General features: G+C 49.7%; 3 protein-coding genes and 1 long non-coding RNA gene across 6 annotated transcripts in view; 1 reads left to right on the plus strand and 3 right to left on the minus strand.

Moving 5' to 3' along the window:
• Positions 1-22,600: 22,600 nt before the first annotated feature.
• On the plus strand, positions 22,601-78,379 carry LAMA5 (laminin subunit alpha 5). The gene is made up of 80 exons (XM_060179225.1): positions 22,601-22,982; positions 27,657-27,809; positions 37,078-37,195; positions 38,164-38,282; positions 38,365-38,535; positions 38,664-38,761; positions 44,653-44,768; positions 45,074-45,192; positions 45,307-45,397; positions 45,623-45,751; positions 45,843-45,905; positions 54,530-54,670; positions 54,765-54,902; positions 54,988-55,122; positions 55,201-55,335; positions 55,414-55,551; positions 55,916-55,968; positions 56,164-56,269; positions 56,393-56,445; positions 56,533-56,638; positions 57,010-57,109; positions 57,270-57,426; positions 57,532-57,670; positions 57,800-57,942; positions 58,027-58,133; positions 58,219-58,372; positions 58,778-58,938; positions 59,021-59,129; positions 60,235-60,332; positions 60,418-60,619; positions 60,775-60,901; positions 61,501-61,640; positions 62,108-62,223; positions 62,321-62,532; positions 62,904-63,108; positions 63,334-63,478; positions 63,613-63,753; positions 63,904-64,065; positions 64,235-64,336; positions 64,435-64,518; positions 65,741-65,971; positions 66,422-66,535; positions 66,701-66,828; positions 66,938-67,018; positions 67,102-67,316; positions 67,716-67,816; positions 67,924-68,104; positions 68,187-68,336; positions 68,601-68,752; positions 68,894-69,004; positions 69,172-69,283; positions 69,678-69,848; positions 70,011-70,207; positions 70,403-70,519; positions 70,648-70,802; positions 71,040-71,181; positions 71,268-71,370; positions 71,719-71,829; positions 72,849-73,028; positions 73,138-73,289; positions 73,365-73,535; positions 73,612-73,748; positions 73,886-74,039; positions 74,219-74,352; positions 74,442-74,604; positions 74,766-74,879; positions 74,971-75,119; positions 75,190-75,322; positions 75,396-75,539; positions 75,626-75,756; positions 75,844-76,020; positions 76,092-76,230; positions 76,318-76,451; positions 76,526-76,718; positions 76,793-76,951; positions 77,034-77,193; positions 77,294-77,427; positions 77,507-77,600; positions 77,733-77,852; positions 77,989-78,379. The coding sequence occupies exons 1-80, from the start codon at positions 22,695-22,697 to the stop codon at positions 78,150-78,152; spliced, it is 11,082 nt and encodes a 3,693-aa protein (XP_060035208.1). The 5' UTR covers positions 22,601-22,694; the 3' UTR covers positions 78,153-78,379.
• LOC132534877 (uncharacterized) lies at positions 27,532-33,815 on the minus strand. The gene is made up of 2 exons (XR_009546627.1): positions 33,431-33,815; positions 27,532-28,076 (listed from the first exon to the last, which is right to left on the minus strand). It is a non-coding gene; the product is annotated as an uncharacterized LOC132534877 (long non-coding RNA).
• A 672-nt stretch (positions 78,380-79,051) lies between the features above and the next one.
• On the minus strand, positions 79,052-85,656 carry ADRM1 (ADRM1 26S proteasome ubiquitin receptor). Of its 2 annotated transcripts, none has more exons than XM_007520308.3 (10): positions 85,512-85,656; positions 84,529-84,742; positions 83,412-83,528; positions 81,480-81,603; positions 81,081-81,167; positions 80,451-80,532; positions 80,032-80,264; positions 79,674-79,831; positions 79,444-79,546; positions 79,052-79,277 (listed from the first exon to the last, which is right to left on the minus strand). In XM_007520308.3, the coding sequence occupies exons 2-10, from the start codon at positions 84,739-84,741 to the stop codon at positions 79,171-79,173; spliced, it is 1,224 nt and encodes a 407-aa protein (XP_007520370.1). In that variant the 5' UTR covers position 84,742; positions 85,512-85,656; the 3' UTR covers positions 79,052-79,170. The 2 variants fall into 2 exon arrangements, with proteins under 2 accessions (XP_007520370.1, XP_060035333.1); XM_060179350.1 differs by lacking the exon at positions 85,512-85,656 and adding an exon at positions 85,307-85,448.
• A 15,479-nt stretch (positions 85,657-101,135) lies between these two features.
• OSBPL2 (oxysterol binding protein like 2) overlaps positions 101,136-141,116 on the minus strand; it is a 68,084-nt gene continuing 28,103 nt past the window's right edge. The window contains exons 2-14 of one of the 2 annotated variants that reach the window (XM_007520307.3): positions 132,305-132,466; positions 127,625-127,733; positions 125,491-125,566; positions 120,371-120,505; positions 119,784-119,881; positions 115,802-115,984; positions 114,090-114,197; positions 113,376-113,465; positions 111,295-111,418; positions 107,484-107,612; positions 105,028-105,151; positions 103,461-103,551; positions 101,136-101,443 (exon numbers count right to left, since the gene is read on the minus strand). In XM_007520307.3, the coding sequence (XP_007520369.1) occupies positions 101,341-101,443; positions 103,461-103,551; positions 105,028-105,151; positions 107,484-107,612; positions 111,295-111,418; positions 113,376-113,465; positions 114,090-114,197; positions 115,802-115,984; positions 119,784-119,881; positions 120,371-120,505; positions 125,491-125,566; positions 127,625-127,733; positions 132,305-132,341 (1,407 nt within the window). In that variant the 5' untranslated portion in view covers positions 132,342-132,466 and the 3' untranslated portion in view covers positions 101,136-101,340. Of the gene's footprint in view, positions 101,444-103,460; positions 103,552-105,027; positions 105,152-107,483; positions 107,613-111,294; positions 111,419-113,375; positions 113,466-114,089; positions 114,198-115,801; positions 115,985-119,783; positions 119,882-120,370; positions 120,506-125,490; positions 125,567-127,624; positions 127,770-132,304; positions 132,467-141,116 lie in introns of both variants that reach the window. The other variant, XM_007520306.3, reaches the window with a different exon arrangement.

Below are 141,116 nucleotides of genomic sequence, written 5' to 3' on the forward strand. Positions count from 1 at the left end.
AGTGGATAAGTTATTGGTGACAACTTGCTGTCAGGTGTCCCCACAACCCGCCTACACTCTCCTCTGCAGCCACTAAGGGGCGCCCAAGGGTTGTGCTTGGCTATGCAGGCAGCCTTACACAAGACCCAGGAGCAGGCTCACCTTTTGGTGTAAGCTGTTCTTAGAGCTTCCTGTAGGAACTTCAGGTTGGGGAAGGGCCAGAGACAGGGTGGGATGAAGGTAACACCCCTCTCTGTCTTCCCCTCCTCTCTCCATTTCTCTCTGTCCTATCCAACAACAACGACATCAATAATAACTACAACAATAAAACAACAAGGGATGAAGGTAACAGGTGCAGGAGGACTCAGCACTTGACTACTGTCAGGTCATGTCCTTTTTACAGAGTCACAGAGAAGGGTGGTTCCTGTCAGAGAGCCTGAGAGCTGTAGGGGACATTCAGTGCATCAGGATTACCGATTAGATTTGCACTCCTCAGTCTCACTGTGTGACTGTGGACACACTATTTGGCTGACTCCTCCCTGGTGTAAAGTGGGGAGAATAGGGAGGAAGCCACCTGCAGGGCTGAGATGTTCAGTTAGGTTGACACACATGCAGGGGTCATAATGGGGATTGCAACATGGGTTAAGCGCACATGCGGGAAGCGGTACATGGCGCCAAGGACCAGCATAAGGATCCCAGTTCCAGCCCCAGGCTTCCCCACCTGCAGGGAAGTCACTTCACAAGCGGTGAAGCAGGTCTGCAGGTGTCTATCTTTCTCTCCCCCTCTCTGTCTTCCCCTCCTCTCTCCATTTCTCTCTGTCCTACCCAACAATGATGACAACAACAGCAATAATAACTACAACAGTAAAAAACAACAAGGGCAACAGAAGGGGAAATAAATAAATAAATAAATATTGGGGATTGTTCCTAGGAGGCCCTCAGTGTGCCAGTACTCAACATCTCCACCACCATCAGTCTCACTATGACTGTTTTTTTTAATATTTATTCATTTATTTATTTTACCTTTTGTTGCCCTTGTTGTTTTTTATTGTTGTTGTAGTTGTTACTCTTGTTGTTATTTATGTTGTCATTGTTAGATAGGACAGAGAGAATTGGAGAGAGGAGGGGAGACAGAAAGGGAGAGAGAAAGATAGATACCTGCAGACCTGCTTCACTGCCTGTGAAGCGACTCCCCTGTAGGTGGGGAGCCGGGGGCTTGAACCAGTATCCTTACATTGGTCCTTGCGCTTTGCGCCACGTGCACTTAAGCCACTGCGCCACCACCCGACTCCCCCTCACCATCACTGTTATTGTGCCATGATCCCAATCACCTGTGGCTAGATTTGGATTTGTTTGCTGAAGCTGTGCTGTAACCACCCAACACTGTACATTATGTGTATCCCATTCAGGCTGCCGAGTGTCCGTGTGCTGCCAGTCTTGCCTGTTCCCCGATACTATCACAGACAGGTAATCCTCAGTTTCACAGGTGTGAATGTGTGTTGGTGCGGTCTTCCATAGCAGCAGCACCACCACCACCCCGCCCTTTTTCCCAGGCAGGACCCAGGCCAACTAGCAATGTATTGTGTGTGGAAGGGAACTAGCCCAGAACAAGGAAGTCCTCCTTCCGGGCCTGGGCAGGCGGGGCTCTGGGGTGAGAGGCAGGTCAGGGCCAAGGGACAGGCCTTCCTGGTCAGGCCTACCTGTGGCAACAGTGTCAGAGGGGCTTCCAGGGCTGGTGATACAGGAAGCAGATACTGGCCTCTCCTCAGTGTGTGTGTGCATTGGGGGGGAGGGCTCATAACATGTGCCCCAGCAAGCAGAGCAGCCCTGGAGCAGCCCTTTTCAGCCCAAGAGAGCTGGGGGGGGGGGGGGGAACACCAGAGAGTGGTGGTTTCCATTCTACTCCCGCTTTCTTTCACTTCGTTATCTTATCTTATTTATTTATTTATTTTATTTTTATCAGAGTACTGCTCAGCTCTGGCGTATGGTGGTGCTATGAATTGCATGTGGGCCTTTGGGGCCTCAGGCATGAAAATCCTTTTTTTTCCTTCTTCTTCTTTTTTAAAAATATTTATTTATTTATTCCCTTGTGTTGCCCTTGTTGTTTTATTGTGAAAATCCTTTTTAAGTAACTATTACGCTATCTCTCCAGCCCTCATTTATCTTGTTTATATTACCTTAGGGGTTTTTTTCCCCATGTCCAAAGAGAACAAACTCTAAGTGACCATCTCCTGGAATTTTTACATCCATGACCCTGGGAAAGCAGAGGTCCCTGGCTATACCCTGAATTAGGTGGGGTCCAATTGGGCCAGTCCCCTCCCTAGCTAGTGGCCAGTGCCCAGAAGACCCTATAGTTTACAGGTGAAAAGCTCTGGAAATGAGAGGGCCCTGGGGTCCTGCCTGTGCACCAGTCCCTTGGGAGTGCTGTCTCCTGCCTCCAACGGGCTACGTAGCAGAAGGACCTATAAGGGTCCCATCTCCTGGCCCCCACCACACATACACCACACCAGATGAGCATATGAGTACACACACACACACACACACACACACACACACACACACACACATATGCCACTGCAGAGGACTAAGCTAAGTGACCGGAAAGGAGGCATTTCTGCCCCAGGCGCTCAGACACACCAAGGGCTCTCCATGCTGGATGGAGGCCAAGGCCTTCCAGCCAGACTAGCTGGGGTTCAGGTTCAGGGAGAAAATGCAGAGCACAGGCAGCAAGGCCACTGCCACCTTCAGTGCCAGGACAGTTTGAGCAAAGGATAGGAAGACCTGATGTTTGACCCCTAACACAGATAGAATTCGGTTCTGGCTGTAGACTGGCCTTTGACTCTGGACTCCAGGCTGACTTCTGACCCAGGCACAGGAGCCCCAACTGTAGATGGCATAATGACTAAGGTAAAATCTTGGGAACAGGGCAGGTCTGTTTTCCAGCACTCCCCCCACCACATATACCACACACACACACACTTATTCTGCTGAGCTTCAGTTTCCCCCATCAGGAAACTTAAGTTCTTCACACAGGAGTGAAGATGAGGGTTCAGCAAGAAAGGGGCAGAAAAGGCCTTGTAATGGGTGTGTGGTCAAAGACTATGTCCTGGACACACCTGAGGACCACCCTCATTCTAGTCTGTCTGTCCATCCATCTACAAGCTCTTCTTGCTGTGGAGGAACAGAGCATGTGTGAATAGCTGGTGGCCCCTGGCACTGGGAGCTCAGGAGTCTGCCCTACATGAGATCCAACAAGACACCGCCAGCATCACACTGGATCCCGCCTGCCATGTCTGCAAGCTCCCAGTAAACTGGGGCTCAAGAGTGACCTTTCCAGGGGCCCATGCAGGGTCCTGAGTCTGGGCCTGGCCCCTGGATGTGGCCCATGGGGGTGCGATAAATCCTGTGAGAAGGGGCAGCTCTGAGCCTTTGCACAAAACAAGAAACCAGGGCTGAGGGTAAGAAGCTTGTCCCCAGAGTCCATAACTAGGGTCCAGAGGTGAATATGAATCCTGCTCATGCTCAGAGTTGGCCAGATGAGATGAGAGGTGCCTAGGAATCAGGACTTGGTGTTAGAGTAGAGGTGTGCCTGTGGGCGCCCAAGGAACATGGTGGGGGGGCCTGGGGGTCCAGGATTCAGACCCAGCATGTACAGAAGGCAAGGCCTGTGGTGCATGGAGGCAAACTCGGAGCAGCAGACCAGCGGGTGTGGCAGCAATTGCCCAGACCTGCCTAGTGGCAAAGGTTTGGCCTTAAAAGAAAGGTGGCAAAAAGCAGGTGGATCCAAATTCCTGGCCCAGGTGGGTGGGTCTGGCCCAGGCTTGTCCTGCTTAGCCCCCCACCGCTAGTCAGGGCAACTTCTCCTGGCCACCCCAGCCTGCTCTGCTCTCAGGGATTCTGAGGCCTAAGGACAAACTCCCTACCTGCTATGACTTCATGCAGATGACATTCTGCTCTGAAACTGGGGTGAGGGGTTCTGTTCAGCTGCTCCCAACCCTGAACATACACTGATGTAACATGACAGGGGAAGGGGGGACAGGGGTGCCACTTGACATTTCACAGTGCACCAGATGCCCCCAGAGTGGTCTCTACCAGATGGGGAGTGAAGACCTCTGTAGAGTGACCAGCCCAAACATGGCACCCCTTCACATGGGTCACTTGGGGTCCCTCAGAATGAGGAGGAGGCCTGAGTGTAGGCCAGACAGGCAAGGATCTGGGCCCAGGTCTGGGGAATTCTGGAGGTGCCCCCCCCCCCCATTCCCACCCCTGCTTCAGGCTCCTGGCTCCCAGATCCCTGTGCCTCCACCACATTCCTCGCCCTGGGTGGGCAGGACTCGGGGCTAAGCACATTCCTGGCAGAGATATGGGAACAGGGGAGGCTGGAAGACAATCTGTGCCAGCCCCCCCCCCCCCCCGACCCTCCTCTGCACTGGCTCTGGAGCCCTCGTCAGCCTCTGGGTGGGGAGGAGCTTTGTTCAGCTCACTTCAGGCCTCATCAGTCAGGGATTCCCATGATCAAAGGTTACAGTGCCCCAGGAAGAGTCAGTCCCATGTGTCCCCTCTTTTTCTGGTCTATGAGCATCCACTTAGTCATGTACACAGGGGCAGGCCCGGCACATAAACAGTAGCCATGGGGCTTCTTGCACAACTTGGTTAGGGGTTACCCAGGGGCCAAAGGGTTTAGAGGTGCAAGAAGTTACATCTCTGACTGAGGTCACTGCAAGACTGGGAAGGGGCAGCAGAAGGCAGGACACTTGAGTCATGGTGCTCTGAGAGAGAGCCTTGACTACCCCCTGTTGAGAAGGAGCAGGCTATTACCACAGTATCACTTGAGGGCAGTGGCTGTTTACATTCCTTTGGGAAATATTTCCCTCAGGGAGTCAAGGGGCAAATGTTTCCTCAGTGGAGAGACCTGCACCCACCACTGCCAGAGTGGCAGAGCAGAGGCTCTTGCTGGGATCCCCCAGAGGCACCCCTTACCTAGTCCATTCTGTCTTCCCAGCCAGTCCAAACTGAGCTAATGGCTTCCAGGCTGGTGGGCATCAGGCACCATACAGGGCCAGGCCAGCTCCAGGTGGCACCTGCATGCCCATCCTTCTGGAAGTTTCCAGCCCTCCCTCCTTTTCTGAAATTGGCATGACAGTGGACATCAGTGGCTGGATATCACTTGTACTGGATGCTCTAGTGCCCAGTAGGAGTTCCCAGTCAGGTCACCTTTTGGAAGGTACTCTGAGGCTGCAGCCTGCCCAGGGTCCATGAGTGCTTGCTGTGGGTGCTGGGAGGGACTATGACTCAGCCTCTGCACTCAGAAGGGCCTCGCACTATCACATGCTCCAAACTGAGTCAGCACCATTTAGGGTCTTGGGTTCACAGTGACCCTAAACACAGGCCCATGCTTTCTGATGCTCACGGAAGCCAGAGTGGTGGGCCAGCTGGTGTTGTCTGGGCTGTGTGGGTGGTCCCCATCTGGAGGACTGATGGGAATCTTGAGCTGTGCCTCCCAGCCCATCCCCCAAGGAAGTCTGGCTAACATCTGGGGGTGGCCAAGGTGCCTCCATGCATGGCAGTGGGCATGGGCCTCTACACTCAGTGCCTGCCCTCCCGCACTGGGCATGTGGGCTGTTCCCACTCATGGACTTTCTAGGTAATGTTCAGGACAAATGCTGTTGACCGTATGTGTGCATGGTTGTGGGTGGGGGCATACCCAGAGTGGGAGTGCCAAGTGACAAGAGAAGGTAGCAGTCAGTCTCCACAGCACACCTCTGTGCACACTGCCTCTATGCTGTCCAGGTGTGTTCTGCTCAGTAGCCCCACACGGTGACCACACTGAGATCCCAGGGGCAGGAGGGGAGCCCTGAGCTGAGTTGGTGAGGGTACAGGGAATGAGGTCATTCCCTGTACCCCAGATCAGGACTGTGAGGATGCAAAGGGGTACAGAAGTTCAGCCACCACTGTCCAACACCCACTTAGCACAGGACTCATGTCAGGTAAGTTATAGAATAATGAAATGAGTGGTCTGGGAGGTGGCACAGTGATAAAGCTTTGGACTCTCAAGCATGAGGTCCTGAGTTCGATCCCCGGCAGCACATGTGCCAGAGTGATGTCTGGTTCTTTCTCTCTCCTCCTGTCTTTCTCATTAATAAATAAATAAATCTTTAAAAAAATAAGAATAATGAAATGAGAGAAACAAAACTGTCAAGTGGATGTCTAACATGAAGGAGTGGCCCCTGGAACTGAGGTCTATGGTGGGAAGAGCACCCTAGAAGGAGATACAGTTCCTGTGAGACCCTGCTTGGTGCTCTCTTGAGGGGCCTTCTGATGGGGCAGCCTAAGGGTCCTGGAGGCTGCTGAGGAGGGTTTGATGGTTCTGGCAGTGGAAAGCAGTTGCTACAGGAGGCCAGAACAACCTGAGGTGACATGCTATGCCACAAGGAGGCCAGCCCAGGAGCCCAGGAGGGCACCTCATCACGACCGCAGACCTGGCAGGTGGGCCTCAGGCCACCCTTCCCCCTATCCTGTTCCCTCTGCTCTTAGTGCTGGGGGTCATGTGTTGGACTCTTGCCAGCTCAGGGTGGACGGGGGTCTGCCAAGTCTCTCTGAAACATGTCCTGAGCAGAAAGACAGTGATGTCATGGTGTGCACCTTCCCACTCTAGGCTGCAGAGCCTCCTGAACTTCAGTTCCACTTTTGGCAAAGTGAAAGGTGAGTCACCTGAGAGTCTATATCCCGGGTGCAGGCTTGTGGTGGAGGCACAGCTAGGCTGTGATAAGGGAGGGAAGTATAAGGCTGGCCTGGGCCCAGCCCATGGTATATGTGGGTCCTCATTCAGTCCACTCCCCTAGTGTGTATGTGGGGGGGTGGCGTGGTGAAGGGACTTTGCCTTTCTTGACCTAGGGATGGGCTGCTCTAGGACCTAGTGGGAACTTTTATCAATCATCTATTTCTTCCCTAAACCTATACCCTGCCCCTAGCCCACTGACCTGCCATGCTAGCAGTGAACTGCAGCTAGGGGCCTGCTTGGCCCTGGACAAGGTGGACACCACCTTCCAGTTGCATCCCAGGGCTGTGTGGCTGCCCTGCACTGGGGTCTCTCTGTGTCACCAGTAACCCTCCTCTCAGCCTAACTGCAAGGGGCATAGGGACTCTACAGCCAGAGTTCTAAGGGGGTGGGGGGCAAACCTGCAGGCAGGAAGTAGCCCCATCATCACTGCCTCTGCCCCTCATAGCAGACCAGACTCACACTCTGAGGCAGACATGAAGGGTGCAGGGTGACCCCATGGCTGCTGGCAGCTGAGCCCAGCACATCCAGGGCAGTGCACAGGTTAGAGAGAAGTAGATAATGAGCAAAAGAGGATGAACAGTGGGAGATGATAGAGGGAAGATGGAGACAGGAGAGGACATTTCAACTGTTAGACACAAAGTGGGGGCTGCTGGACTCAGGCTGGGGGCAGGCTGGGCAGACAGTGCTTGGGGAGGAAGGAGCTCTGAGCTGGAGTCACTACTCTGGCTGTCATGGTGAGCCCAGAAAGGTTCAGGGGAACTGGCCCACTCTGCTGTGAGCAGAGGGCCGGTAGGTAAAGCCCTTCATCACAGTGCCCCACCCATGTGCATAACCCAGATATTCCAAACTGGCATGAGGGTTTCCTTTATATGCTGGGGTATGTAGATCGACCTGCAAACGTCCATGTCCCCCAGAGAAACAATTACAGAAGCCAGAACTCCCATCTTCTGCACCCCATAAATAATTTTGGCCCATACTCCAATGGAGGGGATGGGACATGGAACTCTGGTGGAGGAAATTATGTGGAATTATACCCCTGTTATCTTACAGTCTTGATAGTCATTATTAATCATTAAATAAATAAAAGTAAATGGGTCAATATAATCCTTAAATATTTTATTATATGTCTACATACATATAAATTTTATATTTATTATCACTAAAAATAAACATTATTAATGCCAGATAATCATCAGAAAACCGCTTAACACTTAATTCAGGATTTGGTTAGTATAACTGTAATTTTACATATGATTTTACATGATTTGGTCATTTTTCTCAACTTGAGGTGAAATGAATTATTGGAACAGCTTATGGAATTAAGAACAATATCAGCCTGTAAAATAGCTCACTTGGATAGTGTACTGTTTTGCCAAGTGCATAACCCAGATTTGATCCAGGTCCCCACTGCACTGGAGGAAGCTTTGATACTGTGGAGTCTTTTCCCCTATCTCTCAGATCGTCTCTCTCTGTCATGGGGCAGTGAAGTCTAAACAATAACTAAAAATAATTATAGGTAACATTCATCTTTGTCATATATATATAAGAGAAAGGTTTCTTTTAGGGGACTGTGGGCCCATGAACTGGGATTCAGGGGTGCTGGGGCACTGGCAGCCACGATCTTGCTTGGGGCACAGTCCCAGGTCCCTGCCCTCCCCGGGGATCAGATTCCTCCTGGCTGCAAGGCCTTCTGGCCATATAAGGCTGGCTGTGGGCACCTTCTGGAGAAGCTGCTGCACTTCACCCCCATCTGCCTCACACCCCCCCCATGGGAACCAAGGCTTGGCTAGGCCCCAGAGGACACAGTAGGGAGAGGGCCTGCCTGAGCGTCAATGGAGAAGGAAGGTACAGGGACTGACTACGACCCAGGATTGGGGCTCTGGTTCCCTGGAGCCAGTCTTCTCTCTGCTAAAGTCTCACCCCTAGTCTTTGTCCCCCAGGCTCTCCCTGATCTGGGAAGCAGAGTGGAGAGGAGGTGAGGTTGGGTGGGAGGGCACTGGGGGGCCAAACACCAGGAAAAGGAATGACTCACAGAAGTGTCCCTGCCCTGAGCATCCATGTGGGCTCTGTACTGTGTGCTTGACAGCACACTTCTTTTGGGGTTAGCTGATGTGTTCCACAGATCTAGAACAAGGAGATACTGACCCCCTAATTCATATCTCAGATGCTGGGAGGTGCCCAGATGAGGTTCCTTCTCAAGGAAGGACCTAGGAGATGCTGTTGTGTGCTTAGGAGGAACATCATTACTGGACTGGTACCTCTCTTTCTTCTCTCAGATTAAGTATCTAGAAACAATTGGGGGGTGGGTCCTCAGTCCCTTCCAGGTGGTGGTGGAGGTGTTCCCAGGCTCTTTACCCCACCATCACATCCCCAGGGACTGGAGTCCAATTACTACTGAGGGTTGTCTCTGAGCCTATGACTGAATCAGGGAAGTCACCTCCAGTGAGTTCGGGGAGCAAACTGGGTCACCTCAGACCACCCCTTACCACCCTCTGGGGCTGACTCTCCAAGGTAAGCCTCCTCTCCAGTTTATAGGCTCCCAGGTTAGGAAGGGGAACAGGACCCTTTGAGCACAATTTGGGTGTGGGGGAGGGTTCATCCTCTAAATTTATCCCAAAGCTATGGAACCCCTTGAGGATAGGTCCCTAGAGAGATACAGCTCTCTCTGAGACACCTGCTGGGATTGGAAGGTGGTGGTGGTGGTGGGGGAGATAGTGAAGTTGCCCAAGAATTCAGGCCAGGAACACCTGCCATCATGCCCAGAGTGAGGGCCTGACCTGAGGGAGGGGCAGAGGTGCTCTTGTGTTAGGGGCTCTAGGAGGCCAAAGACACCATTGAGGGGGAGGGGAGGGAGAGGATCTGCACAGGCTGAGCAGTGGGCTGAGAGGAGTCTGGTTTTTGTCCTGAGACAGGCAGAAGCCTGTTTGGCTGGGTGGGGCAGGGCAGGGTGAGACAGGAGAGGCAGTACCATGCCTAGCAGACACCCAGTACCTGTAGCTGCTATCCTTACAGCCCAACCCACAGTGGCAGCCCCTATAAAGACAGCCATTGTGGTGCCTTCTAGCCCAGGATGAACATTACAAAGCTGGGTGTACAGGCAGGGGGCTCTCCTCTACTCAGTCCAAGACAATGAGGCTGAGGGAAGGCATGGTGGAGCCTGGTCAGACTTTAGGCCTCTGGTCCAGGCTTTCTGAATGTGAACATCACACACACTGACCACCATGAGGCTATCACAAAGCCTCATGCACTAAGCATCCATGGTTTTATTGTGTGTGTGTGTTTGTTTGTTTTAGGGTGGTGCCAAGATTGAACCTGACTAAGACCTCAAAGCCTCAGGCATAAAAGCTTTTTTTTTGTACTTCTTTTTTTTTAAATTTATTTCTTTATTGGGGAATTAATGTTTTACATTCAACAGTAAATACAATAGTTTGTTCATGCATAACATTCCCCAGTTTCCCATTTAACAATACAACCCCCACTATGTCATTTATCATCCTTCATGGACCTGTATTCTCCCACCCACCCACCCACCCCAGAGTCTTTTACTTTGGTGCGATATGCCAATTACATTTCAGGTTCTACTTGTGTTTTCTTTCCTGATCTTGTTTTTCAACTTCTGCCTGAGAGTGAGATCATCCCATATTTATCCTTCTGTTTCTGACTTATTTCACTCAACATGATTTTTTCAAGGTCCATCCAAGATCAGCTGAAAACGGTGAAGTCACCATTTTTTACAGCTGAGTAGTATTCCATTGTATATATATACCACAACTTGCTCAGCCACTTATCTGTTGTTGGACACCTGGGTTGCTTCCAGGTTTTGGCTATTACAAATTGTGCCGCCAAGAACATATGTGTACACAGATCTTTTTGGATGGATGTGTTGGGTTCCTTAGGATATATCCCCAGGAGAGGAGTTGCAGGGTCGTAGGGTAGGTCCATTTCTAGCCTTCTGAGAGTTCTCCAGACTGTTCTCCACAGAGGCTGGACCAATTGACATTCCCACCAGCAGTGCAGGAGGGTTCCTTTGACCCCACACCCTCTCCAGCATTTGCTGCTGATACCTTTTCTGATGTATGACATTCTCACAGGAGTGAAGTGATATCTCATTGTTGTCTTGATTTGCATTTCTCTGACAATCAGAGACTTGGAGCATTTTTTCATGTGTTTCTCAGCCTTTTGGATCTCTTCTGTGGTGAATATTCTGTCCATGTCCTCCCCCCATTTTTGGATGGGGTTATTTGTTGTCTTGTTGTTGAGTCTGGCAAGCTCTTTATATATGTTGGTTATTAAACTCTTATCTGATGTATGGCATGTAAAGATCTTCTCCCATTCTGTGAGGGGTCTCTTGGTTTGGGTAGTGGTTTCTTTTGCTGTGAAGAAGCTTTTTAATTTGATGTAGTCCCATAGGTTTATACTTGCCTTAGTCTTCTTTGTAATTGGATTCGTTTCATTGAAAATGTCTTTAAAATTTATGCGGAAAAGAGTTCTGCCAATATTTTCCTCTAAGTATCTGATAGTTTGTGGTCTAACATCCAAGTCCTTGATCCACTTGGAATTTACGTTTGTATTTGGTGAAATACAGTGATTCAGTTTCATTCTTCTGCATGTTTCAACCCATTGTTTCCAACACCATTTGTTGAAGAGACTCTGCTTTCCCCATGTAATAGTCTGGGCCCCTTTGTCAAAGATTAGATGTCCATAGGTGTGGGGCCTCATTTCTGGGCTCTCAGTTCTATTCCACTGGTCAGTGTGTCTGTTCATGTTCCAATACCAAGCAGTTTTGATGACAATGGCCCTATAATACAGTTTGAGATCTGGGAGTGTGATGCCTCCAGTTCTGTTCTTTTTTCTCAAGATTGTTTTGGCAATTCTAGGTCTTTTCTGGTTCCAGATAAACATCTGTAGCATTTTTTCTATTCTCCTAAAAAATGTGCTTGGGATCTTGATGGGGATAGCATTAAATTTGTAGATGGCTCTGGGTAATATATTCATTTTGATGATGTTAATTCTTCCAACCCATGAACATGGAATATCTTTCCACTTCTTTGTGTCTTTTTCAATTTCCTTGAGTAGTGACTCATAATTTTCAGTATACAAGTCTTTCACTTCTTTTGTTAGGTTTACTCCTAAGATATTTTATTGTTTTTGTTGCTATAGTAAAAGGAATTGATTTCTGGATTTCAATTTCCTCTAACTTAGTGTTTGCATAGAGGAATGCCACTGACTTTTGAATGTTAATTTTGTAGCCTGACACATTACTGTATTGCCTGATGATTTCCAAAAGCTTCTTGATGGATTCCTTAGGTTTTTCCATGTATACTATCATGTCATCTGCAAATAAGGAGAGTTTGACTTCTTCTCTTCCAATCTGTATGCCTTTAATTCCTTGCTCCTGCCTGATTGCTATGGCAAGAACTTCCAACACTATGTTGAATAATAATGGTGATAGTGGGCAGCCCTGTCTAGTACCTGATCTGAGGGGAAATGCTTCCAGTTTTTCACCATTGAGTGTGATGTTGGCTGTAGGTTTGCTATATATAGACTCCACTATCTTCAGGAATTTTCCATCTATTCCCATTTTTTGTAGTGTTTTGATCATAAAGGGATGTTGTATTTTGTCAAAGGCTTTCTCTGCATCTATTGATATGACCATGTGGTTTTTGGTCTTGCTTTTGTTGATGTGGTGGATCACATTGATTGATTTACGTATATTAAACCAACCTTGCATGCCTGGGATAAACCCCACTTGGTCATGATGAACAATCTTTTTAATATACTGCTGTATCCGGTTGGCTAGAATTTTGTTCAGTATTTTCGCATCTATGTTCATCAGAGATATTGGTCTGTAGTTTTCTTTTTTGGTTGTGTCCCTGTCTGCTTTTGGTATCAGGGTGATGTTGGCTTCATAGAAGCTGGCAGGGAGTACTCCAGTGTCTTCAATCTTCTGGAAGACTTTTAAAAGTAGAGGTATTAGTTCTTCTTTGAAGGTTTTGTAGAATTCATTTGTAAAACCATCTGGTCCAGGACTTTTATTTTTGGGGAGATTTTTGATAACTGTTTCAATTTCATTAGCTATGATGGGCCTGTTCATGTTATCCACTTCCTCTTTACTTAGTTTTGGAAGTTGGTAGGTATCTAGGAAATTGTCCATTTCTTCCAGGTTCTCTAGCTTGGTGGCATATAATTGTTCATAGAAGCCTCAAATGATATGTTGAATTTCTGCGGTGTCTGTTGTGATATCTCCTCTTTCATTTACTATCCGATTTATTTGGGTCTTCTCCCTTTTTTGTTTTGTGAGTCTGGCTAAAGGTTTGTCAATTTTGTTTATTCTTTCGAAGAACCAACATTAATTTCATTGATCTTTTGTATGGTTTTCCTATTCTCAATGTTATTTATTTCTGCCCTAACTTTAGTGATTTCTGTCCTTCTGGTTGCTTTAGGGTTCCTTTGTTGTTCTTCTTCTAGGTCTTTAAGATGTGCAATCAGGCTGTTTATTTGTGCTTTTTCTTGTTTCCTAATGTGTGTTTGTATAGCTATGAACTTCCCTCTTAGGACTGCTTTACTGTGTCCCAAATATTTTGATAGCTTGTGTCTTCATTTTCATTGAACTCTCGAAACATTTTGATTTCTTCCTTGATTTCCTCTTTGACCCAGAAGTTGTTAAGAAGTATACTGTTGAGCTTCCACATTTTGGCACTGTTACTAATCTTTTGTTGATTGTTAAGTGTTAGTTTAATTCCACTGTGGTCTGAGAAGATGCTTGGGATGATTTCAATGCTCTTGAATTGGCTGATGCTGTCTTTGTGGCCTAAAATATGGTCTATCCTTGAGAATGACCCATGTGGATTTGAGTAAAATGTGTATTCCAGTTTCTTGGGATGAATGACTCTGAAAATGTCCAATAGTTCTAGTTTATCTATCTCTTCATTTAGCTCCCTTATGTCTTTATTGATTTTCTGCCTGGATGATCTGTCAAGTTGAGAGAGTGGGGTGTTGAAGTCCCCTACTATGATTGTGTTACTGTTAATATATTGCTGTAGCTCTTTCAGTAGAAGTTTGATGTATTTAGATGGCTTCTCAATGGGTGCATAGATGTTAATAATTGTTAAGTCCTCTTGATTGACTGATCCTCTGAGCATTAAGTAGTGTCCATTCCTATCTTTTTTAATCTTATCTATTTTAAAGTCTATCATGTCAGATATGAGAATAGCTGTTCCTGCCCTTTTTTGTGGGCCATTGGCTTGTATGATAGTTTTCCATCCTTTCACTTTAAGTCTGTGTTTGTCTTGTTGAGTTAGGTAGGTTTCCTGTAGACAGCATATTGTTGGGTTGTGTTTTCTGATCCATCTTCCTACTCTGTGTCCTTTAATAGGTGAATTCAGGCCATTGACATTTATTGATATCAAAGATTGAAGATATTTTAACGCCATTCTTGTAGAGTTTTAGAGTGTTTTGATATATGTCCTATTTGTAGTGGTCTGGTTGTTTATAGGAGACCTTTCAGAACTTCTTTCAGGGCAGGCTTGTTGATGGTTGATTCCTTCAAATGTTGCTTGTCTGAGAAGGTTTTGATGCCTCCATCTAGTCTGAATGACAGTCTAGCAGGATATAGTATTCTTGGCTGAAAGCCTTTCTCATTGAGCACTCCATAGATATCTTGCCATTCTCTTCTGGCCTGTAGTGTTTGTATGGAGAAATCTGCTGGTAATCTTATGGGTTTTCCTTTGTAGGTGACTCTTTGTTTTTCTCTTGCAGCCTTCAGGATCCTTTCTTTATCCTTATTTCTTTCCATTCTAAGTATGATATGTCTTGGTGTCTTTAGGTCTGGGTTAATTTTGTTTGGGACCCTCTGGGCTTCTTGAATTTTTATGTCTTTGATGTTGTCTAGACTAGAGAAGTTTTCATCTACTATGGCCTGGAAAATGCTTTCTTCCTCTCCTTCTCTTTCTTCCTCTGGTATGCCAATAATGCGTATATTGTTTCTTTTGAAGTCATCCAATAGGACACTGCTGTTGTTTTCAGCATCTCTTAATCTCTTTTTAAGATCTCTTACTTCTTTTTTAGTTGTCTCTAATTCATCCTCAATCTTGCTAATTCTGTCTTCAGCCTCATAGATTCTATTCTCTCTGCCCTCTACTGTTTTCTGGAGTTCATCTGTTTTGTTGCCCTGCTCTGATACTGTTTTAGCTTGTTCAGCTAGTTGCATTCTTAGCTCAGCGATTTCAGCTTTCAGCTCTCTAATAACCATGAGATAATTAGTATTTTCTTCCATATTCTCATTTGTTGTTCCTGCATTTCTGATTATAATTTTTTCAAATTCTTTACTCACTCCTGTTATTATTTCTTTAGCTAATGTTTGGATGTTGAACTCGTTATTTTGTGTTTCACCCTCTGGAGGACTTTTAGCTGGACTCTTGTCCTGGTTCGATTCTCCAATATTTTTTCTTGTTGTTTTAACCATTTTATATATTATGTTATGAGTTCCCTTTATCAGTACTTTTCAAATTATTGATCACTATTGCCTGAATTGACTTGTGTCTAAGTAAGTTAATTAAAGGGTTCACAGTGGTGGAAGTTAACAGTTATTTCAATCCCTGAGTTGGAGCTCAGTGGTTTAAAAGCCTCTGTCTTTTTTTTTCCTTCCCTGTAGGCTATGGGAGCCTGAGGGCTTTTAAACTATCAATAGGCTTCTTAGTTTAATCACTGACTGCTGACCAAGAGATAAAGCAGGGTGTGGCAGAGATAATCCGGTGGTTATGCAAAGAGACTTTCACAGCCCCTCAGCTATGCCACCGAGGTATAGGTCTTCTGAGTTTCCTGGTTAGATCTCTGTCCCCTGGTGTCCCTTCCTGTCGCTGCTCCAGATTCTGAGGGTAGTAGCAATGGAGACCAGAGTTGCACTTGGTGAGTCTCTGGGGAGTCCTCTCCTCCCTTAAACTGTCCCCCTGTTGGTGGAGCAGACTGGAGGTGGTGTCTCAACTGATAAACTGCTGAACTGTTAGCAGTCACTTAATCTCTCCTTAGGCCCATCTCTCCTCTCTGTCACCAGCCACACGTGTTTGTACTCACAGGTGATTTACTGGGTTCCTGTGGTCATTCTAGTCCTGTCTTGTTTCTGTCCTGGGTGGTCTCCTTTGGTATTCCTAGTTGATCTGTGAAAGGAGAGGAGAGGAGAGAAAGCGATTTGCTGCTCTTAGCTCCACCTCTGGAATTTTTTTTGTACTTCTGATTGTTTATTTATTTATTATTAATTATTGGAATGAGACAAGAGATAAATTGAGTGGAGGGGGAGAGAGACAGAGAGACACCCATGACTAAGACTCTACTTCTTTGGAAATGATGTGACATTTGTCCTTGGTATTTTGTTTGGTTAAATGTACATTGTCAGAACAGCAATGACCTGGGTTCGAGCCTCCACTCCCCACCTGCAGGAGGGAAACACTTCACAAATAGTGGAGCAGGTCTTCAGGTGTCTATCTCTCTCTCTCTCTCTCTCTCTCTATCTTCCCCTTCCCTCAGAATTTCTCTCTTCCCTATCAAGTAAAATAGAAAAAATGGAAGGAAGAAAGGAAGGATGGAAAGAAGGAAGGAAGAAAGGTGGAAAGAAAAAAGAAAAATAAATAAACGAAAAGATGGCCTCTGGGAGTGATGGATTCATAGTGTTGACACCCAGCCCCAGCAATAATTCTGGTGGCAAATGAAACAAAACATAAAAACAGCACAAGAGTGTGAACAATATAAGTTGTAAAAACAGGACAGAAAACAGGAAAATATGTAATATCATGAATACAAGGCCTGAGAATGTAAAAACAGAAAGTGCTGGAAAATGTGTGGCCAGCCTTTATAAGTTGCTGAGTAACTTTTTAAAAATTATTAATTAGCCCCACGCCTATGGACATCTAATCTTTGACAAAGGGGCCCAGACTATTACATGGGGAAAGCAGAGTCTCTTCAACAAATGGTGTTGGAAACAATGGGTTGAAACATGCAGAAGAATGAAACTGAATCACTGTATTTCACCAAATACAAACGTAAATTCCAAGTGGATCAAGGACTTGGATGTTAGACCACAAACTATCAGATACTTAGAGGAAAATATTGGCAGAACTCTTTTCCGCATAAATTTTAAAGACATTTTCAATGAAACGAATCCAATTACAAAGAAGACTAAGGCAAGTATAAACCTATGGGACTACATCAAATTAAAAAGCTTCTTCACAGCAAAAGAAACCACTACCCAAACCAAGAGACCCCTCACAGAATGGGAGAAGATCTTTACATGCCATACATCAGATAAGAGTTTAATAACCAACATATATAAAGAGCTTGCCAGACTCAACAACAAGACAACAAATAACCCCATCCAAAAATGGGGGGAGGACATGGACAGAATATTCACCACAGAAGAGATCCAAAAGGCTGAGAAACACATGAAAAAATGCTCCAAGTCTCTGATTGTCAGAGAAATGCAAATCAAGACAACAATGAGATATCACTTCACTCCTGTGAGAATGTCATACATCAGAAAAGGTATCAGCAGCAAATGCTGGAGAGGGTGTGGGGTCAAAGGAACCCTCCTGCACTGCTGGTGGGAATGTCAATTGGTCCAGCCTCTGTGGAGAACAGTCTGGAGAACTCTCAGAAGGCTAGAAATGGACCTACCCTACGACCCTGCAACTCCTCTCCTGGGGATATATCCTAAGGAACCCAACACATCCATCCAAAAAGATCTGTGTACACATATGTTCTTGGCGGCACAATTTGTAATAGCCAAAACCTGGAAGCAACCCAGGTGTCCAACAACAGATAAGTGGCTGAGCAAGTTGTGGTATATATATACAATGGAATACTACTCAGCTGTAAAAAATGGTGACTTCACCGTTTTCAGCTGATCTTGGATGGACCTTGAAAAAATCATGTTGAGTGAAATAAGTCAGAAACAGAAGGATAAATATGGGATGATCTCACTCTCAGGCAGAAGTTGAAAAACAAGATCAGGAAAGAAAACACAAGTAGAACCTGAAATGTAATTGGCATATCGCACCAAAGTAAAAGACTCTGGGGTGGGTGGGTGGGTGGGAGAATACAGGTCCATGAAAGATGATAAATGACATAGTGGGGGTTGTATTGTTAAATGGGAAACTGGGGAATGTTATGCATGAACAAACTATTGTATTTACTGTTGAATGTAAAACATTAATTCCCCAATAAAGAAATTATAGAAAATTATTAATTAAAGTCAACAGTTACTGTGGTTCAGGAGGTGACACAATGGATAAGTCATTGACCTCTCAAGCATGAGGTCCCAAGTTCAGTCCCTGGCAGCACATGTGCCAGAGTCATATCTGGTTCTTTCTTTCTCTCCGCCTATATTTCTCATTAATAGGTAAATAAAATCTTTGAAAAAAAATTTAACAGTTACTTGCTCCTAGTCAGTCCTCTCCCAGATGGGAGTTCTTGATGCCTGCCTGGTCTGACCCTCCCATGGAGTAGCAGGTTACCCCATTGAAGAAAACCCTCATAGTTAGCCAGCCTGCCTGCTCTAGCTTCTCTGGCCATGGTGTCATAGCTGCAATGGGAGATGGTCTTCCCAGCACTGGTCCTTCCTCAGACAGCCTCCTGCTGAGACCACCTTCCTGGCCATGGAGCAGAGAATCTCTCGCCTCCTTGCAGTTCCTCAGGCCCAGAGCCTCCCTCCATAATTCTATAGCTACTTCAGTTTGCACAGCTTCTCCCAAGAGTCAGGGCCACTGGGGGGAGCTAGAACTGACCAGGACAGGAGTCTGGTCCCCATCATGACTTTGATGAATCCTGGTTAAGTGTGGGGCGGGCGAGTGGGTACTCATCCTGCCCATCACAGCTGCCCCATGGGTGGGGCCATGGAGGGAGCTCCTGGGGTCACTGTGGGAGTAGGGGGTTGGTCTTAGGGTGGGGGGCTATCCTGAAGACAGGCACATCTGACCCTGGGCTTTGGGGAATCTGCAAGACCTCCTACCCCTTCTTCTCTTGGGCTGCCAACTGCCTTGATCTCCCAAGGGACCAGTGCTCCTTCAATGCTGGAGCTATATGAGGAGGAGTTCTGAATCTGGAGTCAAAATTGGGGGAAGGATGGGAAAGCTAGGCTGCCTCTGTGTCCCTCCTGGAAGAGCTGACTTCTTCTAACAACCAGCAAGCAGTCCCTCCCCTACTTTCTGACCAGCCCTCAGCGTGAGATTCAGGTGGAACATGAAGCTATCTGGTTTGGAGGGGAGCAAGCATGCTATGGCTATGGTAGGAACAGACAACCAGTTAAGTGTGTGGCAGAGAAATAAATGACTGACCAACTGCCTCCTTTCACTAACTGTGTTCTTGGCAGACCCCCAGATCTCTCAGTCTATAAGCAGGAGAGATGGTTGCATGGCTCAGAAGTTGGAGGGTGAGGTCAGTAGGAGGCACTCTCTGGACTGCTCAGAGGTAACCCAGAAATGTGACAAGGCAGTAGGGGTAGAGGTGGGCAGAGAGAAGTGACACCCAGGACCTGGCTGGAATAACACCTCCATGTTCTGAGGCCCCAGCTCCTGCCTCAGGGAGGCAGCACAAGGTAGGGACTTTGCTCAGCCCTTTCAAAAGCCACTTTCTATCATCAAAACAGCCTGGTACTGGAACAAAAATAGGCACACAGACCAGTGGAACAGAATTGAAAGCCCAGAACTAAACCCCCACACCTATGGGCATCTAATCTTTGATAAGGAGGCCAAAAATATTAAATGGAGGAAGGAGGCTCTCTTCAGTAAATGGTGCTGGAAAAACTGGGTTGAAACATGAAGAAGAATGAAACTGAACCACCTTATCATACCATCAACAAAAATCAACTCCAAATGGATCAAGGACATGGATGTTAGACCAGAAACTATCAAATACTTAGAGGGAAATATTGGTGGAACACTTTCCCACCTAAACCTCAAGGACATCTTGGATGAAACAAACCCAACTGCAAGGAAGACTAAAGCAGAAACAAATCAATGGGACTACATCAAATTGAAAAGCTTCTGCATAGCCAAAGAAACTATCACACAAACAAGGAGAATGAATCTTCTCCCTCACAGAATGGGAGAAGATCTTCACATGCCATACATCAGACAAGAGACTAATAACCAAAATATACAAAGAGCTCAGCAAACTTAGCACCAAAAAAGCAAATGACCCCATCTAAAAGTGGGCAGAGGATATGAACAGAGCATTCACTATAGAAGAGATCCAAAAGGCTAACAAACACATGAAAAATTGCTCCAGGTCGCTGATTGTCAGAGAAATGCAAATAAAGACAACATTAAGATATCACCTCACCCCTGTGAGAATGGCATACATCAAAAAGGACAGCAGCAACAAATGCTGGGGAGGCTGTGGGGACAAAGGAACCCTTCTGCACTGCTGTAAATGTAAACTTGGGTCCATACTCCCAGAGGGATAAAGAATAGGAAAGCTATCAGGGGAGGGGATGGGATATAGAGATATGGTGGTGGGAATTGTGTGGAGTTGTACCCCTCTTGTCTGTTAATGTCTCCTTTTTTAAATAAATAATAAAAAAGCCACTTTCTTCTCTGCCTACTTCAGCCCCCTTTCTCCAGGTCACCAGTTGCTCCTAGGGCAGCTGTCCACTGGCCAGAAAGCAATGAGCCCTGGTTAACCCTCCAAATGCGGGTACACCACTGACTCAGCACATTCTCCTGCAGCTGCCACCACCAGCCTCTGTGTCCTTGGCTAGGCAGTGGATGCCTGGCTGCTAGGGGGCCTAGGGCCCCATCCCCATTCTGCCTGCAGGTCCTCCTGGGTGGTAAGAAGCCAACCTGGGGGTGCCAAGCAGTGATGCACCTGGTTAAGCCCACACATTACAGTGCACAAGGTCCCAGGTTCAAGACCCTGGTCCCCACCTGTAGGGGGAAAAGCTTCACAAGTGGTGAAGAAGAGCTGCAGGTGTCTCTGTCTTCCTCTCCCTCTCTATCTCCCCCACCCCTCTCAATTTCTCTCTGTTTCTATCCAATAATAAATAAACAAAAATATTTAATAATAATAATAAAAAAGAACCTAACCTGGGGAGGAAGGAGGGTCTCCAGGCTGCCATTCCTCCAGTTATCAAGGGAGGCACTGGGACTAGAATGCTCTGCTGCAATGGGGAGGGGGGCTCAGTGCAGCCAATCAAACCTTTCAACTGCCCAGAAGCTACTTTCCCTTTGTTCCTCAAAAGGACTATCAATTTGCTGGTGAGCTAGGGACTCTGGTTGTCTCCCACACTCCCTAAGGGCTGCCTAGTAACACCTCCTCCTCGCCTAGGAAGTAGGGTTAGGGAGAAGGGTTATCCTGCTGCCTATTTCCCAACTTGGGAGAGAAGGGCCACCCAGTGTCTTCGGAGTCAGGGTTTGCAAGAAGCCTGGGGTATTATGAAGATGAGGGTGGTGGTGATGTCAGCTGCCCCCCAGGCCCCAAGCCAGCACCAGCTGGCCACTGTTCCACACACTTACTGCTCCCAGGATTGTTCAGGGGTTCTGCCATGGGCCCCTGACCTGGCTGGTCTGGCTCAAGGACTCCTGGGGAGCTGCCAGCCCAGCAGCTGCAGCTCCACCCCACCCTCTCCGGGCTTCCCTGGAGGCAGGGCCTGGAACTGTAGGGGAGGAGATCCAGTGGCTGCAGACTCCCGTAGCACAGCAATAGCTGGGACTCAACCCGAGCTGGGCCTCTGTATTGCGGCCCACTTCCCCGGCGTCACCCAGTGCCTGCCCTGAGTAGAAGGTCCAACTCCGCAGGCCAAGGTGGTGAAACCCACCATACACTGAGTCATGGGCTCTCTGGCATTAGTCTGTCTCCCACCTGGTTCCCACAAAAAACTCGTGTCCTCTTTTAAAGCCACTTTTCCAGGCTTTGGGAGCCTCTCTCCTGGGGGATAGGGGTGGGATTATGGGGCGAGGGGGGGGCATAGGTGAGCACCTGGTTTATGTCCTTGTGCTCTGCTTCCCTGTTTTATAATACTTTAAAATCAAACTCAAGGCGGGTAGGAACCAAGCAGGACTGAATCTGACTGTCCCAGGGAAGCCTGTAGTTCCCAAGCCGCGGCTCCTGACTCCTCTATGAGTGGAATTGCTTCCTGGCCCCTCTCTCCCATGGTCACTTACAGAGTCAGAGGACCCCTCGGGTACACCTGCAGGTGGGGGCAGATATGTGGGAATAATGACAGTGAGGAGAGATTAAAAATAAATAAATAAAACACTTTCAGAAGAGAGGGTGAAGCTTGTGCCAGGTCCCCAGGGTTCGTGCCCTCAGGCCCGGGTGAACTCGATCCTTTCAACTCCGGGTGCGCGGTCGCTGAGGACTCTTTTATCTGTCCTGGAGTTGCGGGTGAGGGACTGGCCGGGCCTCTGGCAGACAGGAGCCCGGGCGAGCTCGTCGGACTGCGACCTGTGGCGCCAGTGCCGGGGCCACCGGGGGCGCTCCGCCGCAGAGAGGTGCCCGAAGTTAGAGAAACAAAGAGCAGGGGCGCTAGGCTGGGAAGTGCAGGGGGGGCGCCCGGGGGGCGCTGGGCCGGAGAGGAGTTTGTCCGGGACTGAGAGCAGCAGCCACGCCCCAGGGACCACTGCGGCGCCGGGTTCCCACGGCCTGGCCCAGGGCCAGCAGGTGCCCCTTCCGGGAGGCTCTCCGGGCCAGAGCCCGAAGGGTTAAGGCCTCCTCCCGGTCCCGGTCCCCGGCTGCCCCCCCCCGCCCCCTCCTCCTCCTTCTCCTCCTCCTCCTCCCCTGGGCTCGGGGCTCCATCTCCCGGGCGGGCCGGGGCGGGGCCTGACGTCCGCAGGCGGAGCGAGCGGGCCAACAGGGCGAGCGGGGTGGACCGGGGCGCACCAGACCAGCCGGGCTGCCGCCCCGCCCGCCGAGCCCGAGCGCGGAGGTCGCGGTCCGAGCGCTGAAGATGGCGCAGCGGGGAACGCGGCGCAGCGCCGAGGGCGCCCGGGGCCCGGGGCTGCTGCTGCTGGTGGTGCTGGCGCTGCTGGGGGCCGTGCGGACGCGGGCGGCCGCCAACGGGGGCTTCAGCCTGCACCCTCCCTACTTCAACCTGGCCGAGGGCGCTCGCATCTCCGCCTCGGCGACCTGCGGCGAGGAGGCTCCGGCGCGCGGCAACCCGCGCCCCACCGAGGACCTCTACTGCAAGCTGGTGGGGGGCCCCGTAGCTGGCGGGGACCCCAACCAGACCATCCAGGTGAGCGCTCGCCGCAGGGTGGAGGGGACGCGGTAGCCGAAACCCAGGGGGCGGGGTGGGCTAGGACTCGGGAACTCCCGGCCGACTTCGCGGGGATGCGCCCAGGTGGCGCCCCGAGCCGCGCGCGGGCTCCTCACGCCCAGCACCCGCACTTCGGGGGGAGGACGGGACCCCGCCCTCAGGAGTCTCCATACAGAAATCCCTGCGCCGCTCCGGGAAGGAGGGACACAGAGCCCCCGGAGCGTCGCGGGCCGTCGGAAGGGGCGCGGGAGGGGGCTGGGCGCGCTGTCCCCTGCTCCCCGAGTCTTGGGATCCCGGTGAGGGAGGGCGGGACTTGGCCTCGCTTGCAAGCTGCCTGTGGGGAGGGGGCGGGCCCGTGCCTCGTTCCCCCTGGACAGGCTGGAACCTGCTGGCGTTGGATGGAGATGGAGATCGGGGCGGGAAGGCCCTGGGGCTTCTTGTGTTGGGGATTTGACTCTGGTGGCTCACTGCCTGCAGAAGGCTAAAAACCGGCCCCTCAACCGGAGGTCTTGGTGCTTAGAGGGACCCTCAAGGCATGCTGGGTGGGGTTGCAGTCAGAGAGTTGAATCTGGGGATGGAAATGAAGCTACAGTGGGGCAGCGTCTCTACCCTGCGGGTGGGGGAGGGTGTCTGGGCTTCAGTCTCCTTGGGGGGTTTATTGTCACCCAGTGAACCCCCTGGGACGAGCTGAAGTACTTCGAAATCCTTCCCTCTGTAGGGGAGGAGTAGGTCAGCTGCCTCCCCCTCCCCCCAGGACACCCCACATGACACCTCCCGGGACCTAGGCTGGGCGCTAGGATCCTGAGAGGCACCTGGGGTCAGTCTTGGGGGGCACTGGGCAGGATCTTCTCTGAGCAGGGTCTCCCGACACCCCTTGCCAGGCTCATCTCCCACTCCTACTGAACCTTAGGCAAAGTCTGGGGGCCTCAGGCTAGTGTAACCTGAGCTGCCTGCTCCTGGGACTTGCCCTACTACCTTCCTGGGAGGAGAAGCTGGGGGAGGGGGGAGCTGGATGGGTGATGAATGAAGGCACCTCAGCTGCCCCCTCCCTTCTCTCCACCCTGGGCCTCAGAGGAGGTGGAGGAGGGAGGAGTTAAGAGGGGCCTGTAGCCCTGAGTCAGCCTGGGTTATTGCAACCCCTCATTTGGGCTCCCAGATTCCCCTAGGGTCTCTTGCATCCAGCATAGTTAAGATAAGAGGTCTCTAGCTCACACTTCAGGTGGGGAAATGAGGCATGGAAAGGTACAGACACCTGCTGGAGACCCCACAGCCAGACCAGGATCTGGCTGGATGAGAGGTGGAAACTTGGGCCCTGCTGCAGGCCCTAGTTGATGTCACTTTTATTAGCTGGTTGAGAGCCTCCAGAGCCACCCTTCTTCCTGGTCAACTGAAACTGTCTTCATCAGGCCAACTCTGACTTCCTTACTGTTCACTGTGTAGCCCGAAAGAAGGGGTGGCTGTATAAGCTTATCTCTTATGGCCATATATTGTCCCCCAACCCACTATTGCTCTGGGCTTGGGAGTTGGTGACCTGGGGTTCAAGCCCCCACTCCTGCTTTTCTGCTTCTCCTTAGCAACCTTGTTCACCTCTCTGAGCCTTAGACTCCAAGTGTGTAGCAGGGGCACAGTGTGTGAGGACTGCCTCAGGTGAGGGACCTTGGAAGCCCTCTGTCACACAGCAACTGCTTAGGCAAGTAACAGTGACTGTGGGCATACTGTGAAGGAGCCAGTTTGAACAAGCATTATCAGCCTTCTTTCCTAACCCATGGCCTATTGCAAGAGAAACAGTACTTCCTTATGACATCTGCACTTCACCATCAGACACCCCGTTTTGAGACTGGGTTGCATTAGTAAGGCTAGTTACTGTGTTCCAGGAGGTGGTGCAGTAGATAAAGCATTAGACTCTCAAGCATGAGGTCTCAAGTTTAGTCCTTGGCAGCACATGTACCAGGGTGATGCCTGGTTCTTTCTTTCCTCCTATCTTTCTTCAATAAATAAAATCTTAAAACAATAAAAGAGAGAAAGTAAAAAGAAAGGCCAGTTACTCAGATAGATACAAGTTGAGCAGCCATGTGACCTTGGGGGAGTCACTGAGCTGGTGGCACCTCTACCTTCTTCTTGGGGCAAATGGCAGCTCACAGCCCTGGCCTCCACTGGAAGTCTGTGGCAAGATGGCCATGTGTAGAGGCTTCTGTCTATCCCCAGAGCCTAGCCCTGTGCCACTGAGGAACAGATCACAGAGGGGCCCCCACCCGTGCAGTCTCAGGTGGGCAATTCTGTCCTGGCCAGGAGCCTAAGGCGGAAGCTGGGGGCTTGGCTGCCAGCACTGTGACTCACTGGAGGGGAAGTGCTGCTCCCTGTTTCCCGCTCTGTTCCCAGCAGGACCCTCTGTGATGAAGTAGTGGGAGTGGCCAGGCTACCCTAGCCCACTCCATCTGTGAGCCAAAACCAGGAGAGAGCATCAGGGAGGCCCCTAGATGCCCCTCCACACATACACTGTGGCTGCACTGGGAGGGAACCCTGAGTCTGGTAGAACCTGATTAGAAACTTTTCTGGGCTCCCCTAACTGACTTCTCTGGAAGTCAATTTGCTGCCAGGAAGGGGCTAGACCACTCACCATCTTCTTTGGGGGGTGATGGTGGGGCTGCCCACATCCACCCCTTCAAGAAACTTCCTGACTAGTCCCAGCCAGGTCCCTCATGCTGTGCGCCTGTGCAGAGATGTGGGTGACTTCTAGGACTTCTGAATCTCCAGTTTGGGAGGTCACCACTGGAATTCAGTGGTGCCACTTGTATAAATCATATTTTGTGCCCCAGCCCCTCTGTGGAGTGAACCCGGAAGCAGTTTTTTTTCCCTCCAGGGTTATTGCTGGGGCTCAGTGCTTGCACTATAAATCCACTGCTCCTGGAGGCTATTTTTCCCCTTTTGTTGCCCTTGTTGTTTATCATTGTTATTATTGTCATCGTTGTTGGCTAGGACAGAGAGAAATCAAGGGAGGAGGGGAAGACGGGGCGGGGGGGAGAAAGATAGACACCTGAAGACCTGCTTCACCACTTGTGAAATGACCCCTTGCAGGTGGGGAGCCAGGAGCTCTAACCGGGATCCTTACTCGGTCTTTGCGTTTTGTGCCATGTGCACTTAACCCGCTGCAGTCTGAACCAGGCAGGTGTGGGACCCCCTCCCCCCACATAAACGCCACCACCAAGCTCTGACCCCAGGAGACTAATCTCTAATAGTTGCAATGCCCAGGTATCCTGTGGTAAACAAATAAAGTGGGCTGGGGGTGGGGGTTGTCAGGTCAGTGTCTGCCAAAGATGGACCTCTGAACCTACCCAGAGGCCCAGGCAGAAGGGAGGTCTGAGGTGGGGCACCGAGAGCACCCAGCACAGAGGTCCTTCAGTACCAGGGGCCCAGCTCTGCTACCCTTTGGCCTTGCTATCCTTTGCCCACGGTACATAACTTGCCCATGGAGCAGGGGCTTACCATGTATGTATGGGGACTGGAGGGCTCTTGGGGGCTTTCTAGCTGGGGAGTCAGGGGCAGGGTTTCTCCCACGCTCCTACCTCCAACTACTAGAATGAGGCCCAGCCCCTTGGGAGGCTGGGAGGTTCAAAGCAGCTACAGTTCCAGACAGGCTTCTCCTGGCCTCCCTCAATGCCAAGTCTCCTGGGCTGCCTTTGTGCAGAGGACCCAAGGGCCTGCTTTTCTCCAGGGTGGGGGGAGCCGGGCCTCTCCTCTGCCAGCAGCCAGGGTCCCCCTCTCCCTGCCCCCTCCCCAGGCTGCCACCACCTGCTTCCCCCCCACAGGCTGGGAGCGCCTCTGTCCTAACGGTGACAGGCCCCAGGCAGGTGGCTGAACAGTGACAGAAGCAGCTGCCAGCCTTCCCCCTCACCCTATGGGATCTGTTAATCCTGTGGTGGCTAAGGCAGGTGCCAGTGCCCCCCCCCCCATCTTTGGATGGGGACACTGAGGTTCAACAGGCACCGTGACTGGGCCAGGTCCCAGGGCTCAGAAGCAGCAGAGCTGGGGGCTCAGGCCTCACCTACCTCTGTTCACATGCCTCCACTTGGGCCTGTCCACACAGGTGCCCTGAATGGCTTAATTCTGTCTCTCTGGAGACCCTAATCCAGTGATGGCTGGGGGTGGGTATTAAGGAGGCTCCCAACTCCCCTGACCACCTGGCCCTTCATCCTTCTGTCAGAAGCCCACCATTCTCATGTGCTCTAGCTCCTCCTGGCACCCTCAGCCCTACCCAGACCCCCCTGTGACTGGGAGTGGGGACATGTCCACTGCTCCCTGCCCACTGACCCCTTTACTCTTACAGCCTGTTATTCTTTACTCCTTGACCCCAGGACTTTTGCACAGCAGTCCCTCAGCTTGGCCCAAACCCCCTACAGTGTGTCTCTCAAGTTCCACCTCCTCATGGAGGACTGTCTTGATTTTCCTACCCAGAAGCTATTACTTCACCCCACACCCACATTTTCTGTGTCACTGATGCCGCTTTCACATAAGCCATGTACCCTGAGCCGAGGCCAGAGGAGTTTTCTGTGTATTTGTGGAATAATGGAGGGATGCCCTTGGGGGTTTGGGAGGGTGTCTGGAAGGGCCATAGGGCCCCAGCCATCAGCCATCTGACCCTCCCCTCCCTCACAGGGTCAGTACTGTGACATCTGCACGTCAGTAAACAGCAACAAGGCACACCCCGTGAGCAACGCCATCGATGGCACAGAGCGATGGTGGCAGAGTCCACCACTGTCCCGTGGCCTGGAGTACAATGAGGTCAACGTCACCCTGGACCTGAGCCAGGTATGGTCTCTTGTTTGACCCTTCTGGGTCTCTGATCCTTGGGATACAGACCAGAAGGGGAGGCTTGGGCCTGGAGTGAACTTGTAGGACTGGGACCAGGGACTCCACACGGCTGTGAACACTTTCTGCCTGGCCTTCTACATCCCTGTGGGTTGACCAGTGGTCACGTGGGCTGCTGCTTTGGGTACTGCTGGTGTGGAACGGCCAGAAGTGCTGAGTCCAGGCTGGCTGTTTACTCAGAGGAATTCTTCTGCAGGGAGCTCGCTCCTGTGGGAGGGGTTGGGGTAGGAGGGCCTGGAATGTGGAGGCTGCCTCGAAGTGGACATTCCTGAGATACCTGTGCCTGGGCCCTTCCTGCTTAGGTGTGTGAGGGTCTGTGTAGCCCCTGTGAGGTCAGCAGGGTGAAGCAGGTGACCCTTGATGGCTGAATCTGCTGCCCCCCATACATACACACTGTCTCTACTCCTCCATGACCCACCCACTGCAGGTGGATGAAGCTGAGTCTGGGGAGGCCTGTGGGGGGAGGGGTCAGGTGACAGGGTCCACCCTTCCAGCTCCCACCCTGCTCACTGGCTAAGCTGAGGACTCTGAGGGCTGAGGGGTTCAAGGAGAAGGGGTACAGTATCTCCCATGAGCCTGGCTGGGAGAGTGCAACTCCCCACTTCCCAGGAAGGCTTGGGGCTAGTGACCAGGCACCTCCTGTTTCAGTGGCAGTGAGGGGAGTGAGTTCCAGCTCCCCCCCCCCACACACACACACACCCAGGAGGGCTAGAATTTCCATGGGCACAAGGAGAGCTGTGAGACCTAGGGAGAAGCAGCCAGAATGGTGGAGAGGCAGGACTGGGTGGGGAGGGGGCTGCCATCAGGGGGCCCTTACCTACAAGTACTACCTGACACTGGTCTGAGTGGCACTCGGCTTCTTTCTTTCCAGATCACTGAGCTTTTGTCCCCGGAGCCTGAAAATGACCTCAGAAGCTCTCAGGGATGTCAAAGGTCCCCGTGTCTGGCATCCTTATGGGTGCACCATGGGAGGACAGGAGGGGACAGTAGAGTCTGATTCTACTTGAAGGAACCTGTGCTGAGCTAGTGGGTCCTCCCCCTCCTCTTTCTTCCCCCATCTCCTTCTCCTCCCTCTTCTCTAGATGGCCTGGCTAGACTGGGGGAGGGGCAAGGACCCTAGCTGCAGTGGCTCAGTCTCTGTGGTAACCCCAAGGGACAGTGGGTGGGCTGTAGAGGGTGCTCTGGCAACTCCTCCTGCCAGGGCCCCTGAGCCTCAGTCTCCACATCTGTGAGAAGAACCAGAAATATCCTGACAGGCAGCACATACATTTGTAGATGGCTTCTGCACTGGGAAGAGGGTTTATACCATACTGAAGCTGCAAGCCTCAGATTCCCCAACTACAAGTTGACACAAAGGGGAGAATATGATACACCCATCTACCTAGCCGTCTGTCCCTTTTTCCCTCTGTCTTTTGCCATTCATCCACCTCTTTACTCATCCATCTATATCTATCCATCCATCCATCCTCCTCTCCTTTCTCATCCCTTCTACCCAGTTACCTACTTCAGATGAATCCAGCAGAGCTCTGTGGGGATGAAGTACAGGGGAGCATGGGGACTGCCCATCATGTCCTCTGGAGTTGGGGGGAGTTATAAGGCCCAATTTACAGCTCCACGGATGACATGTCAATTTCCTGGGTACATATCCTGAGCTACGCTGGAATTCCGGAGGAAATTCCAACACTCCCACTGCCCTTCCAGGAGCACTAAGCAGTGATGGGGCCTTTGGTGAGGTGGCGACCTCTTGCTAGGGTTGTAGAGACCAGGTCCTGCTATATATGCCTTGTGGGGCAGAAGAGCCCCACATGGGCAAGAAGTGGAGCATCTGGAGGGCAGAGGTGTGTGTGTGTGTGTGTGTGTGTGTGTGTGTGAGCATTTGAGGAGTGGGCCTGGGATATGTCACAGTAATCCTGGGGTCTGTACCCCTTGTGCTCTCAGATCTGGTGAGGGGAGTGTCTGGTGCCCACAGCCAAATTGAGGGTCTCTCAGGGAAGAAAGGCCCAAGCACACTCCTAATAAGGTGGGTGAGACTGACCAAGCCAGCACTGTGCAGAGCCAGGGGCCCCAGCCTCTCATGGGTTCTACTCTGAGCCTGGGCTGCCCTTGAGGCAGGGTCCTGGGGGAGGGTGGGACTGCTGGAAGGAAGCCTGCTGAGAAGCAATGGGGGGTGGTGGGGTACGCCTTTGTTCTGGGCGGATGCCTGAGGAAGGGGGTGGGCGGGGGAGGCTGGCACTGGGCATCAGGAGCCTTCCTGCCTGGAGAAGGAGATGGACCCATCCCACACCAGGGGGTTGGGGGTGGGGGTGGGGGTGGGTGGGTGGTGGGGGGTGGGGGACAGTCTTGCCCAGAGCTCTGGGAGAAGAGTGGCTATGGGGTCTGCTTCTCTTCCCCAGGCTCCTGCTTGAACTGTTCCTGATCTTTCTCATCTATGGGCAGTGTGGACCCTTCTTCCTCTTACAGGAGGAGAAACTGAGACTCTCAGAGCCAGGTTCTAGCTGCCAAGAGCATGCACTTTACTGCCCAGATCCTGTGGTGAGGGGTGGGGCAGCGACTAAGACATCTAGAGCAGAACTGGCAGTCAGCCTTGTGGGGTGCAGGTTGGTGACTGAGGGGCAAGTTTCCTAAGTCCCAGTGGATACCTGTGCCAGGGCAGGGGGCACCATTTCTGACTGGTAGTGCCCTGCTGGTCCTGGGCTTTTACCCCCAACACCCAGTGGTTTTGAGCTGGGCATGGTAAGGGGTGGCTGCAGCTGGACTCTCCTCCCTCCCCAGACTCACCTCATTGCCTGGCACCCCCCTCCACTCAGGCAGCAGGTGAGGAGGAATGCTGATCCTCTTGAACTGTCCTCTTCCTGTGCCTGGGCTAGGCAGCAAGTCCTCAGCCCTCTGTTCCCAGCCATGAGAGGTCGGGTGGCGGGAAATAGGCTGAGTGCAGGGAGACAGGGTTCGGGTAGAGATGGGTAAAGATGTCCAAGGGAGATTGGGACCAGATTGAGGGTTGTTGGTTGGGGGGTAGAAATGTCAAGGTGAGGACCTTGTGCCCTCCTAGGAGTTAGTGGACCATCTATGCATGGGGAGGGACATTTGCCGAGGGAGGAGTCCTGGTAAATCTGACCTCTAGAGGAGGTTGTTCTTCCTGGGCTCTTGGGGAAATTGAGGCTGGTTTAGGGGGATCAACTCAGTGTAGAGTGATCATGATCAAAGTGCTGGTGATTGGGTGTCCAGTCTGTGTCCCTAGACTCAGCTTCCCTCTCTTTAAGGGGCCCATTGAGGGTACCTGCCCAGGGGCTCTGTCTTGGCAAGGACCCCAGAACACACTGGTTATATGGGTGATGAGGTGTCCCTGAACTGCTCTGCCTGGTTTCCAGTACCCTCAGTGCATCCCCAAGCTGGCCGACTGGGAGCTTCTTGGACAGTCTCCTGGTCCTGGCATGCCCACTGACCAGCTCGGTGTGAGGCAGCCGCCGCTGCTGGCCTAGCTGTCCAGTCTGGGCGCACAGCCATGTGGCCAGCACCCGGGAGGGTCAGCGGGTTGGAGGGAAGCAGTAGAAAGCATGGCCAAGACCAGCCAGGCTCTGATTACAGAACCCAGGACAGGTGCAGGGCTGGGCCGGACATGGCCCTTGTGCCCAGCTTTGGGGGGCAGTCTGAGGGTTCCTAGGGACCCTTTCCTCTGCTCCTGAGTACTGTCCACCCTGCCTCTGAAGCCCCAGTGATCCTACACTCTGTTGCTGAACACACACACCTCACTGAGAGCTCCCCCAGCCCCCCTGAGTCCCTCTCAGGCTCCTGTTTTTTCCATCTGCTTTTATACAAACCCTGCAGCGACTAGCCTCCAGCAAAGTATTCACCGGAGACTAAACTGTTTAGGTTCTGGGGTCCCCTTGGGATAAACTCCGCTTCCTGTGGCCATACTGACCATCTGGCTTGACCTGGGCCAGGCAGAGGAGAGGGGGTGGGAGTAGGGAGCCCTGGATTCTGGCATTGCCTGATAAGCGCCCCCCCCATGGGGGTGGGGAACTCTGAGTCCAGAGGTGCTGGGACCATGGGGAGGGGTACTCTCTCTAGCTAGTGAGCTCTTACATACCCATCAGAAACCTTTCCACCCCACCCATTCCCTGTGCCACACACCCCACCCAATAGTTGGGATCCCCACAGCCCTGCCCTGTGAGTTTCCGTATTTTTATTTTTCTTCCCCAGCAGGGGCTTGTTGTGCTGGCAGGCCTGACTTTTTCACTCTCTCCTGAACCTGGGTCCCCGAGGGCCTTTTTTGGGCTCCCTGCTCACCTAGCCGGTCCTACTGTGGGTTTATTTCCATGGTCTCCAGATGGACTCTCTACCAAAGTGGGGGCACTGAGGACGGGACACACCTGGGGGCCAGGGGGCAGGTAGATTCAGTGCCTGGGGCCCAGGAGTGTGTATATATGGGGGGGCTGGGGGTGAGATCAGGAGGTGTGGGTGTCCCAATGCTGGCCTAAGGGGACTGCACAGACTATCCCGGACGCCAGCATTAGGAGGGGCTTCCTGCCTCCACCCACCACAGCCTGGGACCCTGGCCTATCACTGAGAATTGGCACAGGCCCTGCTTCCTGCAGGGCTCAGGCTGAGTCACAGATGCCCGGTGATTCATGCTGCCTGGGGGGTGGGGGGTTGAGGGCTGGGCCCCTCCCCCAGCTCCCCAGGGCACCCGAGGTCCAGCCTGGAGCTCCCAAGGTCCTGTGTGTTGACCTGAGCCATCAGTCCCTCTGGGTGATGTGGGCACCTAAACCCAGGATACTCTTAGCCAGAAAGGTCACCCCCTTCTCCTCCCAGAGGTAACAGACACGCAGGTGGGTCAGCAGCAGCTTTTCTCTCTGCCCCTCCTCACCACTTCTGATTGCACAGCCCCTAGACTTGACTCCTGCTCACACCTTCAGCTTTATCTCTGGACACCAGAACATGTGATGTGGTTCTGGTGCCCTGTGCATGCCTGGTGACAGCTGGGTGCCAGCCTGTGGGAACAGGTGGTAACTCTTGCAAGGGCTCTCGGGCTATTGAACCATCCTGAGCTCTCTCCCCGGCCCTTGTACCCTTGCTTTGCTCATTTTCCCATTGCCCTGTGCCTGGGAGGAAACATGGCCCCCAGAACTCCTCTGTCACTGAATCCTGGAGCCTGCGGCCCACAGTGGTGGTCACTGGGGCAGATTTTCTCCCACAGGAGCCCTGGCCTCCAGGTCAGGTAGGGCATGGGTTGGGGGGGGGCATAGTGGTCAGGAGGCGGGGCTGGCTGCTGCCCTGGAGTAGTGCCTGCCCCAAAATAGCCAATTTTTAAAAATAACTCAGGAGGCTTTTGTTTGGCTTTTGCTTTAAAAGACGTTTTTCTCTTCTGCCCAGAACTATGCAGCTGAGGAAAAGGTCAACCGCATTGGCAGCAGAGCTGGAAGCTGGGTAGGGGGATGGGAAGGGTGTCCAGGGAGGTTACAGGGTCTGCTTTGGCCCCTGGGTCATGCCCATGTTCAGGTATGTGGCCATAGGAGCCAGGACTAGGTGGGGGATGGAAGGGTGGGGAGCCCTGGCCCTACCTTAGGCTTCAAGGACAGACAGATGCTCGGTGGACAGATGACAGACACAGGGTCTTTGTGTGGCATGTCCCTCCTTGCCGGCTGCGGGGGCGTCCCCTTGCCACCACGTCCTGCCTGGTCATCATCTCCATGTCAATATTTGTGAAGTGCTCTCAGCTGGGAAAAATGCACCAGCCCGTGGTCTGGGGGAGGGACAGCCGCCGGGTGCAATCTGGTGGCTCGGCTTAGGGAAAGGCGGGGGTGGTTCCCAGGGGGCTTTGCAGGAACCCTGCTCTCCTGGGCCTTCAGAGGGACCATGTTGCTGCCCCTCCTCCCAAGCAGCCTGTGCCAGTGTCTCATCCTTCCATCCCCACGAGTGTGTTCTCCTGGCACAGGACCACCCAAGGTCCTCAGCCTCCATATAGTGTGCAGGGCTCAGCCAAGGTGCTAGGCTGGGTATGGAGTCTGTCCCTACATTAAATCACACCCTCCACTGTGCTTCCCTCTGGGAGGGGTGAGTGGGAGATGACCTCAGAGCCTGGCAGTGGGTGAATAGGCCCACACCCCCCAGAGGCCACTCCTGACTGGACTTGCGTTTGTCCCTTCAAACACCAGGCCTTCCAGGAAAGGCACTCAAAGCAGACATGTCTGGTGTCCTGGGACCTTATCCCCTCACCCCCATCCCATTCTTCTTCTTTTTTTTTTTTCCTCCTCCAGGGTTATTGCTGGGCTCGGTGCCTGCACCATGGATCCACCGCTCCTGGAGGCCATTTTTCCCCCCCTTTTGTTGCCCTTGTTGTAGCTTCGTTGTGGTTATTATTATTGCTCTTGTTGACGCAATTCGTTGTTGGATAGGACAGAGAGAAATGGAGAGAGGAGGGGAAGACAGAGAAGGGGAGAAAAAGATAGACACCTGCAGACCTGCTTCACCGCCTGTGAAGCGACTCCCCTGCAGGTGGGGAGCCGGGGGCTCGAACCGGGATCCTTACGCCGGTTCCTGCGCTTTGCGCCACATGCGCTTAACCCACTGCGCCACCGCCCAACCCCCCCCATCCCATTCTTAACTGCCTGGACTCCCCAGGGCTGGAGCCACAAGGGTCCACAGTTCTACCACAGCAAAGAGGAGCGATTTAATGTAGGCTCAGTTAGCCCTGGGGGACCCTGCTGTGCTGCAGGAGGGGGCTAGACCCTGGGCCTTGGCCTCCTGATAGGAGTGGAAATCCAAGCAGTGGACATGGGGGACCAGTGCCTCTGGGCTGGACTGGATCAGGACCCCTGCTGAGCCACTGTTTGGGGTGTAGCTTTGCCCTTGGGACCAGTGGATAGTTCACAGATCACCTAAGGGTGCCTTGGTGGGGCCCTAGGGTGAAGATGTGGGCGGAGCTCCTCATTCAACCCCAAGTGAGAAACATTGCCTCATGTATGGTATGTTTACATGATCTGTCTCTGCCTGTGAGCTGGGGTCTTCCCTTGCAGTTTGGAGTGTTCTGACTCTCCCCTTCTTGGAAGGCCTAGGGTTTGCCGAAATGAGTCCAGATTCAGCCCAGTGGAGGTAGGTGTGGGTGGGCCTATTCTCCCGTTGCCAGTGGCCTTGTCAGCCCTGCCCAGGTGTCACCACACTCAGAGGTCAGCGTGGACAATGGCCTGGCCTCCATTATTGTCCTCCTGGCTTCCAGGACCAAATAGGAGGGGGAAGAGTCAAGAGGCCTTGAGATCCGCTATGGGTGAGGCTGCTTCCAGAGGTGTGTTCCAGGCACTGGCAGAGGGGGTGGGCCTGCTTAGGTGCCGCAGCCCTCCCAGGGTTCCTGGTGGCCCTGCCCTGTCATCAAAGCTATGGGCTTTTTTCACCAAAGCTTCTTTCAGTGTGGTGGGGTCCAGGCATACATCTAGGTTTTGAGCATAGCAAAGCAGCACACTGTCCAAGTGAACCATTTCACCAGTCCAAACCGTAGGTCCTTCTCCTCCTCCTCCTGCTCCTTTTCCTCCTTGTCCTTCTTCCTGTAACTCATTCATTTTATTGAGGGAGTTAATGCTGTACAGTGCAATCATTGACGTATGCATACAATTTCATTATATAATAGGCTCCCAGAGTTTTCTCACTATCCACCCTTTCCCCCCTCCCCAGACTCCTTTTCTTTGGTGCAATACACCATGTTCAGTCCTTGCTTCAGTTTGTGCTCTGCCTCCCCAAAATCCTTTGTTCTGGTGCAATACACACCACAGGTTCTTAGTGGACACAAAGCCCTTTCCCGAGTAGACAGTGATTTCTGGTTGCTGATGGGGGCCCCCCTACTTTGTGCTATGTCCTTGGGGAGTTGGAAGAATGGTGCCTTTCTCTCTGTGAAAGCCAATTTCCTCACCTAGAAGGGCCTCCAGCCTCCCAGGCAAGGGAATCTTAGTCACCCCCAGCCCCTATGCTTTTGCACATCTGAGGCCTGGGGGGCCTGCATGGATAGCTGTGGGGGGTGTGGGCACCCTGAGGAAGAGGCAAAAGGGCCAGGTGAATAAAGGCCTAAGGGTAGACTTGCTAAGCTGCAGAGTCATGGACCAGTTGGTAGAGGAGGGCCTCTACCAAGATTTCGAGGGTACAGGGCTCAGGGAAATCCAGAGGTACTGACTTCTGACCAGGAGAGATGAGGGTTAGGTGCCTTTCTGGCTGTGAGGGTTCAAGCCCCCAGGGTGCGGCCAGGCCTGGGCAAGGGCAAGATGGGGACTCAGCGCTACTGGGAGATCAGCCTTCCCCCCAAATGGGTGCTGCTCCCACATGTCTCAACTCCTGGGCTGGCAAGGTTTCTATTTTCCAGGATTAGGGCCTCCACACAAGGGCAGGCCCCTGTTTCTCCACTCTGCCCTATGCACCCCACTCTCCAGGCAGGCCTCAATGGCCAGGAACTGGTTGGCAAGGAAGGAAACAGGTCCCTATCAGTTCTGAGTATTCTAGCGGGGTTGGGGAAGGATGGTCTTCAGGTGAGGCCAGAACAGGGACCTTGTTCCCAGAAGGGGTTAAGCCACCGGATGTCAGGAGGCCAGGCCCTTAGAGGCCAACCACCAGAGCTTTGGAGGACCATAGGATGAGCTCCTTCCTGTCTGCACCTTGTCTGGCTCATGGCCTGTCTATAGCCTCAGATCCTGAAGGACAGGGCCACTGAGGCTCTAAGCTCCCTGACAGGGAAAGGGGAAGCAAACAGGTCAGCTTTTAAAAAAATATTTATTTATTTTCCCTTTTGTTGCATTTGTTGTTTTACTGTTGTAGTTATTGTTGTTACTGATGTCATCATTGTTGGATAGGACAGAGAGAAATGGAGAGGGGGAGAGGAAGCTAGACACCTGAAGACCAGCTTCACTGCTTGTGAAGTGACTCCCCTGCATGTGGGGATCTGGGGCCTCAAACCGGGATCCTTATGCCGGTCCTTGCACTTTGCACCACGTGTGCTTAAATCACAGCTACTGTCCAGCCTCCAGCAGGTCAGCTTTGGCCATGGCACCCCAGGCACAGGAGAGGACCTCTGGGAGCTGCTGAGTCCCTATTTCAGGTCCTGTCCCTGAGCCTTGGCACCATGGCTACCAAAAGACTGCTCCCCAAACATGGGAGAAGGGAGTGCCTTCACAGGAGCATGCTGGGCCCTGAGCTGCATGGAAGGGGCTTCATCTCTGTTCCCACTCTGCAGGTGTTCCATGTGGCCTACGTGCTCATCAAGTTTGCTAACTCTCCTCGGCCAGACCTCTGGGTGCTAGAGCGGTCCACAGACTTCGGCCAGACCTACCAGCCATGGCAGTTCTTCGCCTGTGAGTGACCTGGAGTCCCTGGGTGGGCGGCCATTAGAATATTCACTCTCTTTTATTATCTTTATTTATTTATAGGATAGAGATAGTCAGAAATCAAGAGGGAAGGGAGAGATAGGGAGGAAGACAGACAGAGACACCTGCAGCACTGCTTCACCACTCTCAAAGCTTTCCCCTTGCAGGTGGGGACTGGGAGCTCAAACCCTATTCTTTGTGCATTGTAACATATGTGTTCAACCAAGTTTGCTACCTCCCAGCCTCCCACTAGCATATTCTCTAAGGTCTCTGGATGCCAGGCCTCCCCATGGCTCCGTCTGTGGGGAGCACTGAGGGGAAGTAGGTGGAGGAGGTGGTCTTGTCACCCCCTCATCCCAATACCATAGCTTCACTATGGTAGGGGCTGCTCTTGAGTGACTGGTGGCTGCCTGCTGGGTGAGCCTGCATCATGTGGAAAAGGGACCATTCTCCAAAGTGGTGGGGATGAGGAGGGCCTCTCAGGGGACATTTGTTCAAGGAGAGGGGCAGGCAGGGTCGAAGTCAACTTATGCAGAGGGGACAGGGGCAGCCCTGGGCCCACCATGCGCTTGCCACCCTAGGGACACTTCTGTTGGCAGGAATTTTGCTTTATTTATTTATTTATTTTTAATTTTATTGTTGTAGTTATTATTGTTGTTATTGATGTTGTCATTGTTGGATAGGACAGAGAGAAATGGAGAGAGGCGGGGAAGACAGAGGGGGAGAGAAAGACACCTGCAGACCTGCTTCACCGCCTGTGAAGCTACTCCCCTCTGCCTGACTCCCCTAGGAATTTTGCTTTTTTTTTCCCCCCAGGGTTTTGATGTGACCAGGGAAGTGGGAGTCCCTCCTCAGGCTGAGGCTGCAAGGCTCAGGGAAGTCTAGGCTTCCAGGTCCCTCCATGTGGGCAGGTCTTCGGGTACGGCTACTCAGTCTGGGCACTCCTCTTCCCCCAGCTTCCCGGAGAGACTGCCTGGAGCGGTTCGGGCCACGAACACTGGAGCGCATCTCTCAGGACGATGATGTCATCTGCACCACAGAGTACTCGAGGATTGTGCCCCTGGAGAATGGCGAGGTGGCGCTAAGGGACAGGGTGGGTGGCCCTGGCTCCTCTCCTGAGTGCAGTGTCCACCTGATACCCCTCTTCCCCACCACAGATCGTGGTGTCCCTGGTAAATGGGCGGCCAGGAGCCAAGAATTTCTCTTACTCGCCTCTGCTGCGTGACTTCACTAAGGCCACCAACATCCGTCTGCGTTTCTTGCGCACCAACACACTGCTGGGCCACCTTATGGGCAAGGCATTGCGGGACCCCACTGTCACCCGGCGGGTGAGTGCGGGGCTGGCTGGGGCTGGGCAGGCCCACATGGGGACCAAGGGGGTTGCACGTGTGGGCTTCCCTGGTGGATAGCAGGGTGAGCCCAGTGCCTAGGCGTGGCACTCACATGGTGGGTACAGTATTATTACAGCATCAAGGACATCAGCGTTGGTGGCCGCTGTGTCTGCCATGGCCATGCAGATGTTTGTGATGCCAAAGACCCCACGGATCCCTTCAGGTGAGGCCTGCCACTTCCTCCCCACCCTCTAACGTCCTGTCCAAGGAGTGAACACCTGGTTCTGTTAACCCTAGTGTCCCTGACACATGAAACCTGTGTACAGGCTGCCACTGTGTGCCCTTAGTTTCCCTGTGAATACAGTGCACAGGAAAGGCAGTATTCAGGTGTCACTCTTGTATGGCACTGTTTGCTGTGCTGCCAGCATGGTCAGCTCCCCTCTCCCAGTGGATGCCCAGGGCCTCTAGCAAGGTCAGTGAGGGGGACCATAGTCTCTAAGGGTTCTGACTCACCCTGGCAACTCCAACTCTATAAGGCAGTGCCAGGAATCTGCATCTTTAAGAAGCTTTGGTGGGGCTGGGATGATATCATATAGCCCACACTTTATCATGCTTGAGGACCTAGGTTCGAGCCCCTGGCCACCACCTGGGAGCACACGCATGGGGAAGTTTCACAAGCAGTGCAAGAGTGCTGTTCTGTTTCTCTCCCCCTCCCTCAGAGGAAATAGCATAATGGTTAAGCAGAGACTCTTGTGCCTGAGGCTCCCAAGTCCTAGCTTCTATCTCCTGCAATACTATAAGCCAGATCTGAGCAGTGCTCTGGTAAAAAAAAAAAAAAAAAAAAAAAAAAAAAGGCAAGAAAAGAGAGAAGTCTGTTAGGGGCAGTGGGATCATGCAGTCCTGCAGACATGTTAAACCTGGTGGGGAAAAAATGCTGTGGTGAGGACTTGGAGATATACCGCCTCCTTGCTGTGCATGAGGTCCTGAGTTTGAGCCCCAGTACCATGAACATCACCAGAGGGAGCTTCATAGATGGTGGAGCAAGACTGTGGTCTTTGTCCCTCTCTCTAGTCCCTCCTCAAGAAAGCATGGAATTAAAAAAAAAAAAAAAAAGAACCAGGAAGGCCACTCAGTAGTATTGCACATGTGTGAGGCTCTGGGTTCATTCCTAGCACTTCATATACTTAAAAAAATCTGTTAGACTTATGACCAGTGCCATGATTGATTATGATTATAATGAGTGCCCTGAACTGGGCAGTTGGTTCTCACCTCATTACTGACTGGAGCCTGGCTCTGAGCTAGGGCTTCCCTGCTCTGCTGTCCTGCCTCATGCACCCCCAGCCTATGATCCCCCCCTTAATCCCACAGTTCCTTGCTTGCTGGTTTATTCCTAACTAAGCCCCTGCCCCCAGGTTTTGTGCCCATGAGCAGCTCTGTGTTGAGCCTCCAAGATGCTGAGCTCTGTTCTGTCTCAGGTGACATATGTGGCTCCTTAGCACAGCCCTGGAAGCACTGCTCTGGGGAGATAGAGACCAGACAAATCTATATTCAGTATGGCCCCTGTGGGGTGGAAAGCAGATAGCAAGCACAGGTTCTGAAGGGGGGACGAGGCAGTGACAGGGAGCTGTAGGACATCCATCCCCAGCTCTTCTCTCACCATGCAGTCACACAGCCCCCTGCTTCTGTGCTGGGATTGGGATGCTCCATGCCTTCTGCTGGGCTCCACTGTTCTTTCCACATCCCATTTCTGGCAGCATACTCACCCCTGCTTTCATCCCACCATCACAGGCCCTTTGGCCCCCTGCACCTCCCACAGTGTGGCTTGTAGGCTGTTTCCTACTCACACAGCTTCTGGGCACCAAGCTCACTGTTGCTAATTGCCTGGGAATGAAGTGTCCAGAGGGCACTGTGACAGCTGGGAGGGGCGCCCATAGGACAGCCAAACTGGCCTGGGAGGAGAGGCAGGCCTGTCCTGGCCTGCTACAGAGGGGCAGCACCTCTGCCTCATCTGTGCCTGGGTGGGGTCTGATCTGAGTTCACCTACGGGAGATGGGGAATGGCATGTATGTGATCCCAATGCAAGCCAGGAAAGATGGAGAGCTTGGAACCACCTGGAGGACATGGAACTGGGATAATGTGGGCATTGCGCAGGGTGAAGCTGCACAGGGAGAAATACTTTGGTGGGGCTAGTGTTGTTGGGCAGGGCACAGGGACAGTGGAGGAGCTGGTGAGAGGTGCATGTGCCTGCTAAAAGGGAGGGCTCCTTGCCACGGGCATGGGGGAGGTGGTGGAGCACAGGACACACACGCACAAGGCTCCCAGTTTGACCTTCCCCTGAGCTGCAACCACCCATCACACTTGTGACCCCCCAGACTCCTACCCTGCTTTCACCGCACCCATCTCTATTGCCACCTGTCCTGGCAGGGTGCTGCCCCTTTACCCTAGCCAGCACCCCCACTGCCTTCACTGCCCTGTAAGTATGGCCCCAGTATGATCACATCACCAGCTGCTACCTGCTACCCCCACCACCTCTACAGCTGAATGCTGACTATGGTCTGTCTTGACCCTTCGGTTTTCCCCCTTCCTCCTGACTTGTAAGTTACATGTTTGGATTCTCTTGGTGTCTTAAACTCCTCAGTTTTCTGTAACAAAAAATAGCACCTGCTGGGTGCTTAGAGCAATAAAAACTTCTCATGATTCCAGAGGCTGGTGAGGGCCACGTCCTGTTCATAGATGGTGTCCTTTCCCTATGACTTCACTTGGGGGGAGGGCTGCGGGCACTCTCTGTGGTCCTTTTCAGGGGGCCACTGGCCCTAAAAAAAGAGTTAGGCTTTAGCATGTGGATTTGGGGTCATAAGCATTGAATGGATGACAGTGGACAGTGGACACTGCTTTTGGGTTCCTTTCCTAGTTCTATTTGTAGTAGTGAGAACCTTTTGAAAGTTTTTTTTTTTCTTTTTTAAGGTATCATTAATGGAACAGAGACAGAGCATCACTCTTTTCTTTTAATTTTATTTATTTATTATTGGATAGAGACGGAGAGAGAAATTGAGAGGAGAGGGGGAGATAGAGAAGGAGCGAGACAGACATCTGCAGCCCTGCTTCACCACTTGTGACGCTTTCCCACTGTAGGTGGGAGCCGGAGGCTTGAACCTGGGTTCTTGTGCTCTGTAGTGTGTGCACTCAACCAGGTGCACCACCACCTGGTCCCTATAGAGCATCACTCTTGTATATATGATCCCAAGGGTCAAACTGGGAGCCTTGTTCATGTGTGTCCTGTGCTCCACCACCTCCCCCATCCCCACGGCAAGGAGCCCTCCCTTTAAGCAGGCACATGCACCTCTCACCAGCTCCTCCACTGTCCCTGTGCCCTGCCCAACAACACCTGCCGAGCCCCACCGAAGTATTCCTCCCCATGCAGTGCCACCTTCAGTAATGCCCACGTCATCCCAGTTCTGTGCTTTCCACCTGGCTCACATTGCTTCCCTCCTAGACTCAATTTCTTTCCCCCCAAATGCGCCCATTAGTTCTTTCTCTAGAGAGTTGTTCATCACTGTCCAAAGGTGGATGTTTTGCCCTGAACTGGAGTGATGGTTTTCTCATGTAGGATTGCAAGTGGTGGCTGTGTTCCTTTGTTGTCTGAGGACCCAGGAACCTGCTCCCACCCACACTGCCTCCTGTCTGTGGGACAAGCATCCTCCCAAGTGATTGCATCTTCTTCCCATGATGTTCTGCAGATACATCTGCTGTGCCAAGGGAGGGGGCATGCTTTCTGTTACCCAGTATTTATGCTTTTGGATCCAAGTATACTGCCATGTATCTCTTGAGGATGAGGACACATGGGTGTGACTCTGTCTCCAAGATCATTTTGGCCATCTGCTCTGATTGACTGTCCTTCTCCGCTCTGTCTCAGCACACTTTGCTTGTCCACCTGTCTGAGCTGCCTCTGGACTTTTTCCAGTTCACTGAGTCTCTCTCCAGCCATATCTAATCTGCTGGTCAGCCCACCCTTTGAGTTTGTAATGCTAGTAATTTTCTTCACTTACTGAAATTTGGATTTCCTCTTTGGTTGCATATAACCACTTTTCTTTTTTTAAATTTTATCTATTTATTTTAATAATTGTGATTTAATAGTCATTAACAAGATTTTAAGATAATAGGGGGAAAATTCCACACAGTTCCCACCACTGGAGTTCCATGTCCCATCTTTTTTTTTTTTGCCTCCAGAGTTATTTCTAGGGCTCGGTGTTGACACTACAAATCTACTGCTCTTGGAGGCTGTTTATCTCCATTTTATTGGATAGGACAAAGAGAAATTGAGAGAGCAATAGAGAGGGAGAGAGAAAAATAGACACCGCTTGTGAAGCAACCCCCCTGCAGGTGGGGAGCCAGGGGCTCGAACCAGGATCCTTGTGTGGATCCTTGCACCTTGTGCTATGTGCACTTAACCTGGTGCACCACTGCCTGGCCCCCCACCACCTCCACTGGAAACTTCTCTGTTCTTTATCCCTCTGGTAGTATAGACCAACATTCTTTATGGGGTGCAGAAGTTGGAAAGTGTGACTGTAATAGCTTCTCCACTGGACATGGACATTGGCAGGTTGCATACAACCATTTTCCATAGCATTGTGTTTTTATTATTATTATTTAGATCCTCTGGTTTTAATGCTTATTTTTTAGAGCTGGGGTGCAATCTCATCATGCTGGGCCACTTTTTCATTCAGATAGACACCTCAACAATGGAGCTTCACTTGATACCATAGCACCTTCCATGTGGTGCTGAGACTTAAATTTGGGTCATGTGTGTGGCAAGGGACAGGCTGGAGCTGCATGTGAGAGACTGGCCCTTATCCAACCCACTGAGTCATCTCTCCGACTCACTTCAGCTATAATAATTTTTCTCCTCCTTCCCACCCTCCTCCTCTTTTTCTTTTAAAATTTTATTTATTTATTAACACAAGATGGAGAGAAGAGACAGAGTAAACCAGAGCATCACTCTGGTACATAGTATGCCATGAATTGAACTAGTAACCTCATGCTTCCAAGTTCAGTGCCCTGCTCACTGCATAACTTTCCAGGCCCCTCCCTCGCTGTAATCTTTAAGTACTCTTACTTTGGGTCTCCACTCCAGGTCTCTGCAGACCTGTTCTCGGGCTGGCAGGCTACTTGTTGAGCTGACTGGCCCTTCAGGTGCTCTCCATGATGTGCTACACCTGTGCCTTCATGGAAAGAGGCTCCCTAGAGTGGCTTTGTGGGGTCGTTAAGCAAATACCGTGGCAGGTCACTACTAGCTTGGCACCACTTATATTAGCTTCAGTGCCCTGACAGCATATGAGCATATGTACTTGCAGCTTCTCAGAGCTGGAAATAGGCCATTTCCTACGTTGTCTGAGGGTGCCCTGTGATTTTGTTTCCTGTCTCCTTGAGTTCTCTGAGTGTTGTTGGGCCTGGAGGGACTGCAGTGTTATTCCCAAGACCCTTGTGAGGAACAGGGTGGGAGCTACAAGATAGAAGTGCTGGGTCTTGTCTTCATGAGCTGACTCCTGGCTGTTGCCAGGAAGTGCCTGTGACAGCTGGGCATTGCTCAGGACCAAGGCACTAGCACCGTGGGATGGGCTCACTCCTGCCATCACCTCCCTTCGCCCCAGCTGAGATGTGAGGGGTGGGGCTTTGGCAGGCATCCTGAACAGTAGGTAGCTGCAACCTCAGTTCCCTTCTGCTGCCAGCTGTCCCCCTGCCCACTGATCCAGCAGGAGTGACTCTTCAGGACAGTGGGCAGAACTCCAGTGCTCAGCCTGATGTCCACCCCCGGCTACTCTGGCCACCTGCTTCTGGGAGGTGCCCTGGGAACCTGGGGGCACACGTGGGGCCACCTGGATGAGCCCAGATGGCCTGACAAGGAGGACCTGGGTTGTGGAGCTAACTGCAGGGTGGGGGCTAGTCCTGGTCCTGGTCATCATGGGGAATGTACAGCTCAATCTCAAGGCCCCAGGTCTGTAGGCTGATGTATCCACCCTTTATATGTGCCCCAGACCCTCATGGCTCTGGCTGCCTCTGTTGCCAGTCCCTGAGTCCTCTGGCTCTGAACCCCTCTGTGCTTGTGTGTCCTCCCAGGTTGCAGTGCGCCTGCCAGCACAACACGTGTGGGGGCTCCTGTGACCGCTGCTGCCCCGGCTTTAATCAGCAGCCATGGAAGCCGGCAACCACTGACAATGCCAACGAGTGCCAGTGTGAGTGCCCCTGTGCTCATGGGTACATACGCATGCCTGGATGTCAGTACACATGCACACCTGTGTGCACATGGTTACATACCAGTACAGTGTACACACATTCACATGTGCTCATGTCTGCACACGCCTACACCCTGACACATTCACGTGCACACCTGCAGGTAGAGACATAGCATGTGCTGCCTGCCACCCAGGTCAGGCCCATGGAGGGTCACCTGTAGTTTGTGGGTCCTGTTTGTTTGTGCCCTGGGGTCTCTGCTTGGCAGGGTGGTGGGGGGCCTGCTGACAGCTGATCCCCTTTCCAGCCTGCAACTGCCACGGCCATGCCTACGACTGCTACTATGACCCCGAGGTGGACCTGCGCCACGCCAGCCAGAATCTTGACCACGTCTACCAGGGTGGTGGAGTGTGCATCAACTGCCAGGTGGGCAGGGCTGCAGTCAGACCCCGGGGGCAAGGCTGTGAGGACTGGTGGGTCACTGGTAGCTGGGGTGAAATGTTCTGGACTCAATGATTCTGTACCTACACCCACCCCCAGCATCACACCACCGGCATCAACTGTGAGCGCTGCCTGCCTGGCTTCTACCGAGACCCAGACCACCCTTTGGACTCACCCCAGGCATGCCGTCGTGAGTAGGGTTGGCCTGGGTGGGAACAAAATTCCAAGGGCAGTCTTCCAAGGCTGGGGTCACGGGTGGGTGCAGGGGTGTCCCTAGTCTCCAGCTGCTTGGAACCCTTGATTCCTGGCCCTGTCCTGGCATAGCTCCCACCTCCCTGTCCAGACCAAAGAGCTCCCCACTTTGAACCCCACTCACCTTGGACTTGGGGTCTCATGACTTTTGGTTCCTATCCAGCCTGCAACTGTCAGTCCGACTTTACTGATGGGACGTGTGAGGACCTGACTGGCCGCTGTTACTGCCGTCCCAACTTCACAGGAGAGCACTGTGACGCGTGTGCCAACGGCTTCATGGGCTTCCCACACTGTTACCGTGAGGCCTGGCCCAGGGCTAGGGAACCCTGTGGGCGGGGTACCCCAGGAGGCCCTCGCCTGGCTGACACACCTTTCTTCCTCAGCTGTGTCCTCATTCTCCCCCAATGACACTGGAGAGCATGTGCTGTCAGATGGACAGGTCGTGAGTAAGTGTGCCCCAGTGGTCCCTCCTTCCAGGAATCCCTGAAGCACTGAGGCAGAGGGACTCCACAGAGACCCCAAAGAGGGGAGTGTTTTCATTGTGGCTGCCTCACTTGTAGTTCTTCTATTTTTATGCAAAGAATACATATTCATGTAGAAAACCATCAAAATAACAGGTACTGACTACTTGTAAAATCAGAGGAAAAGACCAGCAGAACTGCCCTGCTAAGGACCAGCCCCCTCCCACTGTGTGACCGCCAGTGTAAACACTGACATGTGCTGTGCACAATGTTTTGTTACAGTGTTTCTACCCACCACAAGCCTGTAAACATGTCATTTCACGTCCTCCATCCCACAGGCAGCATTTATCTAAGCACCTCCTGCTTGTGGAAAATTTAGGTTCTTTCCTTTTTTTTTTTTTTTTTTCTTTTCTTTTCTTTTCTTTTCTTTTCTTTCTTTCTCTCTTTTTCTTTTTTTCTTTTTTTCTTTCTTTTTCTCTCTTCCTTTCTCTCTTTCTTTCTTTCTTTCTTTCTATAATGCTGCAGCAAACATCCTTACAGCTCAAGCCTTTCCATAAGTTCTTATCCTAGAAGAAGGTTCTAGAGCATTGGCATGCTGTGGGTGACCTGAGTGATCACCTACCCGGGTAGAGTGATGCTGGTGGCATTCATCCTCTTCCTCCAGCCCTTGCTGTCACCACACAGAGGTGTTTGTCATCATCAGTGTGGTTGGCATAGAGTCCGCATCAGGCCAGAAATACATCTGCCTGCTTAGCATCTAGAGCTGGTGCCGTCTGACCCCTAGATGTCCCATTCATGACTGGACATGGAAACCTGCTGTTATACAGTCAGTGTCCAGGATTAGATTGTCCTTGGGAATTCCCTCATTTTCAGCTGCATTTCCTGAAGTTGAAATCCCCTACCCTGGGCTTTGTTCCCTTTCCTTCTTCATAGGTATCAGAACACTCTAGACTGATCTTATCCGTTCCTCCCATGCACCCTTTACTTTCTTAAGCTTTTATTTCTTTTTTTTATATTTATTTATTTTTCCTTTTGTTGCCCTTGTTTTTTATTGTTGTTGTAGTTATTATTGTTGTTGTCATTGTTAGATAGGACAGAGAGAAATGGAGAGAGGAGGGGAAGGCAGAGAGGGGGAGAGAAAGATAGACACCTGTAGACCTGCTTCAAGCTTGTGAAGCGACTTCCCTGCAGGTGGGGAGCCGGGGCCTCAAACCGGGATCCTTATGCCAGTCCTTGTACTTTGCACCGCATGCGCTTAACCCACTGTGCTAACGCCTGACTCCCTTAAGCTTTTATTTCTTTATTCATGAACACTGTAGAAAGAGAGAGAGAGCCAGACATCACTCTGATAGGTCACTACCAGGGATCAAACTCAGGACTTTACACTTGAGAGTCCAATACCCTATCCACTTGTCTCTTGTCAAGGCCTTTTTCTCATCTGCTGCCATTGTGTGGTCCCTTTTAGATGGTGGTCCCAAAGCCCCATTCCCTGCTGACTGACAGAGAGAGAGAGAGAGAGAGAGAGAGAGAGTGTGTGTGTGTGTGTGTGTGTGTGTGTGTGTGTGTGTGTGTGTGTTGAACTGTTTCTTTTGTATCTGCTTTGTTTTCTATCGATAGTGTAAATCAAGGACAGCATACTTTTTCTGGAAGGGACCAGAGTGATAATGTTTTACATTTTGAGGGCTACTTGGTCTCTGTTGCATCTCTTCAATACATGTCACCTGTCGTGACTCCAATGAGCCACATGTTTGTGATCGGGTTTACAGAAAGGTGGAGGGGCCCGGGATGTCTGTGCCAGTCCTGGGTGTAAACTATAGCAACTCCCTTCTGGTGTTGAGTGGTGATGCACCGGGTAGATGACATGTTAACAGGTGCAAGGACCCATATTCAAATCCCTACTTCCCACCTGGAGGAGGGAAGCTTCATGAATGGTGAAGCAATGCTGCCAATGTCTTTCTTTTTTTCTCTCTCTCCCTCTCTCCCTCCCAAATTTTCTCCCAGCAATAACCCTGGTAGCAATATTTTTTATTTTATTTTATTTATTGCTTTATTGGGGGATTAATGTTTTACAGTTGACAGTAAATACAGTAGTTTGTACATGCATAACATTTCTCAATTTTCCACACAACAATACAACCCCCACTAGGTCCTCTGACATCCTGTTCCAGGACCTGAATGCCACCTCCACCCCCCACTCACCCCAGAGTCTTTTACTTTGGTGCAATACAAAGTTGGCTTAGTGTTTTCTCTCTCTCTCTCTTTTTTAATTTCTTTATTGGGGAATTAATGTTTTACATTTGACAGTAAATACAATAGTTTGTAAATGCATAACATTTCCCAGTTTCCTATATAACAATACAACCCCCACTAGGTCCTCTGTCATCCTTTTTGGACCTGTATTCTCCCCCCAACCCACCCCAGAGTCTTTTACTTTGGTGCAATACTCCAATTCCAGTTCATGTTCTACTTGTGTTTTCTCTTCTGATCTTGTTTTTCAACTTCTGCCTGTGAGTGAGTCATCCCATATCTATCCTTCTGTTTCTGACTTACTTCACTTAACATCATTTCTTCAAGCTTAACCCAAGATAGGCTGAAAACGGTGAAGGCACCATTTTTACTCGGAAAATGCTCAATAGTTCTAGTTTATTTATCTTTTCATTTAGCTCCTTTGTTTCTTTATTCATTTTTCTGCCTGGATGATCTGTCAGGTTGAGAGAGTGGGGTGTTTAAGTCCCCCTACTATTACTGTGTTGCTGTTAATATATTGCTGCAGCTTGTTTCAGTAGATGTTTGATGTATTTAGATGGCCTCTCCTTGGGTGCATAGATATTGGTAATCATTAAGTCCTCTTGACTGATCCTCTGAGCAGTTTTTTTTAAAGCCTCCTCTTTTCCCTCCTGGACCCTGAAATGACTCAGTACTATCTCTGATTGTGCTGTATTTCACTTTGAACCTGTTAGTTGTACAATCATCTAATGTCTTTCGTAGCATGGACCCAGCATTGAGCATAAATGCCTTACGTCCACATTCATAAGTGACACTGGTTGGAAGCTTTCTTGTGGTGTGTGTATGTGTGTGTGTACATCATCCTTTCTGTTTGGCTTTATAAATTACTTTGTAGAACACCTGAAAAATGAGTTGTGCTTTACTACGTCCTACATTAACTTAAAATTCACAGGTACTGGGGCTGAGTGGTGGCACACTCAAATGAGTGGACGTGTTACCATGCACAAGTACCTGGGTTCAAGCCTCCAGTCCCCACCTGCAGGGTAAAAGCTTTACAAGTGAAGCAGTGTTGTAGGAGTCTCTTTCTTTCTCCTTCTCTATCTCCCCCTTCTCTCTTGATTTCTGTCTCTATCCAATAAATTAGTAAATAAAATTTTTTTTCTTTATTTTATTTTTTCATATTTTTAATTTTTTTCCCTTTTGTTGCCCTTGTTGTTTATCGTTGTTGTTATTGCTGACGTTGTTGTTGGATAGGACAGAGAGAAATCAAGAGAGGAGGGGAAGACAGAGAGGGGTGAGAGAAAGATAGACACCTGCAGAAATTCTTCACTACCTGTGAAGCGACTCCTCTCTGGGTGGGGAGCCAGGGGCTCGAACCGGAATCTTTATACCAGTCCTTGCGCTTTGCGCCACATGTGCTTAACCTGCTGCGCTACTGCGGCCCAACTCTCTAGATGATTTTCTAAGTTAAATTCTATCAGTTTACCAAAAAATAGATAGTCCCTGTGATTTTTAAAAAATATATTTTATTGGGAGCCGGGTGGTGGCGCAGTGGGTTAGGCCCTGGGGCACTACTAGAAACACCAAGAACAGCACTAGTGCAGCTTCACAGATAATGCAGCAATGCTGGGGTGTCTCCCTCCCTCCCTACAAAGAAAGAATGAAAAAGGTCTCAGAGAGGCTGCTCAGCAGTGGCATCACACATGCCATAGATCCCCCATTCATTCCACAGTATAGGAAGGAAAGAGAAGGAGCAAAGATAGCACTGGTTTTGGTTGTTGTTGTTCTTCTTCTTCTTTTTGTCTTTATTTATTTATTGGATAGAGACAGCCAGAAATTGAGAGGGAAGAGGGTGATAGGAAGAGAGACAGAGAGAGACACTTGTAACCCTGCTTCACCACTTGCAAAGCTTTCCCCTTGCAGGTGGGGACCAGGGGCTCGAACCCAGGTCCTTGAGCACTGTAGCATGTACGCTCAACCAGGTGCACCACCACCCAGCCCCCTGTTGTTCTTTTTCACCAGAGCACTGATTTATGGTACTATAGGGGATTGAACCTGGGACTTCAGAGCCTCAGGCATGCAAATCTTTTTGCATAACCATTATGCTATCTCTTCCACCTGTTTATTGTTCTATAGAAAGTTTAGATTTGGGCAGGAGTAGATAGTATAATGGTTATGCAAAGAGACTGTCATGCCAGAGGCTTCGAAGTCCCAGATTCAATCCCCTGCATCACCAAAAGCCAGAGCTGAGCAGTGCTCTGGTGTTTCTCTCTGTGTCTTTCTCTCTCTGCATCTCTCTCTCAAAAATAAAATAAATAAAATACTTTTTAAAAAAAAAAGAAAGAGGGGGTCGGGCGGTGACGCAGTGGGTTAAGCGCATGTGGCGCAAAGCTCAGGGACCTGCGTAAGGATCCTGGTTCGAGCCCCCGGCTCCCCACCTGCAGGGGAGTCGCTTCACAGGCGGTGAAGCAGGTCTGCAGGTGTCTATCTTTCTCTCCTCTTCTCTGTCTTCCCCTCCTCTCTCCATTTCTCTCTGTCCTATCCAACAACGAATTGCATCAACAAGGGCAATGATAATAACCACAACGAAGCTACAACAAGGGCAACAAAAAGGGGAAAAAAATGTCCTCCAGGAGCCGTGAATTCATGGTGCAGGCACCGAGCCCAGCAATAACCCTGGAGGAGGAAGAAAAAAAAAAGAAAGAAAGAAAGTTTAGATTGGGCTGGGGAGACAGTATAATGGTATGCAAAAGACTTTCAAGCCTGAGGCTCCAAAGTCCCAGGTTCAGTCCCCAGCTCCACCATGCGCAGAGCTGAGCAGTGCTCCAGTAGCTCTCTCTGTGTATCTTTCTCTATGTATCTCTCTTTCACTAAAAATAAATAAAAATATTTTTAAAAAAAGTTTAGATTAGAGGCTTCTTGTCTCATTTAGTTATTCGGTCTGTTCATTTTCTGTTTCAACTGAATTTTGAGTTTTATTTATATTGTTATCAAAGTTTTAAAAATTCACATTTTTTTCTCATCAGGTTTATTGTTTGGGGCTCAGGGTCTACTTATTGCTTCTGCAGTCATTTTTTCTTTCCTCTAGGTGGAGGGTGAGAGATCAGGAGAGAGGGAGGGAGATGAGAAACATCGAATCACCATTCATGAAGTTCCCCCCGCAGGTGTTCCCATGTAGTGACTGAGGACTTGAACCTGGGTCTCACCCATGTTAATGTTGCTGTCTACCAGGTGAACCACCTCCCAGCCACCTAACTTGAACTTTTAAATGTACTGACCTGCGGGGCTGGCACTGGCTCACCTGGTAGAGCACACACATTACCATGAGTGACGGACGACCTGAGTTTAAGCCACCATACCAGCCTGCAGGTGGGGAAACTTCACAAGCAGTTGAGCTACAGGTGTCTCTCCTCTCTGTTTGTCTGTCTGCTCCCCCCCCAACCCACCCCCTCTATCTCTCACCCTCTAACAAAAAACAAACAAACAAAAAGGCCCAGGAAGGTAGAGTCATATAGGCACTGAGACTCAGCAATAATCCTGGTGGCAAAAATAAATAAATAAAGCATTAGTTTAAAATTACACATAGCATTGCCATCTCTCTGTATCATTGTCCATTTTTTAAAATCATTTAATTGGGGGTGGGGCAGAGCAGTGGCCTATAGTATAGTTGTTGACACATGATCACAACTTCTTATCTCCCTGAGATGGATGTCTGAAAGCACCTTCATCCCCAATGGTCCCCCTCCGCCATTATGAAACAGGACCCTCAACACCCTCTCCACCCCCTTTCTTACCTTCTTTCCTCAGAGTCCTTTGCTTTGGTGCAATACACCCATTGTCTTTTGTTTTTTAAAGATTTATTTGCTTATTAGGGGGGAGGGGAAAGAGAACCAGAACATTCTAGAATATATGGTGTCAGGGATTAAATAAACTCAGGACCTCATGCTTGCAAGTCCTGCACTGCACTGCTGCACCACCTCATCTACCATTTTTTTTTTTCATTTTTTCTTTCTTCATTAGACCTAGCAAAGTTTTCAAAATAAAGCTTAAGGCTGTATCGAGAAAGTCTACTAGAGTTTTTCTATTTAGTTTGCAGGAGAGATTTGCTTCCTAATATAGAAAGTTTCCAACTGAAATATTTAATCCCTCCCATGTAGTTTCATTTGATTATTATTATTATTTTTTTGTAGTTTCTTGAATTATCTTGTTTTTCTTTGAACTATTAGCAAAAGGACGCAAGGCATTGGTTCTCAACCAGAGGGGAATTTTGACCCAAAGAAAAATGGGGACATTGGTGGTAGCAACTAAGAGTTCCACTGGCACTGAGTGGGTGGGGGCCAAGAATCCTGAACAAGACTCCATAGTGCACAGGACACCCCACCACCACAACAAAGTGGCATACAACCAGGATATCAGTGGGACCATTGTTGAGAACCTTTGTGAAAGCTATTAGTTTGCCTCAGAGTGCAGCTTTGCCTAAATACACCCTATGGGGTTGATGTCTGTGTTCTCACTACTGTTCCTTTCTTTTTTTTTTTTTTTCTACTGTTCCTTTCTAAACAGCCAATTATTTCAGTTTTCCTTTCTATCCTCATTGTCATTCCCAGTGGTTATACTTCCTCTCTCGAAGTCCTTTTTTCTGGTGGTTCAATTCTAGTTTCACTGCATTGTGTGGGAGCCTGACAATTTCTGCCTTTGTCTTTGGAATCTGTGATTTTCTTTGTTTTTCACCTAGAACATGACCCCATTTAGATTGTTTTATGATTGACAGGAACATGTGTTCTCTGCTGGGTACAGGCTGTTGTGTGTGCATCTATTAAAGCAAGCATGTCACTTATGCCAATTGAAATCCACCCTAGCCTTGCTTAATTTTGTCACATTCTGAGAACAATCTATTCAGCCTTTCTCTGTAGGACTTTGATTTTTGCCAAGTTCTCCCCTCAGTTTTAGTAATTTTAGCTTTTAGCACCTCCACGCTGTACGCTGCTATGAGAGATTCGGGTTTTCTGAGTCTCGGGTGGAAGGCAAGTCCATTTTCTTATATGCCACCCTCTGTCTCTGTTAATGCTGTGATCCTGCCTTCTCTGTGACCTTCTGGCTCCTTGTACCCACCTCTGCCTCCCACTCAGCTCTGCCTTTCTGAGTCTGGGGATAAGATACATTCTCACTGAAGGGTGTGAGCAGATTTCCCTGAAAGTCACACTGACACCTTTGGGTTTTGTCTTTGTAAGGGTGATTCAGTCTGGCATGGGGACTGTGATCCTCTCAGCTTGAGCTTGCTCAGCTCTTACTGTATCACTCTCCTTTCCTTACACTGCTTCTTCCCAACATTTTGCTAGGTGGAGGAACAAGGCATTTCTTAGTCTCAGTATTATGTGGTTGGTGTTGCCTTTCCTGAGTTTTGCCGGTTCTGTTTCCATCTTCTGCTCTAGCCCATGGTTGCTCTGCATTTTTTGACAGCTGTCAAACTGTTCTCTAACAGTAACAAAAGTAGAATGGCATGAACTGTCCTCTTTTCATGCACATGTGAAGACACTTAGCATGATTTTTATTCCTTCCCATCTCCCAGGTTTGTTTTTTTAATTAAAAAAAATATTTATTTATTCATTTATTTTTGTTGCCCTTGTTTTATTTTTGTAGTTACTGATGTCATCATTGTTGGATAGGACAGGGAGAAATGGAGAGAGGAGGGGAAGACAGGGGAGAGAAAGACACCTACAGACCTGCTTCAGCGCTTGTGAAGTGACTCCCCTGCAGGTGGGGAGCCGGGGGTTTGAAACGGGATCCTTACACCAGTCCTTACACTTTGTGCCGCCTGCACTTAACCTGCTGCACTACTGCCCAGCTCCCTTTTAAAATTTTTTTATTACCTTTATTTATTTATTGACTAGAGACAGCCAGAAATCGAGAGGAAAGGGGGTGATAGAGAGAAACAGAGACACTGCTTCACTACTCGCAAAGCTTGCCCCCTGCAGGTGGGGACCAGGGGGTCGAACCTGGATCCTTGCTCACTGTAACATGTGCACTCAACCAGGTGCACCACCACCTGGCCCAGATTTTTTTTTTTTTTTTGATAGAATACAGCTTTCTTTTTGGCTTGCTATGATTTTGTTTTTCCATGTTTTTTTTTTCTGTTAATGCCTATATTTGACTCGGTTATAGCTACAGTAGAAACCACTAATTAGATGCATGTGTAAGTGTCCTATTTTCATTGCTCAACTGTTTTCTGGAGTCATTGGCTTTTTTTCTCTTGGGGGGGGGTTTGATGCGTGTATATATGTGTGAAGTGGAGTAAGGAACAGAGTTTGTGAAGAGGAGAGTCTCCTGTCTGGTTGGCTGGATCTGCAAGGCTTCTAAGACTGTTCCCCTCTTATCCCCTCTAGACTGTGACTGCAGTGCCGCTGGGACCCAGGGCAATGCATGCCGGAAGGACCCGCGGGTGGAGCGCTGTGTGTGCAAACCCAACTTCCAGGGCACCCACTGTGAACTCTGTGCCCCTGGTTTCTACGGCCCTGGCTGCCAGTGTGAGTGTAGCCCTCCATCTTCTCCCTCCACACTTACGCTGCCCCTTTGGCTCAGCCTAGCCTCTGATCAAGCATGGTGACCCTCACCCCACAGCATGCCAGTGTTCCAGCCCTGGAGTGACAGACAGCAACTGTGATCAGGACACTGGCCGCTGCAAGTGCCGGGCAGGCTTTGAAGGGGCTGCATGTGACCACTGTGCCCCTGGCTACTTCCACTTCCCTCTATGCCAGCGTGAGTGACACCACCCCATAGGCACAGTGGTTGTGGGCCTGGTGCCAGCCTGCCCAGTTCATGCTCTGTCACTTCTTACCCGCAGTATGCGGCTGCAGCCCCATGGGAACCCTGCCCTCAGGCTGTGACGAGGAGGGGCGCTGTCAATGCCGACCCGAATTTGATGGCCCTCATTGTGACCACTGTCGTGCTGGCTACCACAGCTACCCTGACTGCCACGGTGAGCAGCACCCATCCCTAGGAGGTGGAGTTTGGGGGTCACTTGCTCACATCAGGGTCTGACTCCATGTCCCTGCAGCCTGCTCCTGTGACCCCCGGGGATCCCTGGACCAGTTCTGTGGGGCGGGTGGAACATGTCGCTGCCGGCCTGGCTACACGGGTTCCACCTGCCAGGAGTGCAGCTCTGGCTACCATGGCTTCCCTAGCTGTGCCCGTGAGTGCTCCCACAAGGTGAGGGGGGCGGGGGAAGAGGGTATCCCACTGTGTGCCTACACCTGCCCTCTTCCTACAGCCTGCCACTGCTCCCCTGATGGCTCCCTGCACACCATCTGTGACCCTCGCAGCGGCCAGTGCAGCTGCCGGCCTGGTGTGACAGGGCAGCGGTGTGACACATGTGTGCCCGGTGCCTACAACTTCCCCTACTGCCAAGGTGAGGCTGGGCCTGCACACTGCTGTGTGTGTACGGTGTGTGTGGCCCATGTTCTGCGTGCTCACATGCTGTGTTTGCATGCATATCCACATGCTGTGCACAGCTCATGTGCATGTCTGGCTACCATGTGTGGAGTGTGTGTGCATGCACGTGTATGTGCTCCTGTGTGTTCACTGCATTGCACTCTGGTGGTGGGGGTGTGCATGGAGTTGCACCGAACACTATATTTTCATATCTGTTTACACATGGGAGGGAGATGTGTGTGCTAGCTCCCATAGGCCCAAAGTCCTGGCAGGGCCTAGAGAAGCTGGACCACTGGGCTCTGTCCCTGAGGAGTGACCATGTTCTGGGTCTCTCCCCACAGTGGGCTCCTGCCACCCTGCTGGCCTGGCTCTAGTTGATCCTGCTATTCCAGAGGTGAGCCCAGGTCACCCCTTAAGTGGAGGGGGGGACAGGCAGGGACTCAGAGACTCATTGCTTTCTCTGCTACATGATCACCTCGGGACCCCCAAGGACCCCCTGGCCTCCAGAGCCGGCCCACTTCCCCACTACAGGGCAAGCTAGAGATGGCCAGGCAGGATTCCAAGCTGACCCTGCCCTATCCTCTCCCAGGCACAGCCCCCCTGCACATGCCGGGCTCACGTGGAGGGCCCGAGCTGTGACCGCTGTAAACCTGGCTTCTGGGGCTTGAGCCCCAGCAACCCTGAGGGCTGCACACGTGAGTCTACCAGAAGTGGGGTGTCAGTACAAGAAATTGGGGGCTGGCCCACCCGGGTGGGGACAGAGTCCAGGCTCTCTAGCCCTCCCCACCTTCAGCTCAGATCTTTTCCTGTCCTCCCAGGCTGCAGCTGTGACCCCAGGGGCACACTAGGCGGAGTTGCCGAGTGCCAGCTGGTGAGTCTGAGGGCCGAGGCTCTGGGGTGGTGGTGCAAGCATGGTGGACCCTCCTCGGCTGAGTCCCACCTTCTCCCTGGCCCCCAGGGCAGTGGCCAGTGCTTCTGCAAGGCCCATGTGTGCGGCCAGACCTGCTCAACCTGCAAGGATGGCTTCTTTGGGCTGGACCAGGCCAACTACTTCGGCTGCAGCAGTAAGTGCCCCTGAACTACCTCTTGGCCACATTCTGGGGGATGCTGAGGTTCAGGGGGGTTCAAATGAAGCTATGAGCCCAGGGAGGCAGGAGAAGTTGCTTTAGAGAGCTGGATAGCAGCCTAGGCCATGCTGTGCCAGTCTCAGCTCCTTCCTTTCTAGCCTTGCCCAAAGTCTGGGCAGCCCCTGAGGCAGGGAGAGGCTAGCTTCTCAGCCCCCCAGTTCTCTGGTCAGAGGGTGGGTGGAGCCCCCGAGGCCTGTGCATGAGGCCAGAGCAGGAACTTGACCTGCTTGACCTTAAGGGGCCTTGGGAGGCCCTAAGGCAGGGTGGGGCTGGATGGCAGCCCCTGACCTCACTCCCACCTGCCTCAGGCTGCCAGTGTGATGTTGGCGGAGCCCTGGGACAGAGCTGCGAACCTAGGACTGGTGCATGCTGGTGTCGCCCCAATACTCAGGGCCCCACCTGCAGCGAGTGAGTGTCTCTGTTCCTGTGGGGTGTCCCTAGGCTTGTCCACTGGCTAATGCACATTCCCTGCTCCAGGGCCCTTGTGGGTCCTGGATACCCCTGAGGGTCTTGGTGGGCCATGTGGGGCCAGTGGCAGGCCAGCCCTGATGGCCCCTGCCATGACCAGACCAGCACAGGACCACTACCTCCCTGACCTGCACCACCTGCGTCTGGAGCTAGAAGAGGCAGTCACACCCAGGGGCCATGCTGTGCGTTTTGGCTTCAACCCCCTGGAGTTTGAGAACTTCAGCTGGAGGGGCTACGCTCAGATGACTCCCATCCAGGTGGGCCCACACCATCCTGGCTGTCAGTGAGAGGAGGGATGGACAAAAGCACTGCAAGGTTGCGGCCCTAGGCAGGGAGTGACCCCAGTTCTACCCATTCCCCAGCCCAGGATTGTGGCAAGGCTAAATGTGACCTCCCCCGACCTCTTCCGGCTGGTCTTCCGCTTTGTGAACCGTGGGCCCACGAGTGTGAGCGGCCGGGTGTCTGTCCGGGAGGAGGGCAAGTTTGCCACCTGCACCAACTGTGAGTGCTGGGGGTGGGGGCTGCCCCCATACTCGCCTGCCATGCCTGCCCCTGCCTCCTGACCCTGGGAGAGGTCAGCAGGTGGTATCTGGGTCTGTCGAAGGCATCACATTCCCCTTAACCCTGCAGGCACAGAGCAGAGCCAACCAGTGACCTTTCCACCCAGCACGGAGCCTGCCTTTGTCACCGTACCCCAGAGGGGCTTCAGGGAGCCCTTTGTGCTAAACCCTGGTGCCTGGGCTCTTGTCATGGAGGCTGAGGGAGTGCTTTTGGTAAGCTGCGGGGCTGGAGGGTGGATGGGGCTCTGCCTGGGCCAACAGGCCTTAGCACTCACCTCTTTCTTCCCTGCCCACCAGGACTACGTGGTTCTGCTGCCCAGTGCATACTATGAGGCGGCCCTGTTGCAGCTGCGGGTGACTGAGGCCTGCACTTACAGGCCCACTGCCCAGCGTTCTGGGGACAAGTGAGAGCCAGCCAGTGGGTGGGGATGCCCTCTTTTTCCTGCTGTCTGTCCATGCTGAACCCCTCTTGTGTCCCCATCTCTATAGCTGCCTCCTCTACACCCACCTGCCCCTGGATGGCTTCCCCTCGGCCACAGGCCTTGATGCCCTATGTCATCATGACAACAGCCTCCCCCGGCCCTGCCCCACCAAGCGGCTTAGTCCCTCGCACCCACCCCTGGCTGCCTGTCTAGGTAGTGATGTGAGTATTCCAGGTACCTGTGGAGGGCAGGTGCTGGTTGTAGGGACAGAACTGGAGGCAGGGTAGGAGTGATGCACAAGGGCCTTGGCATGGCATGCCCCCAGCCACCTAGAGGTTCCACCTTGGCATCAGTTTACCCTGATGGTATACTTTTGTGCTTGAGGTGCTGACGTCCCCTGCCCTGGCTCTTCCTGAGAAGGGGGCTGGCCTCAGGTGGGCAGGGGAGGCTGAACGTTGGTTGAAAGACTTTGTGTGGGGGTACTGCTTAGGCTTGCAGACCAGGAGCAATTGACTGAGTGCAGACAGGGAGAAAGGTGTCCAGGAGTAGTAAGGGGGTGTGGGGCTCTCTTCTCAGGTGGGAGGCTGGGTTGGGCCCCCTAATCACTCTCCCTGCCCCACCCCCAGGTGGATGTCCAGCTGCAAGTGACAGTGCCTCAGCCAGGCCGATATGCCCTCGTGGTTGAGTATGCCAATGAGGATGCCCGCCAGGAGGTGGGCATAGCCGTGCATACCCCACAGCGAGGCCCCCAGCAGGGGCTTCTCACCCTTCACCCCTGCTCATACAGGTATGTAAGAGACTGGGGGAGAAGGGTGGACTCTGGCCCTATGTGGCCCCCCAGGCTGACTTCCTGCCTGTCCTGTCTTCAGTACTTTATGCCGGGGCACTGCCCTGGACACCCAGCACCACCTGGCTGATTTCCACCTGGACACAGAAGCCAATATCCAGCTCACAGCTGATCAGGCACACTTCTTCCTGGTAGGCCTGGACCCCTGCAGCTCTGTGGGCCTTAGGGTGGGTTCAGGTCTCTGAAGACTCAGCACAGACACAAGGAGAGAGAACAGCAGCACTATGCCATCATCAAAACTTCCTCCCCTGTAAACCCTGCCCCATCCCTGGTCTCCTGAATCTCCTCACCTACAAGACTTTTCTTTTTTTTTTTTTTTTCTGCTTTTATTTATTTATTTTTTTATTTAAGAAAGGATTAATTAACAAAACCATAGGGTAGGAGGGGTACAACTCCACACAATTCCCACCGCCCAATCTCCATATCCCACCCCCTCCCCCGATAGCTTTCCCATTCTCTATCCTTCTGGGAGCGTGGACCCAGGGTCATTGAGGGTTGCAGAAGGTAGAAGGTCTGGCTTCTGTAATTGCTTCCTCGCTGAACATGGGCGTTGACTGGTCGGTCCATACTCCCAGCAAGACTTTTCTTAGTAGACACAAAATATATGTTTACTTAGGGGTGACATCGAGGCCATGTGAGAGTCTGTGATTCCCTGGAAGTGGGAGTGGAGACAAAAGGCAATCTTCATAGGACTGTTTGGGGTAATTTACAAGAGCTCCATGTTGTGAACAGGACCCATCCCCAGAGCTAGGAGATCTCTTGGGGCGGGGGGAGACCCGACAGCTCTGGCTTCTTTAGTCTTTGTGGGTTCTGAGAGCTGCGGCAGCACATGCTGGGCCCTGTGTGTCCATCACTGACCTCTGTAAAGCTGAGCATTGTTTTGGTGCCAGGAACACAGCACAAATGCTTCCGCAATAAGAGACAAGGCGAGTGACCTTTACACCCAGCAAAGTGTTTGGCTGCCAGGGCTTTCTAGTTGTGCTGTTGTATCCCTTCATTGTGTGCATCCTGGTGCTGCAGGCAGCCAGCACATGAACCGTGCTCTCAGGCTGGCAGATATCAACATTTGTGAGCGATGGCAGGGAGTGGGGAGAGAGGCTAGGCTGCAGCCCCAGAGCTGGATTTGTGCTGCTGGAGCTGGGAGGGACTTGCTCAAAGAGGAGGGTTTGATGGCCTGTCAGGGTATGGATGGGACTCTGCCTGCACCTCCACATTCACTTGTCCCTCTGTCTGCAGCATGGTGTCACCCTGGTCCCTGTGGAAATGTTCAGCTCAGAGTTCTTGGAGCCCCGCGCCCGCTGTGTCAATAGCCATGGCACCTTCAGCCCTGGCAGGTAGTGCAGCCAGGAGGGGCTGGCGGGCTCTCTGGCCACTACTCAGGACTCACCTCTGTGTCTGTGCCCCCTGCCCTTCCCCCAGTGCTACCTGCCTGCCCTCCCGCTTCCCGAAGCCACCCCAGCCTATCATCCTCAAAGACTGCCAAGTGTTGCCACTGCCACCCGACCTCCCGCTCACCCACTCGCAGGAGCTTACTCCGGGTGCACCCCCATCGGGACCTCAGCCTCGGCCCCCCTCCGCTGTGGACCCCAATGTGGAGCCCACCCTATTGCGCCACCCCCAGGTGTGGACCCAGCCCAGGGTGGTGGGTTGTGGGCTGTGGGGACTCATTCCGCTGCTATCTCCTGCCTCCGCCTAATGGTCCTCACAACAGTGGGGCCCTGCATGGGTCCCCCACATGCCTGCTTTTCTGCCTGCTCACCAGAGCCTCTCCTGTAGGGCACAGTGGTCTTCACCACCCATGTTCCCACCTTGGGTCGCTATGCCTTCCTGCTACATGGCTACCAGCCCATACACCCCACTTTCACTGTGGAGGTCCTGGTCAACGGGGGCCGCATCTGGCAGGGTGAGTGCTGGGCAGGCACTGGGGGAATGGATCTCTCTGGCCAAGTAACTGGGCAGGAGTCTCACCTACATGACCACAATGTGATCACAATATGGATGGAGCCAGATTGGTTCCTTGGTGGGTGTGGCCCCATGACACTGCCTGTCCTGCCCTCTGCTCTCAGATTTGGCACCACAGAGCACACTTCAAGTGACCACCACAGCCCCCAACCACCAGATTGTGCTTTTTTTTTTTTGTGTGCATTTTACAAATTTGTAACCACCCGTCACACATCACAGAAGTTCCTACAGCACCCTGGCTGACACACATGTGTTTTTATGTGTTTTTCTTGTTCCCACTTGGCTCAGCCCGGGGACCAGTGCCTGATGGGCCTTTGTGTACAGCCATGCAGATGGTGCAACATGAAGAACTCCACCCTGGAGGCCTCTGCAGATGGGGCACAGGCCTGTGGCCTGTGTCACAGATGTGCATTCCCTGGTGGGCACATGGCTGCCCCTAGGACATGCCTCCCTGGTGACCCAGAAGCACCTCAATGAGGGTGATGGCTCGAGGTGGCCGGAGCATGTGGGGGCTTACCCTGCTCTTCCCTACCTGCTCAGGCCACGCCAACGCCAGCTTCTGTCCCCATGCTTATGGCTGCCGCACCCTGGTGGTGTGTGAGGGCCAGACTGTCCTGGACGTGACTGACAGTGAGCTCACTGTGACCATCCGAGTGCCTGAGGACCGGTGGCTCTGGCTGGTGAGTCCAGGGGCTGGTGTTTTACATGTCTGCTCAGGGCTGGCTGTCTTCACACCTACCACCCATTTGGGGTGTGGCCTCTGCCTGTCACAAGCCAGCTCCATGCTGGGATGCCTAGGTAGCAGTTTCTAGGGGATCTTCAGGTCTACCCGCCCCTCTGGAATCCTACTGACCAGGGTGGGCTTTCTGGAGGAGCAGGCCCCGGGAGGATAGCACAGGAGGTGAATGGGTGTCCAATAGGCAGGGGCAAAAGGCACACCTTCTTCACTGATGTCACCTTTCATTAGTCTCCAAGCTTCTGTGTGGCCTCAGAACTAGCTTCCCTCCTGAGTGACCTAAGTGGGGTCCAGTGCCAACCAGTTGTGCCACCCAGGACTAGGTGTGGTATCCCCACCCTGGCCAGCCCGTGCTTCTCTTATGATGGGTTCTTGCTGCAGCTTTGGCCCATTCCCCTCCTGATACTCTAGGAGTACGTGCTTGTAGTGCCCGAGGATGTCTACAGCCCCCGATACCTCCGAGAGGAACCACTGGATAAGTCCTATGACTTCATCAGTCACTGTGCCACCCACAGCTTCCATGTCAGGTGGGCCAGGCACTGAGATAGGCTGTGGGTGGGGAGGCTCAAGTGAGGGCTGGGCTAGGTAGGGACCAGCCTCACACCATCTACTTGTCCCCTCCAGTCCCAGCAGTTTGTCTTCGTTCTGCCGCAACGCCATCACCTCTCTCTCCTTGTTCTATAACAATGGGGCTCTGCCGTGTGGCTGCCATGAAGTGGGTGCTGTGGGTCCCACGTGTGAGCCCTTTGGGGGCCAGTGTCCCTGCCGTGCCCATGTCATCGGCCGAGACTGCTCCCGCTGTGCCACCGGCTACTGGGGCTTCCCCAACTGCAGGCGTGAGTTGTCCATCCAGGGGTGCCAATCAGGGTGGGAGAGGGTTCCTCGTGTGTGTGGGTGGGTGGGGGAGGCAACTTGGGCACAGTGCTTAGAGCATTCTGGAGCCAAGTGGCCCAGACCTACTACCTCCTATCTTTGGGACTACTTGTTGGCACTCATGTGGCCTAGACCTTCAAGGGTTGTCTGAGGATAGACTTGAAGGTTCCAGGAGCTGACTGAACAGTGGTTCTGAGCTATAGACTTCATGTCAGAGGAGATGCCAGAGGCTGGGCTCCAGAGTGAAGCTGTGTGGGACAAGACAGGTGAGGCGCCCAGGCCTCGTGCTATCCCCTAGGGCTGCAGGATTGTCCAATCTGTTCTCTCTCCCCAGCCTGCGACTGTAGTGGCCGGCTGTGCGATGAGCTCACAGGCAGGTGCATCTGCCCGCCTCGTACCATCCCGCCTGACTGCATCATTTGCCAGCCCCGGAGCTTCGGTTGCCACCCCCTGGTGGGCTGTGAGGCATGTGACTGCTCGGGGCCTGGGGTGCAGGAGCTCACGGACCCCACCTGTGACATGGACAGTGGCCAGTGCAAGTGAGAACCGAGAGTGGCTCTGTGGCCTCAGGGCAGCCTGGGTTGTAATGGCATCTCTGCCAGCTAGTGGGTCCTTGAGGATACACTGACCTCCCTTCCCTAGTGCCCCCCCAAGTTCAGCCAGACCTCTCCCTCCCAGGTGGCGCAGGGGCACCCACAGAATTGTTGTTCAGTGTGAGGGGCTGGGAGGAGGGAAGGCCCAGCCATCTGTGACCCCGTATGCAGGTGCAAACCCCATGTGACTGGGCGCCGCTGTGACACCTGTGCCCCTGGCTTCCATGGCTTCCCCAACTGCCGCCCGTGTGACTGCCACCCTGCAGGCTCGGCCCCCGGCATGTGCAACCCCCTCACTGGCCAGTGCTACTGCAAGGTGATTGCTTTGGGTACTGCTAAAGTCATGAGGTGTGGGAGCTGGAACTTTGGGAGCACTCCCTCCAGGAGAGTGAGCCAGGGTGGGTTGATGCCATGGCCACAGCCATCTGACCCCCACCCTGCCGCCCCCAGGAGAATGTGCAGGGCCCTAGGTGTGACCAGTGTCGCGTTGGCACCTTCTCCCTCGACGCCACCAACCCCAATGGATGCACCCGCTGCTTCTGCTTTGGGGCCACAGAGCGCTGTCAGAGCTCAGCCCACAGGCGCCAGGAGGTAGGTGGGCTGCAAACTGCATGGGTGAGGTGAGGAAGAGGAAGAGGCACACAGCCCCTCAGCAGCAGGGATTGAGACGGACCTGTGATGCGTTTATGCCCTTGCCCTGTCCCTCACTCCCCACCTCCCACACCACCTTGTGCCCTGTAGTTCGTGGACATGGAGGGCTGGGCACTGCTGAGCAGTGACCGGCAGGTGGTGGCCCATGAGCTGCAGCCAGAGACGGAGCTGCTGCGAGCAAACCTGCTGTACCTGCCCCAGGCCTTCCCTGAGCTATACTGGCAGGCACCACCCTCCTACTTGGGGGACCGGGTGAGTGGGGAGGCTACCTTCAGGGCTCCAGACACCTGAAGCCTGTGGGGAAGGGGATACAGTGAAAGAGAAGGCTCAGTGCACCCTCCCCGAGGTCCTGAGACTACTGTCATTGCCTCTGGGCCCACAGAAGAGCTGGCCTGGCTGAATCTCCCTGTACCCCCTCCAGGTGTCATCTTATGGTGGGACCCTGCGCTACAAACTGCACTCAGAGACCCAGCGGGGAGATGTGTTCATCCCCATGGAGAGCAGGCCTGATGTGGTGCTGAAGGTGGCCTATGGGATGGCTGTATAGGGTGGACGGTAGGCTTAGAAGAGCTGAGATAATGAGGGGACAGTGGGTGACCCTCACACCTGCATACCTCCCAGGGTAACCAGATGAGCATCACATTCCTCGAACCCGCATACCCGGAGCCTGGCCAGGTGCACCATGGACAACTGCAGCTGGTGGAGGTAAGGGGAGCTGGCTGGTGGCTGCCCCTCCCTGACCCTTTCTCTGTGTCTGCCTCCTAGGCCATAAAGTGTGGAGGGGGACAGCAGCAGGATGGGGCCAGTCTCTGTCCTCTCCTACACTGTCATCATCACACTTTTATTTCTGGCTGCAGTGAAGTGACATCCTCACGCGTAGTTTCTGACGCCTGTGCTCCGTGGCCCTGCAGTTCCCTCCCTGAGCTGCCTCTTTATATGTCTCTCCACATCTCTTCTCACTCCTGACCATTCTCTTTCTAAAGCAGTTTTCTGTCATTCCTCCTTTTAAAAAATATACTTTATTGTGGAGTTAATGGTTTGCAATACAGTAGTTGACCCATAGGTACTACCCCTTATCACCCCATGGTAGATAGATGCCTTGGCATCTGAGAGACACTTGGTTGCCCAACCTAGGGCTTCCTCCCCCATTATAGACCAGGACCCCAATGCCCCTTCATCCCATCCCTCTTTCTCTCTTTGCTTTGGTGCAGTATAACAAACCTAGTCCAAGTTTTACCTTATATTTCCCCCTGTAGTCTCTCTCTCTCTGTCCTCTCTTTTTTATTTCCAACAAAGTTATCACTGGGGCTTGGTGCCTGCTCTTGGTAGCCATATCCCTCCCCCCCCCCTTTTAATTTTTCTTACTTGATAAAACAGAGTTAAATTGAGAGAGTGTAGATAGAGAGGGAGAGAGACACCTACATTACTTGCTTCACTGTGATTCTTCCCTGCAGGTAGGGAGTGGGGATTCAAACCCCGGTCTTTGTGCAGGATAATTTGTATGTTGACCAGGTGTGCCACTGCCCAGCCCCCATTCTATCATGGTTTCTTTCTTTCTTTCTTTTCTTTTTTATTAACCAGAGCACTATTCAGCTCTGGCTTATGGTGGTACAGGGGTTTGAACCTGGAACTTTGGAGCCTCAGGCACGAGAGTCTCTTTGCATAACCATTATGCTATCTACCCCCACCCGTCCTTGTTTCTTAAGTTGCACCTATAAGTGAGACCACTGAGTATCTCCTTCTTTTTCTGGCTTATCTTACTCCACTCCTGACTCTCACCCTGAAAGAGATTTCAGAGTACCTGTTATGTCCCCCCAGTTTGTAGCTCTTTTCTTCTGAGTGACACACGCCCCAAGGGAGGTCTGCTCAGAGCTCCGGCTCTGCTCGCATGGCCTGTGGTCTCACAGAAGGCTCTGTGGCCCCACAGGGGAACTTCCGGCACACAGAGACCCACAACGCCGTGTCCCGAGAGGAGCTCATGATGGTGCTGGCCGGCCTGGAGCAGCTGCAGATCCGCGCCCTCTTCTCCCAGATCTCCTCGGCTGTCTCCCTGCATAGGGTGGTGCTTGAGGTGGCCAGTGAGGTGGGCGGAGGGCTTCCGGCCAGCAATGTGGAACTGTGCATGTGCCCCGCTAGTTACCGTGGAGATTCGTGTCAGGTGAGGGGGGCACTGGGCCTGATGGCACTGCCTTCTGTACCCCCAGCATCCCTGCTCTGTATCCCATCTGTGTCTCACCCACTGACCTCTCCTAGTCCCACTGGCCCCCCAGTTCCATGGCAAGGCAGTGACCTCCTTATCTGCTGATGCTCTCACCCCTGCCCCCTGCTGGCCATCCTGTGCTCACAGCCGCTCTTTAGCCATCCTGGTATCATCCACTGAACCTTCTCTGGACAGCTGGGTGACTGTCCTCCCCTGCTAAGCTGTTGCAGGGGATTTGTCCACACCCTCTTGGTATTTGGAGAAGAAAAGGTCTGGCCCATGTGGAGGGCTGGTCACAAGAGCTAGGGTGCACCCTGGTTGTGGTTCTGATGCTCCCGCTGGTTGGAGCCCATGAGGGTCTCAGCTGTGTGTGGTCATACCCTACTTCTGATCACTGACACCCCCCAGGAATGTGCCCCTGGCCATTACCGGGACACCAAGGGCCTCTTCTTGGGCCGCTGCATCCCCTGCCAATGCCATGGCCACTCAGACCGCTGCCTTCCTGGCTCAGGCATCTGTGTGGTAAGTGGGGCCCTGAGGGGAGGGAACATCTGGGGTCAGGAGTTATAGATATGCTACTGTGATCACCTGAGTGGCCTGTAGGGACAGAGTATGGGGGTGGCCCTGCTGCTGGGAAGTGGGCCTCTCCTTCCTCCCATTGGGGTTGATGTGTGTGTGTCTGCCCAGGGATGCCAGCACAACACTGCAGGTAACCACTGTGAACTCTGTGAGGCCGGCTTCCTGCGTGGGGGCTCAGAAGACCCCTCTGCCCCCTGCATCAGCTGCCCCTGCCCCTTGGCAGTGCCATCCAACAAGTAAGCCAGGGCCTGGGCTTCCCTTCCTGCCCGTTGGGTCAGCACTGGTGTCTGCAGCTACTGGCCCAAGTACGGCAGCAGGTGTGCACAGCCAGCTCTGTCCCCCCAGTTTTGCCGTGGGCTGCATCCTGAGGAATGGCCAGGCCCAGTGTCTTTGCAAACCCGGCTACGCAGGGCCCTCCTGTGAGCGGTAAGTGTGCATGGAGGTGGGTGCCGGGGCCACTGGCAGGGCTCAGGACAGGATAGGACAGGACACCACCTCTGCTCCCCCAGGTGTGCCCCTGGCTTCTTTGGGAACCCACTGGTGCTGGGTAGCTCGTGCCAGCCCTGTGACTGCAGTGGCAATGGAGACCCCAACATGCTCTTCAGTGACTGTGACCCCCTGACCGGCGCCTGCCGTGGCTGCCTACGCCACACCACTGGGCCCCACTGCGAGAGCTGTGCCCCTGGCTTCTATGGCAACGCCCTGCTGCCTGGCAACTGTACCCGTAGGCTGAAGAGGGGTTTTTAAGGGCCATCCCAGGGGTGACCCAGGAGCAGCTGCATCTCTGCTGGACCCATCTAGGCATGGGGGCACCTGGCCAAGCCCCCTCCCATGGCCACACCCCCACAGTCAGGTCCCCAGGTCTCAGGCCAGACCCACCAGTGCTGCCTTGGAACACAGCTTTGCTGAGGGCAGGATCCCAACATGGGATTGAGTGTGGTTGCAAGTTGGGGCCAGCCAGGTCTAGGGTGGCGGTGTTGTGGCCTGAGTGGAGGAGGTGCCTGGTAGGGGGCACAATCATAGGGAGGTGGGGCTGGGGGCTGGGGCTTTACTCAGGCTTTACCCTGGGGAGGGAGAGGCTGGAGCAGGGACCAGGCTGTGATCACAGCCACCCTTTCTGCAGGATGCGACTGCTCTCCGTGTGGGACAGAGGCCTGTGACCCGCGCAGTGGGCAGTGCCTGTGCAAGACTGGCGTGACTGGGAAGCACTGTGACCACTGTCAGGTAGGCTTAGGGTGCAGCTGGGCTATGCAGCACACAGCCTCCATGTCTGGACAGGGCCTTGCCCACTAGGCACAGTGGTGACTAGTGGTGACACCCCTTGCCCTCAGGGAGGATACTTTGGCTTCGAGGGCTGCCAGGGCTGCCAACCATGCGCCTGTGGACCTGCTGCTGAGAGTTCTGAGTGTCACCCCCAGACTGGCCAGTGCCACTGCCGGCCAGGGACTGGGGGGCACCAGTGCCAAGACTGTGCCCCTGGCCATTGGGGACTCCCTGAGCAGGGCTGTAAACGTGAGTACAGGCAGGTGGACCCTGCGGTTGGCTGGCACTCCAGGCCCCTGGAAAGCCACTCACCCCGTTTCTCCCACACCAGGCTGCCAGTGCCAGGGGGGCCACTGTGACCTGCACACAGGTCGTTGCACCTGCCCACCCGGCCTCACTGGGGAGCGATGTGACACCTGCAGCCATCAGCACCAGGTGCCTGTGCCCGGCGGCCCTGGGGACAGTGGCGTCCACTGTGAAGGTGCGCCCCTCCCTCCTACCCCTGCCATCCAGGTGCTTTGACCCACCCCCAGGTCACCTATTCCATTTTGACATAAGAGCTTTATGATGCCACCTTTCCCTCCCAGCTTTCCTGCCCCCCTCCCATCAGTGTATTCACCCCAACTTTGTCCTGACTTCCTGATCTCTGTGCTGCCTTTCTTGGTTGGCCCTGTCCCCCTTTGCTGATCTGTGGCCCTCAATAACTTCATCAGTCGACTCAGTTAGTGTCCTCCACCCCCTGCAGTGTGTGACCACTGTGTTGTCCTGCTCCTGGACGACTTGGAGCGTGTGGGCGCCCTCCTCCCAGCCATCCGGGAGCAGCTGCATGGCATCAACGCCAGCTCCATGGCCTGGGCCCAGCTGCACAGGCTGAACACCTCCATCTCTGACCTGCAGGTACCACACGGCCAGCCCCAGTCTCCCTGCACCCACCCCAGGGACATAGCCGTCGCTGCCCTATCCTGAAAGCCAGCATCATGTATGCTTCTCTTCCTGGGTCCCCACCATGAGGTTGCCTTCACTGTCCCCTTCCCACAGAGCCAGCTCCGGGGCTCTTTAGGCCCCCGCCGTGAGGCTGAGCAGCAACTGGAGGTGCTGGAGCGACAGAGCACAAGCCTTGGGCAGGACGCACAGCAGCTGGACAGCCAGGCAGGAGCCTCCCTCTAGGATGCCATTTCCTGGGGACCCCTCCTCTGTGCTTCTCCCAGGCCCCAGACCCTCCATTGACACCCCCAGCCCCTCTACAGCACCCTCAGTTTCCCACCACCACCAGCAGGGGCTGCAGGCTGCAGGCTGATGGGGAGTTTCATCTACAGGTCACAAGGGCCCACATGAAGGCTGGCCAGCTGCTGGCTGGTACTGAGGCCACACTGAGTCGGGCAAGGACACTGCTGGCAGGCATCCAAGCTGTGAACCAAGCCCTAAACGGTAGGGGTGGAGTGTGCAGGGGGGTGACACAGCAATGCTTGGGTTCAGCGGGGAAGGAAGGCCACCTCTGAGGACCAAGCAGGGAAGAACCTTTGGTTCAGATGCAGAGATGGCAACTCAGCCAAGCAGACAGCAGGACACTCAGGAGGGTGACAGCTGGTGTGACCAGAAGAGAGACCAAGTGGGACATGCAAGATGGGAGGTCACTGCAAACAGATGAGATGGGGCAGCTGGCTCTGGCAGGGGGACCTGCTAGGCAGAGGTGTAGGCCTAGAGCCACAGCTCAGAGCCAAGCAGCCCAACGGGTCACCCACTGCTGGTGGGAGATTCTTGGGTCGGGGCCTTTGATTAGAAGTGAGTGGCCAAGATTGACCTTACGGCCCCCTCCCCACAGAACTTGAGACCCAGACGGGCCACCTGCCGTCATCCAATGCCTCGACTCCATCAGGAGAACAGCTGCGCCGAGCACTGGCCGAAGTGGAGAGGCTGCTCAGAGAGATGCGGGCCCGAGACCTGGGGGGCCCCCGGACAGCAGCCGAGGTGGAGCTGGCTGAGGCCCAGAGATGTGAGTAGTGTTGTCCCATCAGAACAGGGACAGGGCCGAACCCCCAGGGTGGAGGGTAGTGGAGGGTAGCATCACATCAGCTTCAGGCAGTCTGGTAGGTGCCAGCTGATGGACACTGGGGTCATTCCCCAAGTGACCGTCCACATACTGGCTCTTGGCCAGTGCTAGCCCGTGTGCAGGAGCAGCTAACCAGCCTCTGGGAGGGGAATCAGGCACTAGCCACTCGCACCCGAGACCAACTGGCCCAGCACGAGGCTGGCCTCATGGACCTGCGGGAGGCCCTGAACCGGGCAGTGGGCACCACACGGGAGACGGAGGAGCTCAACAGCCGCAACCTGGGACGCCTGGAGGAGGTCCTGGTGAGGCTCCCCCATCCTGCTCCCCACTTCCAGGGGGTGTCAAAGGGTGTATACCAGGCTGGTGATCTATGGGCCTCCCACTTTGCTCCCCTACCTCCCATGACCATGCCCCCTCTCCCCTGCATCCACTTCCTCCCCCCCCCCCCCCGTGCTGTGTCCCCTCTACACCCCTCCTCAACTAACTGTTGCCCCCAGCAACGCCAGCAGGAGCTGTCCCGGGACAACAGCACTCTGAGGGCCACTCTGCAGGCTGCCCGAGACACTCTGGCCCAGCTCTCTGAGCTGCTGCTCAGCATGGACCAGACCAAGGAGGTGAGCACGGCCCTGCCAACTCTGCTCCTGGGGCTGCCCACTGCAGTGATTTACACACTCTCCAATCACGTGGGTAGAGCTTTGGGAAGGAGGGCCAGGTGCTACCAGACCTCCATTCGCATCTCCAGGAGTATGAGCACCTGGCCGCCAGCCTGGATGGGGCACGGACACCTCTGCTGGAGAGGATCCGGGCCTTCTCCCCCGCCAGCAGCAAGCTGGACTTGGTGGAGGCCGCCGAGGAGCACGCAAAGCGGCTGGAACAGCTGGCACTCAACCTGACCAGGTGTGACCCCAGGGAGGGTGCCTCAGCCACACAGACCCACTCCAGACAGTCAGGGGCCCAGAGCGGTGATGCTAGTCTGAGAAGGCTCCTCAAGGGAGAAATTGCCGTCCCCAGGGGGGCAGACAGGAAGTGGGGGCTCAGATTGGGGAGGGAGAAGCAAGAAAGGCACAGAGGGTATGTGGGGTAACATGGGCAGAATCAGGATGCTTAAAAACTCTCCCTCCCATACACACACAGCATCATTGAAGGTGTCAACCAAGACCGCTTCATCCAGCGAGCCATCGAGGCTGCCAGGGCCTACAACAGCATTCTGCAGGCTGTGCAGAGCGCTGAGAACGCCGCTGGGCAGGCGCTGCAGCAGGCCAGCCACACATGGACAGTGAGGCCAGACCCTGCCCACAGCCCCACATGAGCCCTCCCCCCCCAGCTCTGGTTGGGGTGTAAGATGCAGTATGTCCTCTACAGACAGTGGTGCAGCATGGCCTGGGCCCCCGGGCCCGAGAGCTACTGGCTAACAGCAGTGTCCTGGAGGAGGCTGTCCTTGGGGAGCAGTGGAGACTCGGGCGTGGTGAGTGCAGTCATGTCCTGGCTCTGCTCGGGGACCCTAGCCCCACCCACATGTGTCTCATTAGTCCTAGGAACTATGGATGTGCCGTGGCATGGCTTTTGGGAGCTTCTGTGACCTCCTCAAAATGAGGACAGTCAAACTTGCTATGGACCAGAGAATGCTCTGAAATGTGGAGCAGTCCAGAACCTCTGCAGAGCTGAGGGCACCTGCATCCAGATGTCTCTGTCCATCTGTCCATGTGCCTGTCGGCCTGGGTCCTCCCTTGTGGGAGGGCTGTGTTAGGTTGTACCTGTCTGTGGGGTTGGAGGAAGGAGGTGCTCCTGGGGCTGAAGCTGCCTGTCCTCACAGCGTGGACCACTCTGAGAGAGACCAGAACCCAATTGCGCGATGCCCAGGCCAAGAAGGAGCAACTGGTAGCCCGAATCCAGCAGGTGCAGGCCATGCTGGCCATGGACACAGGTCGGTCTGGCCTCAACTTGCCATCACCCCTCCTGCCAGTCACCAGAGCCAGTGGATGCTTGCCCTGTCCAGAAGAGCTATGGGCAGGGTAGCCCACCCTGGGGACTTGTCTCTGGACAAAAGATACATGCCATAAAATACAGTCCCAAGTGTGGGGTGGGGGAAAAGACAAAGTGACAGAAGAGAAAGCAGGGCAAACACAGTGGGTGGAAAATAAAATTAAAAAAAAAAAAAAAGAAAAGAAATTCAGTGGCGGGGTAGATAGTATAATGGTTAAGCAAAGAGACTGTCATGCCTGAGGCTCCGAAGTCCCAGGTTCAGTCCTCTGCACCACCATAAGCCAGACCTGAGCAGTACTCTGGTAGTAAAAACAATAATACTATAAATAAAATTTAAAAAAAAACAAAACATGGTGGGTGGAGTAAAGAACAGAATCCCTGCACAAAGTGCAAGGACCAGCGTAAGGATCCCAGTTGAAGCCCCCAGCTCCCCACCTGCAGGGGTGGGGGTCGATTCACAAGTGGTGAAGTAGGTCTGCAGGTGTTTATCTTTCTTTCCCCCTCTCTGTCTTCCCCTCCTCTCTCCATTTCTCTCTGTCTTATCCAACAACGACAACATCAGTAACAACAATAAAACAACAAGGGCAGCAAAAGGGAATAAATAAATATTAAAAAAAAAAAAGAACAGCATCTCTCCAAAGATTAGAGGCCCTGGGGGCCATGGAGGCTGTAGAGGTAAGGGTGGGGATAAGGAGCCTAAGGGAAGCCCAGGGCAGAGGAGGACACCTTTGACTAAGGTTTAGAGGCTCTCTGCCAGCTCGAGCACAGGACCCAGCAAACCTAGAGCAGTGGGGCCCTCAGGAGAGATGGAGGTGCAGGGCACTGAAGGGTGACTGTAGGGAGATAGAAGATAGGTTTCCTCTGTTCTGAGGTTTTCATAAGACACCCCCCTCTCCAGACATCAGAAAGTGAGACCAGCATGGTCCTCATGCCATTGAACTGGTGCTCTGCCCACCACAGATGAAACGAGCCAGAAGATTGCCCACGCCAAGGCTGTGGCCATGGAAGCCCAGGACACCGCTTCCCGCATGCAGTCCCGGCTTCAGGACATGCAGGCTGACCTGGAGCGCTGGCAGGGCCAGTATAGCAGCCTGCAGAGCCAGGACTTGGGCCAGGCGGTGCTTGAGGCCGGAAACTCAGGTGAGCCTGCATATTTGGCGTCCCAATAGCAGGTGGGGAGGTGGGGTGGGGAGGCAGCACTCTGAGTCTAAGGCTTTGTCCCTCTGTCCCCACCCCACCCTTCATGTAGTGTCCAGTCTGGAGAAGACGCTGCCACAGCTGTTGGCCAAGCTGAGCCTCCTGGAAAACCGTAGGGCGGCACACAACACCAGCCTGACCCTGTCTGCCAGCATAGGCCGCGTGCGGGAACTCATTGCTCAGGCCCGGGGGGCAGCTAACAAGGTGGGTGAGAGTGCCTGCAAGTGGCAGGTGTCTGATGAGAGGTCTGAGACGCTGACAGGTGTGTGCCCCACACAGGTCAAGGTGCCAATGAAGTTCAACGGCACATCAGGGGTGCAACTGCGCACCCCTCGGGACATCAGTGACCTGGCCGCCTACACTGCTCTCAAGTTCTACCTGCAGAGGCCTGAGCCTGCCCCAGGACAGGCCGCCGGGAGCCAGTTTGTGCTATACATGGGCAGCCGCCAGGTACCAGGCAGGCTGGACAGAGGGTTAGGGTGGAAGGGCCATGCTGGGTCCTGCCCACTGAGTCCCACTCCCACAGGGCACTGGTGACTACATGGGAGTGGCTCTGCGTGACCAGAAGGTGCACTGGGTCTACCGCCTGGGAGAGGCGGGCTACGGCTCCCTGAGCATCGATGAGGACATCGGGGAGCAGTTCGCAGCAGTCAGCATCGACAGGTGGGAGCCCAGCCTCCTCCTCAGTCCCCACGCTATACCTGTAGACTGCCCTCCACCCCCACAGTGCTGCTGGGCTGTGTGTCACCTCTCCTTCCTTCCCTCAATACCTCCCTCCCTCTCCCCCAACCCCCCTTCAGGACCCTGCAGTTTGGCCACATGTCCATCACAGTGGAGAAGCAGACAGTCCATGAGATCAAGGGTGACACAGTGGCTCCTGGGGCTGAGGGACTGCTCAACCTTCAGCCCAGTGACTTTGTTTTCTACGTGGGGGGCTACCCCAAAAGCTTTACGGTGAGCCTGGACTGGCCTCAGACCCAGGTCCCCATCTTGGGTTGCATTCTATAGCTTGGCACCCCTGTCCCAGCGAGTCCTGGTAGTGTCCAGCCTTCGTTTGTCAACTGGATCTGAGTTCCCTCCCCTGGGCCTGTCGTGGGTTGTAGGGCATGTCATGACTGATACTGTACCCACAGCCCCCCAAGCCCCTTAATCTCCCCCACTACCGGGGCTGCATTGAGATGGACACACTCAATGAGGAGGTGGTCAGTCTCTACAACTTTGAAAAGACCTTCCAACTCAACACAGCCGTGGACAAGCCCTGTGGCCGGTATGTGCAGCACAGCCTGACCTCCCCGTACCTTGCATCCACTACCACCTTGTTCCCTGATGACCCACCCCATAACCTCGGACCTGCAGCTCCAAGTCCACAGGGGACCCATGGCTCACAGACGGCTCCTACCTGGACGGTTCTGGCTTTGCCCGCATCAATGTGGAGAATCAGATGGGTTCCACCAAACGCTTTGAACAAGAGCTGAGGCTTGTGTCTTCCAGTGGGATTATCTTCTTCCTGCAGTACCAGGCAGGCTGGCTTACCCCCTGACCCCACCACTCCCAGTCCTACCCACCCTAACACTGGCCTTGCTCCTGGGTCAACCCTTACCCCCTAGCCCTGCCTGTGCTGACCCCTTGCACCTCACCCCATCCCTGCTGATCTTGCCCTCCCTGTGCCCCACCCTCCAGGGCCAGTTCCTGTGCCTGGCTGTGCAGGAAGGCATTCTGCGACTCTTCTATGACTTTGGCGAGGGCATGAAGGTGGCAGACTCCTCACAGCTCCTGACATCAGCCAGTAAGGCGGTAAGGCAGGAGGATGGGGACCCGAGGGGCACCGGATGGACTGGCGTCAGGGAACACAGCTCACTCTAAAGCCCTGTACTGGCCCCCACAGATCCAGGTGTTCCTGCTTGGGGGCAATCGCAAGCGTGTTCTGGTGCGCATCGAGAGGGCCTCGGTGTTCAGTGTGGAGCAGGACAACTCCCTGGAGATGGCCAGTGCTTACTATCTGGGGGGCGTGCCGCCGAACCAGCTGCCTCCAAGGTGAGCACAGTCCAAGGTGAGGGGTGCAGCAGCTGAGGGAGCCAGGCTCCCTGACACATGTCTCTTGTAGCCTGCGGCAGCTCTTCCCCTCTGGAGGCTCCATCCGAGGCTGCATCAAGGGCATCAAGGCGCTGGGCAAGTATGTGGACCTCAAGAGGCTGAACACCACGGGCATCAGCTTTGGCTGCACAGCCGACCTCCTGGTGAGTTGCCTGCCGTCCATAGGGAGCATCCTGTCAAGGCTGCAAGCGGCCCTCACCATCATCCTCCCTGTAGGTGGAACGGGCCATGACTTTCCACGGCCACGGCTTCATGTCCCTGATGCTCACTGATGTGCCCCCCCTCACGAGAGATGTCTACTCTGGCTTCGGCTTCCGCAGCACCCAGGATAGCGGCTGGCTGTACTCCCACGAATTCCCGGTGTGTCTGCCCTGCCCGGCCTGCCCTTACCCCCTCCTGCATCAGTGCTGGGGGCATCTGGTAACTGACCTGCCCCCTCTCCCCAGGAGGGGCTGTGTGAGGTGTCCTTGCAGCAGGGCCGCCTGGCACTCCGGCTTGTGAGGACGGAAGTAAAGACTTCAAGGGCCTTTGCTGATGGTAACCCCCACTATGTTGCCTTCTACAGCAACAACACAGGGTGAGCTAACCCCTAGGCATGGGAGGGGGCAGCCGTTGCCCAGTGGGTGTGGGCAGGGTGGGGCAAACACTGCCTTCTCCCACCCAGGGTCTGGCTCTATGTGGACGATCAGCTTCAGCAGATGAAGCCCCACCAGGGGCCACCCTCCAGGCCTGGGCTCCAGTCTGACAGGTCACAGCTCTTCCTGGGAGGTTTGCCTGAACCCGACACATCCCGAAATTTCCACAACTTCAGTGGCTGCATCAGCAATGTCTTTGTGCAGCGGTAAGTGGGGAACAAAAAGGGGTCCACCAATCTGTTCCCAGCCACTGACCATTGTGCTCCCCCTCCCCCAGGCTCCAGGGGCCACAGCGTGTGTTTGACCTGCAGCAGAATACAGGCAGCGTCAACGTGAGCTCAGGCTGCATCCCACCTCCTCAAACTCAGACACCAGTGCAGGCACCACTAGGACTAAGGGCCACTACTACCCGCAAGGTGGGGGCCTGGGGGGTGGTGGGGGCTGAAGGGGGTGGACAAGAGGTGGCCCCCATGCATCCCTTTATCTCCCTCCAACCCTTCCAGGCCTCTCGTCGGAGCCACCAGGCCACCCAGGACCCTGCCTGCACAGCATTCAGGCCCCTCAAGATCATCAAAGATACCTACCAGTTTGGGGGGCCTCTAGCCAGTCACCTGGAGTTTGCTCCCCGTGGGCACTGGTAGGGCCGGGTAGAGAAGAGCAAGGGCTGGTGAGTGTGGGGTTCACTTAGGCTGACAGCCGGTTCTCTTCCAGGTCCCACGTGTCCATGCTCGTGCGCCCTCAAAACCCTCAAGGCCTACTGTTCTTTGCTGCACCCCAGAAGGCTGGAGGCCCCTCCCTGGCTCTCTTCCTGAGACATGGACATTTTGTTGTTCAGACAGAAGGCCCTGGGCCCCAGCTCCATGTCCAGAGCTACCAGCATTCACAGGCCGGCCGGTGGCATAAGGTGAGGGGACCGAGAGAAGGGATTCAGCGGGGCCCTGGGAGCACCCTCACTGACTGTGCCTTCCCCCACACCAGGTTTCTGTGCATTGGGAGAAGACTCGAATCCGGCTGGTGGTAGATGGGGTCCAAGTTCAAGCCCAAGCAGCACCTGGCCACCAACACCAGTGGACAGAGGATCTCTGGCCCCATACCCTCTTTGTGGGGGGTCTTCCTGCTGGAGTCCCCCACCTCCTTGTGAGAACTTTGCCCATTACCCCTACCCCCACCACTGCGGCTCCCCAGGGACCTGATCATGTCATCCTCTGCATCCCCACAGGTGGCCAGCAGCTCCAGGTTCAGTGGTTGTGTGAGGAGACTGAGACTGGATGGGCGACTCTTGGGGGCTCCCAAGCAGATGGTGGGAGTCACTCCCTGCTTCTTGGGTCCACGGGAAAAGGGCCTATTTTTTGCAGGCAGTCAGGGAGTCATCAGTCTAGGTTTGTCTGGTGGTGTTCGCCACACGTGCCCTGGTGGGGTGGGGAGACACTCAGAGGGGCACTGGGAGGGCATGGCATCCCTTACAGTTCCTCCCCACAGACCTTCCAAGCATCACACTGTCTGACTTGAGCTTGGAGCTGGAGGTGCGGCCCCAGAGAGCCACTGGCCTCATCTTGCACCTGGGGCAGGGCAAAGCACCCCCCTACCTACAACTGCAGGTGTCAGAGAAGCAGGTAAGCCCAGTGGAGCCCCTGGGTGGGGCTGGCCCCCTCACCTGGGGTTGGCAGGTGGTCCTGACTCTTTGCATCCCAGGTCCTGCTGAAAGCAGATGACGGTGCAGGTGAATTCTCCACATGGGTGACACACCCCATGGCACTGTGTGATGGACAGTGGCACCAAGTGACAGGTATGCTGGGCACCACTGCAAAGGGATGGTCCCGGGAGAGTTAGGTATGAAGCTTCATGCAGGGGAACCCCCCCAGCAGGGGAACATAACAGGGGGCCCTCCAGGCCCAACCAGAGAACCTATGCCTCACAGTGAGCAAAGGTGGACACGTGCTCCGGCTGGAGGTAGACACGCAGAGCAATCACACCCTGGGCCCCAGGCCCTTGGCATCCTCTGATAACCCAACAACTCTGCACCTTGGGGGCCTGCCTGGTAAGTATGACCTGCCTGTGTGTGTTGGGGGAGGGGGAGGGAGGCGGGGAGCCACCCCTTAGGGACCAGGCCGTTAATTACCTGTTTGCATCCCATTTGTGATGCAATGCCCATCTTTATCTCCTCTGCACCCCAGAATCCCTGGACACACAGGCCAAGCCTCCCACCCAGATCCGCCCTCAGCCTCCAAACTATCATGGCTGCCTGAGGAATTTGATGGTGAATGGGTCCCCTGTTATTTTGCCTCACTCTGCGAATGTCCAAGGGGCAGTGGGCATCAGCGGCTGCCCCCCAACATAGTATAAGCTCTCACAACCACACTGGAGGGGCTACATGGTCCCCAGTTCAGTGGGTGGCCCAGGCAAGCAGGATCCTGCCTCTCAGTTCCTAGTCCCTCCAGCTTGCTGACAAAGGCACCCCCAGCCTGTTTCAGACAGTGTATATTTATCTAGTATGGGTGATAAATCTTAATTTTGTTTTTTTGTGAAAGGATAAAATGCTATAAATTAAAGGTTTTTTTACTTCTTTCTTGGCTTAATTATGAGATTTCCTTTCTAATTTTGATGGTATGAGAGATCTTTATTATCAATGGCCCCTCAAAAATTAAAAATAGCTCACTTGGATAGTGCATTGCTTTACCATGTGCACAACCCAAGTTCCAGTCTTGCTTCCACCGCATTGGAGGAAGCTTTGGTGCTGTGGCCTCTTTCACTGTCTCCTAAAAAAAACAATAAATTTTTTTTTAAGTAACTCGTGTTTGTGTTGACTTTAAACTTGAAAAAAAAAGTAATCAGGCAGCTTGGACCTAAAATCCCCAGGCACTTCCTGAAGGCCTATCTCACGTGGTTATATCACATGATTACATCAGAGACCTTTCCCACTAAGCCAGAGTTCTGGCACCCACACCAGCTTTTTTTTTTTTTTTTTTTTTTTTTTTTTTTTTTGGTATTTATTGGATAGAGACTGCCAGAAATCAAGAGGGAAGGGAGTGATAAGAGAGGGAGACACCTGCAACATGGCTTCACCACTCTCAACGCTTCCCCCTTCAGGTGGGGACTGACAACTCGACCCTGGGTCTTACACACTGTAATGTGTGCGTGTAACCACGTGCACCACCACCAATCCTCCCAGCTCCTTACTCCAGTTCCCACCCAGCCAAAACCACTCATCCCAGACACAGAAAAACTAGAGCTGGCAGGTAAAAGAAAAGACTTTTATTGTTGAGCAAGCTGGAACAGTGTGAGAGATGCGACAATCACAAACGCCACTACTAATGCCACAGCCTAGAACCCAGACCCCTCAAAAGACAACAAATAATTTAATCTAAGCTCATATCTTCCTCTTCGTCCTTCTTGTCCTTCCCGTCGCCCTCCTTTTGTTCAGGTCTGGCACTGTTTTGCATGGCTTTGGCAAATGCTTCCACATCTAAAAGGTGGTGAAAAGTGTGAGACACCCCTGACTATTGACTGGAAGGGCCCCTGCACCACAGGTTCAGAGGAGACCCATGCATGACAAACAGGCTTATTTTAACCACAAGAGAGAAAGGAAGTCTGCCTTGGCTATGGCCACAGGCAGAGAAGCAGGTACTTACCACCCTTATTGGCGGCCTCCACAGCCTCAGCAGGCAGACCAAATTGGCACATGAGGGGGCCCAGCTGGCCCGAGGCCAAGGCTGCACTGAACATGCCAAGGGCCTGTAAGATGAAGTCACATGCTCTGACCATGCACAAGTGATCAACCCGCACAGGGCTCACAGCACACTCGCACTGAAGGGAAGCACTCAGTTGGGCAGGATAGTGCATAAACAGAGTCATGGTGTACCTGCTGGAACTGGGGCGAGGTCAATGTATTCTGGATCTCCTCAGCAGTCTGAGGCAGTGACTCCCCAGAGGGCAGGTAGGGCAGCAGGCGCTCCTGGACGTCTGCGTTGGCAAGGATGGGTGCCATGATCTCAGGCGTCAGTACACTGGCCAGGTCGACTAGGGGTGTAAAGGCACAACCACCAACAGTGTGAGGCCTGCACCCACCGCCAAGCCATGAAATTGTGGTTACAGCAAGGTAAGGGGCAGAGGCAAGGCGAGGGGCAAAGGCATGATACATGCAAGCCAGCAGCTAAGCCCAAGAACATGTTCAGCCGGCACCTTCATTCCCCTACTTGAAGCAAAGGAGCATGCGTTACCTTGCTGGCCACCTCCTGGCCCGGCCGGCACGTTCATAGTGGCTAGAATGCTCTGGAGGTCACTCAGCTGGATGGGCTGGGTTGGGCTGGCTGCTGTGCTGGCTCCATTACCTGAACTGGGTGCAGGGCTCGGGCTTGTGGCCGAGGCAGCTGCAGGAGCAGATGGGGCTGGGGTGGCGCGGGTGGAAGAGGTGGTGGAGGATGGAGTGACTGCTGCCGACTGGCTACGGGAGCTAAAAGAGAAAGGGCAGATGATCTGAACAGACCATGTACCAAGAAAGGTGCCTATACTGGGCCCATTCCTAAAGATCCTGGCGTTACCAAGCCCCTGGGAATTCTGGACTATGAAAAGAACCTTCCCTGGTTCCTGTCTTGTCCTTCCACATCTCCTCTGGTCAGGGGCAGGGTATTGGACTCACCTGGATGAAGAGCTGCTCGCTGGAGGCCCTCCACTCCCCAGCAAGCTGGCCAGGCCTGGCCCACTCAAGGCCCCCAGCCCACCTAAAGGAAAAGGAGATGCAAGCTTGGAAGTCAGGCCCACTTGCCCTGTTGAAGGAGCAGAGCCAGCCTACACTAAAGTGAGAAGCAGGAGGTGGTGACCAGTGTGTCTACGGGGCAATAAGCACCCAGACTATAGTGGTCTAGAAGCTGTTTCTGTTCCACACCATTACTCTTGATGCAGTAGGCTCAATGGAACACACTGTCCAAATCCAGCATCAAGTAGTGAGTTTCTCTAATGCCCAAGAAACACCCACTGAGCCCAGATGGCAGCAGACAGGCTGACCAAAAGCAGACCAAAGGGTCCTAGAAGGAGCCTAAGAACATGTCCTCAGGCCCCACTTCCCAGAAATTCAGGACTGGGTTCTCATGGGGCATATGGGACTAGAAGGCTTTACCCATCCAGCACTCAGCTCAAATCACAAAGCCAACAGGCTCTTCCTCAGGAAACCAGAATGGGGACCACACATTCATGCTGCCAGTCAGAGAGAGAGTCAATCAAGTATAAAGGAAACACAGAAATGTGGGATCCTGCTGCAGGGGCTCATTACCAAGTCCTCCAAGGCCAGCAGGTCCAATGAGCTGCATCAGTTGGCTGTGGCTCATGTTCCCCAGCAGGCTCTGCAGGCCACCCTCACCTATAAGACAAGAAGGTGCTCAGACCTGGAGTCACCTAGCACAGTCAAGAGACGGTGCTTCAGCAAATGACCCATGTTTTCCTAGAAATCATGCACTGGACACTCCCACTGCCAAGGCCCTGAACTATACAATGGAGCAGAGCCAAATTTTTATCACAAGACATGGGTAGAGGAACTAACCAGAAAGTGGTAAGAGGGATTTGAGAAGAACCCTCCATTTCCATTTAAAAAACAACCCATCCCCCCCATCAGAAGTCTCAGTCATCCACAATCTATTCAGCCTGAGAGCAGATACAGAAAGGTAACCATTACCACCCAGTGCAGAGAGCTCGTGACCTCCACTCCCGCTGGCACCCAAGGCTCCAGGCATTGGGGGGTTGTTCAGGTACTCGTTGACTTTCCGGCAATGCTCCTCATCCTGGTCTGTCTTGGGCTCCTGTGCGAGAGGACATGACAGCAGCTGCAGTTGAGTAGCCTGCCCACTGGGCCGGTTGGAAGGGATAGAAGCTCAGACAGGTGGAGTCACCAGAAGCAGTACCTGTGCTCAAATCTCACCCCTGTCACACCAATGCCATCCCCTCCACAGATGGAGACTAAAGCACAAAGAGTACTCGCCAGGCCTAGTCCAGTCTGGGTGTTGCATGCCGTGGTGCTTACACCACAGTGTGCCTTCTCAGTGACATAAGCTGGCCGTACACTTCATTGAGGAGTTTGGTTGAGGGAATGGATAAAACGTGGCAAGCGCTAGAAAGTGAGATGCTAGGTGTGTGTGTGTGTCTGTGTGTGTGTGTGTGTGTGTGTGTGTGTGTGTGTGTGTGTAAGGGAGTTTGCCAGGTCCCTAGAACTGCAAGACAAAGCACCTCTGACTCACTGGTGGTGGGTGGTGAAGTCTGGCATTTCTTGGCAAAACTGGAGAAAACAAACACTACATAGCAGCTAACAAGTATGGTCCCCATCTGTGGTTACAATAAAGTTTTATTGGAAGACAGCTCCACCCATTCATTCACTTGCACACATACTACTTCAAAAGATAAGCAGCTGGAGGTCTATGAGGTGGTGCAGTAGATAAGGCACTCTCAGGTGTGAGTTCGAACTCCAACATCACATTGCCAAAGGGATGCCCTGTTCTCTCATTTATAAGTAAATCTTTAAAAATAAAAAAGGCAAGCAACTCCAACACAATCCAGCAAACTCACAAAGAAAAACCTAGAAAGAGCTACAAAGAGTAGCAGGCCAGTATCTGTAAAAGTAAACAAACAGCCCTCTGCATGAGCAGTGTACTTCACACATGGATTGCAGTCACTGCCAATGACAAAGCAAATAGAAGCAGACCAGTGGCCCTCAACAGGCGGGAGAAGGAATGACAGCTGCCTGCTGCAGCTGTGCACTGACCCCCAAAGCACCCAGAGCCCCATGCTGGGGGGGAGGGGAGGCAGGGCTCAGAGCTCAGAAGAGCTTGGAGTGGGTTGGGAGGTATTCAGTAAGTAGAATCCCAGATTTGTGTGTATGATGTCCCAAGTTCAATCCCTGGCACAACACAAGCCAGAGTGATGCTCTGATTCTTCCTTTCTTCATCTCTATCTCTCTCACACACACATAACTGTCTCTCTTTTAGAGAGACAAAGTTTGAAAACAGTGTCTGTAAAAACATCAAGGAGGGTGTCGGGCGTAGCGCAGAGGGTTAACTGCAGGTGGCACAAAGCACAAGGACTGGAGTACGGATCCCAGTTCGAGCCCCCGGCTCCCCACCTGCAGGGGTGTTGCTTCACAAGCGGTGAAGCAGGTCTGCAGGTGTCTATCTTTCTCTCCCCCCCACCATCTTCCCCTCCTCTCTCCATTTCTCTCTGTCCTATACAACAATGACATCAATAACAACAATAACTACAATAAAACAAGGGCAACAAAAGGGAATAAATATTTAAAAAAGAAATCAAGGAAACTACAAAAGGTGCTTCTGAGGGTTCTCAAGACACTCAAGGGGACACAGGGACACAAGCAAATCAGACACCACAGGCTTGTCAATACATCGAGACAGGACCCAGTCACAAAGGCTGGGCTCAGGATGAGGACTTCCACTCACTGCCAGGCAATCAGGTTCTACACTGACAATTAGGTTCCACGGCTACTATGCTTGGTCAGCTCCAGCTGACTTGTAAAAGTAAATTCTCCCCTTCAGTAAACAAGTTTCCGACTCCCATTTTTCAACAGCAAGGAAAGACAAAAGGCGAAAGAAAACTCACATACCTGCATCCAGAAGAACAGCCGCTTGGACCCTGCCTTAAACTTGAGCACATAGACCCTCCCGCTGGGACACTGGGGCACACGCTTGAACTCACAGTCGTCGGGAAAGATGATCAGATCCTACACATACCACAAGAAGAGAAGAGTCTGCTTCATGAGCGTACACTGTGGAGCCCTATAATCTAAAAAGCATGCTGGATTCTGCCTCAAGTGTGAGAGGTGGGAAGAGAGGGTGCAGGACAGAGATAATAGGTCACCAAGCCCACTGCCAGCAGGGCCTTGCAGGGAGGCTAGGCCAAACTCAGAGGCACTCCTGGTGGGCAGGCTGGGTGGTGGTGCATCTGGTTGCGTGCACAAGGACCCAGGTTCAAGCTCCCAGTCCCCACCTGCAGGGGGAAAGCTTTGCCAATGGTGAAGCAGTGCTGCAGGTGTCTCTCTCTCCATCTCTTACCTCCCCCACCCCTCTCAATTTCTGGCTGCCTCTATCCAATAAATATATGAAGTAATAAGAGAATAAATATATGAATATATAAAAATAAATATATGAAGTGATAAGAGAATAAATATATGAATATATAAAAATAAATATATGAAGTGATAAGAGAATAAATATATGAATATATATATAAATATATGAAGTAATAAGAGAAAATTTAAAAAAAGATGCCTTTTAAAAAAGAGGCCAGGAGGGAGCTGCATGCTAGAAAGGGAAGGCAAGCTTTCCACTCCAGAAGAAACTGTGACAGTATATTCTGCAAACAACCTTCTCAGATGTGTCAAAAAGTCAACTGAGACTTGTTCTCAAGCCCAGCAATGATTTATCTGCAGAACAAACAACAAAAGTGTCTTCTAGGGAAAGTTTTCTGGAGGGTTGTAACAAAGGTCGGAATTCTTACAAGGCTTCTATTGTGGACACCTAATCTTTAAAAAGTTTCAGGGCCACAGAGTGACAGGAGAAATCTCTTTAACTGGCCAGTATATGCGGCGCCTGAGGGAAGCCAAACAGCTGATGAGAGCCCAAACCCACACACTCAAAGCCTAACCAGCTGGTGCCTATTCAGCACAGTGGCGGTGGCGCTCTAAGGATGGGCTGCCAGGCAGCAGGCTGGCGGACACTCACATCTTCAACATTCCCAGATGTCCTGTCTTTCCAGCAAAAGTGAATGAGGGAATCATCCGTCTGCTGAATGTACACAAGCCCTTTCCGTTTATCTGGGGTGACGGTGGTGCCTTTCAATGACATCTTGCCAGCCCGAAACTCCACCAAATACTTGTTGGACGACCCACGGGAGCCTGGCACCAAGCTGGGAAACAGAGCGCCTGAAGCCGTCATCCTGAAAGACAGCCCGTGTCACGATCACCTCAGGTCCATCCATCGGCCCTCCAGGCAGAATCTCCAGAGATGCACGTGCCCACCAGTCCCCTCAGCCCCTCCTCCCAGGGCCGGCTGCGGAGGCTGACAGTACCTGAGCGCGGGGAGCCAGGTACCAGGGCCAAGGCCCCGCTTCTCATGTTTCCCCCAGGGACACCAGCTGGGCCCACAGCTGCAGAGTGAGGACCCACACCCACAGCCTTTCGGCACTGAAAACCTTTGTTTTGAACACTGGGGCTTCAGAATTAAAAGACGAGTTGGGAAGAGACCCCTCCACACATCAGATGGGACCCCAGACTTTGGCTGGTGGAAGCAGGACGGGCCCCGCGACGGGGTGCCGACTGCGCTCAAACAGGACCGCGGGGCGCCGTGGAGCGGACGGCCCCGTCGGCCTCAGCCAGGACGCCCCGCGCCGGCGACCCGCTGTCGCCCTCGGCAGGCCCAACGCCCCCGGGCCCGCTGGGCACCTCGAGGTCCGAGAATCCAGGGGATCCAAAGCCCCCGCCCGGCCCCCGCGAGCTCTCACCCGCAAAAGGTGGCCCGGCCCCCGCCCAGGGCACGGCCCCTTAACCCCCGCTTGCACTCGGTTTCCCGGCCCACATCCTTCGGCTCCCGGGCCCCCGGACCCTCGGGTCTCCACACACCCGGCACCCGCTCGGGGGCCTCGGGCGACGCAGGCCCCGCCCCCGGCCGCCCCTGTAAGCGTCCCCGCCCCTGGCCACCCCCCATACCTGGACGCTCTGAGACAAGTCTGAGAAGCGCAGTCCGGACTCGCTCTTCCTCCTCGGAGCTTGCCGGGACCAGCCGGAAGTCTCTGCTCACCCCGCCCTATCAGCGGGGCTTTCGCCGCAGATTGGGCCCCGTATAGGGCGGGGCCAGCTCTAGCCTGCGAACGATTGGCTAAAACAGCCATCCATTGGTCTTCGGCGTTCCGCCCCCCGCCCCCTCCTCGCGCGGAGGCCCTTTTCCGGCGGAAGCGCGGACTCGAGAGCGCGGGCCAGAGAGGCCCCTATTGTTGCTGTGTCATAGGGGCGCGGCGGCGGCCCCTGGTGGCAGTGCCGGGGGCGGCTGGCTTGCTGGGACACTTGCGGGCAAGAGGGCTTTAGACCCGCGGCGCAGGGAGAGATATCCACGCTGAACTGGGAAGTCAGCATCGCCTTCCTGGGGTTCGCGACTAGGACCCCAACCAGGACACATTGACTTTGAGGCTTATCGACAGCCATAGGCGGTCGTCTGGGGAGCAGGATGCAGGGGCGCTCCACGCTGGGGCTTGGGTTGTGGGCGCTCCTAAGCGTGTGATACAATGTTGACATGATGCTTCCCTAATTCTCTCCAGCTCCGGGCGCCCCCAGGTTCCTTCATTCTCCCAAAACGGGTGGTGCTGACAGGACACCTCATTCTCCCCAGGCAGAGGCCCCGCAACCTACTTCTGATCCCCCATCTCTGAGCTCAGAGTTCCCACTGACTGGAGCCAGGTCGGAACAGGAAGGTAAGGGCCCCCACCCCACTTTTATCACTACACTTCTGAGTTTGGAGAGTTCTGGGATATTAAAAACACTGCACACAGACACCCCATGCTGTCAACTCATAAAAATGTGTGTATAATCTTTTATTCATTTAACATGTTTTTTAGGGAACCAGAGGGTAGCTCAACTGATAGGGTGCAGGCCATATAATTCAAGAAAGTCAGGCACCACTTGAGTTTTGTGGCATCTCTTCTCTGTCAAAAAAAAAAGAGAAAACTGGGATAGGGAGATCACTCAGAGGTGTCTCCCACACGAAGAACCCTTATTTCAATCCTTGGTGCTGCATTTAATAAATACGTAGAAACAATGAGTGAACCCTGTAGGCAGATGTCATTCATTTAAAGCCAGGAAGAGTTAAGTTCCTTCTCAAGTTTTATCAGTTGAAGTCTCATGTTAAGTAGGATCCATTTTTACTTCACCTTTGCATGTACTGTGCCAGTGTAAGGCAGAGGTCCCACTTCATTCCTTTGACCATGGAATACCAGTTTCCTCAAGTACCATTTGCTAATGTCCTCCCTTGAATCACTCTGGCTTGCTGGGGGGTTGGGGTGGGTTTGCTTTGACAATATGCCAGGGTTTGGTACTGTGTTTTCCTTTCAAAGAAAAAGTTCTTTTTTTTTTTTTTTTTTAATAAGTTATTTATTCATGAGAAAGACAGGAGGAGAGAAAGAACCAGCCATCACTCTGGTACATGTGCTGCCGGGGGATCAAACTTGGGACCTCATGGTTGAGAATCCAATGCTTTATCCACTGCACCACCTCCCGGACTACGAAGAAAAAGTTCTTAAAGGACTTTGTTTATTTATTTGTCTCCAGGGTTGTTGCTGGGGCTTGGTGCCTGCATTAAATCCACTGCTCCTGGAGGCCACTTTTTCCCTTTTGCTGTGCTTGCTGTTTATCGTTGTTGTCATTGCTGTTGTTGGATAGGACAGAGAGAAATGGAGAGAGGAGGGGAAGACAGAGAGGGGGAGAGAAACATAGACACCTGCAAACCTGTTTCACCGCTTGTGAAGCGACCACCTTGCAGGTGGGGAACCAGAGCCTCGAACTGGGATCCTTACAGCGGTTCTTGGGCTTTGCGCCATGTGCTCTTAACCAGCTATGCTACTGCTCAGCCCCCAAAGAATCTTATTTATTAACACAAGATCAAGAGAAAAAGAGGAATAAAAAGAAGCAAAGAATCACTCTGGCATATGTGATGCCAGGGATCAAACCTGGCTCCTCATCCAGTGCCATACCTGCTATACAAACTCCTGGCCCACTGATTCTGGGCTTTCTGTTTAATTCCATGTTCTTTGTGTCTATCTTTAGATCAGTACCACTCTGTTTTGAGGAGTGTAGCTTTGTGATAGATTTTGAAATCAGGAATTACAAGTTTAATTCTGTTCTTCTCTGTCAAGATTGTTTGGCTAAACAGAGTCCCCTAAGACTCCATATGCATTTTAGGATGGACTTTTCTATTTCTGCAAAAACCAGCATTGGGATTTTAACAGGGGTTGTATTGACTCTGCACATCATTTGGGTGCTACTGGCATCCCAGCAGTATCAAGCCTTGCATTCCATAACATAAAATGTATTTCCTGAATTTCTTTCTTTTTTTCTTTTTCTTCTTTTCCCCAGAGCACTGCTCATCTCTGGCTTAGGGTGGTTCCGGGGTTGAACCTAACACCTTGGAGCCTCAGGCATGAGTCTTTTCACATAGCCATTTTGCCGTCTCCCATGCCCAAGTATTTCTCTTGTTTTTGTTTGTTTGTTTTTAATAGGCAGAGAGAATGAAAGAGACTACTGGCAAGAAGCTTCCTTCAATGAGGTGAGAGCCATGCTCAAGCCTGGGCTACACACACATGGCAAAGCAGCACACTCTCCAAGTGAGGTATTTCATTTACCTTATTTTTATTTGTTTATTTTTATTTTTTACCAGAGCACTGCTCAGCTCTGGCTTATAGTAGTATGGGGAATTGAACCTGGGACTTCATTAAAAGCTTTTTTGCATAACCATTATACTATCTCCCCAACCCCCAGGGCCTCATGTATACTCTGCTGCTGTGCTAATTCCTGGTCTCTCTATCTACTCTGCTCTATTTAGTTACTATTTATACAGAATATCTTCCTTCCTCTTCTCTTTTCTTCTTGTCTCCTCTCTCTCTTCTCTCTCTCTCCTTTTTTTCTCACATAGAAAGATCAGAACAGAGAGGTGGGGGTGGGGGGAGAAACCATCATGATAAGCATCCTCCAATGCAGTGGGGCCTGGACTTGAACCTGAGTTTCTTGCAGACAAACACACCAAGTAAGCTATTTTGCCAGATCCATCTTGAACTTTCAACATGTTTATATCTTTGCACCTTATGTGAACCTGCTGTGGACAGAATGTAGTTAAGCCATATGTTGTTATCCATTGTGTCACTCACTCTCTGTGTTTGAATGGAGAGCTTAATACCTGTGCATTTAAAGTAATTGCTGATAAGGAGGGATTTCTCTCATGGCTTGTTTTCTATATGCCCTATAGCTTCTTTTTTTTTTTTTTCTCTCATTTCCTGCATTTCTGTCTTCTTTTGTGTTTGGTTGATTTGTTGTAGTGAAATGTTTAAATTCCTTTATTTCCTTTTGAGCATAGTCAATAGCTTTTTTCTTTTGGTTACCATGGGGATTCCATGCAACATTCTACAATTATAAGGCTCTCATGTGAATTTATACCAGCTTAACTTCAATAACAAACAAAACTCTGCTCCTTTACAGCTGTCACTGTTGTTGTCCCAAAATTACATCTTTGTGCATTGTGTGCCCCAAAACATAAACTAATAATTATTTCAAATGCCTCAGCCTCTTAAATCATGTAGAAAACATGAGGCGCTATAAGCCAAACCACTATCTTTTATACTAATTAATTTTTAAAGTATTTTAAACAGTGTGGGAAACAAAAATGAGTTACAAATCATTGTCGTAATGAAACATTTTCTAATAGCTCATGCATTTACCTTTGTTGAGATTTTGCTTTCTCCATATGGCTTTGACTTCCTGCCGGTCTCCTTTCATTGCACCTGCAAAACCTCTGAGCATTTCTTGCTGGGCAAGTCTAGTAATCTCAGATTCCCTCAGCTTTTGTTTATCTGGGAATGTCTTAATTTCTCTTTATTCTTTTTTTAAAATATGGTACCAAAGCTACAACTCAAAGTCTCAAATATGAGTTCCACCATTAAGTCACCTCTCTCGCCATTTTTTATATAAAAGAAAGCAAAGCACAGCTCCACCACTTACGGAGTTCTACTTGCTTTGTCTTTGTTATCCTTTTTTCTTAAAATATATATTTTTAATCTTTATTTATTTGATAGAGACAGCCAGAAATTGAGAGGAAGGGGGAGACAGAGAGACACCTGCAGCACTGCTTCACCACTTGTGAATCTTTCCTCCTGCAAGTGGGGACCAGGGGCTTGAGCCTGGCTCCTTGCACACTATAATATGTGCGCTCAACCAGGTGCACCACCACCCGGCCCCCTTAAAATGTTTTTAAAAATATTTATTTATTCCCTTTTGTTGCCCTTGTTTTATTGTTGTAGTTATTATTCTTGCCATTGTTGTTGGATAGGACAGAGAGAAATGGGGAGAAGAGGGGGAGAGAAAGATAGACACCTGCAGACCTGCTTCACTACCTGTGAAGTGAAGTGCAGGTGGAGAGGCAGGCGCTTGAACCGGGATCGAACCGGGATCCTTATGCCGGTCGTAGTGCTTTGCGCCAGGTACGCCTAATCTGCTGCACTACCGCCCGACTCCCCCAATTTTTTTTAAGTATCTTTATTTATTGGATTGAGATAGGCAGAAATTGAGAGGAAGGGGGAGATAGGGAGAGAGACAGAGAGACACCGGCAGCCCTGCTTCACCACTCATGAAGTTTCCTCCTGCAGGTGGGGACCGGAAGCTTGAACCTGTGTCCTTATACATTGTAATATGTGAGCTTAACCAGGTGCACCACCACCCAGCCCCTGTCTTTGTTGTTCTTATATAGTACTGGGACTTGAAGTCAGGTGTCACATAAGGAAGACACGTTCTACCAGTTAGCCACTTCCTGGACTCCACTTACTTCTAGAGGACAGTGTTATTTCTTGAAAAAAATTGTCTGCCCTCTTCATTTTCTGATAAGAAATCTGCTTAGCCTTATAGAGGCTTCATTATGTGGGATAACTCATTTCTTTCTTGCTGCTTTCAAGATTTTGAGTGGTATATGGCTCAAGAGAGCACGTACCTCACATGTATGAAGCCCTGGGTTCAGTCCCGCACCAAGCAGGTTTGAGGGTTTTATCTTAATGTGCCTAGATATGGGTCTCTTTGAATTCATCTTTGGAGTTTGTTATCTTCTTAGGTCTTCTATGAGGCTGTCCTTTAGACATGCATGATCATTTTCTAATTTTCCCCTTATATGCACCTAGTCTTTAAAATATGGGTCCTGGGGGTGGGCAGTAGCCACCACGTTAAGCACACACAGTGTGAAGCACAAGGACCCACACAGGATCAGGGTTTGAGCCCCCGCCTCCCAACTTGCAGGGGCTGCAGGTCTGCAGGTATATCTTTCTCTTCCCATCTTTGTCTTCCCCTCCTCGCTCAGTTTTTCTCTGTCCTATCCAACAACAACAGCAGCAGCAACAACAACAATGGAAAAAAGATGGGCTCCAGAAGCAGTGGATTCACAGTGCTGGCACCAAGCCCCAATGGTAACTCTGGAAGTTAAAAAAAAAAAAAAAAAAGTCCCCAAAAAGGAAAAAAATAAACGAAGGGGGAGAGGACTTGTTACTGTGGGGGGCAGGGGCAGGGCATGATGGCAGAACTTGAGTTTTGGTCTTATCTCCCCTGACCAGAAGCAGCAGACTCCCATCAGAGCTGAGGTCCACCATATTTGAGGGGCAGGGTCTTTTTGCTCATCCTGGATCCTGCAAGTTGTTCCAGAAACAGTTGCACTGTTGCCTGCAGGGTGCAGGTAATTGCTGCCACACTGAGAGATAAAATTGATCAAAATTACTCACAACTGACTGTCCAAGCCATCTACTGGAATTTGCAAAACTTCAGTAGATTCAGTAGTTCCAAAATATTGATAGTTATAGAAAACAGATTCTACCCCTAGAGTTGTCTGGGCAGGGACAGATTCCTGGTGCTTCCTATTCTGCCATTTTCCCAGAACCCTCTCCAAACACTGATCTTTTACAATCCCTATAGTTTTGCCTTTCGAGAATGTCATATAGTCGGAAACATACAATGTTTAGCCTTGGCAGGTAAACTTCTTTTACTTACTATGATATGTATTTAGGTCTCCTTTGTATCTTTGCATGATTTGTAGCTCATTCACTTCTAGTGTTGACAGTCCACTGTCTATATATACACACTGAATTTATATATTCACCTACTGAATATGTATCTTGGTTGTTTACAAGTTTGGGCAATTAATTACAAACAAAACTTCTCTTTTTTTTTAATTTGGATTTTTCTTTTATTTTCCTTTGGCAAGTTCATCTAAATCAGATCTCTAGATTCCACATATAAGTGAAACCATATGGTAGTTGCCTTTCAATTTTTTAAAAAATTTTTCTGGGTTGACATTTTTTTTTCTTTTTTTATTTATAAAAAGGAAACATTGACTAAACCACAGGATAAGAGGGGTACAACTCCACACAATTCCCACCACCAGAACTCTGTATCCCATCCCCTCCCCTGATAGCTTTCCTATTCTTTAATCCTCTGGGAGTATGGACCCAAGGTCATTGTGGGATGCAGAAGGCTGAAGGTCTGGCTTAATTGCTTCCCCAATGAACATGGGTGTTGACAGGTCAATCCATACTCCTAGCCTGTCTCTCTCTTTCCCTAGTGGGGAAGGGTTCTGGGAAAGTGGAGCTCCAGGAAACATTGGTGGGGTTGTCTATCCAGGGAAGTCTGGTCGGCATCATGCTAGCATCTGGAACCTGGTGGTTGAAAGAGTTAACATATAAAGCCAAACAAATTGTTGACCACTCATGGACCTAAAGGCTGGAATAGTGCAGATGAAGAGTTGGGGGGGGGGGATCCTCCATTTTATAGATAGCTAGTAGGCATATTTTAGTTATATTCCAAAGGGCCTGTGGCTATACTAGTTTTTGTTTTTGTTTTTTCCCCCCCCGAGCCTGAAATCTGATATGCAGGTTATTGTCTGGGGTGATGTCATGGCTGGAAAAGGACCAGAAAGCTAGATCAGGGAAGACATGCTGCATCCCTGTAGATCTGAGCTCACATTCTGTAGTCATGAGTAGAAAAATTCCAGGCTGCCCCAGTATGGATCCATCTTCCTCAGGTGTAGCATAGAGTACGTTGTCCATCATCCCTTCAGAGGATGGAACATTCTCTACCGTTGTTGATTCACAAACAAAATTTCTATAAATGTTTGTGTGCATGTTTCAACTCCTTTGTGTAAATAATCCCAGGGAGCATGACTGCTGAGTCATATAGTGAGAAGCTGAGTTTTGTAAGAAATCACCAAACTGACCTCCAAAGTGGCTGTACCTTTTCCCTGCCCTGCACATTCCCACCAGCAGTGAAGGAGTTTCAGGACTTCATGCTAAGAGGTGTGTATAGGTATCTCGTTCTTTTAATTTGTACTTCTACAATGATATGTGATGTGAAGATCTCATTCTTTGTGAATTTGTCATTTATATGGCTTATTTCATGAGAGGATAGTTTGATCAGATGCTTTGTTGTCACTAGGCTTCACTGCTTGAAGTGGACTTTTTCAGATGGAAAGAGATGGAGATGAAGGGAGAGATGGAAACATACCATAGTATCAAAGCTTCCTCCGGTGTGGTGAGGAGCAGGCTGAGGCCTGGATGTCCACTGGATAAAGCAAGCATACTATCCACATGAGCTGTCTTGCTGGTCTGACTGTTCTTATAAGGTTAACATCCAACTCCTGTATAGTCCTGTCATTCCATTCCTAGGTATTTTTTCCAAGAGATATGAAAATTTATATCTAGACAGAGACCTGGACCCAAATGTCTAGTAGCCTTTTGGACATTTGTCCTCGAGTGGAAACAACCCTGACAACCATTAGCAGTTATTCCATGGACCACGGAACCTACCCTGCTGTGAAAAGGGACAGTCACCTTTCACACCCTCAGGAGCCTCAGAAGCCAGACTATGGGGACAAGCAAAACCACATTGACAAAAATACTATTTCCAAAAGCTAGGGGAGGATAGCATTGACCACAAAGGCAACTTAAAAAAAATTTTTTTTTATTTATTATTAGGTAGAGATAGAAGTTGAGGAGGGATGGGGAGGTAGAGAGGGAAAGAGACAGAGAGATAGCTGCAGCCCTGCTTCACCACTCATGAAGCTTCCCCCCTGCAGATGGGGACCAGTGGCTTGAACCTGGGTCCCTGTGCGCTGCAGTGTGTGCACTTAACCATGTGTGCCACCACCTGGCTTCACAAAGGAAACTTTTGAAGGTGATAGCAAATCAGTTTGTTTCTGTGTAATGGTTACAAAATGGGATGAACTTGTCAGCTGCACTCAGGTAAGTGTGAGTGTGCTGGACATATGGGAACACATTCTGCTTCCCCACCGACCAGGTGTGACTCCTTAGGTAGACCCATCTTCCTGTACCTCCTTCTACTCTTTGAGTCAAACTGGATTGTAATTATAGGGATTAACTCTCCATGATATCAAGCCTGGGCTCTGGCAAGGTTGGACGCTCTGTGGTCCTCACTATGGTTCACAGTTAAACCACTAGGTATGCTGAGATCATTAAACTCTGGACCATCTGTCCCCCTGACCATGGTAGCTGAGATGATGGGTTACTCTCACATAGAGGAACTCACATAGGTTACTCTCACATAGGTTACTCTCACATAGATGCTGCTAGGCATCACGGCAATGACTAGGCAGCAGGGATCAAGTCTCACTAACACTGCATTCCAGACTCCAACCCTGAAAAGAAATGGCCAGTCAGTGCCCCCTCTATGCAGAGACCCCATGCTCCCCTAGCCCATCAAGTGTGCCTGCTCAGTGGTGTCCCTGAATCCCCTCTCCACCATGACTAACAGTTTTCTGAAACAATCCATCTATGCACTCAATCCCAAAGAACACATGGTCCAAACATCTGAGGCCTGGGCACAAGGACTCGTCCTGAGAGACCAAGGCAGCGGAGACAGTGAAAAATTGTTCAGTGCAGAACAAATGTCAACCGTGGCACATTTTCAGAGAACATCTATTTGGAGCAAGGGTTTAACATTTATCGTCACAGATCTATACCCATCCTCCAAAACAAGCTAAGACTGGTTGGTTCTGTTAATACAGATGGACATAGACAATTACACAAATTATGAAAATAAAGACTTTTGTTTTCTTGGCCTGACATTTCCTGTAGCCTTGTGGGGATGAACAGTGTTGTGAAGACCTGCCCCATTCAGGTGCAGCAATGGAGGAAGGCCTGTGGTGGTGGGCCAGGGACCTGTGTCTCTGTGTTGTCACTCTCTTCAGAGGCCGAGAACGCTGTACTTAACAGCTGACACAGAACATGTGGTCTCAAAAGAGCAGCTCACTGGGAGTCGGGCGGTAGCACAGGGGGTTAAGTGCACGTGGCGCAAAGCGCAAGGACCAGTGTAAAGATCTCAGTTCAAGCCCCCAGCTCCCCACCTGCAAGGGAGTCACTTCACAAGCGGTGAAGCAGGTCTGCAGGTGTCTATCTTTCTCCCTCTCCGTCTTACCTTCCTCTCTTCATTTCTCTCTGTCCTATCTAACAACGATGACATCAATAACAACAATAATAACTACCACAATAAAAACCAAGGGCAACAAAAGGGAATAAATAAATAAATATTTTTTTTTAAAAAAAAGAGCAGCTCATCTTGTGAAGGGCTGACTATGCAGTAAGCTTCATGTCAAAAGATCACCATGGACTAGGGACGTGTACAGCAGCTTATGGAACAGACCTTCATGTCTGAGGCACTGGAGGTCCCAGGTTCAATCCCCAGCACCACCACAAACCAAAGCTAAGCAGTGCCTTAGTTGAGAGAAAGAGAGAAGCAAAAGGCTGAATTCACACTGAAACACAATGAGGCTCAAGACAAAGCAGTAGTCATGCTGGCAAACAACTCATTTGGACAGTGTACCTGCTTTGCCATGCACACAGCCCAGGTTTGAGCCCAGCCCCCATCACACTGGAAAAGTTTTGGTGCTATGGTCTTTCCCTCTTTCACTCTCTCTCTTTTATCATCATCAGCTTTTCACTGCTCTAGGATGACTTTTTTCAGATACACACACAGAGAAAGATAGAGACCACAGCTCTAAAGCTTCCTCCGATGCAGGGGGGGATGAACCAGCTGGTGGCGCACTCCATTAAATGCATGGACTACTATGCATAAGGATCCACGCAAGGACCTGGGTTTGAGTCCCTGCTCCCCACCTGCAGTGGGGACCCTTCATGAGTGGTGAAAAAGGTCTGCAAGTGTCTATGATTCTCTCTCCTTCTCTGTCTTCTCTCAATTTCTCTCTGTCCTATCAAGTAAAATGGGGGTGGGGGGGAGTCCATAGTAGGGAAGTCTTGGCCATGACAGGAAAAAAAAAAAAAAAGACAATACAGATGAAAGGAAATATGTGTAATGCAGGTGGCCAGCCATGGCTCCTTTATTAGGACTCCCAAGTCTGTGTACCCCATTTGGATGTAGGAAAGACCTCTGGAAGAAAACTGGAATGGCATACATTGAGAACAGACCAAACCATAGCAAGAACCATCTATGGACTGAACTTACCTCCAGGTCCAGAGTGCTCAAAGCAGGAAAAGAAGTCTTAACTCCACCTCTGCCCATAACACAGGAGGAGGCAACAGGATACCTGTGCCTCTGACTTCAGGAAGCCTGTTAGCATGAATTAACTATGTCCTGTTCCTTGTAAATTCCCATCTCTGTGGGAGGCAGCTGTTCCCAAAGAGCATGGAGTTGTGATGGGAAGTTTCTTGATGGGGCTGCTTGAGGGTGCTGGCTGGCTGGCTGCTAGGGTGCCTCCTGGTGCTTCTCTCCTCCAGTTCTGATTTCCTGACCTTGTGTTCCACTGAGGAGACGGCAGCAGATGGCACATCCTCCACATTCTCAGTTAACACCCCCGAGCTGGACAGCTCCCAGCTCCTTCAGACTAGCAGCCACAGGCCTGGCCTGGGGCCTGCCAGGGCACTCCCAGGTCATCAGGGCTGCATTTGGCACTTATCCAAGTGCAGGCAAGCTGGGAGCTATGGTGACCTCCACCCCCTCCACCAGACTGACAGGTTTGTGGACTGATCCTTCTACAAGCACGAGCATCAGCTTTGGAGACAAGTCTGAAAGGGAGAATGTGACCAAGTGAACCATGGGGATGTTTCCACTCCCATTTCTCTGTGGAGGCTCTGATTGTACAACTACATGTGTGCCTTCCCTGCCAAGAGCACGATTGCCTCTAAGGAAACTGAAGTTCACTTCATACCTGCATCTCCTTTACACTCTTCATAGAGACAGGAGGTATTTGGGAGAATTCTGCTTTGGTTCGGCCTAGAGTATTGGAATGTGCACGATGCCACCCTCTCATGACCCAGAATCACAGCTGTATGGGAAGCCTGCAGATGCTGACAGTGTCTTAATCGCTGGCTCCACTGGGAAGAACAATTCCAGCCTGGGGTAGACCTGTGCTAGCCACAGCACTCCAGGTTCCACCATTCACTGCAGGTCCCAACACATACCCCAGGTACCAGCATGGGCCCTAGGTGTTTCTGCACAGCTCAATTGGTGGCCTATTAATCTAGTCAGCACTGGTGTGCCTCAAGACATGAGTTTATAGTCTATACAAAAAAAACACACCCTGAGATGACTATGCCCATCTAAACCCCAGTGGCATGGAGGGAGGAATGTGCACTGACATGAATTCTAACTTCAAATGGGAAAATTTCAAAACTAAATTCTTTGGGGCAACTGGGCTATATTTCAAAAAGGACATGCTAAGTAATGAGATGACGTTATAAAGTACCTGGGTCTTTATATCAAAGCCACAATCACACAACTGTGGTCAAGCAGCAGGCTATCACTTTTCACACTAGTAGAGAAGGAGGGATTCACCTTTTTTAAAAAATTTTTTTTTATATTTATTCCCTTTTGTTGCCCTTGTTTTATTGTTGTCGTTATTGATGTTGTCGTTGTTGGATAGGACAGAGAGAAATGGAGAGAGGAGGGGAAGACAGAGAAGAAGAGAAAGACACCTGCAGACCTGCTTCACCGCTTGTGAAGTGACTCCCCTGCAGGTGGGGAGCTGGGGGCTTGAACCGGGATCCTGATGCATCACTTGCACTTAACCCGCTGCGCTACTGCCCGACTCCCTGGGATTCACCTTTCTTTTTTTTTTAATTTATTTTTTATTTAAGAAAGGATAAATTAACAAAACCATAGGGTAGGAGGGGTACAACTCCACACAGTTCCCACCACCCAATCTCCATATCTCATCCCCTCCCCTGATAGCTTTCCCATTCTCTATCCCTCTGGGAGCATGGACCCAGGGTCATTGTGGGTTGCAGAAGGTGGAAGGTCTGGCTTCTGTAATTGCTTCCCCGCTGAACATGGACGTTGACTGGTCAGTCCATACTCCCAGTCTGCCTCTCTCTTTCCCTAGTAGGGTGGGTCTCTGGGGAAGCAGAGCTCCAGGACACATTGGTGGGGTCTTCAGTCCAGGGAGGCCTGGCCGGCATCCTGATGGCATCTGGAACCTGGTGGCTGAAAAGAGAGTTAACATACAAAACCAAACAAATTGTTGAGCAATCATGGACCCAAAGGTTGGAATAGTGGAGAGGAAGTGTTAGGGGATTACTCACTGCAAACTCTAGTGTACTTCTGCTTTCAGGTATATATTTTGCACTAGTTTATGGATACGTGTGAACATATGCTCTCTCTCACAGAACCTGGTCTATATCTAGGTTTTGGGACTTTGTTAGAAAGTGAACCACCTGGGATGGAATTAGAGAATACTATGAAAGGAAAGGTCTCACCCGAGTAATGAAGCTGAAGGGTTGTCATTCCACACCTGAAGTCTCTGGACACAGTCTGAGGTGAAGCATGTTGAGGTGGCTATCAAGAACAATGAACCCACCTTCTCTGACCTATCTTGGACAGAGCTAGAAGGAATTACGTTAAGTGAGCTAAGTCAGAAAGATAAAGATGAGTATGGGATGATCCCACTCATCAACAGAAGTTGAGAAAGATCTGAAAGGGAAACTAAAAGCAGGATCTGACTAAATTGAAAGTAGGGCACCAAAGTTAAAAACCCTGTGGTGAGGGGTAGACATGCAGCTTCCTGGGCCAGTGGGGGGTGGGATGGGACATAGTCTTTTGGTGGTGGGAATGGTGTTTATGTACACTCCTAGTAAAGTGTAACCATATAAATCACTAGTTAATTAATATGAGAGGGGGAAAATTAATTGTATGTCTTGAAGTTTTTAAAACACTGAGTCTTTTTAATATATAGGCTGTGTATTTGATATGCGGACTCTCTCAAAAGCCTAGACTAAGTAGATCAGAAGCAACCAATGGCACAGCTATATACAAGATACTGGGTACTATACAGTAAACCCTAACAAAAGGACTTTTCAAAGTTAACCCAATTACCAAATAACGTGATGATAACATTAACTATCCATTGTCTTTTTGAACCCTAAGACAGCAGGAACCTCACATCTCCACTATAGAGCCTATATTTCCCCCAGTCCTGGAACCTTAGGATAGGGCCCACTTTCCCGCATGCCTCTTCCCAATCCATATCAAATAATATTGCATCTGCCGATCGCAACCTAATCAACGCAACGACGGCCACCTCAACATGCTTCAGCTCAGACTGTGTCCAGAGATTTCAGGTGTGGAATGACAACCCTTCAGCTTCATTACTCGGGTGAGACCTTTCCTTTCATAGTATTCTCTAATTCCATCCCAGGTGGTTCCCTTTCTAACAAAGTCCCAAAACCTAGATATAGACCAGGTTCTGTGAGAGAGAGCATATGTTCACACGTATCCATAAACTAGTGCAAAATATATACCTGAAAGCAGAAGTACACTAGAGTTTGCAGTGAGTAATCCCCTAACACTTCCTCTCCACTATTCCAACCTCTGGGTCCATGATTGCTCAACAATTTGTTTGGTTTTGTATGTTAACTCTCTTTTCAGCCACCAGGTTCCAGATGCCATCAGGATGCCGGCCAGGCCTCCCTGGACTGAAGACCCCACCAATGTGTCCTGGAGCTCTGCTTCCCCAGAGACCCACCCTACTAGGGAAAGAGAGAGGCAGACTGGGAGTATGGACTGACCAGTCAACGTCCATGTTCAGCGGGGAAGCAATTACAGAAGCCAGACCTTCCACCTTCTGCAACCCACAATGACCCTGGGTCCATGCTCCCAGAGGGATAGAGAATGGGAAAGCTGTCAGGGGAGGGGATGAAATATGGAGATTGGGTGGTAGGAACTGTGTGGAGTTGTACCCCTCCTACCCTATGGTTTTGTTAATTTATCCCTTCTTAAATAAAAAATAAATTAAAAAAAAAGGGAAAAAAAAGTGGCTTCATGTTTTACCCTTTGCAAGTTCCAGTCTACCATTTTCCCAGAAGATGATCCATTCTCTGCTGGCCCAGGCATACTCCACATGCTCTGACAGCCAGATAATCTAACTCTCTGCTTGCCCTCTACCTGGAGGACTCTGCTTGTCCTCAGACACCTCAGCATATTGCTTGCCCTGTCAAACAAGGGTGCTTGTACTCAACTGTGTGGTTTCCAATTTCCAAACCTATAAAATTAACTTTCCAAAACAAGTGTTTGCTTTTTACAAGTGTTTTAATTACAAATGAAATTCTGAAGCCTAGACATACAATGACAACACCCTCTCACCAAGAACCTACCACTCCATACAGTTGTGTTTGTGTGTGTGCACGCACATAGCAGATCGTCTTCAATGAGTGCTACTGTGATCTATGGTGTTGACATTTCTAGAGAAAGAAAACTGTCACCTGCTAAGGGCATGTGCTGAAATGGGCATACTCCTATTTCATGTTGAAAAACATTAATGACACTGCAATTGAGTCTGCTCTGAGCCTCCCACAATATATACAGATGTAGCTCACTTACATTTCAAACATGCATGCTATGAAGAATGAAACAGTGTGTTGTGGACACAGGTCAAATGTTTGAAGAAATGATGTACTTTGTGACATGGGCTTGACCTGCAGGGACAGTGAAGCCCTGGGAACAAGAGAAGCAGAGGTGGCAGGAGGTGGGCCTTCCTTCAAGGCTGGACCAGTATGGGGACTTCATGTCACTATCTCTCAATATTTTAGGCCACCCTGGGTTGTCATGATGATACTCCATTTTGGACAGTATACAATTGGTGATTAACATATATCTTGCTCCTTAGCAAAAAACTATTCAAGTATTTTTATCTTAAATATTTTAAAAGTAATCTTTTACATTATTGAAGATTGGTAGAAAATACAGAATCTGACAACTTCTCATTGTATTTAATCTGACACTTTGAATATCTCCTTGTGTGTTCCCTAATGCTGAAAGCAGTCCCTGGCCTCTAGCAAGTTCTTTCCAAGATTATTTTCAAAATCTATCTTTTCCTGCTATTGGATCAAATTTAAATACTTTCAGGAACCTTTTTCCCTGCACTCTAAGGAGAAACAATGACCCTTCTTGTTAATCCTCTAATTATTAAATTTATGATTAAGAGAGTGTTGTTAGCTAAACACCTCCCCAACTTGCTTCTGTCATATCAAGGGGGAGCTGTAAAGACTTTTTCCTTCTCAAACCTCAATGAAAACATGATGATCCCAAGTGAAGCTTTATGAAGAGACTGCAACAGTAGTAAAATGTTTGGCAATCAAAAGTTCATTAGAATTCAATCCTCCACCAGGGATGGTGCCATCTCTACAAAACCAGTCAGTAGAGCTGGTTTTCTGCCAAGAGTGAATCTCAGAGCAGCCACCTGATGGCCAGCCTCTCGGCTCTCCAGACCCAGGGTCACTCCAGTCCCTCAGTAGATGTCGGGGCAGCCTGAGAAGTTCCGCTCAAAGTAACCCCCTGTGTACAACCAGTCAGGGGTGCCGGTGTAAGGGTTCCGGCCTTGGTGAAACCACCTGCAGACACAGAGGAGACATCAGGCATGGCAACAGGGAACTCAGCCCACCATCTCTGCTCGAAGCCTGTGCTTCCTCTGCTTGGGCTATATCGCATCATGTGTACGTTAAGAAGCAGCTTGAGCAACAACAGAATCACTAACCATACTTTGCCTTGAAGGCTCTGGCCCTCAAAATCTATACCCGAGTTGGGTATCGCCTCCCAGCAAACCAGAGGGGTTCCCAGAAAATGACCTTGTCTGGACCTCCTCTCTCATATAACATGACAGTTACAAGGGCAAGATCATCCTTGCTCTGAGCAGACTATACTAGTTGGAGCTAATAAGAGAGAGGCTACAGGCAAACAAACAAACAAAAAACAGGGGTAGTGTGGCCTCCAGTGCTGATATATAAGCCTGGGCTGGGAAGGCAATTTGGGGATCCACAAGGCATAAGTCTTTATCTTTCAGGGACAAGATAACATGATTTTCACTATCTACTTCACGGTTTACTGTTTAAAAAAAAAAAACAACGAAACAAGGTTAACCTTTTTCAAACTGTCTTACTCTGGAACAAAGCAAATTCAAAATGTCACACTACTAAAAGCATACTATTAAATTAAGTGAGAAGCCAAAACACTGAGAAATGGTTTTTAAAATGTCAGCCATATCCAGCTAGGAGACAGCTTACCGGCTAAGAGTGAGCACATCACACCATGAGCAAGGTCCTGGGTTCAAACTCTGGCATCACATGGGAATAAAGTAACACCAGGGGAAACTCCAAGGAATAAGGAGTGGGGCTGAGGTCAGTGTCTGTGTCTGTCTGTCTGTCTGTCAGGATAGTTATAAAAAAAAACAAAACAAGAACCGGCATGAGGATCCCGGTTTGAGCCCCCAGCTCCCCACCTGAAGGGGAGTTGCTCGCAAGCAGTGATGCAGGTCTGCAGGTATCTTTCTCTCCCCCTCTCTGTCTCCCCTTCTGTCTCTATTTCTCTCTGTCCTATCCAACAATAATAACTACAACAATAAAATAACAAGGGCAACAAAAGGAAATAAATAAATATAAAAAAACCAAACAAACAAAAAGCCAGCCCAGGAATATAGGAAATATGCATATGAGACTCTGGCATTACAAAAAAAAAAAAAACTAAGTCATATAAAAGTCATTACAGATGTTTGCTAACAGTTAAAAAAAAACACCTTAAATTTTAACATGCATATTAAATTACGCCTAAATATTCCAGTACTTAATGGAATCATTAAGTTCTTATAATATTATTGCTTGAACAAACACAATGAACTAATTTAAGACATTTCAGTTAAAAAAAAAAAAAGGGACTGAAGCCATCAACAGCTGGTACTGGCTAAGCTTTGCATTTTGTTCAATCTGAGAAAAGCTGTGTCTGAACTAACTTGCATGGATATGTTACCCATGATGCTGCAGCCCAGCAGTCAGGATGAGCCCCTCCCCGTAGCTGGTCTGACCTGGGGTTCTCCATGCGGCATGGGGAAACTCTCCCTGAACCTGTCCTATTGGATGAGCACCTTCAAGGTCAGATACACTGGGGAGCTGGCAAGGCACAGATACACTGAGATGCTGCCAGCTGTGTGGGCCAGCACTGGACCTGAGATGGCTGACATCTCTCTCTTTTTTTTTTAGTTTTTTTAAGTATTTATTTATTCCCTTTTGTTGCCCTTGTTGTTTTATTGTTGTAGTTATTATTGTTGTTATTGATGCCATCATTGCTAGGTAGGACAGACAGAAATGGAGAAAGGATGGAAAGACAGAGAGGGGGAGAGAAAGGGAGACACCTGCAGACCTGCTTCACCGCTTGTGAAGCAACCCCCCTGCAGGTGGGGAACCAGGGGCTGGAATGGGGATCCTTACGCCGGTCCTTGTGCTTTGCACCACCTGTGCTTAACCCCCTGCGCTACTGCCCGACTCCCGGCTGACATCTCTTAATGGAACCTCAGAAGAGCTTTTGCAGCCCTGTGCATGTGGGCCCTTCTCACCCTGGGTGTCTGGACAGGGTCCTCACCTTGTCTTCCACTCGGTGTCCTCTTTGGCGCGCTCCTTCCGGGCTTCCCTCTGCTTCTCCTCCAGCCGCTCCTTCTCCTGGCTCGCCAGATCTACACGCAAGCAAACTTGGGGTAAGGGGTCTGACTGACAATGCGGCTTCTAGTTTCGGTCTCTCAGAGGTAAAGGCTGAAAAACGCAGGAAGCTAGAACTCTGCTCACCGTATAGCCCTATGTGAAGAGTCTCACTTAGGTCAGAGGGCCACGGGGAGAGACAGCTTGTTAGTCCTTGCCTTGCCCTTGGTGACAGCCTTCTGGACTAGCCACACTCAGGGAGTCAAGCAAAGCTGGGATGGTGCCAGCAGTAATCCTAAAAGTGTTTTCCTCCCCAAAGAAAAGGTACACTGAGGCTGACCTTAGGATTAACTGCTGACCAGCTCCCATGGCTGCTGATGGCCCTGTCATGGGCATGAATTCACTTTAATAGTGGAAACAATGCCTGTTCCTATCTCTCTGTGAGTGGTTTCTTTGTGCAAACACTAAAACCTGGAGCCCTCTGGCAGACCCTGGCCTCTTGATCTATAGCAGGAAAGGAAGGAGCAAGAAATAAGCTCATTTCTCACCAATCTGCTTCCCCTCTGCTGATAGCACTTTGTTCACAGTTGTGCACAGCTGTCTGGTTCAGTGAAAAACCAAGGCCACACCTCAGTGGTCCCCAAGCTGCCAGTTCTATGTATAGCTAGTGAACAGCATGCTCATGTCTAAGACCAAACCTCAAAGCCTGCTGAATCTGATTGTAAGAACAGGGCATTTGGGGCTAGGTGGTGGTGCGCCTGTTGAATGCACATGTTACAATGGACAAGGACCCAGGTTCAAGTTCAAGTTCCCAGTTCCCACCTGCAAGGGGAAGCTTCAAGAGTGGTGAAGCAGTGCTGCAGGTGCCTGTCTCTCTCCCTATCACCACCTTCCCTCTCAATTTCTGGCTGTCTCTATCTAATAAATAAATAAATAAATAAGATAAAAAATTTTAATGTATTTATTTTTTAAAAAAAAAGAACAGGGCACTTGTGTTCAGTATGCCTTCTCCACTTCATTTTTCCAGTCGCCTAACTTTATTATATTTGCAAAAGAATTGGTCTACAACAGGCTAAAACTTAAAAAAATATTAAGGAGGCAGGGGCTGAAAGATGGTTCTTCAGGTAAAGTGCATACTTTACCACATGCAAGGTCCTGGATTTTACCCCAGAACCACCTGGGAGCACCATGGACAGCACCAAGAGAACTCTGTGGGATGGCGCTGGTGTTTTGGTTCCCTCCCTTCCCCCTCTCTGTAAAAAAATACAGAGTGAGGGGGGAAATACAATTAGGGAAGCATTTCAGCAGTATCACTAATGCACAAAACCCTAGGTTCATTTTTTGGCACCACATAAGTGAATGAATGAATGGATAATTGCCATGACTGGTATTTGGGAAGCACTGTCCCAGCAGCTCAAGACCCTGGTTGTCCCTGTACTGTGACAGTGCCTCTGTTCCTCTACTCCCAAGCATGCCATGCTAGTTCTCAGCCACCTGCTCACAGAGGCACCTACCCATGTTGCCATTCTCCATGCCTCGGATGTCAGGGCGCAGGCGGCAATCTGTGGGAGCCAGAATCTTCTCCATGCCTGTCTCCAGTTCATTGAGACTAACAGTGAAACTGGTGAAATTATACATCTAGAGAAGCAGACAGACATGGTAGATAAGTGGCATTCTTCCTGTCTATAGTGCTCTCTCAGCCCATCTCAAGCAGCCAGATTGGTCCCTTGTTCACTTGCTATGTTCTTGTCAAAATCACCCAAGAGCAGGGAGTACCCTCTCTGCTCTGAATTGCAATGCCTACCTCTCACACCTCTTCTGCCTCAGATTCCCCAGAGGGTTCTCCTCTCCAGCTCACTGGGGGTAGTCTGAGTTCTCAGTACTGGGTGCTGCCACCTCTCAGAATACACAGACCTGTGGTCTATCTTCCTACTTGTCTTCTCAACAGCCCTGGATGTCCAGGAGAAATCTCAAACTCAGTATATCTAAGACAGGATAAAGAGTTGTTGGGCCTGCTGTGTCTCCAACCCAGCCCCTGCTATCCTCCGGGCACTGGATTTGCTGCCCACAGCCAGGCACCATCTGCCTCTTGTTGCCTCTGCAGCAGCCAGAATCTCCTACATGGCTGCTCTGCTCTAGCTACTTAGGGTCTACCTCATCAAGCAGTCAGAGCGACCGAGCCTCTCACTACTACCCCCATGACCTCAGACACCCCATACAACACAGGGCAGGGCTGATATTCTCAGAACCCCTGTCTAGACCCTACCCCTGCACCTTGCTTCCCACAGCCCCCTAATCCTAACTGACCTCATGCTGGTCCACTTAAGCGTGGGGGTGGGGGGTCCACCCCCAAATGAGGCTTCCCACGGGCAGGAACCTCAGCTTTGCCCTTCATCAATCTGTGGGCTCTCTGGCCTCTGGTGACTTGGCACCAGGCCTGGCAGGCAGAGCAGCCAATGAACACCCACTGCCCAAAGGAGACTGTAATGGTGTTTCCAAAAATAGTGCTCTGAGGAATTCCATCATAGCATTTTTGTAAAAATATTTATTCCCTTTCATTGCCTTTGTTGTTTTATTGTTGTAGTCATTATTATTATTGATGCTGTCATTGTTGTTGGATAGGACAGGGAGAAATAGAGAGAGGAGGGGAAGACAGAGAGGAGGAGAGAAAGATATACACCTGCAGATCTGTTTTACCACTTGTGAAGCAACTCCCTGGCAGGTGGGGAGCCGGGGGCTCAAACTGGGATCCTTACCTCGGTCCTCGCGCTTTGCACCACGTGCGCTTAACCCACTGTGCTACTGCCCGACTCCCTCATCATAGCATTTTATGTTGAGGAAATAGGCACAAGTATGAGTGTTTTATTTTGCTTCCTTTTCTTTATTTCCTATATGATCCCCCAGGTTAAAGGGCCTGGATAATATAATACATATTTTATCAAAAAGGCTATAATAGCTTGTAAATCTATTTTTCTGCAGAATAATTTACAGCCAATAGTAAAATAAAATATGCTTTATTGCAGTGCTATATATATTATTTTATATATCACTTCTTCATATATAGTACGATTTTTACATATTTCATATCATATATAATGCTGTATTAATGTAATATATTTCTTAAATGTAACACAAACTTCAAGTGCAATTTTCATAAGTAAGTATCAAAATGCATTTTAGGGACCAGGGAGATGATCTGGTATAAGAACTCCTGTTTTTCAGGAGTCAGGCAGTAGTACAGCAGGTTAAACGCACGTGGTGTGAAGCGCAAGGACCAGTGTAAGGATCCCGGTTCAAGCCCCCGGCTCCCTACCTGCAGGGGAGTCGCTTCACAAGCGGTGAAGCAGGTCTGCAGGTGCTTATCTTTCTCACCCCCTCTCTGTCTTCCCCTTCCCTCTCCATTTCTCTCTGTCCTATCCAACAATGACGACAACAATAATAACTACAACAATAAAACTACAAGGGCAACAAAAGAGAATATATATATACTCCTGTTTTTCATGCTTGAGGTCCTGGGTTTGATCACTAGCACCACACAATAGTTCCAAGGACAGAGGTAAATGGACCTGTGTGTTCTCTCTGTTTCTCACATTAGAAAAAAATTAAGCTGGGGTGGATCAGTGGTAAAGCATATGTGGGAGGACCTAAGTTCATTCTGTGACACCACATTTAAAAAATGTAGTGCACTTCACCTAAATTGACAAGTCAGAAGAAATAATCTCTTAAAATCAGTATGGAAATCCCTTTCAGAGAGCTGCAGTGCAGGCTGTGACAGCCTGTGCTGTCATGCACAGACCACCCCCTTGGGGGAGGAAAGCCAGGGGCTGGACAGTGGCTCTGGAGGCACCCTGGAGGCTCACTTAGGAGAAGCACAGCCCAAATGGCTGACAGGACCCTCAATACTCTGGGGCAGTGGACAAGGGGGCAGGCATGGACTTGAGGAAAGGTGAGTGGTAGGCGAGGCACAGACCTGGGCAGAGTTGGGGGGCCGTGTATTCACCCTCCAAAGTAGCTTGCTGCCTGGAATGACCTGTACAGTCTCCTGGGTCTCAGGTACTTCATCCACCACATCACTGTCAGCCTTCAGGGAGTCTTCATCCTGAAATACAGAACAGTTTGTCACAGAGGCTGGAATGAGGGGCCTTTCAGACATGCCACCAGACCCCAGTGCAGAGCAGAGCAGAGCAGAGCAGAGCAGGATGGTTTCAAGAATGGAGAAGATACCACCACCCCACCTGTAAGTTGTTCCTTTGTGAGGAGAGCCTGGACCTGTTTCTTTTCTTTTTCTAATTTTTTAATTATCTTTATTTATTGGATAGAGACAGCCAGAAATCAAGAGGGAGGGGGTGATAGAGAGGGAGAGAGACAGACACCTGTAGCCCTGCTTTACCACTCATAAAGCTTTCCCCCTGCAGGTGGGGATCGGGGGCTCAAACTTGGGTCCTTGCGCATTGTAATGCATGCGCTCAACCAGGTGCGCCACCACCCGGCCCCTTTCGGACCCGTTTCTAAGGCACCCACATTGTTTTATGTGAAGCTTGCTGAGTGGCCCCCAGTAAAAGCAGCTCAAGCAGGGGCAGGTCCGGCTTCCCTTTTGGCAGATGGATACGTGGCACAGAAAGACATTCAACTGAGCCTGGCTGCAACTAGAAGGGCAGCACCTTTAAAAATGGCAGGCTCTACTCCAGCTAAATGAAATTCATTTGAAAATGAGAGACTTACTACCATGCTGTAGTTCTGCCTACTATCAAGAAGAAGCTCTCAGTTGGTAGTTTCATGGTATCTTAGCCTGCCTGCCTGCCTCCCTCCCTTCCTTCTAGGGTTATTGCTGAGGCTCAGTGTCTGCAAAATGAATCTATTGCTCACAGTGGCCTTTTCCTTCTTTTTATTGTTTTTCTTTATTTTAATAGAGAGAAATTGAGAAGAGAGGGGGAGCTAGGGAGAGAGAAAGATCCCTGCCACTCTGCTTCACTGTTTGTGAAGCTTCCCCCTTATAGGTGGGGACCAAGGGCTTGAACCCAGGTCCTTTGGCATGGAACTTTGTACACTCCAGAAGAAGAAAGAGAGAGAGGGAGAGGGAGAAGGGAAGGGGGAGGGGGGAGGGGGCAGAGAGGGGAGGGAGTACAAGATGTCTAGAAGCACATAGGAATATCACAAAAACAACAGGGAGGATGCATAAACTGGGGTATTAGGTGTGGCACAGAACTATGCTCTTGTAATTTTATGATCTTATAAACCACTATTAAATTGCTAATAAAATATTTTTAAAGTAACAGCTAAAAAACTCCATTTTACATCCTAGAGGAGGATGACTGTTTTAGCTAAATAAGAAGTGAATACCTCAGGTTTGGTAAATTACAATCTAAAAAATAGGAGATAGGCAGTGATGTACCTGGTTAAGCATATATATCTCCATCCTGAAGGACCAGGGTTCAAGCCCACTCCTCACCTGCAGGGGGTACACTTCACAAGCTGTGAAGTGAGTTCTTCAGGTGTCTATCTTTGTCTCTCTTCCCCCCCCCCCTCTATCTATCCCTCTTTATCCTCTGAATTTCTCTCTGTACTGTCAAGTATAAAAAATAGAAAGAAAAAATGGTAACAATGGCCTCTGGAAGAAGTGGATTCTTCATGCAGGTACAGTGATAACCTTAGTGGCAACAAAAAAAAAAAGAGAGAGAAGAAGAGGAAGAGGAGGAGGAGGAGGAAGGAGGAGGAGGAGGAGGAGGAGGAGGAGAAGGAGAAGAAGAAGAAGAAGGAGAAGGAGGAGGAGGAGAAGGAGGAGAAGAAGAAGAAAGAAAGAGAGAAAGAAAATAAAAGAAAATAAAAGAAAAATATGGCATCTCTTTGAAAGTGCCACTTATTTTTGGTTCAAGACTAACCAATCTTGAGATACTCATCATTGAAAAGTTCTAGGGCAGAGGTGGGGAACCTTTAGTCAGCCAAGGGCCATTTTGGATTTTTTTTAATATAATTTTTATTCATAAAAAAGAAACACTGACAAGAGCCATAGGATAAGAGGGGTACAACTCCACACAATTCCCACCACCAGAACTCTGTATCCCATCCCCTCCCGATAGCTTTCCTATTCTTTATCCCTTATAACATCATTAGGAGCCATGCAAAATTATCAGCTTAAAAATGAGCACTTATGGGGCCAGGTGGTGGTACACCTGGTTAAGTACACATGTTACAGAGGACAAGGATGCAGGTTCAAGCCCCTGGTCCCCAACTGCAGGGGGAAAGCTTCACAAGGGGTGAAGCAAGACTGAAGGTGTCTGTCTTTCTCTCTCTGTCTCTCCTCCCCTCCTCAAAGTCTCTGTTTCTATCCAATAATAAATCAAATATATTACAAAAAGAGTGTATTTCTTTTTTAAAAAAAATTAACACTTACATTGCTATGAAAAAAGACCTAGTTTTTAAAAAAATATTTATTTATCTGTGTGTGTATGTGTGTGTATGTGTGTGTATGTGTGTGTGTGTGTGTGTGTGTATGTGTGTGTGTGAACCAAAGCATCACTCTGGCTTGTGTGATGCTAAGAACTGAACTCAGGACTTCATGCTTCACAATCAGTGAAGCAGTATTACAGGTGTCTCTCTGTCTCCATGTTCCTCTTCCCTGTCAATTTCCTGTTTTATCAAATAAAAGTAAACAAATGCACAAAATTTAAAAAAAAAAGAGGGTAGAGTACCTGACTTGCTTTTGTGAGGGTCTTAATTTGATTCCTGGCACTACTTATACTAGAGTGATACTCTGGTTCTTGCTCTTCTAAGTAACTAGCAAAATAAACCTTAAAAAATTTTATTATTATTATTTTTATTGCCACCAGGGTTATTGCTGGGGTTAGGTGCCAGTACTATGGATTCACTGCTCTTGGTGGCTTTTTTTTTTATTTGATAGGACAGAGAGAAATTGGAGGGGGGATAGAGAGGGAGAGAGACACCTGCAGCCCTGCTTCACCACAGGCAGGGAGTAGGTGCTCAAATCTCAGTCCTTATGCATGGTAACATGTGCATTCGACCACCTGACCCCCCTTAAATTAAAAAAATTATTTAATTTATTTATTATAAAGAAAGAAGGAAAGAGCTAGAGTATTACTCTGGCACATGTGTTACTGAGGAACTGACTTCAGGACCTCATATTTGAGGGTCCAACACTTTATCCACTGTGCTACTTCCTGAGCCACAATATATATATTTAACTTTTTAAAATTATTTATTTATTTATTATTGGATAGAGATGGAAGGGGGAGGGGGAAACAGAGAGGGAGAGAGATAGAGAGACACCTGCAGCCCAGCTTCACCACTTGTGAAGCTTTCCCTCTGCAGGTGGGGACAAGGGTCCTTGTGCACTATAGTATGTGTGCTTAACCAATTGTACCACCACCTGGCAATATGTGTGTGTGTGTGTGTGTGTGTGTGTGTGTGTGTGTGTGTGTGTGTGTGTGTGTATTTTAGTATACAGAACATGGAGTTCCAGAAAGAACCAGAGGTGTCTGACTCAGCAGGCCTAGGAGAGGGGACACAGTGACCCCAGGAAAAAAGAGAGAAAGAACCAGACATCACTCTGGTATATGTGCTGCTGGGGATCAAACTCAGGACCTCATGCTTGAAAGTCAAATGCTTTATCCACTGCACCACCTCACAGACCACCACATTCATCTTTTCTAGTTGGGTAGGTTGTGAGGTGCACCTCATTCCTGCACCCTAGCTAACTCCCTGCACCCAGGGCTGACTCCGGGACTCTGGTCTCTGGCTCAGCCCATCCACAGGCAGCACCTCACCGGCTTTGGCTTCTTCAAGTGGTCACCTCTCCTCTCCTGCTTCCTGAAGGACTCATAGGAAACAGGATCAATGCCCCACAAACACTCTGTCCATTTGCCGTAGATGATAAAGAGCTTCTTTTTGCTACATTGGGAGAAAAGTTATAAAAACCAAGTTAATAGCAATTATAAGCCACCCGTCTAAGCAAGCAGCACCTTAATTTCATTTGTGGGATAAATTCTTGCTCTATGATGTCTTCTTATCAATTTTAGGATAGGTATGGGCATAACTACAAAGAAGAAAATTTACATTTAGGATCTCCACACATGTCACCTAAAACTAATTATTCTCACTTTAACTATACCAAAGCAGAACAGAAAATGAAGGCACAAAGCCTAGAAAGGGTGAATGTAGAAGATAGATGGCAAAAAGAATGTGCATATGTGTGCATATGCATTCACAGATTAATTAAAAACCCTATGTGTGCCCACATGATTACTCTTTAAGCATATTCAATGTTTTGTTTTTTGTTTTGCCTCCAGGGTTATTGCTGGGACTTGGTGCCTGCACTATGAACCCACTGCTCCTGGGGGCTACTTTTTCCCTTTTGTTGCCCTTGTTGTTTTATTGTTGTGGTGGTTATTATTATTGCTGCTGTTGTTTTTGTTGGATAGGACAGAGAGAAATGGAGAGGAGATGGGAAGACAGAGAGAGGGAGGGAAAGATACACACCTGCAGACCTGCTTCACCACTTGTGAAGTGACCCCCCCCCTCCGCTGCAGGTGGGGAGTCAGGCGCTTGAACCAGGATCCTTACACTGGTCTTTGCTTCGCGCCATGTGCGCTTAACCCACTGCACCACCACCCAACCCCTAAGCATATTCAATGTTTATGTGCTGCATCCAACAGCTTTTCTATAAATTACATTAGAAAACTCTTCCCCCAGTCTGTTGATATTGCAGGCTTTATCTTTACTTCCCACATCAGATACCACTACTACTACTGGTCTATTTTTCTCATTTAATAATAAGCTCTGGAGATTCTTCCAGAACAGCCACCAGGATTATCTGCCTGATTTCAAAAGGAGCCGCTCCTATCGTGTTTTGCTTTTTTGTCCTTTTCACCCTCCCTGAATGGAAAGCATGCACAGGCCATGTCACTCTGTTGGACACATCCCAGGAGACCCAAGTCTGAGAGGCTCAGTCTGGAGCCCTGTAACATAGGGCCTAGCGGGACACTAGATCATCCTCCTGCAGCACAGACAGGTCAGGCTACAAGCCTCCAAGAAGCACATGTGAGGAAAAAAAGCTCACTGGAGTATGGGAAGGAAACCCACAGAGTCAAAGCAGGGTGTGCAGGGGTCATGGAAGCTGGCTACCACGGTCTGGGCTTTACGTAGCATAACCTACTCCCCCCCCCTTCGGGACAACAGAACAGTCTCTCTGAAGGCTTTCATGGCTAATGTTTGAGTGAACCTAACATGTAAAAGATTCTAAGGGAGAAAGGAAATATAAGGGTGGTAGGTACATAACATAATGGTTATGCCAACAGACTCTTATGCCTGAGGCTCTGAAGTCCCAGGTTCAATCCCCCATACCACTAATAAGCCAGAGCTGAGCAGTGCACTAGTAAAAACAGAAAGAAAGAAAGAAAGAAAGAAAGAAAGAAAGAAAGAAAGAAAGGAAAGAAGGAAGGGAAGAAGGAAGGGAAGAAAGGATGGAAGGAAGGAAGGAAGGAAGGAAGGAAGGAAGGAAGGAAGGAAGGAAGGGTAATCCAAGTAAAAAACCTTGGTTCTGTTTACAAAAGCAGCAGTGTTTTCTCTCAGTGAAAATGACTGTTTTTCTCTCAGGTACAATTTTTCAGAGGGATATAGACCCAGACTATTCACACTCAAGAGGGTGAGAGGACTTCAACCTCTCACTATTCTAAAAGTGCTGCTTAAAACTTATCCTCTAGTTCCTTTTTGTGCTCAGTCATAAAATGTTCTCTTCTAAAGATAAAAAGGGTCCATAGCCCAGGTATAACAATGTCTTCAGGCACGTGCATTGTCTTGCACACCTCAATGAACATACTATGAACCATCCATCCATACGCAGACCTACTTTTTGTCCTGAATGTGACCTTCCACTTTATGCAGTTCCTTCCCAAACAAACCACATGGTTTAAAGTGAAGCACACACTTGTCTCCAGTTCTGTGGAGAAAGCAAAAACAGGTTTCTGGTGCATGAGCTAAAAGAAAGTGAACATCAGGATGGTACTTGGGGCACAGGGAGTCAGCCTAGAAGTGACTGCTGCCAATAGGCACAGTCTCTTGGGATGATGGAATGCTCTGATACTGCCATGTGGTGGTGTTGGTCCAACTCAGTACATTTACTAAAAACCAGTTCAGTATCCACTTTTGAGCGGACTTTCTGTTATGTAAATTCCATCTCAGTAAAGGCGTTATAAGCAAAGCAATCTATCACGGGCTTCCAGGCACCAGGCATGACAGGCTGGGAGCTGGACAGAGCTTGAGGACAGTCACTACATTTACCCCTGGTAATCACACCATCCTTCAGTGCAGTTTACAGAATTTCCCAAAATAAATGAACTCTTGTGCCTAGAAGTGAAACTAATGTCAACAAGGATCTGTAATGGTGGCTTCCACACAATCAGATCAACCACCCTGGCTGGGATCCCCCATGATAGTGAGACTAGCTAGAGAGAACTAAGGAAGCAGGAAGAAGGCTTGGGGGGGGGGCAGAGTGAACTTGATCTATCTGTGGTCTTCTTATGATGGTCGCTCACCCTCCAATACACACAAGTGATACTGTTACCTGTGGTTTACAATCTCCACTGTTCCGTACTGCTCTATCCAGAGCTTCCCGATAATCACATTGTGCACACAGCAGGTGGGATTGGTCCAGGTGTAGGCTTCCTTGTGTCTGTGAAAGATGGCAGCAGATAAGCAAGTGAGAGGCCGGCACAGCAAAGACACCGTGCAGCCTAAAATGCACAGTGCCAGACAGAATGAAACCATAATGGCTTGAACTGGTGCAAAAGCCGAATATTGCTTTGAACTCCCTCAAACAAGGGCTATTTAGCATTTGTTTGAAATTCATTTCTCCCTTCCTTTGTAGCATCAACAAAGCTTTCTACTTAATGTCAAGAGCAGCTAATAAGCAATAAAAGAAGACTGAGACAAAGAGCAATGGCCTTCCTATGAAGTTGTCAGAAGGAAACTGACCGTACCACCCACTGTGGGTGCCTGGAAGCCCATGACTGAAGCCCTGCTGACTGGCAGGGTGCTGAGGGGTTTTGGAACAACACTCAAACACCTTTCTTTTGATCCTTCAACCCCATCAGGGATCCTTTTTCCGTCATTCCCCAAGGAGAAAAGAAACCCCCACCAGTAGAGATGAGCAGCCAGCCAGCCCATGTCTCAAGGGAGGTTTGTGTCAGAGGGCAACAACTGGCTCAGCGTGACTCACAAACAGTGGGAACTCCTTAGACATCCTAGTGCACTGACTGGTTTTTCAGTTCTATACGCCTTGCTCTGAGAAAGCAAAGGCTGCCATGACAGGCACAATGACCAGACATTTCCTCAAGAAGCTGCCTTCATTGTGCCTGGTGCCCTTACCAGCCCAAGACACACAGGAGGCGGGTACTGGGGACTCTGCTCCTCTAGGTCCATGTGGTATACTCTGGCAACAAACCAGGCCAACATGAAGCAAAAACTACTCACGATATTGTATTCCCTGAAGTTTCCAAGAAGGGGTTACAGGCCTCAACTGTGTCCCCCTGGATCCCCAAGAACCAGGCAGTTACTAGACACTCTGTTTTTGCTCTTTGTCACATCAGATTGGGGAGATTTATATGACGGGTCGTGAGCAGCTTTGGAGAGGTGTCTCCCTCCTAGAATTCAAACCTGTAGTAGGAGGCACTGATGGCATAGTGGCAAGCAGAGCTTCCTTCCAAACTTTGGGCTGTTCCTTCCCACCTTGGACTAGTGTTGGTGTGTGGCCCTCAGCACATGCAGAGGCAGGGGTCACTGCTGAAGCTGGGTCATAAGACACTGGGACTTCCCTCTTGGTGGCCTCATCCTTTCCTGGCTCTGCATTGTGAGCAGTCTTACACGAAGCAGTCTCCTGTTCTCACTCTGGGAGTGAGTCTAACAGCCATGCCCTGAACTAGGCCTTGTGGAGCTTGAGCACCACTTGATGTCAGACTGTTCCTGACTCCTTCCCTGTCATAATGAGAAAGTCTGTAGTAGCTCTTTGAAGTTATGTATGGGATGGCTATGTAACAAAGATGGTAATAGACAGTGATTACAGCTGATCTATCATGTAGGAAGAAGACAGAAGTTACATCAGTGACCAAACATAAGAATCCCTCACAAACTGCCTCTTGCCAGAGGAAGGAGCTGCTGCTGAAAGGCTCACGGTGGCAGGAAGAGGCATTCACCAGAAGGCAGGTTTCCTGTGGTTAGTCAGAATGGATCCCCTTTCAGACAGGAAGCACATACTTGGAGGCACTAGCTAGCATTTACCTGAGCAGCTCTAGGGTGATGGTGCCCCGAGGCTCAGCCTCCACACTCTTGCCCCAGAACTTGAGCTTTGGGTAGATGGAGCCATGAAACAGGAAGTCCTCCTTGAGTCCTTCAGAGTGAAAGGCGCTGACAGGCGGGTGGTGGCTGACCTGCTCAGATATAAACCTGAACCCTAAATCTTCTCTAGGTACAAAAACGAGGGGAGGGGCAGAAAAAGCCATGTTAGAAAGAAACATAAGTCAGAAAGGCTACTCACAACCTGCACCCATCCCTGCCACTTTCCTCACAGCACCACCCCTACACGTACAGGTTCAGAAACATCTCATCAGAACCAGTGACTTGGAGACTCTGATACCAAACTGCCATTTCAGTTTTCAAGGGATGCCCACTACCTGCCAAGCCAGAGAGCCATGACTGTGGAGCTTTTCTGAAGGGGTTTCTCCCCAGCCTTCTTATAAATCCCCAGAACTTCTAATGATTCTTATGCCCCAAGATATTCTTGGGCAGAAAACAGGATTTTAGTACACTTTTTTCCAATAAAAAATGTCAGTTTTTTAATTGTTCCGGAACTGTGAATACACCTACAGTTGTAGTCATTAAAAATTATAAAAGCCAAACCACATAATTATGAACTTAACTGGAATCAGAATTTCCAATCGTTACAGAGGAAGAAAAGTTGAAAAATTAGATTTTAAAAGGTTGCCTACCAAGGTATGTAATTTACAAAATGAATACTTGTCTAAGAAAAGAAAGTGTTATTTTTAGCTCTACAAGTGGCATCTGGGAGGATAAGACACTAGTGAATGACTTGGTCTAGTTCTGTTGTTCCTCAAATAGGAAGCTGCTGGGTCTTGCACACATGACCTGGAGCAGACAGCGGCAGAGGTGCCACCTGAAGCTGATGTGACAGACTAAGTGGCTAGAGTTTAGCAAGTAATTGGCTTACTCTTATCAGTCTGTGAAACTTGACTTTAACCCTTGAATTAAGTTCCAGGGGGAAAGTGAACAATGAGGCATGTCACCTAATTGATTCAGCAATCTGCACTGTCCATATTCTTTTAAGCTGCATTTTTTTAAAAGATGGGGGCATATTTTATTTGCATGTGTTTTAAACTGGTATACTTTTCATGTGTTGGAAGACCAAAGTAGAAACAATGAAGTACAAATCAAGATGAAGCGTCCTCCAACTTACAGCATGATACAAGAACCACACAATGAAAACCTGTATTCTGTTCACTGCACAATCATAGTAAGCTCATTCTTAATTTCATTGCCTAGAACTTTTTTCATAGGATGCTCTGCTTCATCTTTCTAAGGTACTTTAATGAGTTTAAAACTATTGCACCAAAGTAAAGGACTTTGGTGGTAGTGGTAGGGTTTTCAAGTCCTGGTACACAATGGTGGAGCAGGACCTAGGCAGGGGGTTAGAGTGTTTTTCAGAAAACAGAAATTTTACACATGTACCAATTATTGTATTTACTGTTGACTATAAACCTAATTAATGCCCCAATATAAAAAATTACTAATAAAAAACACTATAATGTGACTGCTTTCCTAATAGCTAGAAAGGGTGACACATGATCACTGGCATCTAAAACACATGGACTGCTGCTCAAGAGAATTATCTAGAAAAAGAAGAACAGGGAGTTGGATGGTAGCACAGTGGGTTAAGTGCACATGACGCAAAGCGCAAGGACCGGTGTAAGGATCCAAGTTTGAGCCCCTGGTTCCTCACCTGCAGGGGAGTCCTTCACAAGTGGTGAAGCAGGTCTGCAGGTGTCTATCTTTCTCTCCCCCTCTCTGTCTTCCCCTCCTCTCTCCATTTCTCTCTGTCCTATCCAATAACGATGACAACAACAGCGATAATAACTACAACAATAAAAAACAAGGGCAACAAAAGGGAAAATAAATAAATAAATAAACATTTTAAAAAATTTAAAAAAGAAAAAGAAGAACATTCTACATGGAGTCAAGACAGTAAAATTTACTTAAGAGTGACTTTGGGCGGCCGGGGCTTGTCCAGCAGTAGCACACAGTACTTGCAAGCCTGAAGCTTCTGGTTCAGCATGAGATGAACAGTAAGTAGTCTGCTTTCTCACTCTCTCTTCCTCACAAGATAATGCATATATAAATCTTTGAGGGTTGAAAGTGGCTCTCAGGTTCAGTCCTTTTATCCACTGGGTACTGGCTTCCCCAACTCAGAACTACAGCATTAGGGCTCACCCCAGTCCTTTTACTGTGACATGCCCTACCCCAAGGCCATTCTCAGAGAAGCACATGCTACACTCATCAGGATCTCTCCTAACCCATCCAGCTTTCTCGAAGGTAATGAGATTTCAAGAACAGCTGCTCACTCTCTTGATGCCAGCCAACATCTAAATCCCACTACAAATCAGAATGGCATTCCCACACCAATAGAGCCTGAGACAGGGCCAGCAGCTGAACCATCTAGGATGGGCTAGAAACAGACCAAAATCTCAAATTGGCATTTATGCTGCTTTCCCAAACAGGTAGCTGACTCCTACATAGATGTGCTGGCCTGCTCGAATCACTGCAAACAGGCTCTTCTCCTTCTTCAGATTTTATTTATTTATTTACTTATTTGCTTATTTATTAATGAGAAAGATATGAAAGAAAGAAAGAACCAGACTTCACTCTGGTACATGTGCTACCAGGGACTGAACTCAGGACCTCATGCTTGAGAGAGAGTCCAGTGCAATAGGCTCTCTTCCAAAATGGACTCAAAACTAGGGCTGCTACACCCTAAGACTCATACATACTCTCACCCTAAATCCCTCCCCAGGAAAACTGAATCATTAATAAGGCACAGGCACCCGAGGATCTGAGAAGCACCATCTATAATGTGAAGCAGCCTGTATGTTTTTGAATCCAAGATGCCACTGATCACATAATACATAATTTTTCATTTTATGCAAGGAAAACATGATGCAGATTAAACTATTATGTTCAAATGCTAAAATATGAAAAATGTGTTCTAGCATCAATGAAATATTTTGATTTAGAAAAACCTTATAACATCATGAAGGAAAGATGACACAAATGAACAGTATCACACAAGATATGAAAATGTTAACACTCATAGGATGATGATGTCTGACTCATCTTTCCTACTTTTTTCAATTGTACATATTTTTCGATAGGATATGGTCTTATCATAAAAAGAAACTATTTTAATGGAAAATATTTCAAAGATATTCTCCATAGGGGGCAAGGCGAGGGAGAATTGAAGTTATGCTACAAGGTGCTAAGTAGATTTCCACCCTGGCACAGGCTACACAGCACTTTGACATGATAGTCTGACCCGGGTGAGCTTTCACTGCTGGTTTGCAGAGTGCTTACACTAGGTGTAGTAGTTCTCTAAGGAGGGCACAACCCAAAGCTACCACATTAGTGCTTCCAGAACCTTCCAGGAGCAGTATCATCAGACCCAGCCTGTCTCCTTTCTCAGGAGTATGCTAGAGGGCATGGGGGAGCAAAGAAGAGAAAATCAGAGAACTGGGGGCTGAAGTTGCCTGAAAGGAGCATCAGGACCATTTAAACCAAAGTCTGGTCCTATCTACCTCCAACCCAGTGCCCAGCTGCCCCTCAGATCCCATGCTCAGCTGTGTAGTGGCTACAGGAGCTGGCAGATATATCTCTGTCGTCTCCTTGATGATCTCTGAAACAGTTGGTCCAACAGCCTAGTTTTACTCATAGTTCCAAAACTGCCCTCCCCCTACAGGTCTGCCCGGCACCTGCCCAAACATCACATCACCACCCTCACGCTAACACCCTGTAATATTCTCTTTCCAGCTGTTTCATGCTGCTGAGATTCACTCGTAACATAATGTCAGCTCTTCAGGAAACTCTCATAACCAAATAGTCTGTCCTCAGGGTGAACAGCTTAGTGCTGGCCAAAGACAACATCCCGTGTGCCATTAGAGGACCCCAGGACAGGTGCCCACAGAGCTTGTACCCTCACCTGATGAGTTCGTACGTCTCTCCCAGGAGTGGGTTGAAAGGCTTACCAGTCCTCTCCCACTGCGAGGCCACAGCAGAGACAGCAAAGGCAGCCACTAACTGGAAACAAGGCACGGATGGGTAAGCAGGATGACTCAGGAGGTACATAGGCACTTAATTTCATGCCACTTTCTTCAAACCATGGAGAGAAGACTGCTTCCACTGTTTCCCACCCTCCTACCTCCCAGCCTGCTGCTTCCCTGCAGACCCTGTGGCAGCACCGGTCTGTCACACACACATACACTCACATACACATTCGCACACATGTGGACTCATGTATATATATGTGTGAACAAGTGCACCTATGCTGACATGTTTACATTTGTACACTCAGGCTGTGCGACCAACCATAAGGACCACAGAGCAACATAGCTGTTGAGAACACACCAGGACAAAATGCCCAAAAGACTGCGTGAGTCATTCTGGTCCTTCTCCCCTTGATGAGATGCTGTGTTCCCTACTATATGTAGCCAGACTATTATATGAAGTCACACTCATTAATAACTATGGTCGGGCCCAAGCAGTCCCGCTGCTGGCCCAAGTGCCCACCTGCATCCGTTCCAGGGGCTTCTGCTGGCAGGAGGCTTTGTGGAGGAGGTACACATGCTCCATATACTCCGTGATCCGTTGCAGGAAACTCAAGGGCTCATTGAAAGCGATTGGCATGGTAATCTTGGATAGTTCCTAGAAGGACGCAGCTCCAGTCAGCTCTCCCTGCAACACCACAGCCCTGCCCCTCCTCCAAGGATCTAACTTCCTGGAGACACACTCATTTCATGAGATCTTTTATACACCCAGAGAAGAATCCTATAATGACACTTAGTGGCTCTCCACCATTCAGAGAGCATTCCCTGATGCTGTGCATGGTGCTCTCATGTGATGCTAGGGAGTTGAGCCCAGGTCCTCATGCATGGCAAAGTGCATACTTTACCAGGTGAGCTAGCTCCCATTTTATGACTTTTTATTTTAAAACAAAACAAAAAAATTAAATAGAAATCTTTAAACAGCAAACATAAAATAAAACAAAAAGAGTCCCTAGAATCCTCTTGGGCACAACCCCTCTCCCCAGAGGAGTGCAACATGATGAGAAATATGAAAGACAAAGAACCGCTGGTGCAAACATACTTAACTTTGTAGTGGGTACACCCAGCAGGAAGTCAGTCTCGCTCTCCAGGACTGTTGTTTAAGTAGGATAAAGCAAGTGAGTCATTGGTTATGTACTAGTCTAAGTGGATCTTTTCCACTGTGGTTAAAAACTGGGATGGCGTGTGGGAGAAAAGAGATGCAGGCACAAGACAGAAGCAGCTAGGAAAATCCTGTCATCCAAATTGAAACAAATCAAAACAGTTCCTAACACTCCTGAAGAGATCTGGAAACAAGACCAGCCACTGCTTCCCTGCAGCACAGCATAGGGGCTGAGTTCTGGCACCTGGAGGGGCCTGGTGAGTCAGGAGACTGGACGAGAGAGGCACAAGTGGAGCCAATCCTTTGGTACCTTTGGTGATCAAAGGTCAGTGTTCCAGCCCAAGATGGAACAACCTATGAAACTGAGCTTATCAAATAGGCTTAACTCCAAGAACTGCTTCTGAAATATTTACTTATTTATTTATTTATTTGAGAGAAAAGGGGAAAGAGAGAACCAGAGCATCACTATGGCTCATGTAATGCTGGGGGACTGAACTTGAGACCTCATGCTGTTAAATCCAACACCCTTGCTACTGCACCACCTACTGGGCTACTAACTCCTGGAGTTATTTTAGAAAGGATACACTGGTTAGTTATACTGGTCAAGCTGTGCAGTACTAGTGAACAGATATACTGTTTGAAAACTGACAAAGAGTTTCTAATTGGTTCTGACTTTCTTTTTTTTTTTTTTTGGTGCCTGCACTAGGAACCCACTGCTCCTGGAGGCTATTTTTTCCTTTTTGTTGCCCTTGTTGTTTATCATTGTTGGTATTAATATTGTTTTTTATATTTATTTATTTATGTATTCCCTTTTGTTGCCCTTGTTGTTTTTTATTGTTGCAGTTATTATTGTTGTTGTTATTGATGTCATTGTTGTTGGATAGGACAGACAGAAGTGGAGAGAGGAGGGGAAGACAGAGAGGAGGAGAGAAAGATAGACACCTGCAGACCTGCTTCACCACTTGTGAAGGACTCCCCTGCAGGTGAGGAGCTGAGGGCTCGAACCTGGATCCTTACACCGGTCCTTGCACTTTGTAGAAAAATTGCTGATGGGACACAAATGAGTCCAATAGTAAACATAGTGTGTAAGATAATGGAAAATGTAGACACATGATTTTTTGATGATATTAAAGAACCAGGTTATCCTGAAAAGCAGGGTAATAGTATTGTGGTTGTGGGAAGAAATCAAAGAAAAAGGATATTATCCTTTAGAGGTACATAAGAAATAATATTTACAAATGAAATGATGTCTGGGACTGGCTTCCACCTGACCCGAGGGTGTTGGTGGCATGGGATCCCCACATGATTTTGGTTTTTCTCTAAGAGTCTGAAACTGCCCATGCTAACTTGTCCATGTTAAGTGTTGCTGTTTTTCAAGCAGTTGATAATAAAAAGGGAGAAGTGTCACCTCTTCAGGTGAGCACTCTGAGGGGTAAAGCCGAAGACAGCTGTGACAGGGGTAGAGAGGGCTGCTCCCTCGGGGACAGTGTGCCTATGCTCAGTTTTCCTCTGGATTCATCCATGGTCAGTCCCATGGGAAATGCAACACACAGCTGTCAGGCTGCCAAAAGCTTCCTTTGGGATTAGACTTCAAAGGGTCAAGATAGTAAGTCACTCTCATCACATAACCCCAGACACTGCTAATCTAAACTGCTCAGTCAAAACTGAAGTAGGTAAAAATGCTGGAAGGAAACACCCCTGAGCACACTACTGGGAAGACAACAGAGATTTACACGAAGCACATGCCCACACGCAAGCATAGCAGAGGTGCTGCCCAGGGTTGCAGGCTTCTGCTGAGAGGCCAGAGTGCAGTATCCTGGAGACAAACACACATCAAGTACCTAGGGCTTGGTTTGTAAGTATCCACCTGTTGTTTTATCCAACATCCACCCACAAAGGACCTCCAAGGGAGATAGGTGTACAGTTTAGTTATCAGTGATATTTAGTGAATTCCTCAGTTTCCATCATTTTCTGTATCATGTAAAGAAGTTTTCCAGATAGGTGAAGAGGGGTGAAGGAGAAACAGGATTTACTGACTATTCAGTATTTTTCTATAAGCCTAAAATCATTTCAAAATGTTGGAGAGAAATGACAATGTTTCCCATGGTGAAAAAAGAACAGATGGGGACAGGTGGTGGTACATCCAATTCAGCACACAAGTTACCATGTGTGAGGACCCAGGTTCAAACCTCTGCTCCTCACCTGAAGTGAAACAGGGATGCAGGCACCTCTCTTGTTCTCTCCTGCCCTATCTCCCTCTCCGCTCTCAATTCCATCAAATTAAATAAGAGGTGGGGGAGGGAACAGCTATCAGGAGTGGGAGATTTGTCATGTAGGCACCAAGCCCCAGCAATAACCCTGGTGGCAATTAAAAGAAGGGGAAAAGGAGAACTGAGATAGCTAAGACATTGGGGAAGAAGGAAAGCACTCTGTGAATGAGTGGTACATACTTCCATAGCCAGTGTGGCCCAGGCATAGTGAGGGGGCAGGCCCACCGCTGCATCTCACTCTCAACAAGCCAGAGTGCAGAAAGGCCACAAAGGAAATTCAGTTGGCTTCTGGATACTATTTCCTACTAATTGTGTTACATATTCTGAACTTGTGCTCTCTATCTCCTTCCAGGGAGAGGTGGGATGGGGCTCAAAATATATCCAGAAAGACACCATAAAGTTCCTAATGAAATAGTTTCTACTTAGACATAGATACCCTCCTCATCTACTTTCTATTATACTTCCCTCGGTCACTCCAGAGCTAACCTCATCAAAGTAAGGACTGCAAAAGCTGAATAAGAGCAAGAGACTGCTTTAACAATGACTCTTTAGTTACTATCAGGCCACCCCATCGTCTGAGGCCCTATTCGGGGAGTCTGAGGTTCCCAAACAGACATGATAGGCCTAGACCTTGAATAAATCCCTCTCTCCATTGTCTCTGGTCATCTCCATCCAGAAGAGCATAATGGACCCCTTTGGGGGCCCCCACAGGCCTTGTCCTCAATGTGTCCTGGAACCCCGCTTCCCCAGAACCCTGCCCTACTAGGGAAAGAGAGAGTCAGGCTGAGAGTATGGATTGACCTGCCAACACCCATGTTCAGCAGGGAAATAATTATAGAAGCCAGACTTTCCACCTTCTGCACCCCATAATGACCCTGGGTCCATACTCCCAGAGAGTAAAGAATAGGAAAGCTATCGGGGAGGGGATGGGACACAGAGCTCTGGTGGTGGGAACTGTGTGGAATTGTACCCCTCTTATCCTATGGTCTTGTCAGTGTTTCTAATATATATATATGGCCAATGGATGTCTCCCATTCCAAGCACTCAGTGACTACAAAATCATCTAACAATGCACTAAGTGCAAATCCATGCAATGTTTCCATGTCAAGAGTCTGAAGTATGGGCACCAGGAGATAGTTCACTCAAGAAAGTGTAAGGCCTGGGTTCAAGCACTGGCAGCACATGGGAGCATTGTGATGGCACCCAGAGGAGCTCCATGGGTCGAAAAGTAGTGCTGTGGTGTCTCTCCTATCATCTCCTACTCTCCAATCAAAGAATAAAGAACAGAAAACTTAGATGAGAAAGTCACCCAGTGATAAGATATATACATAGGGTCTTGGGTTCATTACCCAATGAGACACACACACACACAAAGCACAGACTTATTTTTTCAGGTTCAGGAAAATAGTTCACTTGAATAATGTGCTATTTTTCCACATGTGCAACCCAGGTTTGAGCCCAATATCCCCCTCATTGAACGAAGATTTAGTGCTGTAGTTTCTTTCTCACTTTGTATCTCTCTTTATATATGAGAAATAAAGAGGAAAAAAAAAGGCAGCACAAGATAATGAAGCCCCAAAAATGATCAGTAAAAAAAATTATTACCGGTGTAGGGATCCCGGTTCAAGCCCCCGGCTCCCCACCTGCAGGGGAGTCGCTTCACAGGTAGTGAAGCAGGTCTGCAGGTGTCTATCTTTCTTTCTTTCTTTTTTAATTTAATTTTATTTATTTATTTATTAATGAGAAAGGAGAGAGAGAGAAAAAAAAAAACAGACATCACTCTGGCACGTGTGCTGCGGGGGGATTGAACTCAGGACCTCATGCTTGAGAGTCTAGTGCCTTAGCCACTACGCCACCTCCCAGACCACACAGGTGTCTATCTTTCTCTCCCCCATCTCTGTCTTCCCCTCCTCTCTCCATTTCTCTCTGTCCTATCTAACAACGATGACATTAATAACTACAACAATAAAAAACAAGGGCAACGAAAAGGAAAATAAATACATAAATAAATAAATATTAAAAAATTATTTTCCTAATATTTGTAACTAACTTAACTCTGCTACTTCTTCCTGTTATGTATATATTTCCTCCTACTTTAGTAACACTATTTTGTGCAATTTATAAATAAGAAGTGTGCATTTTCTGCAACCAGTAGGGTGTAATAAAGTCACAAGAATTAAAAACATGTTTTCAAATGAGTCAGCCTGCACTTACCAAACCAATGCACTTCTTTAATATACTCCACACACTAAAGTCACTTCTGGTGAACATGGGGGCAGGTAGTGATGTCCTATAAAGAAGTGAAAGGGTAATGTAGGTGAGATTCATCTACTAAAACTAATGATTTTTATTCAATGACCATGTTTTCCTTTAGTTTCTATATCTAATATAAGCATTTCTCTCTTTGGCATGCCTGGAGAAAAGACTAGGCTGTGAGAAAGTCCCAAGGAAAGGCTTCTTCACTGATTCAGAGGAGAGCTAGGAGGTGGTGGTGGCCATAGGACAGCTCTCCTAGCATAGCTAGGGTAAAGGTGAGAGTGAGAGGCCCTGGGAAGTCATGTGCCGACCATGTGCTAGGTGTGTGCCAGCCATGTGCTGGCTGCCTGGAGCCGTAGTAGGACCAGGGACAGAGGCAGACTGCAGGGCATCAAGAGGAGAAAGGAAGAAAGTCCTGCTCTTGGCCCTTTTGCATGTGTTCGCTTCCCAAGATGCCTTGCTTTTGAGGCCCTCTCCCTACCAGGTACCTGGGGGACATCATAATCATGTCTGAGTCTTGCTGGCTGGATCAGGAACACCTGGCAAGGGAGATCTGTAAATCTGAGGTTGGGGTGAAACACTGTACCCCTCAGAGAGGAGGGCACCCTGGGAAGCCATGCTGGACCTGGCATATCCCATGGGGTAAGGCAGTAGTGACAAGGAGTGTCCTGCTGACTTCTAGTTCAGTGTGAGCCACCTAGGGTTCTGCATTTGCATCAGGAGGACCTCACTGGCACCTGCACTATGACACCTGGCCCTCAGGACATGTCAGTGCACATTCTTACTCAGGCAGGACCCCAGCTCCCCTTGGGGATGGCACATCAGGGCTGCTGGGTCAGAACGCATTGGTTTTAGTGGGCAGGAGGAAGAAGAGAACATGGTGACTAGGGATGAAATGCCATGCGCACAATCACGGTTGTTCATGTCCTCTTCTCCAGTACCTGCCACCTGGGTGTCCAGCCCTCCTCTCCAGCCTGGACACCCACAGCAAGCAGAGGGAGAAAAAGAGGGCAGAGGACTCTGAAGAGACTCAGGACAGGCCCAGGATGACCCTCATCTGTAAATAGGAAGAAAGGTGGTAGTAAAGTAGAGGGAGGTGAAGAGATCCCATTAGAAGCAGGGCAGACAGGTTCTAATGTGGGGAAGATTGGCTATATATAACAGAATTCCTGAGGGAGAAGGTGGTGGTTCAGCCATTGGGAGAGTCAACTTCAGTCTTGAGTCTCAAAGGATGGAAGTGGCTCAGACAATTCCTTTGTCAGTGACACTGTTCCAGCATGCAAAGAAGAGTTGGACTATGGGGGAGTTCCAGTGAGAGTAGCCAGGATAGTGGGGAGAAGATCATTTTAAAGAGAGTCAGCCAGGTGGGGCCAGGAGGAAGGAGGGAGTGAAGCAGACTCAGAGCACTGAGGAGGGTGACAGCACAGGCCGTGTTCGAAGAACCCTGACTGCCCTTGCACTGAGCACTCAACAACACTGCTGCCCATTGGAGAGAGCACCTGAGACCTCCAGGTAGAGAAACCTGAGGTATGCGGCCTAGAGCTCAGGCAGGTCTGCATGATCCAGATCAGCACAAGTCACCATTCCACATCACTGTTCCCTAGGCTCCACCCAGCTTGTCCTGCCCATGTACTCATTTGTACCACTGAAGACTCAGGTCACTGTTATCAGAATCTGTCTGTGGAAACTGAATGTGGCAGAGCAGGAAAAACATGTTCTCGCTGCATTAACTGAACCATCTGCAGAGACCTTTGGGATCAGAGGTCAGCATGGGGCAATGGGACAAAAACATTTGAGAAACTGGAGGGAGGTGCTAACCCTCTCTCTCAGGGTTCATGCATTCAGGCAGGACAAAGTCTTCGTCATCATTGAGCATCAGTGGTGAAGAAGTGCCGCCCCCAGTCACACAGGCCATGGAGTCCACAGAAGCTTTTGTCTGAGTAGGGTCCTGGCTTCTATCAGAGGCACAACCCCAGTGATGCTGGGCAGGATGTCGTCAGCTGAGGACTGAGAGCTAACAAAGCCCTGATGGCATGTTTGGGGGGGCTCCAGGCACATGGAAGAGTCAAAGCATAGATGTAGGGCCACATACCTGTGCTTCTGAATTCCATTCTCTTGAGGGGGCCTCTCCCCAACTTTTCCAATCCCATTACTTTTGCTGGTGTCCACAAGAATCACCCCTGGGACTCTTGGATTTGCCTCTGAAAATTCCCCAGAAGAGTTATCAGAATCAAAGCCTGCACAAGACAAGCAAAAGGGTAATTCTCATAGGACTTGGAGCACAGAGAAGCTGACATCCTAGCATCCTAGCAGAATATCAGAAGCTCTAAATTGTTTTTTTTTTTTTTACAAAGAAAAATGACCCGTTAGTTTATTTGCTTAAAAAGTGAATTCTGTATAGCCTTCCACTCAGATCTTTTTTTTTTTCTAAATTGTTTTTGAGGGACACATTTCAGTATAACTAACTGAATCCCAAGAAGCAAGGGTTGGGCAGAGGGTGCAGTAGTACACTAGGAGCTTCCCATAAAAAAGCACCCATTCTGACATGAATAGCAAGCACTCCACAGTCCCTGAGTCAGGCTGTGTGCCACCCCAGTCTGAGAACAGAAGTTATTGTCATTTAATCATCCTCTGGGTAGTCAACCCTCCCTCCCCTCCCCGCATGCATACCCATCTCCAGACACCCATCTGCTGTCTGTAATAGATTTATGGGCAGGCTCTTCATTTGGTTCTAAAATATAACTTGTGAAAGTTGGCACAAGAAGAAAATTCACCAGGCAGCTCACTGTGAGGATCTCAAACCAGCAAACAGTAACAGTAATGCTAAGGGTTTGGTCTGCATCAAAGTACACAATCTATGGACAGCTCTGAGAGACTGAACTTGGTGGGAGTGACAGTGGGGGTGGGTCACAATCAAGCTGGCTCTCCCAGAAAACCCAACACCTGCCTTAGAGTCCCACCAAAGGCCATGAACCTGACCTGCCACCGGGACACTTGTCTATACATGGGTAAAGAGAAAAATCTGCTCTTCACTTCAGCCAGTGCAATTCACCTAGCACACTCTGTTCCACAGCAAGTCAGAACTTGGGCAAACTTGGCCAGGCAGAGTAAGGGGCTACCAGCTTGCTGGCAGTCAGATCCAAACTGGAATATTTCAGGGAGGACTTAGAGCTCCCAGAACAAGGAGAAGGAGAAGGGAAGGAGCCAAGGTCAGAAGGACAGCTATCAGACCCAAGACACACACAGATCTTCTCTAAGGTTCCCTGGGAATGAACATAAACCACTTTCCTGGGCGGAGGGTAGATAGCATAATGGTTATGCAAACAGACTCTCATGCCTGAGGCTCCAAAGTCCCAGGTTCAAGGTTCAATATTCCCCCAACCCCCCTCACCCCCGCCACCACCATAAGTCAGAGATGAAAAGTGCTCTGGTTAAAAAAAAACAAAAAAACTTTCCTTCATATGGACAGATTGACAAAATGTTGCAGTGAGATCACAAAATGATTTTGAAAAGATGTATTAAAAATGAACCTCTAACAACAATGGACATAAATATGGCCACCAGGAGCAGTGGGTTCATAGTGCAGTCATCGAGCCCCAGTGATACTCCTGGAGGCAAAAAAAAAAAAAAAAAAAAAAAAAAAGAACCTTTAGGGGCTGGGTGGTGGCACATCTTGTTAAGTGCACGTTACAATGTGCACCCAGGACCCAGGTTCAAACCCCCAATCCCCACCTTCAGGGGGAAAGTTTCACAAGTGGTGAAGCAGTGCTGCAGATCTCTCTCTGCTTCTCTCACTCTCTGTCTCTCCCTTCCTCTCAATTTCTGGCGGTCTCTACCAAATAAAGACGATGAAAAAAATTTAATGAACCTGTAGGGCTGAGGAGATAGCACTGTGGATACTGATGTAGTTTTGGCTAATAATGGTGGTCAGACACACAGAAGACTCAAGGCTAAAGTTTATTAGAACAGACAAGTCAAGAAACAGTCACCAAGGAGGTGATGGGCAGCTGGTAAAGGACCAACTGTGAACTGAGTGCTGGGGAGGATCTGCATTTGTACTGTAGAAAATATAGGCCTTAAAACAACAAGGGCAACAAAAGGGAATAAATAAATTAAATAAATTAATTAATTTAAAAATATATATATAGGCCTTGAGGAAGTGGAGCTCACCTGTGAAGTGGCCTTTCAGAGCTCACTCTCACCTGGCCAGCCTGCATCCCTTTATCTGTATTTCATGTATACATGAAAAGCTCTCATGCTAATGTATTGATTCCTAGAGGAAGTTGTTACCTGCTAAAGTTCTCCACTTAATGACTGCTAGTTTAGCTGCTTTAAAAAATTTTTTTAATATTTATTTATTTTCCCTTTTGTTGCCCTTGCTGTTTTTCATTGTTGTTGTAGTTATTATTGTTGTTGTTATTGATGTCGTCGTTGTTGGATAGGACAGAGAGAAATGGAGAGAGGAGGGGAAGAAAGAGAGGGGGAGAGAAAGATAGACACCTGCAGACCTGCTTCACCACCTGTGAAGTGACTCCCCTATAGGTGGGGAGCCGGGGGCTAGAACCGGGAGCCTTACACTAGTCCTTGCACTTTGCACCATGTGCGCTTAACCTGTTGTGCTACTGCCCGACTCCTGTTTAACTGCTTTCTAAATGATGGTACAAAGAGAGCAATGTTATGGACATTAAGGCAGAGAGAGGGGAAAGGAAGCTCACTGCAACCTCACATGACAAACCTATGTGCCCCCTGGGGCAACACGTCTGGGAACAGTGCAGAGATGTTAGGGAAGGGGTCCACCAGTTCCCAGTGAAAGGTAACTTCCCATGAGCCCCTGGAGAGAAGGCTAGGCCAGGCATTGTTCCCCAACAACCACTCCATGTAGTAGGATTCAACTGTAAGCTACCACTGGTGATTGGACAGGTTATACAGACCAAATGTGCTACATGGAGCATATCAGCTATGACTTAACAATCTCACCACAGAATCAGTAAGGAGCTGAGATCTTTTCCTGTATGGGTTCTGGGTAAGACTTAACAATCTTAGGCTGCTAGTCTACTATATAGTACAATGTCAGAACCCACAAACAAGGTTGTGGTGGGGAGAGGGACACATGGTTGAAGAACTCTGATTCTGGTAAGCATCCTGACAGGCACCAGAGATGTCTGACAGGGACATCAAAACATATCCTGAGGAGGGGGAGACAGTTCCAGCCACCAGGAAGATCGTTTTGTAGTACTGGGTACCGTCACAGTGGCAATAGCTACAGCAGTGGGCCTTCTGCTTTAGAAAGATCACCACTAAAAAAAAATCTGGCTGCAGCAGTTCAAAGTTGCTATTTTTATATTTCTATACAGTAGGAGGAGAAAAAGGACTAGAATAGTCTTCTGAAGTCCCTTGTGACCAATAATACTCCTTCACAGAAAAGAAAACGTTAATATTCTCAATGTTGCCAGGTAGGGATTGAGGAAGAAGCAGAAATGGCCATCAGGAATCTTAGTTTCCAGGTCTCACCAGGTCATGGTACCTGCTGCATATGGTGTAGGGCCATTTTTTGCCAGTGATGGGGACAGGGGCTGATCTAAGCAAAAGTGCATATATCCATCCCAGGCTATCCTTCCCTGACCTTGTATATGCAAGCACACTCACACACACACACACACACACACACACACACACACACACACACACACATTCCAAACAATTCTCAATTAACATCACCACTGTCTTCTAAACTAAGAATGCTTACCCCCAACTCCAAATAGTCATGTGAAAAGCAAACTGAGATATTAAAAGCTGCTATGAAAGTAAACCAAGTTTTTTGGCAATCTTTAAGCAATGCAAAGCCAGACATAGTTGCAAAAAAGAACAATAAGTGTTTGACCATGAAGCATAAAGAATATAATAATATTAATTATTTCTTAGTATTCAAATAAAAGTATTTATACTCGGGAGTCAGGCAATAGCACAGCAGGTTAAGCACACATGGTGCAAAGCACAAGGCCCAGCATAAGGATCCCAGTTCGAGCCCCCGGCTCCTCACCTGCAGGGGAGTTGCTTCACAAGCAGTGAAGCAGGTCTGCAGGTGTCTTTCTCTCCCCATCTCTGTCTTCCCCTTCTCTCTCCATTCCTCTCTGTTCTATCCAACAACAATGGCATCAATAACTACAACAATAAAAAAGGGCAACAAAAGGGAATGAATAAATAAATATTTAAAAAAGGAAAGTGAAAAAAAGTAATTTATAAAAAAATTTATACTCAGGTTGATTTTGTTTCTCATCTACCAGGTTTATCAGTGGTGTTCAGTGCCTAAATTATGAATCCACTGCTCCCAGGTTCCATCCTGTTAACCCCCCCTTTTCTTTTCTATTATGATAGAGAGCAATAGGGAGAAGGCAGAGAGAGAGAGAGAGAGAGAGAGACCCGCAGCCATATCCACTCTTCATGAAGCTTCTTCCCCCCCCTTACAGGTGGGACCTTGAACATGGATCCTCACACATGGTAACTTGTATACTACTAGTTGTGCCACTACTTGGCCTCTAGGTCAACTCTTTTAAAGACTAGAAATTCAGCTGTCCTGTCCTATTATCTCCTGTCGTTCAAAGTCAGGCTTGCCCTGCAAACTTGGGGTAGGGGATATGGCCAGGACCATACCACACCTCTACCCCGGAAGGCAATACTACATCCCCTCACATCCTAATGGCTGAGTCTGAAACTGGATCAAGGTGGGGTTCATTGAAGTCCCCTACAGTGAGCCCCTCCTCTCCCAACTCACCTGTGACAGCATCAAAGAATTCCTCCTCGCAGTCCATCCTCCAGCAGCCAGCTCCCAGTCTGTCTGGTGGGCTCTCTACTGAATCATCGCCTGGAGCTACATTGATAGTGCAAATAACCTTAACTGTGAGCTGTGGGTGCAAATCCAATCAGCACTGGAGATCTAAAGGGAGAAAACATTGGTGGCACACTTAACTTCCAGAAGTATGATAGTCTGAAAATACTCATCACCATTCTTGAAATTAATCTCAATTAGATCTAGGCGAAAGAATAAGATGAATTGTCTTATAATAAATGCATGATTTAAAAAAGTATACATGAGAGGAAATATTAATAGAAACATACATCAGAGAATAACAGATCAATTAGTAATCATCAGGAGAGTTATTTTTAAAAGTCATTATCTATAATTGTACTAAAAAAAAAAGAGGGTAGGAAGACTAATTTGGGGTAAGTCACATGGACAGTTTAAGAGGTAGGTTACTTTAAGCAAGATAGTCATTCACTCATCTGGGGTCCTAGCACATGCCACAAGTCCTGCTGGTGGTCACTGAAAACTGTTATCAGAAACTACAAAGGTGGTTATAAACAGATGGGAAATTATGTTAAGATGCTGATTTTTATATCAACCTATTTTTCAATTCTAGAAAATTATACTGCTGTCAGATAAGTTAGCTGTTAACCAGCATAAACGGAAATCAACTCACTCAAAATTATTCTATCTAGGTTATTTTGGTAGAGTTCATGCATATTAACTTCTCCCATCATGAAGAGCAGTTTGGAAAAAGGTAAGAGACTAAAGTAAAACTTTGTCCCAAAGGTTTGGCTTTCAGTGAAAATAAGCAAATTCTACTGCCAGGCTCAGGACTAATTAGTGCCTCAGTTAACTCTTCCAACGACTAGCAGAATAAAGGCAGTTTTCTAAATAAATAAAACAAAACAAAAGAAGAAGAAAAGGAGAGAGAAAGAAAGAAAGAAATGGAGAGATAGAGAAGAAGGAAAAAAAAACACATTTTATCAGGAACCATGGACTGGGCTAGGAGAATAGCATAATGGTTATGCAAAATACTTATATTTTCCTGCCTGAGGCTCCAAGGTCCCAAGTTTGATTCCTAGCACAGCACCACCAAGCCAGAACTAAGCAGTGCTGGGTGCAGGGGGCGGCATGGATGATGATATGAAGATAGAACCCAGTATCTTTCTCCAATTCTGTGAGACAGGGGAGCAGGAAGATCCCAAGGGAGGAGCATGCGCCCTGTCCTTAGAGCAGCTGCTGGGCACCTGGGTGCTGGGAAATTGTGCAGATGCAGTCACATCTGCCATGTTGTCACCTCAGGCTACTGCTAGTTCCTGCGAGAGTTGGGACATTCTCGGAGTGCCTGTTTCGCCATGTTGTGCCCTCAGGGCATTGTCTATTTCCCTGCAATATTTGGAGTGCTTTGGTCACTCCTCCCCCCTCCCATTCTCACGAAAGTTATTATCCTATCCCGGAGTGCTATGGTTACTCCTCCCCCTTCCCATTCTTGTGAAAGCTGTTCCTATAAAAGCCCTTCTTCTTCCGCACCTCACTATCTTGCCAGCGCTTCACTTCGGTGTTCAGACGCAGGAAAGGTTACTGTGTGAGGTGGCCATATTCACTACCTCCACATGGCCCAACCTGTTTCTCTAGCACCCAACTCTGAGGTGCCAGCGCAAATAAAGATTTGTGTTCCCTCTTCGCTCCGGACCTTCTCTCTCTCTTCTCCGCGGCACACAACAACATCTGGCGCCCAACGTGTCCCGCACTCACGCCCGGCCTGAGGTCCAGAAAAGTCGCCCAGACACAGGTAAGTGGCAGCTGCCTGACTCTGTGGCCCTGCATTTCCTCTCACCATGAGATTTTTTTCGTTTTATGAGGAGGTGTCCCAGACATTATCTCCTTCTCTCCTGGGACAGGTTCTTGCTCTCAGAGACACTTTAATTTTTGCTACACTGTGGGTTCTCATAGCTATAATCACTACTTACAAGATATGTACGTACAACGTGGTCTGCCATGAGGATAAGTGACCTTGAGGCTGAGATACGAGAGTTAAAGCATATGTGCTTAAGATGCCCTAAGTGATCAACAGCTAGTCCCAAAACTTCCGTCCCCACAGACACGTACACATGTTCGGACACTCCTCCTTTGACCCCGCCCCCAGCTGCCACGGTTTCGGCTTCCCCTGAGGCTTCCGGTTCTCTAACCCCGCCCCCTGCTGATACCTCATCACTAAGAGATCCTGAGGTTTCTGCTTCGATCCCGCCCCCTGCTGATACCTCATCATTAAAAGACCCTGAGGTTTCCACTTCCACCCCTCCCCCTGCTGATACCTCATCATTAAGAGACCTTGTGGTGGAGATACAGCAGTTAAAGGATATGTTTTCAGCGTTTAGAGACCTTAAATCTTTTGCAGTCTGTCCCAAGAGCTCCGTCCCTGTAGATACGCGCTCAGTTTCCCCTGTAGCCACTATGGCAGCTTCCACTTCTGTAACTCTTTCCCCCGCGTCATCAGACCAAGTCCACACCTTCCCGGTAAATATGGCCCCCAATAGACAAAACCCTCAGGTGTGGCACCCTTACTCCTCCAAAGAGCTCAGAGCACTCAGACAAGCCGTGAAGGAGGACAGTTTTCACGCTTCATGGACCAAGTCCATTTTAAGGAGTTTTTACCAGCATCTAAATACACCCCAGGAATGGAAAGACCTGGTTTGTGATGCATTGCCAGACCCCCTCTATCTACAATGGAAGGCATGCTTCCGCGACGAATGCTCTAGACAATCGCAGGAAAATAGTAACAAACAGATAGTATGGAATTTTGATGCATTGTTTGGAGTAGGAGAGTTTGAAACTGGAACTCAGCAGGCAGAAGCCAAGTTTCCAACCGGTTATTTTGAACAGTTATGCATCTGCGCAACACAAGCATGGGAAAGGTTAACCCCAACCACAGTAGAGGCCTCAGTCCCTATTAACTCTCTTCGCCAAAACACTGATGAATCCTTAGCGAATTTCATCTCAAGGGTGAGGCAAACCTTAGAGAGAAAGGTTTATAATCCTGAAATCCTCTCTTTCCTCCTGCGTTCTGTTGTCTGGGATGGCATGATACCACAATTCCATCAGGCATGCCTTAGTCTTAAACACCTACACCCAGATAATTGGATTTAAGCGACACAGGAACTTACATCAGGCAATTATGGGGCACCCGCTACGACACAGGTTTATGCAATTACCTCACGTAATCAAAATGGGGCCTGCTTTCAGTGCAATGGCCAAGGGCACTGGCGTAACCAATGTCCAGATAAGCTGTGACCACGCCTCCAGTCAGGGCAACCCCGCCTCCAGTCAGGGCAACCCCGCTTTCAGTCATGGAGCTCAAAACCTCGGACAATTTGTCCCAGATGTCGTAGAGGGTTTAATTGGAAGAGAGATTATTGGTCCAAATTTCATAAAGATGGCACGCCCCTGAATGGTACAAATTCGGGGCCTGAGATTTTGTGGACCACTCCTGTTTTAGAACACGGTCACCCTACTATGACAGTAAGGATTGGCAATATTCTTTTTAAGTTTTTGATTGACACGGGGGCAGAAAAGATTATTTTAAAGCAAGCAGAGGTTCCCCAAAATTGGGAACTCCTCCAGGACCCCATATACACAGGGTTGGAGGGGTGACCCAATCATTTCTCACATGAGATTCGCTCATGTGGGAAGACCTGGAAGGTTCTACCAGACACTTTCGCCCTCTGGTAGCTGATATTAGCACCAACCTATTGGGCAGAGATCTTCTGGAATGTCTTGATGTTAGGATATCCACAGATGCCTCTGCAGAGCGTAACACCCGCTCCTGTGAGACCAGATCTAATCAGCACCCCCAATACTAACTGCCACTGTTCGTATACAAACTCCCCGCTTAGCCTGGCTTTCTAATGAGCCTGTCTGGGTGGAACAGTGGCCTTTACCTAGGGATAAGCTAGAAATTTTAAAAGAGCTCGTCCGAGAGCAGTTGTCCTTGGGACACATTCGTCATTCTCGAAGCCCATGGAATACAACTGTCTTTGTGATTAAAAAGCGCTCAGGAAAATGGCGCCTCCTCCAAGATCTCTGTATGGTTAATAAAACCATGCAGGTCTGGGGCTCCCCCCAAAGGGGTTTGCCTCTTGCTTCTGCAATTCCCACAGGAATTCCAATCATAGCTACTGATATACAAGATTATTTTTTCTCTATTCCCTTGCATCCGCAAGATTGTAAATGTTTTGCCTTCTCTGTTCCTTCTATTAATAATGCCAGCCCTGCCGATAGATTTGAATGGGTGGTGCTGCCCCAGGGCATGGCCAATAGTCCTACAATTTGTCAAGAGGCTGTTAAATCTGCCCTTGTCCCATATATCCATAAGGGCCTTAATGTTTTTCATTACATGGATGACGTCTTAATATGGGGAAAATCAGATACAGATCTCTGTGCCCTACGTGATTTTCTCATTCCTGCATTAAAGAAAAGCAGCCTTAATGTGGCTCCTGAGAAGATACAGCTAATTCCTCCAATATCTTTTTTAGGTTCAGAGATTTCTCTAATGCAAATTTGTCCCTTAAAACCTAGTGCTACTTTTCCTTCTAACCTCACTCTTGCTTCTTTACAAAGTTTTCTTGGAAATTTAAATTGGCTTAGGCAGTATCTTTATCTGCCTACAAGCTGCCTCCAACCACTGTTTGACCTGTTAAAAGGAAACAAACAGCCCTCCTTAAAACGTAGGTTAATTCCCGAGGCCTCCTTGGCACTGGAAAGGGTTAACCAGGCCCTCCAGGACATGCACCTTGTTCGATTCTCCCCCTCCTCTCCGGTAAACCTTCTAATCTTTAACTCCACCCCCACAGTAGTAGGGGCATTGTGGCAGAACCATGGGGTTCTCGAGTGGCTTCACACGCCAGTATGTGGAGCTCCAAGACTCCTCACTGAGACAGATGCATTAGCATTCATGGTTCGCCAAGGAAGAAATAGGTCTGTGCAGGTCTTAGGGAAAGAACCAGATTTGATTATTCTGCCCTTTTCTCTCACAGATACAGAGTGGCTCATACGCCATCATTCCTGCTTTGCCATAAGCTTCGTGGGGTTTCCAGGAAAAATAGATAACCATTTTCCTTCTAATAAATTGATAGCTTCTTTACCTCTTTTGCCTCTACTAGCACCTAAACTTTTCTCTCGAGAGTCCATTCCTTCTGCTCCTACAGTCTTCACTGATGGTGGAAAAAAGGGAGCTGCTGCCCTTATATATTACCCAGACAAACAACCCCCTAAACCTCTCTTTACTGAGCTTCCTGAGAATTCCCCTCAGTACAAAGGACTTTATGCTGTTTTCCTTGCATTAAAAGCTGTACCAGAATCCTTCAACCTTTTTTTCTGACAGTGTGTATACTGTTAACTTACTTCCATGGCTTGCTCATTCCTATGTGAAAATTGATGACAACCCACTTTCCCCTCTCTTGATTCAAATCGCCTCTATGCTCTCTTCTCGAACCCAACCACTATATATTCAGCACCTTCATTCCCACAGCCGTCTTCCTGGTGCCCTGTCCGAAGGGAATGCTGCAGCTGACCACCTTGCCTCCACAGGAGCTCTCCTAGTCTCTGTCTCTGATCCTGCTGATTTCCATTCTCTAACCCATGTTAATCTTAAAGGCCACCGAGCTCGATTTCCTGATGTTCCTTTACCACAGTTAAAACATATCCTAGCTACATGCTCTTCCTGTGCAAGTCTCATAAAAACACCTGCTATTCAGACTCTTGGTGTTAACCCCTGAGGCTTAAAAGCTAATGCTATTTGGCAAATTGATGTCACCCACATACCAAACTTTGGCAAACAAAAATATGTGTTTGTCTCAATTGATACCTTTTCTAAATTTATGTGGGCAACAGCTCAGACAGGAGAAAGCTCTAAAAAGCTTATAAGCCATTTGCTCTCCTGTTTTGCTGTGATAGGCTTACCTCTTCAGCTGAAAACTGACAATGGACCCATGTTTACCAGCAAACAATTTAAAGATTTTTGTTCCCTCTGGAACATTACTCATACCACAGGCATTCCCTATAATCCACAGGGACAAGGCATTGTCGAGAGGGCCCATCAAACCCTTAAGGCTCAATTAAATAAAGATAAAGGAGGAATGTACCCCCCCCAATATCCAGCTAGCAAAAGCCTTAACTACGTTAAATCTCTTTAATATTTACAATAACTCAGACTTACCTCTTATTATTCTTCACTGGCAAACACCATCTACTCTCCCATCTATTAAGGTCAAATGGAAAGACCCAGTTGATAAAATTTGGAAAGGGCCTGACCCTCTATTGACCATGGGAAGAGATTTTGCATGTATTTTCCCACATAATTACTCTAAACCTGTCTGGGTTCCTGCCCGCCATGTCCGACAATACCCTCATGATGGCACTGTTCTCCCTGAAGAACAAGAAATACAAGAGGACTAGCCGCAGGATACATCCCAGGATCCATAATATGACATGGCAGAATCTACAAAAGTTGGCTCACAGAGCCCTCTCTCCTACCCCTCCCCTGAATATCTTATGTTATGACTGGCCAGTTGTGTTTTGTGAGTGTGTTGAATGACCAAAAATTTTTTGCATGACCCATCTGCACAGAGTACTCTATAAGGTAATTTTATATTTTATATAAAAATGCTGGATGCAGCCAAAATTTCTGGAGACATCCAGAAAAATTCCAAAAAATTTTTTTTCTCTCTTTTGATTTTATATATAAGTTTTGGTATATATGTAAATGTTTAGTCTTAAACTGTGTGAGTAATGACAGATATAAATTTGTTTCTTTTTTTAGTGATATGTTTTTATAACAAAAGTTTTTTTTTCCTCCTGTGTGTTATAACTAAATATTTATATGTATGTTTCAAGTTTGGTAAAACATTAACTTAACGGTTAAAAGTGTAACCTTGAAGCTATATCACTACTAGGAAAGGTAAAGTTAATTTGCTAAAGTTACTATTTAAGGTAAAGTCTAAATAGTTAACATGACAATATATCCCCAATACTAAAATGTAAATTCTGTATACAGGATGCTTTTGGAGGTCCCACAAAAGTGCCCTGTAAATTATTTTGTGGAAATTAATCCACAACAGATCTGGCATCAATCTGACACTACAAATGTTAAAACCATTGTCACTAACATACGTTAACTCTCTAAGTAACCTGAGTCTGTTTATACTCCAAAGTAAAAATGGTTAAAAATCAATATATATATTTTAACTATAATTGGTCCAAAGATCCTGCTGTAGAGACTGCTACAGGAGGTCACATTAGATGACCTTTTAACAAAATCATAAAGATATTCAAACCAATTATAATCATCGAGGTATCAATTATAGTAAACCTCTAACTTGTTACAAGTTTTTTTTTTTCACAAGTGAGTGAGTGCAGCTATCAAGCCTTCATATGAAGAATCATCTGTTCATATGGTAAGGTATTAAACTATAAAAAGTTCCTCCATACACAACCTATGTAAATTAACAACATTCACATATTCTTGTAAACTTAACTGGGGTATCTTGTCTTGCCACCATAAGCCATAAGCCATGCCTTTGTCAGCCAACAATTTAAAGATGTTTCCCTTTATACATCACCCGTGCCACAGACATCCTTTATTACCCCCAAAGACAAATGGCTGTTCCCCTAGACATCACATCCACTGACTGCTTCCCTTAGACTTGAGATATGATCCTACCTCTTCATACCAATGGATACACTCCCCCTTCCTTACCTGTCTACCCTTAGTTGTGGGACCCTAGCTTGTTTTACTTCTGCTCACAATAGATCCTATAATTCTTTTTTTTTAACATTTTAATTTATTTATTAATGAGAAAGAGAGGAGGAGAGAGAAAGAACCAGATATCTTTCTGGTACATATGCTGCCAGGGATCGAACTTGGGACCTCACGCTTGAGAGTCTAACGCCTTATCCACTGCGACACCTCCCAGACCACGGTCCTATAATTTTTAATAAGCTCATGGCCTTTTTGCAACAACAGATTGATGCCATAAAGATACAACCTATACAAACTCACTATCTTAGGCTGAACATGGCAGAATATTGAGTTGCTGTGGAGGATTTGCCCCCCTCCATCAGAACATCCACCATGTAGAGGACTGGCTAGCCAATGATGGGTAAAAGGGAAACTAGCGCTATCCAATCAACCTAAGACAGGCCACCTGGTACTACTGGGCAAAAATGACCAGGTGTTCCAATGACGGGTAAGATGGAAGGCTGATCCCCAACCTAAGACAGGCACAGTCCACCCTGCCACAAAACAAAGTCCGCCAAACATCAAAACATGTGCCCTCAAGGTTGCTATTGGCATGGCCATAGAGTTTATGTTAAAAGATAGTTCCTGGGAATCGGGCGGTGGCACAGTGGGTTTAGCGCAGGTGGCGCTAAGTGCAAGAACCGGCTTGAGGATCCCAGTTTGAGCCCCTGGCTCCTCACCTGCAGGGGAATCGCTTCACAGGCGGTGAAGCAGGTCTGCAGGTGTCTCTTTCTCTCCTCTGTCTTCCCCTCCTCTCTCCATTTCTCTCTGTTCTATCCAACAACCACAATATCAGTAACAACAACAATATAATTACAACAATAAAACAACTAGGGCAACAAAAGGCAAAATACCCCCCCCCCAAAAAAAAAGATCCCGCTTCCCTACACCTTAGAGTCCTTGTTAAAAGATAAGTTCTTTTTCCCCATGAATCACCCAGGACCTTCCAGATAACGGCTGACTACCATGACAAATAATATAAAA

This window comes from Erinaceus europaeus, chromosome 1 (genome assembly GCF_950295315.1).
Source record: "Erinaceus europaeus chromosome 1, mEriEur2.1, whole genome shotgun sequence".
NCBI lineage: Eukaryota > Metazoa > Chordata > Mammalia > Eulipotyphla > Erinaceidae > Erinaceus > Erinaceus europaeus.

Excerpts from the sequence above, each read along its gene's own strand:
- LAMA5 (XM_060179225.1), top strand. The coding sequence starts at position 22,695 with ATGGCGCAGCGGGGAACGCGGCGCAGCGCCGAGGGCGCCCGGGGCCCG. Across the intron at positions 60,620-60,774 it reads CCCTATTGCGCCACCCCCAG|GGCACAGTGGTCTTCACCAC; the intron begins GTGTGGACCCAG and ends CCTCTCCTGTAG. Across the intron at positions 76,952-77,033 it reads CTGGAGTCCCCCACCTCCTT|GTGGCCAGCAGCTCCAGGTT; the intron begins GTGAGAACTTTG and ends GCATCCCCACAG.
- ADRM1 (XM_007520308.3), bottom strand. The coding sequence starts at position 84,741 with ATGACGGCTTCAGGCGCTCTGTTTCCCAGCTTGGTGCCAGGCTCCCGT. Across the intron at positions 80,265-80,450 it reads GCGAGCAGCTCTTCATCCAG|CTCCCGTAGCCAGTCGGCAG; the intron begins GTGAGTCCAATA and ends TTTCTCTTTTAG. Across the intron at positions 79,278-79,443 it reads GGAGGCCGCCAATAAGGGTG|ATGTGGAAGCATTTGCCAAA; the intron begins GTAAGTACCTGC and ends ACCACCTTTTAG.